Raw genomic sequence first — 133,674 nt, forward strand, 5'->3', positions numbered from 1 at the left:
AGGGGGATGGGTGTTTTAGGGCAGGATCCAAAAGCTCTCCAACGTGTCAAAACTTGAGTTAGGTCGTTAGTATTAACCGCACCAACAATAACTACCACGCACTGACAACAATCGGATTAGAATCAGAAAGCGAGTCGGAACAAGACGATGAGTCCGAAAAAGAATCAAGCCATGATTTCGCACTCGTTTCCAAAGGTTTGACAAGATATCTTCTATCTTAACTTCCAAATTTTTTAGAATAATTACATGTTAAAATAAAAAATTAATTAAACATGAAAAACAAACTGAATCACTTCTTGAGGAAAATCAACGCCTCAAGGAATAAATTGAAAATAGAAATCTAAATCAAGATATAAAACTTGAGGCGGAAAACATAAATTTAAAAAGTGAAATTAATAAACTTAAAGGATTATTAGAAATTTTCACCACTAGATCGAAAAATTTAGATTTAATTCTTAAAACCCAAAAAGTCGTATACAATAAGTCTGGGCTCGGATACAAGTCCAACTAAAAAAATAAAACTTTTATATCACTTATAAGCCAAAACAAAAACCTAACTAAAACTTGGGTTCCGAAAGCGTGGCTAACTACGCAAGTAGGACTCAATCAATTCTATGTGCCTAAAATGAAATTCATTATCTAAAACCAAATCTAACTAAACTTATTAACTCAAAACTAAACCAAAATAAACCTTCAAAGCTAAATTCCAAACTAAAGAATAAAATCAAATCAAATAATTCAAACTCAAATAGAAAAAATAAATTCAAATCAAATAACTTCAAAGCTAATTTGAATTACCATCAAGTTTATTTTAACTACAAAAATAATCGACATAAACCTAAAACAAAAAATTTAATAATTCAAGGGGAGACTCTAAATTAGTTGGCACCTCCAAAATAATAGGTTACCCAGCAAGATAATTAGGATTAGATAAAAAAGGGATAAAAGTTTAACCTAAAAAATAGTACTGGAGAAGTTTTGGATGATAGTAGATTAGTGAAACTATGTCTATGCATGTCTAGGAAGATATGACTTCAACCTGGTACATTTAACTTAGTAGAACTAACTGAAGCTACCCCTTACCAATCCTAGTTGGTTAAACCAAAGTTTTGTTATTAAGTTCAATGGATAGGACTATTTGGAAAACCTCAAAGGTGTGGTTACTCTAATGATGTCCAGGTGACTTATCACAGCTTAGAAGTTTATCCAATGAATGTCTATTTGTTGAACCCAAAGATAAACTTGAATCTAACACAAGTTAAATCAAATCATGAAATACAACATAACTCATCTTACAAAATCATAGAATCCCCTTTCTTCTGAAAATTTAGACTGGTGAGATGAATAAGGTCAAATTAAAGTAAATAAAATTTAATTCTGATTAATTAATCTGAAATTCAATTGATCATTTTTTTGTATGAATCTTAGATTAAGGAGGAGGACATTTATATGACTAATCTTCAAATTCTAGGAAAACTATTCACTTTTTCAAAAAATTTATCATTTATCTAGTGTTGTAAAAATTATTTTGACCCTAGTCTAGATCGTACCCATAGAAAGCATGATCCTATAGATCTAGGAATCGAGCATCTCACAAATACTTTAGGTTTATCTTGATTGTGTATTCAAAAATATAGAATAATGTGAGATGTGTAGGCCTTTTGCCTGGACTTTAGATGCTTGTATCAGTGCATCAATATAACTCTGGGCGAAAAATACAACAGTATGTTAATCAAGTTAAGCAATTTTTTTTTAGCTAATTCTAACTGGACATTAATACTTAACTTGACTAACCAAGTGAACATTGCTATCTTCTAGTAGTCAGTCAATAACTGAAGGTTAGACATTTAAGGATCAATCTTAGATGAGTACTTTTAAACTAAGTTTTTTTTTTGTTAAATTAAGTTTTTTTATGTTAAATTATTTTTAATTAAATTTTCATGTAGTCAATATTATAAATAAATTCCTAACTTAAATTATTTTTTAAAATAACTTAATTACTAAACAATTAAACTAATTACTTATTAAACAACTTAATTAATTAATCTGTACCATAAATTAATTCTCAACTTAAATTAATCTTTAGTTAAACAATTAAACTAATTAATCTCTACCATAAGTCAATTCTTAACTTAAATTAATTAACTTAATTATTAAACAATTAAACTAATTAATCTTTATCTTAAATTAATTCTTAACTTAAGATTAACTTAATTTTTTAATCTCTTAACTAAAATTAAATTCTTGACTTGAAATTAAATTTTAACTTTTAACTTAAACTAACTTGTTCTTAAAATAATTTATGTAACTTAAATTTTTTTAATAATTTATGTAACTTAAATTTTTTAAAATAAATTCTTGAACAAATTAATTAATTTTTAACTTAAATCTATCTTTCAACTTAATTAAAACTGTTAATTAAAATCTTCTCTAATTAATTCTCTAAACTTAAATTCTTTTAACCCTAATTATTTTTTAAAATAACTTAATTATCCTTTAACTTAAACTTAATTAATTTCCTTAATGTTTAACTTGATTTACTTTTAACTTAATTAATCTCACAACATAATTTAATTTCTAAAGAACTTAATTAATTTAATTAACTTTTTTCTTAACTTAAAATAATTCTATACAGCTCAATTAATCTTCAATAAAAAAAAATAGGCGCCTTTCACCACCACGGCAAAAACTAGGGGCGGGCACCCTTGGTTTCGAACTCCGGGCGCCCCTCTCCGCCGCCCTGTTCTAAGCACCCGAACTTGGTCCAAGTGCCCGGAATACCCTATAAAAGGGGTAGTAGGGGCGCCCTCTTTCCTTGTACCTCTCCCTTTTCTCCTTTGTAAAAAGCTCCTCACCGGACTTTACAGTGAAAGCAAAAAAAGGGAAAAAGATTTTTTTTTTTTTTTTGGTTCTTATGTCGGTGTTGTGAATCAACTAAGGTCATCAGTTCTATTATAACCATTCACGATACATCGGTAATTTTTAAATTTTAAACTTTATTTATTTGTTTTATTTGTTCTAGTCTTTTATTTTTAGGATGTTTTTGTTAATTAAGAAATGATCACATCCTAGCCCCTCGGCTGCTAGTATGGACTCTAGGTTTCCTACTAATGAACTTAGGATTAGATTTTTCTTCACTATATATGTTCCCTTACTTTCGAGATATCTAGATAGGCATTTCTTCATGCGATCATGCATTCCCGCTTCAGAGGTCATTGACCATTACAGCTTACAGCGTTTTGTTTATTGCTCTAGTTCCGTCAACATAGGTCTGTGTGCTGAATTGTATAATAACTTAGTTCGAATTGATGATCTTACCTAGACTACTAAGGTCGTCGGTACGGATGTTACGTTATCCCCTACTATCATCCGGGACTTTTTGGGATCACGACCATCTGCATGCCCCTTCCAGCGCTACCCTCCTTGGGATCCACCATTTGGTGATCCCTACTTGCATATTACGCTCGATACGATCTATTCGTATTTTTTTAGGGGTCAGCGTGTATCGATTGTGACCCTGTTTTGATTAGTCACCCTTAGAGTTTAGGACTATGCCCTTTATAGGGTCTTAGTCACATACATTTTGCCTCTGACCACTCGCGGCGTAGTGATGATGCGCCCTTTTCATTCATTTCTCCTTTATACATTATGTCATAGGTTAGATATAGACATTAGTTTGCACATATTTCATACCATCCTCTATTCAACTGGTATTACCACTAGCCGACGGATCCACATGCCCTATTGTCACATTTTGACCATCCACATAGCTTCATTGGACATTGATGTCACCACAGGTGATGTCAGAGCCCTAAATGAGTTTGATATAGCATGTTCTAGGAACTTCTCCTTAACGGGTGTATATATAGACGATGAGGGTGTCCTATCCTGGGGAGAGATGCCCAGTACCAGCTTGACCTAGCCGCTCAGCCTCCACCTGATCTGGCAGCCCAGCCCAGGCCTGATCCTATGACCCAGGATTAACCTTATCCAACTTCAGGAGAGGAGGCAGAGCTAGATGAGTACATCATTGATCTTTTTAGGGTACTCGCACCTCCAGCCCCTCGTCCGTTAGACGACATAGTTACCAGACTTGAGGGATCCATGACGAGTCTTCGACGAGAGGTCTCCATCCTTCGACAGGGCATCTCCAACCTTCGATAGGACGTCTCCAGTCTTCGAGAGGAGGAGCGGACTCATCATACTGAGTTGATGGACTTGATACACTCCTTGGGCTCTGACCCCTCTTCCTCATCTTCTCAGTAGATCAACGTCTAGTTTATCTGACTAATGTTATTTAGTGTTCACTTTATATTTTTTTTTTATCATATTAAGTTGACTATTTCAGTAGTTTTGCTCACTATGATTACTAGATGTTTCAGTTCTTTTATCTTATTATACTTACAATTTCACTTACTTTTTCTTTAAATTGTTCAATCAAAATATCAGTTTCAAGGAAAGATCGAAATTTTTTCCAAATTTTCCCTAGAAGATTTATTTTAAAATTTTCTTTAAAAATATTACTTAGACACTTTTTGAAAATATCTTTTGAAAATCTTACTTAAAAAATTTTCCTCGCATTTTTTTCTTATATAGAAATTTTTCTGTATAAGTTTTTTTTTCTTACTTCCAAAATTTTCCCTAAAACTATTTTAAAAATCTTTCCTATAAAATTATTTTATAAAAGTTACTTTGGAAAAAAATTTCTTTACAATTACCTTGAAAATCTCTTTCAAACAATGTTTCTTGGAAATTACTTTGAAATTTGAATCTCTTTGAGAAATATTTATCATCAAACTCTGCTTACAAAAATTCTTGCAATCTTTGAAAACTGTTTTTAAATAACTTAAAAATATTTGCTAAATTTACTTGGTAATTTCTTTCACAATATTTTTACAAAGTCATTATATTTTTAAAGAAATCTTGCAAATTTTTTTTTAAAAAAATATTTATTCCTCCCTAAAATAAACTTGAGTGTTTACCTTTGTTTTGGAAACACTACTTGTGAATTTTTTTAAAAAAAACAATAACACTTTCCATTTGAAGTAATTGGTTCTTCAAAAACTTACTTACAAAATTGTTTGCAATAGTTGATATAATTGTTTGAAAGCTTGTCTGAAACACTAAGTTTGCAAAGTCCTTTTTGATAAACTTTTGTTTAATTATTTCTGCTTCATGTATTAATTTTGTATGTATGCTAAAGGGAGAGGATAGTGGATTAGGTTAGAAAAATCAAATCATGTTAACTCACTTTTTAATGCTTGCTTACTTTATTGCTTTATTGCTTTTTTTTTCTAACTTTAATCCAAGTTGTCATTACATCAAAAAGGGAGAGATTGTTGGTGCAAGTTGCACTAATAATCTGATTTTGATGTATTACAAATATGTTAAAGTTATGTGTTATTTGTCTAACCCTTCTACCAAGTGTGCAAGAGTTGACTGATCTGAAGGATCTGACATCAGGCTGAATCCAGCTAGGTTCACGGGACTCGATAGTTAGTGGGAAGTCCAGATAGGTCCGCGGACCCCGATATTTGACGGGAAGTCTGGTTAGATCCACGGGACCTAACAATCGGTCAAAATCCAGTTGGGTCTACGGACCTGATAACTAGCGGGAAGACCTAGTGGGTCAAAGGCAACTCAAGCGACTGCAATTTGTAAGTGGAGGTAAGCAACTGGAGGAGAGATCCAGTGAGGACGTGTTCCCTGTTGAGGGAACTGTAGGCGTTGGTCCAGCTTAGGCCCATTTGGAAAACCTAAGTTGAGAGATTGATTAGATCTGGGTCTTGAGAAGATATGATCTAATTACTACTATTATTTTATTATGTTGTGCTAACTTTGTTTTGTAGGGTAAATATATTTTTTTATTGTCTAAACTAACCTTTTTGCAAGGAAAAAGTTGCTGAAAAAAAGGAGAGTCCGGGCTTCCGGAAGGGATCCGGGTGCCCGGACCAGGCTCACCCTAGCGAGTGTCGCAGACACCAGGGCGGTCCGACGCCCAAAGTCGATCGAAGCGTCCGGACCTGAAAACTCATCCACAAGTTGATGTGGAATGCGTCAACTAACCGAGCCATGTGGTTCAGGCCCCTAGAGGGGTTCCAGGTGCCCAGAATGGGCCTATAAAGACCTTCGACGAGGAGCTTCAAAACAACAACTACTACAAGTTTTTCTCTTACGTGCTGCTCCAAAAAAACTCTGACGACACCGAAAGACTATTCCGAAGGTTGAAGAATGAGAGATCCTTGCATAACCTAATTTCTATTGTTTATCGTTCTCTCCTCCCTTCTCTCTCTCTAATTTTTGCTACAAATGTTTGCTTCTTATCTTTTTTAATCACAATGCATCAATCCATCTATTTCAGCTCTTCTACATATCGATAGAGCCTCATTAATCCATTTGTATCTCATCGATTCTTTAAAAAAAAATCACACTCGTATGTATTCATCTTTGTATCTTACCAGTCATCTCATCGGCTCTTCGGGTGATATAAGACATTCTCGCTATATAACTTACGGTATGATTAATAACATAATTTCTAATTCTTCATATTAAGATTTTTATAGGATAAATCATACTAATATTAAATAATATTATTTAATTACTTGACCGTAAATATTTATTTTATATAATTTACTTATATATAAATACCCATAGCTTCAGCGAAATAATTAAAATTTGAAAGAAAAAAAATACATGGTAATATGATATTTGGATAGACTATAAATATTTGATCCTCGATATAAAGATGAGGATGAAAATCAAATATTCAATTGGTAGAAGAATGAAGACTGAGGATATGAAATTCAATCGAAATATGATCCATTGACATCCTTATTTTTCATCGAAAATAACATTGCAATAAACAAACTACAATAACAACATGCGTCGACATCATGATTCTTAGGAAAGAAGACTCCGCAGGTCATCCGAGTTGGTATATGACGGGTATTGTCACAATGAGGTCGCAGGGTCGATTCTCGGGGTAGTTGGGGAATAAATCTTCTATCCCCGTATTACACCCTGTCCGTCACATGCTCGCTCGGATGCTGCGATTTATTTCCCTCATGATGGCCTTGAGTTGGATACGACGAGAACGCTGAAGACGAGCATTTCACCTTTTGCCACGATAATTCTCAGGAAAGAAATTAGCTAGTGACTTGGTTTGAGGGATTAAGCAACCTACCGTAACACATGGAGACTCTTAGCTTGTCCCTCGCAATAAATTGAGATGCATATCCATATCCAAATCCAGGATGTAGATGAAAATGAAAACGCGGGAATAAAAACAAATAATAACAGTGATTAGTTTCATTAATCTGCAAACTAATATTGAATCGGTTTATCCTATATAACAACAAGGCATACTGGTGTTCTTTATGTGCAAATGGGCCCTCTGACATGATGGTGCCTTTCTTTTGCCCTGCCTTAGACTCCTTGGTAAAATGCTCACTTAATTTTTTGAATTTCTCAAAACATAAATATTATATTTTGATTTTTAGAGGACGCTCTTAATTTATAATATAGTTTTTACGTCTTTTACCTCTAAATTTAAATAGAAAACTATTTTTTATATAAATCGAATCAAATGATGAATAATTTTTTTACTTAACTTTTTTCTCTTATAATTAACTATTAAAAAATTATTTTTTATTTTTATTAATATTCCTTTAATTTTATAAATCTTAATTAATTTATTTTTTTATCTTTTATTATGATTTCATTTTTTTAAAAAAAATATGAATAAATTTAAAAAATTATTACTGAGATTTGAGCTTAATGGCATAAATTTTAAAAAATAAATAAATTTTTTAGAGTAATCGATCATTTGTATACAAAACTTCTTAATAAAATAATTATTTTTTTATTTTTTATTTGGTTTAATTCGATTCACAATTTAAATTTAAATAAATAATTTTAATTTTAATTTTAATTTTTAATTTTAATTTAGGATTGAAATTGATATGGAAAATGAGGTAAAACTAGAAAGGTCAAATTAAGTATCCTAATCCCAAAATAGCTCTTTAAAGGCGGATCGGAAGGACGGGATAAACCCTCAAGTGATGTAGAATATAGTCTCAAAATTCGAGCGAATAGCATTGACTGAATATTGACGGGGACCACGAAGCCCAAGTGTCCCAAGTCTTTTAATGAGTATACAAGATGGTTCCATCTATAGCACCGGTGGAATGGTTTCAATCGAACATTTGAGAGGCATAGCTTCCCAGGTCCGATCAGACATGGCGTGAAACAGATTCCTTAAGCCTTCGAGTGATTAAGACTTACCAGGTAGTTGAGTCTTTAAACATCGCTTTAAGTCTGCTAAGAGTCCTACCTCCTTACAACGATCTCACAAACACTTAGCCTCTCGAAGTCGATCAGATATGATAGTACATCAGGTTCGATCGAACTCCAACAAGGTTGATTTCGCTGAAGGAATATCACTGAGGGTCCATTAATTCCTCATTTATAGACTCACAAGGTCTTCTCTTAAGCGACACGTGTTCATTAATGAAAGATATCAACTAAAAACCCATCAATCAATTCATTATCTCATTTAATGTCACATAGAAGTTTGTCAGAATATCTCTGAAATGTATCTTTGCAACTCATACTGGATACATCCCTCCCATCCCTACGAGGGGACTGCCAAGTACCAAGCATAGGGGTAAGATAAATTGCCTTAGGGGTTACATTATTATAATAAGATGCCTTGTTACATGGGCCAAGGGTAAAAGCGTTATATAAGAGGTTCTTTCTCCACGTGCAGATAAACTTTCTAACTTTTTTCATTGTTCATCACCACTGCTTTCACAGTTACTTAGATTTAACCCCTAAATTAATTTAAACATCGAAGTGACTATATGAGAATCTATCCCTGGCTCATCTACTGACATTTTCTTCTCTATGTTCCTTAAGTGACATGGTGGATTAGCTCTTGACTTTGGATTTCTTCCGCTTCAAGGTCCCTTGCGGTTAGCATACAAGCCAGCTCACTAGCTATACATTTTCACCTATTTCAGACCGGAACAGTAATAGCTAAAAAAATATATTTTAAAATTAAATGTTTCTTTTTTTGTGTTGATAAAAATAAAAATAAAAATACGATGTATCTTTTGAAAAATTTAGAAAATTAAGTGGGCCTTTTCATAAGTTAAACTAGTTCTACGTGCACGCATTTAACTACGTTTTAACGTTTCCGAGCGCCAATTCAAAATCTCGACAAATGCAAGACTGTTCGTCATTAATTCTGGTAATTCATCAGAAAGATTAATTCACAATATAAAAATGATATGATAATTTTAATCTCACCTACACGCCTCCGCAAAACAAAATGTTAAATCCTAATAATAATTACTCTACAAGTAATTTGGTGGGCCGCCATGTTCTATTTCCCATTGCTTGTGGAAGCACGTAGCTAACGAGCAAGTGCAGAGGAACCCCCGTGATCGTTGCTGAGTTCAGATTGTACATATGAATAGTCTACAGAGCCAACGCCGCCTGCCAACTTGCTTCTTGTTTTCAACCAAGTGGAACCTTATCCTTGTTTCATATGAGTAATATTGAAATCGCAGGCTATAAACGTACGTTTGATACGTGGAAGCCCCAAATCCATTTTGCTCTTGTTTACAGGAAAGCTGAAAATTAATCCATGATGATGATACAAACAGGGGACTGAGAATAAGACAAAGGAGCCATGGCGTGGCTATTTAAGCCTTTAAGTCCCCTGCTGTCGTCTCACACACAAACGAGAAAACAAAAAAAGAAACGGAATCGATGGCCAACGACACTGGTGGCTTGAGGGGTTTAGTGGCCATCCTTCTCCTTGTCATGTTCATTGCTACGTGCGGTTCAGCAAGAGACCCAGTGAAGTACTCGTTGGCAAACCAAAATGAAGGATCAAAGAGGAAGCCTTCCAATTCTAATCCTCCACCCAAACCCAGCCCTAAGCCTAAGATGAGGTCTAAACCTAAGACTACGCCTAACCCGGAACCAACTCCGAGCCCGACCCCGGCACCACCGGCGATCAAGAGAGGGTCCACGTTCAGCGTGCTCGATTACGGAGCAAAGGGAGACGGGGCAACAGAAGACACCGAGGTGCATGACAGTTGATTGCATTCGAGTGTTAATTAATTGTGATTGTGTATTCATAAAGCTCACTCAACTTACAACGTTTTAATTTCCGGAGCAATGGCAGGCTTTCCTGGATGCATGGGGAGCTGCATGCCATCATGAGGCGCCATCAGCGATGCTCGTTCCTTCAAACCGGGAGTTCCTGGTTGGCCCAATCTCTTTCTCAGGACCTTGCGAACCCAACATCGTGTTTCAGGTCACAATTTTACAAATATATATAGCTTAATCAACAATATTGCTTGCAGAAACGAATGCCTAGGCCATATGATCAGAAAATTACGAAACTACTATATATGACTTGCAGTTGGACGGAACCATCATTGCTCCAACCAGTGCTAAAGCCTGGGGCACAGGTCGACTACAGTGGCTTGAATTCAGAGTGCTAGAGCAAGTAAAAATCCAAGGACGAGGTACTATCGAAGGCAGAGGCAGTGTCTGGTGGAGCAATACTCAATATCTGCTCTCCAATTCTGTAAGTCTATCGTATACTCAAACTAGCTTAATTTAACTCGGTGCCTATCAGATTCGCTCGTGTGCGTGCTGCTTCATATATATATATATATGGTGATCGATGTGTTTACAGTTGGACACTAAGCTCAGTGGAAACTTGCCTCACACAAGACCAACAGTAAGATTAATTGCTTCAGCTATTGAATATGATGCATGCCGAGGCTTTACTGGTCTTGAGATTGATTATGGTGTTGTAGGCTCTTAGATTTTACGGGAGCTCTAAAGTAACTGTGACTGGTATTACAATTCAAAACAGTCAACAGTGCCATCTAAAGTTCGATAGCTGCCAAGCTGTGGAGGTCTCGGGTGTGACCATCTCTTCTCCCGGTGACAGCCCCAACACGGACGGAATTCATCTACAGAACTCTGTGGGTGTCACAATCCGCAGTACTGACATGGCTTGTGGTAATAAGTATTTTCTAATTAAACTGCAGAATAATTTCTTCAAGAACATTTCTTTCTTCATACATGTCATATAATAATATAACGGGCGACAGGCGATGACTGCATTTCCATCCAAACTGGATGCTCCAATATTCAGATCCAGAACGTGAAATGCGGGCCAGGGCATGGCATCAGCATCGGAGGACTGGGCAAGGGCAACACGCAAGCCGCCGTCTCCGACGTCACCGTTCAAAACGCCGACCTGGTAGGCACGTTGACCGGCGTGAGGATCAAGACGTGGCAGGGGGGATCAGGGTACGCGAAGGGGTTCAGATTTTCAAACATCAAGGTGTCGCAGGTGATGACGCCGATCGTGATCGACCAATTCTACTGCGAACAGACCAAGTGCAAGAACCAAACATCGGCTGTGGCATTGTCGGACATCACCTACGACGGTGTGGTGGGGACTTACACAGTGCAGCCGGTGCGCTTGGCGTGCAGCGACAGCAAACCGTGCAGTGGAATCCATCTCAGCGGCATCCAACTGCAGGGGGCGCAGCAGCGAGGGAAAGTCCTCGACCCTTTCTGTTGGAAAGCTTTCGGAGACATAAAGGGACCAACGGAGCCGCCCATCCACTGTTTGCAATAGATGAGTTGATTAATCAGGTGATACTTTGATGGATTATTAGTAAAATTAAGATAAAATGCTAGTTAGAGATTTGCATAAGAATCTATTGTAGCATTCATGTATGAATGAACGGTTGGAGATGCAATGGGAATGAAAATGAAAATTGAATAAAAAAAATAGACTTCAAGTATGTGAGAATTTATAACATGAATGTTGATTTAAGAATTAAATATTATGAACTGCAATATGCAGGAGTACAAATTCAGAGTCGGGTTTGCACTTAACTCAAGTGATCTGTACTACACACTTCGAAGTCAAATGGGTCGGAGTAAAGATTGCCTAGAGAATCAGCTAATGATTTTGCAACTCAATTAACTTTTTCCCTATCTACTTAAGTGTGTAATAGTTACATTAATGGTAAAGTTTGTAATGGTTAATGGCGGATCCCTAACCGCCCAAACAAAAATTGATGGTTGGTGGCCGACAATTCAAGCCATAGGAACCTATAAAAGGAGGACCCTAAAAATATAGAAACCACTGCTTCCTTGCTGAAATTGCTCGATTTCTTTTCTTAATTGCTTGATGCGATAGCATTCGAGCATATGTTTAGTGTAATCAAACTAAGTTGATGAAATTTGGTTGATTAAACTTGGGTTGACTCGAGTTGAATTTTGATATTTGATTATTATATTTATTAATCATGTTCGAAATCTGAGTCAGACAGACCACCGGGTGAGGTAGATGAAATGTTAACTGGATCGTGATGTCCCGGAGGGAGGTATACTGAGTTGGCTTCTATGTTGACCAAGTCGTCAGAAGTCCTCTGGTCAACGCCACCTGTAGCCAGCGACCGAGTCACCCCTCGATCCACTTTCTTCCCCCCGATCTCCACCTCCTTGCCGAAATTACTCGATTTCTTTTCTTAATTGCTTGATGTGATAACATTCGGGTATATATTTAATGTTGGTGTAATCAACTTCTAGTCAAGGTTGATGAAATTTGGTTGATTAAACTTGAGTTGGCTCGAGTTGAATTTTGATATTTGATTATTATATTTATTGATTATGTCCGAAATCTAAGTCAAACGGACCGTCGGGTGAGGTAGATGAAATATTGACCAAATCATCAGAAGTTCTCTGGTCAACGTCACCTGCAGCCAACAACCGAGTCACCCCCATCCCTGGTACCCCGATGCTCGAGGCAGATCCAACGAATATGTAAGTAACAGACTAATACTAGAAAAATAAAATGAATGGAGAGTAAGTACGGTAACGTACCCTAGCCCAGGGGTGCCCTCTGGTGGATCGGTAAGTTGGTCGGAACGCTGTTCGAGTTGTCGTCACCCAGAAGACAGATAACTTTGAACAGACTAGAGAGATGGATCTGACGATTCGGAGCCGAATGCGGTGGCACAAAAATGGATGCAATCTCGACACGCAAACCGGGATATGATATCGGCACACAGGTTGGGATAATATATCGACGCACAAGCTGGGATATGATTTTAGCACGTAAGCCGAAATAAGATAATGGCACGCAAGCTGAAACACAACACACAGGCTGGAACAAGACAATGACGCGAATGCCGAGAATAGCAGTGGCTCAAAGGCTAGAGAAGAGCTAAATTAGAAGGGCTGAGCAGAATGTTGGACGACAAGGACGCCGACAAGTCAGATCCGCCGATAGGGGTGCCCGTTGGTCAGATTCGACGGCAGAGGCACCGACAGTGACGCCGACATTGGCGTCCACGGCTGGTGGCTGCTCACCGGGTCTGTGGAGCTGTAATGGTGCATGCTGGCGGAGCCACGGAAGATGGCTGGTGTGCAAAGGAAAATGGAGAATGGTGGAGCAGGCCAACCGTGGCTTCACGATGAGAGGAGTGAGGCATCGGAGGTTTGCTGGTGAATGAGAGAGAGAGAGAGAGAGAGCTGGAAAGGGGGAGAACGACAAGGCAACATTGGTCGGCGAAGCATTTTACACTGTCGGGGTGGCGAAGGCGATGTCGAGGGTTGTGCAGCGGCTTCGGAGGCTGTTGGTTGGCGGAGGCAGCAACGTCACGGTAGGGGAGGCGATGTCAGTCCCTGCTGTGGCGACATTTCGTAGGGGAGAGGAAGGCGAGGTGGCGTGAGTGACGCCCGAAAGGAAGAGAGCCTCAGGCAATAGCAGTGACATTGGTGGGGAGAAGAGAAAGCCGACGACGAAGGTGGGAGGGGGAGGCGGCAACCTCCTCCCCTTGGTGGTGGCGTGGTCGTCGGCGGCGGGGACTTGAGTGAGAGAAGATGAGGGGGTAGAGACGATGAGGCTGCTAGTGTGCATGCGATGAGAGGGGTCGATGGTTGACCAACGACGAGGGGCTCATGTGAGCAAGAGGGGCGTGTTGTGCTTAGCGGCGGAAAAAACATGAAGAAGGCAACCCCTCTTGCGACAGTGCCTCCCCCATCCTTAAAGCCCTAAACAGTGAAAAGATAAAATGACCCTTTCTCCCCCTCCTAATTCCTCCTCTACCCTTAAGACATATCCACATCATAAGCATTTCCTTCAAGTCTAGTCGAAGGAGGCGCAAGTCCGACTGACTAGACCAAGCCTAACGTAAAACGAAATCACTCCTGACGATAGACAGATCGCTGGGCCTGTCGTATAATGTTGAACGAGTAGCTATGGTGATAGTAACTGAAACAATACCGAGTGAGTGACAAAAAATATTGCCGAGCAAACGACCGATTGAATAAAGACGTGCCAAGCTAAGCGACATACAGATATCAATCTGAGCGACGTAAGAGGTAGTGTCAAGTGTACGCCAAGTAAGCGATCGGTCAAATGATGAGGGAGACCAAATGATCTCGAGAAGACGATCCGACGATGCTGAGCAAAGCGACAAGTGCTTATGTAAATGTCAAGCAAGAAGTAAAAATAGGTGTCAACTGAGCGGTGAATACGAGGCAGAGCGGCGAGTGAGAGACAAGTACTAGGTAGAGCAGCGAGTGAGACGCGAACGATAAGTGCCGAGGAGAGCGGCGAGTGAGGCATGAGCGATGAATGAGAGAAACGTCGATCAAGCGACGAGTGTCGAATAGAGCGGCAAGTGATACCAGTACTAGATCAGGGAGAAAACCCGACCGACTAGCCATTATGCTCGACCGAGAGGTCGTTAGGCACGAGAGCCCTGCTCGTTTATAACTTGCACTCGGGAGAGAGTCTAAAAAGTCGATTGAGAGAATTCGATCAAACGACTGAATGGTACCCAGCGGATGTTAAGCAAACGAAAGAATGTCGAGCGTGTGTATAAACAGAACAAAGCAAAAGATTGAGTAGCGCCGAGCGGGAGATCGAAGAAATATCGACCAAGCACTCGAAAGAATGTCGAGTGGGTGGAAAGACTATGGGTAAGCGATATCAAGCGCGCGACCGAGAAAATATTGATCGAGTGATAGTAAACTACGGGTGGGAGACCGAAAAATATCAAACAGACAATCGGGAGAACGCTAAGCAAGTGGAAAGACGATAGGCGAGCGGTGTCGAGTGTGTGACCTAGAAAATGTCTATCAAGCAACAGTAAACTGCGATTGGACGACCAAAAATTGTCAATTGGGCAATTGGGAGAACGCTAAGCGGGTGGAAAGATGATAGGCGAGCGAAAGTAAACCGCGACCTAATGACTGAAAAATGTCAACCGGGCAATCAGGAGAACGCTAAGCGGGTGGAAAGACGACAAGCGAGTGGTGTCAAGTGCGCGATTGGGAAAGTGCCAACTGAGAATCGAAAAAGTATCGAACGGGTGATTGAGATAATGCCGAGCGGGTAGATAGAGGACAGGTAAGCAGACCCAAGCGAACGACCGAGAAAGTGTCAACCGAGTAACAGAGACAATGCTGTGCGAAACCTAGAGGTCGATGGCGAATGAGAGCGAAACTCGTGAGTTGAGCGGGAGTGAATCCTGTGAACAGAGAGGGCATGGAGCTCGTGAGATTGAAGGCAAACGGGAGCAGAGCCTTTGAGCTGAGCAAGTGTAGAGCTGGTGAGCCGAGGGGGAGTGGATTCCGAGAGATTGAAAAGCACAACGTCGATGCTGTTAGATCGTAGAGCTCGCTAGAGAGGGGGGGGTGTGACTAGCGATTTAAAATTCGTTCAAGAGTAGAGTAAGCAACAGAAAAATAAAAGCAAAACACAATGCTAACACAGATTATTTTTACTTGGTTCAGAACTTTCGTCGACTTCTACTCCAAGGTCCGCACTCGTCGAGTGCTTTCGTTGGGCAATTCACTAGCAGTTCACAAAAATGATACAAATGTAAGTATAAGAACTTTTAAAGAAGAAATACCGATAACAATAAAAGAAAGGAAACTTTTAGCAGTCGGTTGTCGGAGAAGTTTCGCAATGTCGTAGGAGCACAGTGCAGTAGAGCAGTCGTTGGAAGACATTGTTGTTATTTGATGATCCGTGGAGGCCTTCTTTTATAGGCATGCTTCGGGTCTGGCCAATCAGCGAGCTCCAAATATGCGACGAGATAGATTTTGCCTTCCGGGTGCCCAGACCACATTTCTCCAGAAAGACAATTTCTTGCAAGAAAATGTTAGTCCGAAGCAAAATAAACGTTAAATTATCCTGTAAAACAGAAGTAGTAATTAGATTCTGTCTCGCTGAGACCAGAATCTAGTCACAATCTCAACTTAGATTCCCGAAATGGTTCTAAGTTGGATCGACACCTACTATTCCCTCGAACGGGGAACACACCCTCACCAAGTCACTTCCCTCCGGTGACTTACCTTAACTTACCTACCAGACGTCCGATCAACCCATCAACCTATCTGGACTTCATGCCAGCTACCCGATCGGTCTGTTGATCTAGCTGGACTTCGTGTCAGACATCCAGTCAGCCATCAATCAGTCTGGACTTCGTGCCAGCTATTGGGTCAGCCCGTCGACCTAGCTGGACTTCGTATCATCTATCAGGTCAGTCCGTCAACCTAGCTGGTCTTCGTGCCAGTTATCAGGTCAGCCCGTCGACCTAGCTGAATTTCTCTTACACACTTATTCAAAGTATTAGATCACAATGAAACTAACTTCAACCTACTTTGTCATTCATCAAACTTGAGTTAAACTGTCAGTACTAACCGTATCAACAGATGCACCGAGCGAGCGTGAAGCCCATTGAAGGCGAAAGCAAGAGGGGGCAAAGCCGGAGATCTAAGTGGGCACGAAGCTCGTGAGCTGAGTGGGCATAAAGCCCGTGAGACTAGTGGCGAGTGGGACGAGTGTTGGTTGAACGACGAGTGTTGACCGAGTGACGAGTGAGAAGAGTACCTAGCCGGGGAGGATACTTGACCGATTAGTAGATGTGTGCGTGGACAACACACGCTTATAACTCACACTGGGGGTCGTTTGTCGTGAGAGCATGTTCGCTTATAACTCGCATTAGGGCGAGAGTCTAGAGTCCGACCGAGAGGTCGTTAGTCGCAAAAGCATGCTTGCTTATAACTCGCACTGGGGCGAGAGTTTGGAGCCCGACCGGGAAGTTCTTGGTCATGAGAGTATGCTTGCTTATAACTCGCACTGGGACGAGAGTCTGGAGCCCGATCGAGAGGTCGTTAGTCTCGAGAGCATACTCACTTATAACTCGTACTAGGGCGAGAGTCTAGAGCCCGCCGAGAGGTCGTTGGTCTCGAGAGCATGCTCGCTTATAACTCTCACTGGGGCGAGAGTCTGGAACATCGGCCAGGTGGTCGTTGGCAATACTCTGGTCTGAGATCGGTGGCGATACTCTGGTCTGAGACTAGTGGTGATACTTTGGTTCGAGACCAGTGGTGATAGTCTAGTCCGAGACCGGTGGCGATAGTCCGGTCCGAGATCGGCGACAATAGCTCAACTCCGAACGGGGGAGGATAAGCCTTGAAGTTCATAGAAGAGGTGCTCGTAGCAATATGAGGGGCAGAGTCTTTATCATACCTGATCGCGAAGTAGTGTCTATTGGTTGAGGATCTAACTTGATCCCTTGACTCCCAAATACCCATGAAGTGGGGGAGAGAAATAGTATCCATCCCTTGACTCTCAAATTTCTGCGAAGTCAGGGAGAGAATAATCTGAGTCTTGACCATCAACGGAAGTAAAGTCTATAGCAATATAAGGGAGCAGAGTCCGTAATAATAGAAGGAAGCAGAGTGCCGTGGGTGGAGGGTGCAAAGCCTGTAGACGTAAGAGGATGCAAAACCCCATCGGCGGAGAGTGTATATCATATAGTAGTAATAGGGTGCAGAGCCTCATAGGTAGAGGTTGCAGAGTCTATAACAGTAAGAGGATGCAGAGTCCCATGGTAAAGGGTACAGAGCCTGTACCACACTTGATTGGGGAGCTGGACCCCTAATCCCTAATCGGAGAGTAAGACCCCTAGTCTATAATCAAAGAGCGAGACCCCTAGATCTTGATTGGAAAGCTGTACCACGAGTGTCTGATATGGGAGCTGTGTCCTTAGTGTCTTATCGAGGAGTTGTGCCCCTAATGTTTGATCAGGGAGCTGTGCCCTAATGTCCGATTGAAGATCTATGACGCTAGTTTTTTATCAAGGGACTAGAATCTTACTCTCTTATCAGAGAGCTATAATAGATCCTGTAACCGTAAAAAGGAAGCAGAGCCCGTAATGTATTTGATCGAGAAGTCATGCCAACCAGCTAAGCATTTGTCTTGGTCCCTCTACTCCCGAATACCCATGGAGTCAGGGAAAAAATATAATGGAAAAACTAACCTGTCGGTCTGCTAAAGCTCCAAGTCAATCCCTCGACTTTCGAATACCCGTAGAGTGAAGGGAGAAGATAATGTTGGAGCAATCCCAATGGTCCGCGGGACCATGTGTTTTGGTGTTTGGGCAAAGGGTTTAAGTTAGGTTCACCCTTGTATTTGATATGTGTACTTGAGTTGTGCAGGACTGCAGGATACACATATGACTCAGGTTGATGGCTTCGGGTCCGGTGAAGGATGGAGCATCCGAGGGACCGTGGACAAGGCAGCGAGGACAAGGGCCGAGAGAAGCGACTTCGAGGCATACGCGAAGGATGACACTGGGGACGAGCCGCGGGCTTGAATGCATCCGAGGGACGAGAGCCAAAGGAAGTAGGCTTGAAGGCAAGAAGTCAAAGCTGCAAATGAAGCGTCAAATGAGTCATAAGGGTGAGGGTACGAGTGCATGAGAAATTGTACTCGGAGTAAAATCCTAGTTTTAGGGTTTTACTGTAGCGACACTGTAGCAGTAATGTAGCGCCACTGTAGCAGTACTGTAGCAGTCGACTACATGTTTTAGCAGTCGACTGGGGCAGTCAACTGGTAGCGAACAGAATGTCTCTGTTCGCTCGGTTAGTGTGGAATCGAGCCGTTGGGATGTAACGGTCGAATTTCCACAGAGGGCAGTCGACTGCATGTTTTGGCAGTCGACTGGTAGGCGGAGTTTTCAACCCGCGGCCTATATAACCAAGGCTTGGAAGCTTGGTTATCTCTGACGAAATTAGACTTGGTTAAAGTCTAATTAGTAGTCTACAAGTGCTTAAGAGTTTCCCTTGTGTTCAAGAGGTCTTGGTGAGTTTGTGGTGAGGTTTCTCCACCCACAAGGAGGTTTGAGCTAGCCGGAGGTCTTCCGGGGAGTAATCCACCGACGGATAGGAATCGTCCACCTTATGGATAGCCGTAGAGTAGGAGCTTTATCTCCGAACCACGTGAATCGGCGTGTGTTGGTTAGCTTGCTCTTTCTTATTCTTTGTATTTGTATTTAGCTTTCGTATTTATGTTTGTATTATTTGTATTCCGCTGCGCAACTAACAAATACGTAGAAAGCGATCGATTTGGGGGCGCCATCTATCCAACCTCCCTTCAAGCCGGTCGTGCGATCCCCAACAAGTGGTGTCAGAGCGAGACCGCTCTCCATTGGACTAACCGCCAAGGAAGCAAAGATGACCGACTTAATTGAACCGCCAAAGCTTGAAGGTAGAGGCTTGTGGGACATCACATATTGGATGATGAAGATGGAGGTCTTCTTCAACACGGTTTGGGACACCATGATGGTGGTCAAAGAGCCGTTTGAAGTCCCTAAAGACAAGAAAGGGAAGAAGCTCCGATCACGATATTGGACGGAGGAGCAAACCACACTATCAAAGGCAAATGATAAGGTAATATCCATTTTAATTGATATTGTGCCTAATGACGTGATGAGCTGTGTAGGAAAATACGAGAATGCTCACGATTTGTGGAGCAAGATAAAGAAGGTTCAATGGGAAGAACCTTTGCCTACACAAGAAGAAGAAAAATCCGAAGAAACGGATGAAGAAGCTCGAGTAGAGGAGAAGCAACCGGAAGGTGACGAGCACTCAACATCCGAGGAGAAGAAGGATGAAGAAAGGCCATCCACAATTGTGGATGTGGAAGATGAGTCATCATCAACATCCTCAAGAATTGAAGAAAAATCCAAGACAAGTGAAGAGGATAAAGAAGAGGTTTTGGAAGTGGTCAACCTAGCAAGCATCTCCACCGAAGTGAAGTCAAAGGACCATATCGCTTGCTTCGGGTGCAATGAGAAGGGACACTACAAGAGTAGATGTCCTATGGGTAAGAAGAAGGTAGCTCCTAAACTCAATTCAATTCATTTTGAATCTAATTTGAGTTGTAGGAAGAAGAAGGAGAAAAAGAACATAGTGTGCTTCACGTGTGGTGAGCGGGGTCATTACCACACCAAATGCCCAAAGAAGAAAGAGATCAAAAAGTTGGCACATTTGAAGGAGGAGAAGAAGTGGAGGAAGAATGGAGGCTCATGTCAAGGGGAAGCTCCAAAGGTAAAGGGTAAGGTAAAACCAAATTTAAATTTGAAATCAAATTTAAATTCCTCCATGCATGCTAGGAATAATTGTTATTATTTACCCATGCAAAATTTTGGATTCAAATATCATGATAGGAGTACGGTAATTGTAGATCAAAACCCTAGGAGACTCATTCATGAAAAATCTAGAAATGGTAGACCTAAGGAGACCCAAGACATTAATCCCAAGAAGGGGAGACATATGCCTAGAAAGGGTAGGTCTAGGAATGTCCAATTTGGACAAATTAACTCTAGGGTTAGGAACCTAGAGAAGGAGAATCAAGCCTTAAGGGAAAAGCTTGATAAGTTAGAACAATTCCTTAAGAGATTCAATGTTGGATCTAAGGAATTAAATATGGTGTTGGGTAGCCAAAGACCCAACCATGATAGATCGGGCTTGGGATACCGATCTAGTTCCTCCAAGGCTAATGAGAGATCATGTGCTAGGGTGGCAAATGATCATGGCAAGGGAGTGTCCTCCAAAGCTAAGGGAAAGTCTTATGCTAGGGTTGCATATGACTATAGCAAGGAGAAGCCAATAAATGGCAAGGGAAAGACATTTAATGGTAAGGAGAAATTAACCAAGGACAAAGTGTCCAAGGTTAAGAAAGTTAGATTTGTAGGCCAAGTGTCACCGGAGGTGCACCGGAATGACCTAGCCATTGTGGATGAGTCACCTAGGGAGGTGGCTAAGGCTAAGAGCTCTAGGGGGAGCTCAAAGAGTCAATTTGGGACCCATGGCCAATGGATCTCAAGTGGGTTTTACTTGGGAGTCTAGGTTAGGTCATGGAATGTGCCAAGTGGTTTGGAGACGGACTTGAGTCTCAAACCTAGGGAATTGACACACATGGGTTGTGTTTCATGCTTGAAAATATGACATTGGGGTCATATAGCATGATAATTGATTTTGGATGTATAGATGTCATATAAACCAATGCTAGGGATGCATTGTGGGTTAGTATGGGCAAATACATCAAGAGGAAACCAAAACTAGGACTTTAGGTCAAGGTTCAATTGAACTTTTTAGCTAGTTTTATATTTTGTGCCAATCTTGGGATTGGTGATAGATATATTTTTTTAATATATTTTTCCCAAGTAGATATTGATATAATAGACCTCTCTATAAAATTTGAGGATTTTTGGAGGTCTGTGGAATTTCTGGCGCATTTCTGAAGTTGGCCAGAAAAGGTTGATTTTTTCATGAATAGTGCACCAGTCGACTGGTACAGTTACCAGTCGACTGGTAACACTGTTCACGAGCACAAAATGTCTCTGTAAACTCATTTTCATGGGGGCAGTTGACTGGTACTTCTGGCAGTCGACTGATACCAGTCTGAAAGTGTTTTCAGCACTGGATTTTGACCAGGTCAGCTCTTATATGGGTATGAAATCCATGGGGGATTAATACATGAGTTTAGGGTCAATTTGGATGACAAGTTTTCAATAATTGGGATATTGTTGGAGAACTTTTTGGATGTTAGGCAAAGGGGGAGAAATAAGGTTTAGTTGGGAAAACCTGAAAGTACCTTTGTGTAGGAGGAGCCTTGGGATAGGTTCTTAAAAAGCCCGTTGTAAAAATCCTAGCTTATTGGGGAGCATAGGTGTAGGGGGAGCCTTAGGATATGTTCTAATGCATGATGTATTGCTACGGCGTTGTAAGTCCAAGTGTGTAGCCTTGACATCGTAAGTCCATTCGGCAGTGTAAGTCCAAGTGTGTAGCCTTGGCAGCGTAAGTCCATTCGGCGGTGTAAGTCCAAGTGTGTAGCCTTGGCAACTAAGTCCATTTGTTTTATCATGTTTATTTGCTATATGTTTTCCCTAACTTAAACGTATTGCCAAATACCAAAAAGGGGGAGATTGTTGGAGCAATCCCAATGGTCCGCGCGACCATGTGTTTGGTGTTTGGGCAAAGGGTTTAAGTTAGGTTCACCCTTGTATTTGATATGTGTACTTGAGTTGTGCAGGACTGCAGGATACACATGTGACTCAGGTTGATGACTTCGGGTCCGGTGAAGGATGGAGCATCCGAGGGACCGTGGACAAGGCAGGGAGGACAAGGGCCGAGGGAAGCGACTTCGAGGCATACGCGAAGGATGACATTGGGGACGAACCGCGGGCTTGAATGCATCCGAGGGACGAGAGCCAAAGGAAGTAGGCTTGAAGGCAAGAGGTCAAAGCTGCAAATGAAGCGTCAAATGAGTCATAAGGGTGAGGGTACGAGTGCATGAGAAATTGTACTCGGAGTAAAATCCTAGTTTTAGGGTTTTACTGTAGCGACACTGTAGCAGTAATGTAGCGCTACTGTAGCAGTACTGTAGCAGTTGACTACATGTTTTAGCAGTCGACTGGGGCAGTCGATTGGTAGCGAACAGAATGTCTCTGCTCACTCGGTTAGAGTGGAATCGAGCCGTTGGGATGTAACGGTCGAATTTCCACAGAGGGCAGTCGACTGCATGTTTTGGCAGTCGACTGGTAGGCGGGGTTTTCAACTCGCGGCCTATATAACCAAGGCTTGGAAGCTTGGTTATCTCTGACGAAATTAGACTTGGTTAAGGTCTAATTAGTAGTATACAAGTGCTCAAGAGTAGGGGTGAGTATTCGGTTAAAACCGAACCGAACCGAACCGAACCGATTTGTTTTCGAATAAACCGAACCGAACCGATTTTCGATAAAAACCGAACCGAACCGAACCGAATTTTCAAGAAAACCGAACAAACCGAACCGAACAAACCGAATAAACCGATTTTTTTCTAAAAATTTGGTTTAACTTAATAAAAATTTGGTTTGGTCTAAAATTTATGGTCTAAAAAACCGATTTGGTTTAAAAATTCGGTCTATTCGGTTTAACCGAATAAAAAAAATCAAAACCGAACCCGAACCCGAACCGAATTAACCGAATTAACCGATTTTTTAGAAATAAAAAACCGAATTTCCGAATAAACCGAACCGAATTTTTAAATTCGGTCGGTTTAATCGGTTTATTCGGTTTAACCGAACTTTTGCTCACACCTACTCAAGAGTTTCCCTTGTGTCCAAGAGGTCTTGGTGAGTTTGTGGTGATATTTCTTCACCCACAAGGAGGTTTGAGCTAGCCGGAGGTCTTCCGGGGAGTAATCCACCGACGGATAGGGATCATCCACCTTACGGACAGCCGTGGAGTAGGAGCTTTATCTCTGAACCACGTAAATCGGCGTGTGTTGGTTTGCTTGCTCTTTCTTGTTCTTTGTATTTGTATTTAGCTTTCGTATTTGTGTTTGTATTATTTGTATTCCGCTGCGCAACTAACAAATACGTAGAAAGCGATCGATTTGGGGGCGCCGTCTATCCAACCTCCCTTCAAGCCAGCCGTGCGATCCCCAACAGATAATATGTTCGTTAGGATCCTCCGGGACTGTGATAATGACAGAGAACCTCCCAACATCGTCCATCTTCACGTTCCAGAACAGGTGGGGAAGATTCCCACAGACGACGCCAAATTTGATTTTGTCCCGAATTTGAGTCAGATGGACCGCCGGGTGAGGTGGATGGAATGTTAACCGAATCGCAATGTTCTGAAGGGGGTATGTTGAGCTGACTTCTATGTTGACCAAGTCATCAGAAGTCCTCTTGTCAACGCCACCTACAGCCAGCGACCAGGTCACCCCGGTCCCTGGTATCCCGATGTTCGAGGCAGATCTAACAGATATATAAGTAACACACTAATACTAGAATAATAAACTGAATGGAGATTGAGTATGGTAACACCCCCTGACCCAGGGGGCGCCTTCTGCTAGATCGGTAAGTTGGTCGGGACGCTGCTCGAGTTGTCATGACCCGGAAGAGAAAATAATTTTGAACTGGTTGGAGAGCTGGATTTGACGATGTGGAGCCAAATGCGGTGGCACAAAATCGAATGCGACTTTGACACGCAACCCGGGATATGACATCGACACGTAAGCCGTGATAATATATTGACACGCAGGGCGGGATATGACTTTAGCACGTAGGTCGGAATAAGATAACGACACGCAAGCCGAAACACGACACACAGGATGGAACAAGACAACGATGTGAAGGCCGAGAATAGTAGCGGCTCAAAGGCTAGAGACGGGCTAAATCAGAAGGGTCGAGCGGAAATGCTGGATGGCAAGGGCACCGACAAGTCAGATCCGTCAATAGGGGTGCCCGTTGGTCGGATTCGACAGCAGGGGCGTCGACATTGGCGGCTGGTAGCTGCTCGCCGGGGTTGTGGGGCGATAATGGTGCCTATTGCCGGAGCCACGGAAGATGGTTGGTGTGCAAAGGAAAACGGAGAATGACAGCACAGGCGGGGCGAGGCGAGGCGTGGCTTCGCGATGAGAGGAGTGAGGCGTCGGAAGTTTGTCGGTGTATGTGTGTGTGAGAGAGAGAGGCGACACTAGAAAGGGGGAGAGCGGTAGGGCAACATTGGTCGATGAAGCATTTTCCATTGTGGGGACGACGAAGGCGACGTCGAGGGCTATGCAGCGACTTCAGAGGCTGTTGGTTGGCGGAGGCAGCTGCGTCACGGCAGGGGAGGTGATGCGGGTCCCTGTGCGACGACATTTCACAAGGGAGAGGAAGGCGAGGCAGCGTGAGCGATGCCCGAAAGGAAGAGAGCCTCAGGCAACGTCAGCAACATTGGCGGGGAGAAGGGAAGGCCAGCGGCAAAGGTGGGAGAGAGGTGGGAGGGGGAGGCAAGGCGGCGGTGTGGTCATCGACGGCTGGGACTTGAGAGAGAGAAGATGAGAGGGTAAAGACGATGAGGCTACTAGTGTGCATGTGATGAGAGGTGTTGAAGGTTGATCAACGACGAGGGGCTCATGTGAGCAGGAGGGGCGTGTTGTCCTTGGCGGTGGAAAAAATACGAAGAAGGCAACGCCCCTTGTGACAGTGCCTCCCCCATCCTTAAAGTCCTAAATAGTGAAAAAGATAAAATTACCCTTTCTCCCTCTCCTAATTCCTCCTTGCCTTAAGACATATCCACATCATTTATTAATGAGAGCAAGATGTTAAATAGAAAGAAAAAGAGGGAGATTGTTAGTATAATCGACCTCAAGTTAAGCTGACCAAGATTGATCTAATTATGGATGGTTAGCTAATGTCGAGTATGATAGCCATTATCTTGCAGGTAAACGAAAATAGACATTTGAGGAGAATCCGCTGAAAACAAAGAGAATCTCGTCGTTCTCTAAGTTTTAACAAAAAATAAAACTTTATTCAATATGAAGAATAATACCTCAAACAGTTAAATAGGATTCTTATATAGACTTTCTTTGCCTGGTGTCTGATTTTTCTAATCTACTAAAAAAGGTAGATCGGTTACCTTAGCGGTCCCCCTAGTGCCGACCCTATGGATAGAGGGAGGAACATGCAGGTACACAGACCATAGGTGCATGGTAGGAGTAAACTTCAGATCGTCAATTTCTGAAAATTGATTCTTGACTATTACGTCAGAAATATTATGTGCTCACCGTCTACATTACGTTTTATGAGTTTCTTCTAATATACTAAAACTTTGGTACTTAATATCTGATCCTCTCATCTACTCAGATTTAATTTCCATGTTAAGTGACCTATATACTCAACACATATAAGATCCATAATATATAACTTTAAATCTTTACCGAATATTAAAATACTAATTCAATTATATGATCTACTTGCAACGACAATAATAGCTAACTTGAAATCCTTTACTATATATTAAAATATATTAAAATACTAGTTCGTTTGCTTGAATCAATAATAAAAAGTAATTTAGTGCCAAGCTGACCTAAGCTAAGTTAGTACAAGTGATTATAATTTATAATTTTATTCCCTTTTCATTCATTTCTTTTAGTCTTTTATTGTTTTAAATATGCTTCGAGTTAAAAAGTCTACAATCTAACTTTAGCCGTTAAGAACATGAGCTTCGATTTACTGAGTTTAAACTTCTCACAACGTCTTTCATTATTTATTTAGAGAATTAATATGAACAAGATTTGGGATAGATGTTCGTTTGAATCTGTGTTCAGCTGGTGCAATTTGCAAATTTTTTATTTTTTTTTTATCTTAAATAGTTAATAGCCCCATCGATTACTGTCATTGTGTTACAGACACTCCCCTGATAACTAATACGATAAATAAGTCGAATAGAACTGAGTCAAGATTTGTGATATTTAAATTTATTTGATAAGATAATTGAGTCAAGTCGAGCTGACCGAAGTTAAATCTAAAATGAACTAAATTATTAAAATAATTATTTAAGTTTAAATTTTTTTTTATGAATTTAATTTTAGTTCATTTAGATATTATCAAAGTCTCAATTTAAGTTTGATTGTTTAAAATTTTTATATTTTAAACTTATTTGATTAATGATTAAGCTTGATACTATAAATTTATTTATTTATTTAATAAATTGATAAAATTTTTATTGATAATATCTCTCATAAATATTGTCCATAACGTTATTCACAAATATATTTATGAATATTATTCAAAATATATATATATATATATATATATATATATATATATATATATATATATATATATATGAACAAATCTTTATTTAATCAAACAGCAAATTTATTCATGGATAATTAATTGAAGAACATTTATCCAGCCGTCCGTGTATATATATATATATATATATATATATATATATATATATATATATATATATATATATATATATATGAACAAATCCTTATTTAATCAAACAGCAAATTTATTCATGGATAATTAATTGAAGAACATTTATCCAGCCGTCCGTTTGTTCCTTGACCGTGTGATCACAAGTATGGCACTTAAAGAGCGACTTCCTAATTTACTCGACGATACGTATATATATATATATATATATATGAACAAATCCTTATTTAATCAAACAGCAAATTTATTCATGGATAATTAATTGAAGAACATTTATCCAGCCGTCCGTTTGTTCCTTGACCGTGTGATCACAAGTATGGCACTTAAAGAGCGACTTCCTAATTTACTCGACGATACGAACTTCTCCGTCCGGACTTCCGATAGGGCCGAGCCGGCTCCGCTTACGGCTACGACTTCGAGGGGTGGCGGTGGCTTGGGGGAGCAGCCATGGCCGCTCAATCCTTCCATCTTTCTCGCCTTCCGCTCCCAAGGTACGAAAAAGCTTCCTGCGAAGTCGCTTGCTTTGCAGGTTTGAATGTCAGCTTAAATCCGTCCTCAATATGTTTGTTAGAATGACGGAAGGGGGAATTTCCATCCTGTTCTCTGCGCGCTCGTGCTTACCGTTTGATCCTAGGTTTTCATCTACTTTGCTTTGCTCTGCACGCCATTACAAAGCCCCTAGGAAGCTTGTATCTTGGCTTTCCACTGCCAAAGAGTTTGCCAGGCTGCAATACGCTACAAAAGGAGACTATTTTTCCAGCGGGTTGGAGAATTTGCAGGGGTGGGTGTTGTCTCTCATTCTTATAAGCTCCATGCATGTATTTTACTTTCTAATCCACCATTTCCGAAGTGCCTCAAGTATCTTTTGCACGCCTAGTCTGCAGTTTCTTCTTTCCCCTAAGAGTTTTATCGAAGTGGTGACAGTTGTGGAATGGAACTTTGCCAATGTGACTAATTGTCTTGTCTGCGGCTCATTTCAGTTGGTCTTCTATATGGTGACGTGGGTCATAACTAGTAGTTAGTCGACTACCTTGCTAGTTAGTCAATTCATCCCTTCAGGATAATTGTTACTGACTTATAGTTGTCAGTTTTCAAGTAACCCCTTTGGGTTGTTGACACGCATTTGGATATTTGGATAAATGGTAAGGCCATGGATCGAACCATTTGGATATTTGGATAAATGGTAAGGCCATGGATCGAACCATTTCTCTTTAAGACAATATTGTCTTGCCTAATTGGTAACGATTTATTGGCAATTGGCTCCTATGATATAATGACCTTCAACTCAAAATAAGAGCGCTCAAAATTTTGAGTTTTAACAAACTTTCAATACCTTTAGTAGTCTTAGAGAGGACAAAGGAGGAGAACAACTCAACAGTAGATTTTAAAACTTAAGAATTGAGTGACTTGAGAGTGAAGAAGGGTTTGTTATATACTAATGAAGGGGTGGCCCCAATGTATGAAAAGATACGAGCCAAGGGGCAAAAGGGCATAAAACAGAGTATAACTTTTCAATTTAGTCCTTTATTTTTTCTTTTTCATCATTTTTTTTATTTCAATTAGCGCCAAACGACATTGTTCCACACTTACGCAAGCCGCGTGCAAAGGAGATGCATCCCTCCTCTTCTGCACTAGTGAGGTCATTCTATCGTTCGATCATTTGATTAATCGCAACTACTTTTTTCTCGTTGCTTGGGCTTGAAGTAAAATTTAAGCCTTGATGCAATCCAAATTGTGACTCAATGTTCACAATTTTTCTCAAGCAAATTGGATTGAAAAAAAATCCTTCATGCATATTATTTAGTTTCACAAGAATTAACATTCAAGTACACTCGAGTTAACTCTCATGCATTCACCTTCATAAACTATTCTCCTGTATAAGCTTATGCCCTTGTTGGATCAAAGTAGATTAACATGATAATTTTTATGATTTCTTTCATCACTTGAATAGTTTTAGGCATTAATTTATTGAAATTGATTTATGATGATTTACTTGTGAAATAACTCGTTTATGTTCTTATTCAATTAATTAGTCACACAAATCCATTTCCAACAGTGGTTCACATTTTGGTTAGTCTCATTGACTGAATTATGTAGAAAATAAAATCCACATTTTATGACTAAGGCATAAACTGATGCTCCTAGATGTGCATCATTAGTAGTAGACTAATAGTATTATAGATCATTGTAAATAAGATCTCGAAGTTGATCCCTTGGATATTGGTTCACAACCATATTTTTGATTCATGTAGCATCTTTTGAACATTGTTTTCCAGAAATTTAGCTCGTGACTTGTGGATGCTACCATTTGACAGGAGAGAATTATATGTAGACTTAAATTAACATAGACAAAGCATAAATAAGACCATAACTTCTAAATTATAAGAAAGCTATGGTAAATTATATTAGGTCAAGAAAATTAGCATGAATATTGCATGAATTGAATTTATCTATTGATTTATATCTCAGTTACAGTATTGGACAGATTTGAATAAAACGATAATAAGCAAACAAGAACATACAAATGATGAAAACAATTTACTAATTCAATTTATAATGGTTTGGTTGCCAATCGGTCTAATCATCCATGTGCTTTTGGCAAGTGATTTTCAAACCATTGCTTTTCAACTTTAAATGGTTTCTGTACAATATTTATCATGACCTATTATCTCCCTATCATTAGTCTCAATTTTGAAGTGTCTTCGTTGCGCTTGGTCCTTTTCATGTTGGTTTTAAGTTAGCCACCTTAACATGTATTCCACGCTTCCCTTTGTCGGGCTTAGTGAGACAAGGCGTGTAATCCAATGCTAGCACAACATAGCTCAATACTAGAGGTAAGCATTTTATACCGGGCTGCCTTATTAATCATGTTATGAACTGGTCATCTCAAATAATATAAAATAATACTAATCATATTTAAAAAAACAATTAATATGATGCTAGATTAATCAAAATTACCAAACTTTTTTATAATGTAAAAGGTTATTAAATTTTTAAAATTTTTATTAAATAGGCATAAAGGACACATTTTGACCCATTGTCTTGTATAAATTTTGCATTTTCTATCTTTTAATTATTTTTTATGCAAGTTGGGGTATGTCATGTCCAATTTTACTTGCCCTAGGCCTTATATGTGCATGTTGATGTAGTTGTGCTACCTAATTTCCAAGTTTACAACGAGTGTAGACTATCCTAGGCATTTCTGAATATTATGGGTTTTTCTTGATGACTATTCTGAGTGTCTGAGATTTTTCACCTTGTGAAGTATGTCAGAGAAATTACAACACTTATGGGTTTGTGCTGTAGTAGCAATTCACGTTAGTTAGTGCTACACATGGCTTATAGGTAGAGATTCTTGACCTAAAATAGTATGCATAAGATGCATGACCTGCAACCCAACTACACAAGAGTCGAGCTTGAGATTTTTCTCAAAATCTTGTAGCCACATATATAATAACAACCTAAATCCTCTCTCTTGTACTACTCTCCTCAAACCACATGATGCATGAACTGCGCCTAGTATACATTCTTGACAAATAGATCACTTGATAGGCTGCCAGTTTAAAAGATTGAGAAACAATCTTTATCCCTTATACTTCGCTAATATATGCCTTTTTTTAGCAAAAGTTGTTATTTAACCTCTCATAATTCATTCTAAAACATAGATTAGGGGTTGAGTTCCAATATAAGCATGAATGAATTATATGATGACTTTAACATAAGATTAATAGAATTGAAATAAAGAACCTGCATGTAAAAAGAAGTAGTAAGAACCCTTTGTATGACATAATTCTTCCTTTGTTTCTCCTTAACGAGTAGTCTCTCTTACTTTATCCCAATTGCAAAGATAAAATCTCATTCGCTTTTTCATACCACACTAGTGTACTAGTGTTGGTATAATCATGCTCTCAGTGGTTAGGTTCGACCTTGATGTTTTATGTTTAATCAAAGGGTATAAGTTAGACATTGCATATAATTTAATGTGTTAAGTTGTGCAAAAACTTGGCAATACACATATAAAACTTTGAAGCTTGTGACTCGATAAGGTTGGAGTGTGGATGATGATTTGACATGGTCAAGGCAATATAGACAATGTCATAAAGGTATGGTGGATTTTGGAGACGGTTGCATTAAGCATATGAGGGACTGCTCAAGGAGAAACATTAAGGTGGTCTTAGAGTAGCTCGTGGAGCTTGATTTAGTGCGACCAAGTTGGTTGCATCAAGCATTCGAGGGATCGTAAAAGAAGAAACATTAAGGTGGTGCTGCAGCTCATGGAGCTTGACTTGGGGTAATCAAGTCAGTTGAGTTGGTGGCCTAAGGTCCACTAGAGAGAGTGAAGAATGACATGGGATATTTGAGGAATTGCAGGATGGAAAGCATCAAGGCACATAGTTGATTGAAGTTGGAAGAAGGCAAACTATGTAGGTGAAGCGTGAATGATATTTAAGTAAAGAACCACGTAGAGTGAGTCTAGCTCATTGCATACTGGGGATGAGTAACTTAGTAGGAAATAACCTTAGTGACAAAGTCAAATTATGGAAGATAAACTCTTGCATGAACTGTGAGAGTTAGAGAGACTTATCCTTTGAAGAGGGTATATCTCAACTTAAGTAAAGACTCAATCATTAAGTAGATCATAGTTGAGTCAATTGGCTGGTTAGCTAAGTTGACTAAGGAGAGTCATGCTTGATAGCTCTCAAATAGAAATTTTTTATCGTGAGCCCAATCGATTGAGCAATCCTCTTCCATTGATTGAGTTTGATTAGTTTATGGTGGGTTCTGGTTGAGTTATGAGCTTAGTCGACTATGAAGTCAACTTAGTCTTGGTGGCATGTAAAAAAGGTTTTGGTTTGGAGCCTAGTTGACTAGGTAGTCGATTGACTTATTGAGTTCGATGTTAAATTCCAATTGGTTGTTGGCATAACAAGAAAGCCAAAAGGAATCGTTGATCTGACATGATAATGTTGCAAGTGTCGGATGACCTAGGAGCTACACTGGATCAATCGACTGAGGTAGTCCACAACTAGGTAAATATCGATCTAGTCGATTGATCAATAACAAAACAATAAAATGAGAAGAAAAGCGGAAGAAGATTGAAGATTATAAGAGGAGAACTAAGAGGAGGGCGTGAAGGGCAGTGAAAATATATTGATGGTATGATATTTAGAACCTTTCTCTTTTACCTAATAACTTAGAGTTTTTTGCTTGCTGTAAATCTTTGTATGAGAAGATTGTTGTAAGAAGTTTCTTATTCAAGCAAGAGAAAGCTAGTGAACTTTCAAGAGTGACTCACTAATGAGTTATAGGGTGTGGAGTACGAATGAGAGTTCTGATTCACATACATCGTTGTGTTAGTGATTGATATATGTTGATTCATTATGCTTTTCTGCTGTGCATAATTTATGAATTTTCTAGGAATTAATAAGAGTGGAAAATTTAATTTATAGGTTAATCGATATTTACTCATCCTTAAGGCCCTAATAACTAGAAATTGGTGCCTCCTTTTTTAAAATCTCTCTTCCCAAACAATTGGAATCTTTCTTCATAACTTTTTAATCCTTATTAGGTTACAATAACAACAATAACCAAGCTTTTATCCCACTAAATGACGACGTCTATATGGATCCTCCTATCATATTAGGCTCGATCCTCTACTAAATTATCTATATCTAAATAAATTTTATCTTGTTTTATCATTTTTAAAGATTGCAAGGTCATCCTTGGAGAAAGCTTAACTACCTAACATAGGTTAGTAGTATTGAATATACGCTTCAAACATAATATCAATAGAATGAAAATATATATGACTCCTAGAATTAAGTGGTGGAAGTTAAAGAATGAGAAACAAAATATATTTAAGGAGAAGGTAGGAGTACAAGTATTAGGTGAAATATATGGTGACTCTAATACGACATGAGATAAGATGGTATCAAGGTTGAAAATAGTAGCTAAAAGTGTACTCGGTGAGTCAAATGGACATACACCACTAAATAATGAATCTTGGTGGTAGAATAAGAAAGTACAAGAGAAAGTGAAGGAAAACGAACAGTTTATAAGGAATTATATATTTGTAAGAACGAGGAAAACTTAAATAAATATACAATAGCCAAGAAAGAGGCTAAGAAAGTTGTGAATAAAGCAAAGAATAAAATTTTTGAACGATTATATTAAAAATTGGATACAAAAGAAGAGGAAAGAGATATTTATACAAGATATCTTAACCAAATAAAATGTATTAAAGATGAATGTAATAGGATACTAGTAAATGATGGAGAAATAAAAGAGCAGTGGAAGAGGTATTTTTATTAATTTTTTAATGAAGGTTTAGTTGATCAACGTAACTTAGTTAACTTAAGTAGGTAAAATGCGTATAGAAATTTAAATTTTTATCGTAGAATTCAAACTTCAGAAGTAGAATAAGCTTTAAATGGGATGTATAATGGAATAACCGTTGGACCAGATGATATTCCGATAGAGCTATAGAAGTGCTTAAAGAAACAAGATATTGAATGACTTACAAAATTATTTAACATTATATTGAAAATGAAAAAAATGCTTGATCAATGAAGGGGAAGTTCTCTAGTTCCCTTATATAAGAATAAGGGAGACATACAGAATTGTGCAAACTATAGGGGTATTAAACTAATGAGTCATACTATAAAATTTTGAAAAAAAAATAATAGAAAAAAGATTAAGGAAAGAGACCATGATGACTGAAAATCAATTTGGGTTTATGTCTGGAAGGTCGACAATAGAAGCTATATAATTTCTTAGACAACTAATTGAAAAGTATCGAGAGCAAAAACAAGATCTAGACACGGTATTCATTGACTTAGAAAAAACTTATGATAGAGTCAGCAATTATACGGAGAATTCTAGAAAAGAGAGGTGTTAGCATAACATATATTGAACTAATTAAGGATATGTACAAGGATGTAACGACCAGAGTAAAGACTTTGGCGGAGTAACTCAAACATTTCCAATAAAGATAGTGTTATATCAAGGATCAACTTTAAGACCTTATCTTTTTACACTAAATATGGACGAACTCACTACACACATTCAAGACATAGTACCTTGGTGCATTTTGTTTGCAGATGATATTGTTTTGGTAGATGAAACACATGAAGGAGTAAATGCTAAACTAGAGACTTGGTGGGAAACACTAAAAGGGAAAGATTTAGGCTTAGTAGAATAAAAACAGAATATATAGAATTTAAGTTTAACAATATTAGATGTAATGAGACAATTGTTAAGATAGGAAATGACTATTTGTCCGGAATCGAGAGTTTTAAATATTTAGGATCATTTTTACAAAACGATGGAGGATTAAAAGAGATGTCTTATATAGAATACAAGTAGGATGATTGAAATGGAATAGAACGTCGAGTGTTTTATGTGATCGTAAAGTACTTTTAAAACTTAAAGGAATGTTCTATAAAACTATAGTTAGACCTGCTATGTTATATGAAGCTGAATGTTGAGCTATGACTCGAGCACATGAGCAGAAGATGAGAGTTGTAGAGATGAGGATGAAGGTGGATGTGTGGACCTACGAGAGTGGACATAATAAGAAATGAGAGCATTAGAGAGAAAGTCGAAGTTGCATAGGGAGGCACGTTTAAAATGGTACAGACATATACTTAGACGACCAATAATGCTCTAGTTAGGCGATGTGAAACTATGACAAACACACATATCAAACGAGGAAGAGGAAGATAAAAAAATACTTGATTAGTAATAATAAAATAAGATAAAATTTATTTGAGCATAGATGATAATATAGTAGGAGATAGAGTTCAATGATGTAAAAAGATAAATATAGCCGACCCCACCTAGTGAGATAAGGCTTGGTTGTTATTGTTTTAATATTTCTAATCAAATTTTTTTAGTCTCTCTTTTTCTCGATTAATGTGTATATTTGTCATTTGTCATAATCTCACATCAACTAAATGGGGGCATTTATTGGTTACCTAAGTAATTCTCTATACCATCGTAAATGTGTATCTCAGAGTTTCCCTCAATAAGCGTTCTCATATGTCCATCATCGTATGTCCACACTACCTTAGCATCCTCATCTTTGTGATTCTTATCTTCCACTCGTGTACTCGATTTATAGTCTAACATCTAGGTCTATAAAATATAATAGATTTAACCGTCGTTTTGTAAAACTTGCACCTGCCATCCTTTTCGCTTGCTTATGTCTTCTTCTCTAGGTGTACTTGCTTTCGAGACTCATTGCCCTTTGGTTCCTTGGGTATCCTATATCTCTCTTCTCCGTATTTTCATTAACCTAGAATTATTGGGTATGCCAATATGTGTTCCTAAGGGGGGGCCCTGCACACCCTCTGCCCAAACATCAAAATTTATGGTTAAACTATTTGGGTACCAACAATCTCCCATTTTGGATGTTTGGCAACAAATTGTTTAAGTTAGGGAAAATCAACAAGAAAATAAGCATTAATGCAGAATCAAATAAAGATAATGCAAATCAAATAAAGGCAATGTTGAATCAAATCAAAGACCTAGTCCTAGGCTCCTCCTTCGATTAACTTTCCAATTTGGATTAATTTTAGGTCGTGATTTATCATTGCCTACTTCTCCCCCTTGTCAACATCAAAAATGGGGTCCAAATAATCCAGGAGTTAAGAATTTTTTGTGTGCAAATCTTACATTTCTCCTACTTTTTAGAGAAATATATACAAGTCATTCCACTCACATCTCAAGTGGACTTTCTTCAAGCCTTGAGGTCTTCTCTCGTTAAGCTATGCCCCTCAATGTCTTGAGTTCTCGGCTCCTCTTAATGTCATCCTTCACGCATTCATCTACGTAGTTCACATCCTATGCTTTATGTCGCTTCGATGTTCCTCATGCGAATCCTTAGATGACTCAGATGCAAGTGCATCCTTCTTTGATCTCCACTAATTTTGTCCCGTGATCTCTCAATTGCCAGTGGCAACCTTTTCCAATCTCCATGGACCTTGAGCCATCAAGCCAACAAACACATTGACCATGCCAAGTCGACCTGTATATATGGCAGATCTTGCGTAACTTCACATATGTATCAGATATGCAACAAATCTAACTTAAACCCTTTACCCAACTTATGAAAATACTTAACGACTAACTTTAGTGGAGGACGAAAGCTCCAACAAATTCCACCAACTATTTGACACATACTCATAATATTCTATTCATGCAAAAGTATTTTTTTTTAAAATTCTAGGAAAAATAGAAGACATGTGTTCTTTTGTTTGAGTTCTTTTAAATTGATACTTTTTATTTGGTATTTTATGTCCTGTAACCTGTTCAAACATGTTAATATTAGGTATGCTTGCTAAGCCTTTTTCGTGGCTGTGTTTTTATTAGTGTTGTGTCAAGTTAGGGTTGGAGTAATAATGCTCATTCATTTGGGAAATACCCATACAAGGATAGTTCATAATCATTTGCTGATTCCTGTTAATATATAATGTGTATAGATTGCTGAGATAAACTTTCATATTTTATATTCTCTATAACTTCTCATGACACTAACTATTATGGAGCTCTGGTTTCTGTGACTCCAAGACAGAATTTTGTTCAGTTTAAACTTAAGTTCAGACTTTTATTGTTCCTTGTCCAACCAGCTTATAGACATTGAATGGGAATTTGAAACTCATGTGGAATGTATTTTTACAAATTTAGCTTTAATAAGTGTATTGATAAGATGGTTATTTTAAACCGCCTTTTATAAATTTGAGATTAAAGAATATCTTATATTAGCAGGTCAAATGTCCTTGATGGACCAACTACTTCACTGAATGAGATGAATGAATTTGAGATACAGCTAAATAATCTATTTCTTGAAGTTAGAGCCAAGATTGAGAAGGGGCATATCAATGATGCTTTAAATCTACTTAAAGCAAATTATGCAGCAGTAGAGGAGCAGATAAATGGTGGCTTTAGGGGCATAGAACAAGCTGCTATTCTTGATACCCTAGCATTAGGGTTCATAGGTGCAGGTGACTTAAAAAATGCCGAGCATCTGCTGAATATGGTACTGTTGTTTCCAAACTGCACTTGCATTATGATCAAATTGTAGTATCTACATGGTGAACATTAATTCGCCAACTGCCACTATGAGATGCTTTGCTAACTGCTTGCAATTCAAATTATTGAATAATATCACCTCAATTTTTTAGGACAAATAATTCTTTGTTTTATATGAAGGCTATGTAGATTGTAGAGGACTAATCTCTTTGATAAAGAATATAGTTATTACTACAATGTTCTTGGTGTTTTACAATGAACTTTTATGACTTGCAGTTGAAAGAAATAGTAGATGATCTACATGATGACACACTCTTATTGGATTCAATATTGATGCACATGGGAAGTGGTTACACTACTTTGGGAAAGTTTGACCAAGCAGTTTCTTTATATGCAAGAGGTCTCAAGATCATAGAGCGAAAGTTTGGTAAGTGCTTAATATTTGGTTACAAAATGTATTATTTGTCCAATTGAGTATAGCATCTATTAGCATCATATTTATTTATGGATTCACTAATACACTTATCTTAGGGAATCTTATTCCAGGAACATTATTCCTCACAAAGTTATCAAAAAGTTACCAAGCAGTTTCTTTAATATGCCAATGAATGATGAGTCATGATTTTTTTTGAAGTATAAAATATTCTCCATCAAAAAATAACTAGAATTTAGACTACAAACATCTTTAAAATCATTAAAATGCTTGAGTAGGGAATTGGATAGTAGTTGCATTAATACACTTTCTACTAATTATTTAAATTATTATAATATAATTTATATATTTTTAGATATCAAATATTTATGTAGTTTGTATATTAATATAGGTTTTAATTGAGAGTGTACTTTTCCCTCAAATTCATAATTAAAGTACTAAGCTTCTCCTTAATGTGAACAAGAATATCTAATGAACTTGAATGCTGGTTAGATGTAATAATTCTTAGAACTTTCGATAATTTATCATTTTGAAGCTTAACTACATGAGAAGCATTAGTTGTTGTAAGAAACAAAGTGATTCATTTAAAAAAAAAAATTAACAGCCACCATAATTGGATCTTTTCCTTGTTCATTAGATATGGATGAGTGGTAGTTTGGGAATGTGTTATAGCAATTTCACAAGTTTGATATCTTTTGATATAAAGTACCACATCTTGAGGTAATTATGGTAACAAAAATGTTACTGAACTTTTATTTTGATTAGAATGTCTACTAAGTAGGAATGGGTAAGAGAAATGAAAAGCATTTTGTCACAAGAAATTTGAGAACTGCCATCTTGGCATACTTTCCTAAATGTCACCAAAAAAATACACCTTCGTCACAGCATGCTTAAAATAAATTTCTTTGAGTACTTCAAATGACTCAATTCATTACTCTCATAGTTGTAAGCAAAGAGTGTCTTCTATTTAGGGCATTGTCTATTTTATTTAGAATAGCTGTTGTGTACTCGATGAAACAAGTATCCTTGAAGAAATTTTACACATTTGACATTACTAGAATTAACTAATGTCATCCATCAATGTATTTCAAAGCTTTACTATTATAGAAGAAGGTTAAATTCTTTGGAAATAAGATATTATCAATGTATGTATTAAAGCACAAATGATAATGTAGAATTTGGAAGCAATAAGTTTAGCTTCTACGCTGAAAATGACTAACACCAACATTTGAGTCCAAACACGTTTGACCATTGATTGACCACTTGAAATATCCATTCTTTGAGCATTTGATGATTGAAGAAATGATAGAACTAAAGTTCTTAATGAAATCAGTATAGAAGGAAGTAAAACAAATAAAGTTTCTAAAATTTTATGATGCGTTTCAGAGAAAACTACAAGAGTATGCCTTTCACCTTAGAAGAGTCATCTTAGTGCCTCGCAAAGAGATAAGATGGCCTAATAAATGTCATTTTTCGAGAATGAGAATTTGTGCAAAGTTAACATAAAAAGATTTTGCCATAAAAAATAAATATTGATGTTCATATGCTTCGCTAGGTCTTTTCTATTCACAAGAATGTAACCAAAATAAAAAATAAATGTCAATACTTTTTTTTAAAAAACATGATTCTTCAGTCACACAAAAGTGCTAGTAGCATTTGAAAGACTAAAGAGCATCTTCATTCTTTCATATAATCTATCTTTTATTTTGAAATTCATTTTCCATTCATCATTGGTTTGATCGGGTTGATGTTCAATTCAGAAAATATAAAGTTGATCAAGTAAGTCATCAAGGCATGGAATAGAAAATGACAGTGATATTATTCACTTCTCTACTATCCACACACATTTAGAAAGATCCATCTTTATTTGTGAGAAGAATTGTGTGAACAACATAAAATGCTCCCTCAAATTATGCTTGCCAATTTTATTGTTGTAATTCTTTACTCTCTTTAGGATTCTCACGATAGGCCACTTTGTTTGACTATCAAATCCTAAATAAGATCAATCTAATATTGAATGTTCTACACAAGAGGATAATCCTAAGAAATTTTATCCAGATTAATATCATGAAAAAGTTTCAACATAACTTAACCAGAGGCTTTATGAATCGATGTAGATTATTTTCTTAAGAGCATAAATTTAAATGGGCATAAAATGATTGTAACTCCATCTTTAGTGAAAGAATATGTATTCTTTTAACTATCATGCATAAATGCTCTATCGTGTTTTCATAAAGACAAAGTAATACATGACAAGCATACATAGGTATGATATTGTACCATTGTACCATACTTCCTTTTTTTTTTTGCAAAAAATAGCATGTAAAAAAATAAAAATAAAGAGAAACTTTTATTACTTTTTTAACATATCATCCTTTTGAATCCAAGAGAGATTATAAGGTTGAGAATGCTCAACCTTCTTGAATGATACCATGCTTCAGTTCAACGACATTCTCACAACTTCAACAATGATAACATAATGCATTTTTTTCATGAGAAGGGCATCTCACATGAAAGTTGTCATTTTGAATCTAATCCTTGTCATCTTGAGTTTAAGAAACATTAAAAATGCTAAATTCTTTTTCAATAGATTCTTCTGGAACAGTGAAGATCTAAGGAGTATAATTACACACCCTTAACATTTGAAGCATGACTAAAATATGAAGAAGACCTCTTGTTTGTGGTAGATTTGTCTAGCTTAAAAGAAGAAAACAACTTGTGTTTGAGAACTAGCTTTGTGAATGATTCTCGATTAGAATTGTTCTCATGACCAAATGATTGAGTTCCACTAATGGCATAGATTGTCAAACCTTATATGCCTCAATTGTCTCTCCACCTTTGTAATTAATATGGGTGACATCATATATGTCTTGACTTACCTCACCAAGATAACGGCCTATACTTTATTATATTGGTTGAGAAATGCCACATCTCATTATAAGGTGACTAGACTCCATGTATTTTCTAATGAATCTATTCTCGTAAGATAAAAGACAAAGCTTGAGGTTGGCGTCTTATAAATATTTCTCCAATAAGAATTTATTTTTAAGCACTTCCTTTGTTTTCTCCCATGCTTTAATCTTTGACTTACCTATATGATCTTTTTAATGCTCGGGATTTTTCCACCAAGTAAGAGCATAGTTTGTAATCTTATAGCAAGTAGTTTAATTTTATGTTTATAGTGTTCTTCCTTGGAATTGAAGACTTGCTCAATGGAATTGAGCTAATTAATGAATAGGTTAAGATGAATCTTCTCCTTTAAATTTTAAGATGTTCATCTTGACATTGATATCCTATTGAAAATTATTGCTCCTTGAATATATCATCAAGAAAGAGCTTTTTTACTATTTGACGCTTGATTTCTAGCATCTTGGAATGGGTTAATCCCATCCTCTTCAACATTTAGATTTTCAAGCTCTCAAACATGATTGGATGCATCATTTCTTAATGTCTTAATGTATGCAAGATGCTTCTTGAGAAACTTGTCTCAATTAATGTCGCCAACTCTACAACTTAAAACACATTCATCAGCCGTAAGAATGATAGAATCTAGTGTTCCTAACTTAGTCGTTCCAAATTTAATGTTAGAACACAAGATATTTAGTGCATCACCCTAGGATTCTACTAATCCTTTTTGCACGAGGTAATGGGGTAAGATTGTACAAATTGAGGATAAACCATTAAAACACCTACTTTAACCTATACTAATGGGATTTCACAAGCTCTCAATGAGCTCGATCCTAATCAAGATTTTTTTCAATACAAGTTTGAGAGTCGAAGCTTTCAATCTTACCCACCCTAGTTCTTGGATTTCTTTAGACACTTGACCTTGATGAAGCACAAGAAATGAGATATCGTTCGGTCAATGTTATATTTCCAAAAGCTCTCTAAGGTCTTTTAAACCCTTGACCTTAATTCTAATGTTCATTTAGAAAATCTGATTAGGCAACTTTAATAAAATGGAACACTTTTCCAATTGATTGGAGTCATTGGACAACCAAAACATGAATGTTGGATGCCAATAACTATATCTCAATTCTTTGCTACTGTCTCCAATCAACTATTAATCAAATAAAATATTCTATTTTTCTAAACTTTGTATTTAGTTAATTTTCAATCCTTGGTCAATAGTCCACTGACCTTCTTCAGTTGGCGGAAATCATTATCTAGTTGATTTACATGCTTAAGCAACCTTCTTACCTTGCTTATAAACTCATTCTAAGGTCCGAGATTTAAATTGGTTAATAAACACAACTCAGGTACCTTTTAAAGTTGTAAGGCTCCAACAATCACGCAATAAGTAGATAAACCTCTAATTAGGCAATCATATCATCAATAGATCTAATCTAATAGCAAATTGAAGATTATAATACATAATTGCATACAAACTTAGATGATCTTCAGGTCTTCCTCCAGGCTCAAGGAGCATTGGTGAATCCTTTGCCCAACCTTTCTCTCACTTGTTTTATGATGTCTACCATTCAAGTTTCTTAATCCGGGCTATTGGCCCTTGGGTCCTCTGGCTTCGGTTTATCTTCCTGGAGTTACCTTCCATTTAAATATCAAACATTTCGCTAGAGCATATTAAAATTTGAACTCAATATTTAACATCTCAAATATAACTCAATAGTAAGCATCTAGAACAATCAAATATTAAGTAAAAATATTTTTAATTAATATATTTATATTTTAAAAAATATCGAAACCGTATCGGCATTGTATAATGCAATATCAAAAGCGTATATTTAAACCAAACTTCATTATGACTCAAAATTTCAAACCTTGGTATTATGGTGATGTAATCTTGTCTTTATTTTTAGGTGTGTAAAATATATAGAATGTGTGATTGCCCAGCTAGTGGGAGCCACTGTGATTTTTTTTAAAAACCTTATGACTTAGGAAGGTACTTAAGTCATCTCTACCAACAACTTAGTTTCCGAACCTTAAGGTGACTTATGGAGTTTGCAAATTGGCTAAGAGAGTTTTTCTCAATATTTTTTAGTCAACTGAAGTCATTTAAACATGAGTATAAGTCTACTAGATAGAGCCTCTACTCGATGAAATTGGGAACAAAAAGTTTTTATTTGAGCTTAATCAACCTGGGGAAGTACTATTGTACTATTTTTAGTTAATTGACTAGGCAGGGTAAAGATTGATAGAGTTTACAAAATCTTATTGGTTAGGTTAAATGTGTTAACCTTTGAGGTTGTGAACTTTAACTTTGATCTATAACCTTTACCCCTAGTATCTAGTGGTAAAGGATGAATTAGTGGAATCTTGGATAAGCCGTGAAGTAGGAGCGAGGCTCCAAAGCATGTTAAATATTTGTGTTATAGGGTTAGGGTTTAGGGTTTCCACACATGCATTTTTTATTGCTTTGTCTATCATGATATACTAATACGTTTGTGTGTTTGCCACTAATCTTGATTCAAGTATGTGTTTACCAAGAACATCGGTAATTTGGGTTCATCTATTCACCTCCCTCTTCCTCACCAAGGACGAACCTGCAACATATATCCTTTACATGTCTGATTTTATTATAATGAGCGCACTTGGGCTTATCTTGCTTTCCTCAACTACATTTATAACCATGATAATAACTCCACTACTTTCTCTTGGATTGGGAGCATGTTGTTTTGAAATGCAAGGGTAGATTGATTAGGGATATGGAATAAGAGTGGAAGTGAAACACCCTCATGTAGACATTAGACACTAGGAATAAAGGGTGCCTCCTAGAATTTGAGTTTTTAAATTTAGTTAACACAATATGAAGGAACATAATTTTAAACAATTTCTCAGTATTAATATTAAGCAAAATTTCAATATGATTCTGGATAAACATCTGGCATGATTTGGAGCAAGTCTCCTAAATTATCTACAGAAGTTTGAACTAAACCTAAACATATAATCATCTTTCAGATTGACAAAGCTGGAAGATATTTCCAATCACCTCATACGCACAATCGTTATAATACCATCATTGGTTTGATAAAATTATTTGAACTTGAAGACAGTTCAACATCCTGGAATCACCTCTCACACACAATCGGTATTATACCATCACTAGTGTGACAATTTTTCAAACTTGAATACAATTCAGCATCCAAGAATCATAAGTTTTAATTAGCATCTTGCAGCCAATGTAGTAGATATTCCATATTTCAGAAAATAATTATTATAAAATGAGGCATTAGGATAAATATCATGTGAGAGAATTTTCTTTACAGGAATCAACAATCCTTTTAACATAACACCTCTTATGGGAATGGCAAAAGCATTTGGTCTTACTGGAAGAGCCTCAGAAGCTGTAGCACTTTATGGTCGGGCTATTTATATTCTGGAGAATGAGAGGGGAACTGAAAATGAAGAACTTGCGGTTCCTTTATCAGTGCTTGGTAATCTTTTAATCACTGAAGGAAAGGCAACAGATGCTGTAAGTTGCTTCAAGAGGTAAGTACCAGATAGAACTTTAAGGTCTCTTCAGAACTATGAATGGTGGAAACATAAAAAGTAAAAACAACTGCCCTATTTGTTATTTATTATGATGTCTGTCTACAAATGACAGTAGGTTTTCAGGTGTAACCAGATATATGTGAAAATTGGTAATTAGTATTTTTCTGTAGCTTTCTATGCATTTACCAGTCTATTTTTGTAGCTTTTGCAGTCACCACTAGTATAAGAAAGTTTACTTGTAGATGGAGAATTAATGGACATTGTTCAGCGTTCAATTCTCTTTGATGGATAAAGGGCATGCCAGCTTTTACATTAGCTATTTTTATGCACTAAAATGAGCTCAAAAATACAAATAAGATTTATTTTATATTGGAAGCTACATAGTTTCTTTCAATTAGGAAATTTCACAATCTTAATGCATTGTGTAAAACTTTGCTTCTTGAAACAACAAAACTGGTTTCCATGTGCATCAGCAATTAACTAATAAGACATCGTTCTTGGAAAATCTCACTTTGCCTTTTTTCTAAGCAGTAAGTCATTTAAATATCACAATAGTTTTGGTTTTTTGGTACTTACTCTCTGTTCTATTTCCCAGAATCGTAGATATTTACAGGAAAGTGTACGGAGAAACTGATGGAAGGGTGGGAATGGCTATGTGCTCTTTGGCATATGCTATGTGTGCAAAGGGTAACTTCTCCTTACATTGTTTTAGTTATGCTAAAGTTTTAACTTATTTTACAGGGATAACAGCCATCTACTCCCTCTATCTAAACCTTCTGGTTTTATAGGAGATGTGAATGAAGCAATTTCCATGTATGAAGGTGGTCTCCAGATAATCAGAGATACAAAATATATGTCTGTAGATGACAATTTGTTTGAGAAAATGAGGACTGATTTGGCAGAATTGCTTCATGCTGCAGGAAGGTAAATGCAAATGTACCTTTATTTTACCAGGAATATAAATTACCATGTGTATCGCCCATGTTCTACTTGGTTTGACTCACCATAATGAGCTTTGCTCTCCTAGATATGGGTGGGAAAAACCCCAATGAATGGGCCCACACTGCCCTGACTGAATAATCAGTTTATTTGGGAACATTGGTTGATTCACTAGCTGTAAATTTAGTGATAATGGGATTCTCTGGTGGGGTTCATCCCTCAAATACCCAGTAACCGTACTGCAACTATATTTATGTCAATTGTTTTACAATGAACTTGTTAGCTAATCTGTGATACACAATTTCAGTTTTCTATGAAGGCAGCAACTTTATTTGGAACCTTCTTGATACTCTCATATTATATCAGTAAAATTGGGTTACAGTAGGCTTTGCAGTCCTAGCCTAATACTTCATAATGACCTGACTGGGCTCATGCAATTTATGTTGAAAATGAACTCGAACTTACTCGGCTTGAATTTACCCTTTATATTACAGTGATAGAATGTACAGATCTTATTTTTCTTCCAGGAGAATCATGCCTATAGATTATTTTTCCAGTTTGATGATCTTTAGAGTTATTTCCGGACTTTGATTCCCTATCAACAAAATCTTTACCTTTCTTTGAGTAAATGGGGTTGCAAATATTGTTTGGCACTTCATTAACAACTTATTATCAGTTGAGGAATTAAGACTGGATTAAATTGTAGCTTCAATGTTGACCAGGCCAATATGTCTTTTTCATGACTTGTGTTGACACTATAGAGGTTAGCAAGTTCCAGTCATGACTACCACTCTGTACCTTCCCTAAACCCCTTTAGTTCATTCCCCATTGCATTGCTCAACTCCACAACAAAAGTTGCTCAGTTTTTGTCCTACTTCATAGCAAAAATTGCTTGATTTTGTCCTACTTCATAGTAAAAGTTGTTCAGTTTCGGATTTGGAGGAAATTTAATTGAAATAGAACAAGCACAAATGATATGTTCGAGAGGTGTTGGTAGATTGAGAAGGTCAAGAGGTCTTGGCAGTGGGAGATGTTGGCAAATGAAGGAATCTTAAAAGTCTTAGCAGATGGAGAAGTACAATAGATGTTGTTTGATTGAGAATTTCAAGAGGTGTTGGCAGATGGAGAACTTCAATAGGTTTTGGTAGATGGAAAAATCTAATAGGTCCCAACAGATGGAGAAGTTCAATAGATAGTGGCATATGAAGAAGTTGTGTTCAAAAAACCAAGAAGTTCAAGGGGTCGTGACAATGGAGAAGTCTAGCAGGTGTCTTTGGCAGATAGAGAAATCTAATAGCCTTGGCTAATGGAGAAGTGCAACATGTGTTGGCAAAATGTTTAAAACAATGTGGTTGACTAGAAATGGTGCAAGTGCCATTGCTGAAAATCTAGAAGCAAGGTTTGTTGGCAGAGGAAGACCCAAATGTGAAATCTCTTGGTAAATGAAAAAGATCCAAAGGTGATGCCTCTTGGTAAACGGAAGAAGATCCGTATGTGCAATCTCTTGCCAAGTGAAAGATAATTCAAAGGTGAGATTTCTTGGCATGCAAGATGTAAGATTATGAGGGATGTAATCTTGATTTTTTTTTTTTTTGGAAATGTGTCCGTTTAAGGAAAAGGTTGTCCTGGGTTAAATTTGACTAGTGAGCTCAATCTAGAGCAAATTCAGTTGACTGAAACAATTTTCAATTGAGTCAGTACTTGAGTTGACTAGGAAGTCGACTAACAACTTTCTACTTAGAATATAAAGGTTCTATTTTGAGTTGTCTGAAGTGGTTTGACATGATTAGCTAACCAACTGATGAAAACAAATAAGTTTTTGTTGACTTTGAAAAATAGACTATTGGAGATTGGATCTTAACCACTCAAGTTGATTGAATTGTGTTTAAGTCATCTGAAATAGATTTGAGATGATAGAACTAAGGATTTCTGTGGCAATCATGCCGCTCGAAATGGATAGTTTTTTTTATTGTTTTGGCATGGGACTAATATGCTTGCATGCGTCCTCGTGTGCTTGCTTCCGGCACAGAGCGTGATAAAAGGATTTGAATTGATTCCTTTTGTCGATTGTAGAAAATTTCTATCAATCATGGGAAATCAAAATGCATGGTTATAAATGCTTGAAAATTTGTCCAACAGTAGCAATTGGCCAGAGAGATTCAATGACGAGGATGGATGACAACTCTTTTGCTCTTAGCAATATGCATAGGTAAGATTTTGATAATTTGATGTATTTGGAGTCTTAGAGGGAAGAAAAGATAGTAGGTGGATCAACGATCACTGATGGTCGCCAACTAAATCGCGACTATCAAGCCAACAACTCGGGGAGGAGAAAAATAGAAGGAAATCGTGAGAGAAACGAGATGAGGGATTCTAGGAAAAATAATTTAGATATAATGGTTTTAATTAAACCATTAAATTAAAATTTGTAATATAAATTTATAATAGTGTTAAAAATAATTACTATAGATTAGTGTTATTAATTGTTATAAGCTATACATGTGTGATATAAACCATTAATGGTGATATAATTAATATCGCTCTTTTTTTTTATGTTGGCACGAGATATCCAATTATTCAAACCGACAAATCTTGGGGTAATCAGCCCGATCCCACTGAGAAGCGCTCATGGAGGTCTATCCATACGACGAACATTCTTAGGTCCGTTTCTCACTAGAGGGAAAATCCTATAAACCACAACTATATAAATATATATATTACATATATCAATCATTAATTAACTAAACTAATAATTAATATAGATTTATGTTTTTGTCAAGGTTTAAAATTGTGTTGTACGACATGGACGAAATTTATCATTTTGTGCACCAATTGATACAACATCGGATTCGACAAAGATCCAAAGAGAATATCAACGACGACGGATGGCGAGGTTTAGATCATCTGCCAAAACTCTAACTGTGTGCAGCGTGGTGCTAGGGCCTTCATGGGGCCTTTCGCGAGGTCACATAGCCTTGTGAGTTGTGAGACTATGAGCCTCTGCGAGCTCGTAGGGACTTTGCGGTGAGTCTTCACAAGTCATTCTATTATTTTGTTTTCCCCCCTTTCTTTAATCCCATTGTTTTTTATTTTATTTTGTTTGCTATTAATATTTTTCCTTTCCTAGTCATTTCCTTTTTTTTTTTTCCCATTTTCTCTCTCTGTTTTTTACTTCCCATTCCTACCAATTGATTACTTTTCCCTTTCATATTTATTTTCTTTTCTACTAATTCCTTTCTTTTTTAATACTTTTTTTCTTTTTTCTCTTTCAATATTTTTCCCCTTTTCTCTTTTTCTTTATTTTATTTTATTTCCTTCCTTTCCTCTCATTGATTATTTTTTATTTACTTACCTTTTAATGTTCGTTTTTGTTTTCCACTAATATAATTCTTAATCTTATCATACTATTTCGGTCCTAAATCGAAATTCTGGTATTGTTCAAAATTATAAACGTTGGTTTTTGTTATCATTTTTTAAGCAATTAAAAATATAAATAAGTTAAAATAAAAATAAAAAATATTGGAGTTGAAAAATTTAAACTCAATAAGTTTTTTCAATCAATTTAAATTCATATGAATCAATTTATTTTTTAATTTTTTTAAATAAAATTTTTATTTATTTTTTTATAAAATATTTAATTTTTGAAATTTTCTAAGAAATAGAAAATAATTTAAAAAATAGTAAATAATATTTAATTGTTTAACATTTTAAGAAATATATAATTTAATTTTTTTTAATAAATTCTATTTTAATTATATTTCTAAACTATAATTTTAATGTTTAAATTAAGTTTTAAAAATTCTAAACTTTTAATATATTTTAAAAATTATTTAAAACCTTCAAACAACTTTAAAATATGATTAACAATTTTTAAAATAATCTTTGACTCTTTAATAATTTTTATAGAATTATATTTAAACTCTTAGTTTTATTAATCTCCATATTTATTAGCATCAGGAGCTTTATATAAAAATTTGATGTCAGTTTTAATAGTTATTAAAAATTTTTAAATAATATTCATATAAGGATATACTCATTCTATTTATTTGGTAATTTTGTTAAAATTAAATACTCTTGTAATTTTTTATGAATAAGATAATTTTATCAATGTTATAATTATGGATATTTGTTGTGAATTATTTTATCTTTTTGGTACTCTTATCTTTTAGTAATGCATAGGTAGGCAAATGACACCAATATAGTAATATCATGATTTAGCTTAGAGACTCATTGATTAGAGAATCGATTTCATTGACAATGTTTATATTACGTTATGATTGGACACGAGAGTGGTGTCACACACCTAAAACATCTTGTTGGTAAATATTTAAATATTTTGTGTCAAAAAATTTCTCGAGAAATTTATGCTCAAAAGTTTCTCATGAGCTTTAGATAAATTTTGTGTTATGTCAGTTTAATAATTATTCAAAAGTTTTGAATAAATTCATATATGAAGATATTCATTTTATTTATTTAGTATTTTTGTTAAAATTAAATATTCTTGTGATTCTTTATGAATAAGATAATTTTCCCATATTAATTTTATCAATGTTATAATTATGGATATTTGTTGTGAATTATTTCATCTTTTTGCTACTCTTAACTTTTTTGTAATGCATAGTAGACAAATGACACCAAAATAATAGTCTAATGATCTAGTTTAGAGACACATATTGATTAGAGAATCAATTTCATTGGCCAGTTTTTATTATGATATGATTGACATGGACCATGTCACATGGCAGTGGAGTCACATGGCCAAAACATCTTGGTTGTAAATATTTAGATGTTTTAAGTGTCCAAAAGTTTCTCAAGAAATTCATCGCAATGAAGGAGAAACTTGATGACAAAAAAGAGTTAAAGTACAAACAACAATAGCAATGTGAAATTTTTGATAGACAAGTCTTTTGAGAATCTTGAAGGTCGTGGTGAAGGTATTCCAAACGATAAAGAACTTTTAACAACTTTTATAATCTCTCAAACTTAATACGAGTATGAGCAAAATATACGATATAGTGGTAATATAGTTAGTGCTAGTGGGAGAGGTTGAATTGGTGCTAGTGGAAATGGCTTAACAATTGCAACAATATTGGGGAGGAGTGTAAGTGTTTGTATTACTTCAACACAAGGTGATATTAGTCGTTTCTGTTGGACCTCGGTTGGCCGGCTAGAAATATCGCTGCACAATTTAAAAGAGATACCCTTCTCAGACTTATAACTTAAACAAACACTTGCATAAATAATTAAATAAATAGAAAGACGAGGATTTACTTGGTTACAACCGGGGAGGTTGTTAATCCAAGGAAGTTGAAGCGCAATAAAGATCTCCTTCAGGCGGAGAAGCCTCTTACAGTATTCAAGCACAGAAAATGAGAAGCTAAACTAAACAAGAGAAGCGTACAAGTGTTGAATATCAAATTGCTTGTTGTTGTAAAAGCTTATGGAACAAGGCAATATTTATAGCGTCGGGGCGCCTGAAAGTTCACGACTTGGATGGCCGAGATCACCCAAGTCGCCTGGAGCGGGATAAAATCTTATCCTCGATGCAACGGTCAACATCCACGTCGAGTGGATAGAAACTCGGTTCCGGGCTCCCGGACCCTTAAAGTCAACCTCGTTGACTTTTTTGGTCCGGGCCCTCTGCTCTGGTTCAGCTCGCCTCGGTCCGGGTCTTCCGCTTCGTCTCCGCTTGCTTGGGTGATCTCGGCCATCCAGAATAGGGCTCATCCGAACCCAACTTCCGGCTTTCTCGAGCAGGCTTCCTCCCTCGGAATCGTAGCGTGCTTCCTTCTCGTCCGCTAGGGTACTCATCCGCAGCTCTTCGTCCCTCGGACGCACCTAGCTCGTCAGCTCTCTCCCGTGCCGACCTTCTCGTTGGCTGCGTCTCTGGCTCGAGGAATCTTCTGCTCCGGCTTCTCGTCCCTAGGAAACACTACACGCTCCCTTCTCGTTCGCCGATGTACTTTTCCGCAGCACGTCGTCCCTCAGACGCACCAAGTTCGTCGGCTCTCTCTCCCGTGCTGTCCTTCTTGCTAGCCGCGTCTTCTGCTCGACTTCCTGTGTTCCTAAGTTCTTGCCCACTTAGACACAGGGTCAAAAATACTACAGGACCTAACTTAACTTGTTTGATCACATCAAAACAACCTGGGTTCCAACAATCTCCCCCTTTTTGATGTGAGCAACCCAAGTTAAGATAGGGTAAACCAACATAAATCAAGAGTAATAAATTTTACATGAAAGTGCAAAAATTTGATCTATCTCCCCCTAGACTTAATATTTTTCTTCTCCCTCTTTGATCACATAAAAAATGAGGTATCACAACAAGTCTAAGGATAATAACTTTGAAAATTTTGAAAAATTCGAAGATTATTTTTGATATCACCAAAAAGAATTTGCAATAATTTTAGAAACTTTAAACTTCGAAAAATTTCTAAGTAAAATTCAAGCAGAAAGAAAATTTCTAAGTTAAAAACTTTACAAAAGAAATTTCTAGGTTTAGAGAACTTTGTAAAAAGAATTTGAGTAATTTCCAAAAAAATGTTTGAAAAGACTTTTTTAAAGCATTATCTAATTTCAATTTAATGCTTTATCAGTTAGTCAATTAAACATTTTATTTCAATATTTGGCTTCAGACTATGGCGAGACACTAGGCCTTCTCGGTTATTGGATTATTAACCACTTCTAGACAAAGTCTCATAAGGAAATTAAACGTTTAATTTTCTCGCTGAAAGCACTAAATCTTAATTAAAGTTCAAGTAAAACAAGACTTTAGAACCAATATAGGTTCCAGCCAACTTGATTAATTAGAAATTTCTTCGGGGCATATTTCTTTAAATGTTTCTAATTTGTCCCTTATGATATCTAAAGTACCAATTTAATCCATAAAATTTTCTAATATGTTGATTATTTGAGCATGCATAATTTTTTAAAATATCTACTTGTATTTTCAAATTATCATTTTCTAATTTTAATTTATCATTTTCTAATTCTAATCTTTTAAAATCATCTAACAGACAAGATTTATCTAGAATTAATTTCAACTCTTTATTTTCTTTTTCTGGCATGTAACAGTCTTTAGTTAATAACTTTATAAATTTGAACATTTGGTCAGGTGGTAGAGATCGTATTTGACTTACCTTGTCGCCTTCTGATGTTCCCCTGTTGAGCTGCTTTCTTCCGAAGACTCTCTTCCTTCATCGATGCTCATTTGGGATGAGCTTTCTGTGTCCTCGGGAAGGAATTCGGCTATAAGGGCTGTCTTGTCAATTTTTTCGGTCTCGGATTCTTCTGACGACGACTCAGTGTCCATCGAGGAGTCGGATTCGGCTTCAATCGGTTCTTCGTGGAGCTTCAAGAAGTTTTTCGAGAATCCTTTTGCACTTTGGTAGTTGCCGATTCTGTCGACAGTACACTTATGAGATGATATTCAGCCTTACAGTTTGATATGAAATCGTCGCGCTACTTTTTGGTCCAGAGGCGTTTTTCAATTTCTTCTCCGTTCGCATTTTTTGGTGCTTCATAACCATATTTCATTATTAGTAAAATACTGAAATATGTTTTAAGAAATAACTCCATTCGACGCTTCCAAAACGCGAACTCTCCCTCGAACGTTGGTGGATAGATGTTAGCTCTGACCATCTCGTTGTTTCCGTCGGCGGTTAGTCTTTTTGAGGCGTCCTAGCTCTGATACCACTTGTTGGACTCCGGTTGGCCGGTTAGAAGGGGGGTTGAATAGCCCTGCACAAATTAAAAGAGATACCCTTCTCGGACTTGTAACTTAAAGAAACATTTGCATAAATAATTAAATAAACAGAAAGACGAGGCTCGTAGGATTTACTTGGTTACAACCGGGGAAGTTGTTAATTGAAGGAAGTTGTTAATCCAAGAAAGTTGAAGCACAATAAAGATTTCCTTCAGGCGGAGAAGCCTCTTACAGTATTCAAGCACAGAAAATGAGAAGCTAAACTAAACAAGAGAAGCGTACAAGTGTTGAATATCAAATTGCTTGTTGTCGTAAAGCTTCTGGACTAAGGCTGTATTTATAGTCTTGGTCGGGGCGCCTGGAAGGGTAGACGCCTGGAGCGGGATAAAATCTTATCCCGGCGCAACGGTTAACATCCACGTCGAGTGGATAGAAACTCGATTCCGGGCGCCTGGACTTCGGAATCAAACATTTTTCCACTAAGTGAGGTTGACTATATGGATTATTCTATGCTATTAGACTCTGTCTCCTACTATATCATCATTTATATTTAAATAGCTTTTATCTTATTTTATTATTACTAAGTCTTTTTTGGTCTTTTTCTTTCTCGTTTGATGTGCACATTTGTCATAGTTTCACATCATCTAACTGGAGCATTTATTGGTCGCCTAAGTACAGTTTGTATCATCTTAAACGTGTCTCTGGTAGTTTTTCCTCAATAGATGCAATCTTGACTTTCTCCCTAATATTTTTATTTCTTATCTTGACCATCCTTGTATGTCCGCACATCCACCTTAATATAATTATCCGCGCAACTCTTATTTTCTGCTTATATGCTTGAGTCATTAACCAACATTCAGCTCTATATAATATATTAGGTCTAATTGTCGTTTTGTATAAATTTTCTTTTAATTTTTAGAGGTATTTTATGATTATAAAGAATACCCGATGCTCTCCTCCATCATAATCATCCTACTTGTAAGACATCTCTTAATCCGTCCATCCTTTTGCAATAATTATCCTAAATACTTAAAATTCTTAGTTACAACAACTCGTTATCTCTTATTTTAACAATTATCCCATTATGTCTAATATTACTAAACTTAAATTTTACTCGGTCTAAAACCTATCACTTCTAGTGTTTCTCGCCAATATTAGTGTTTAGCATTTACTTTTCACGTCTCATTTACCAAAATAATATCATCTTTAAACATGTACTACAGTACCGTATATTATACGTGTCAAGTGAGTTCATCCATTATTATTATAAAAAAATAGGAACTTGGAGCTGATTCTTGATATAACCCCATCTTTATGGGAAACACTTCGGTTAATCCGCTTGAAGTTTTGCTCTTGTCATTATATTTTTAAATAGACTCTTAATTAAGTACCTCTTAAACTTAAAGGTAAGTTCTATAAAACAGCAGTTAGACCTGCTATGTTATATGGAGCTGAATGTTGGGCTATGACTCGAGCACATGAGCAGAAGATGAGAGTTGCAGAGATGAGGATGTTAAGGTGGATGTGTGGACATACGAGGATGGACAAAATAAGAAATGAGAGCATTAGAGAGAAAGTAGGAGTTGCATCTATTGAGGAAAAACTCAGAGAGACTTAGATGGTTGGTAACTGTGTGCAAATATTGATTGATTAATGATAAAATTTATATAAATATCTATATAAAGAAAACAAAAAAAAAAATGGTTAGCAACAATAAAACAAGATAAAATTTATTTAAATATAGATGATGATATAATAGGAGATAGAGCTCAATGGCGTAAAAGGATTCATACAGCCGACCCCACTTAGTGGGAAAAGGCTTGGTTGTTGTTGTTGTTGTTGTATAGACTCTTAATTAGTTCAATGTATGTTATGTTAACACTTTTCTTTTCTAAGTCAACAAATATTGTGTAAGTCGTGCTTCTGTTCCCGATATTTTTAATTAGTTGCCCGAGAAGATGTATAACTTCTATTGTCGACCTACATAAATCCAAATTGATTTTGGTCATCGTGATTTCCTTCCTTAGATATTTTTATTAATCTTTCCTAAAGTTTTATGGCATGACTTAATCATTTAATCCCTTATAGTTTGTACTATTATGTATATTTCCTTTGTTCTTGTATAAGGGAACTAAGATACTTACCTAGCATTGATCTGTCATGTTTTTCAGTTTTAATATCAAATTAAATAATTTTATAAGTCATTTATTATCTTATTTTTTTCTAGGTACTTCTATATCTCTATTGGAATATCTTGTCTATCTACTTTTTTTTTTTTTTATTGTGTATCACATTTAAAGTTTGTTTTACTTCTGAGTTTTCCTACGATAAAAATTTAAATTTTTATACTCATTTGTCGTACTTAAATTACCTCAGTTAAATTGATTATATAAAACTTCATTAAAAAATTGATGAAAATATCTCTTCCATCATTTTTTTTTTATTTAATAATAACGTATTATATTCATCTTTAATTCATTTTATTTGATAAGATCTTTTATTTTTCTCTCTCATTTTAGCTATTCAATAAAAATCTTTTTCCTCCTTTGATATTTAATTTTTAATATAAACGTTCAAAAATTTCATTCTCGACTTCATTTATTATTTTCTGGGTCTCTTTCTTGTAAATTGTATACTTTTAAAAGTTTTCCTCATTCTTATAAGGGTATAATATCTTATTGGCTATTCGTTTCTCCTTCACTTTTTCTCCTTTACTTTCTCATTCCACCGTCAAAATTCTTTACTTAGTCGTCCATGTTTGGGGTGTTACCAAGTATTCTTCCCTTTTTTTTTGAAAATGTATTATCTAGTATAATGTCATATACTACAACCCCAACCAAAGTCCAAAAATAAAGTTAAAAGTAAAACTTCTACAATCTTTCCTAAAGAGAAAGGAAAAAAAATAAAAGAGGGAAGGGGCCAATTGAGGATTGGTGAAAACTAACTTGTTGCAACTGATGAGCAAGAACAAATGATGAGAGTGATGAAATGTCAGTACCTTCTAACATTGTAGTTGACGGAAAGTTCAAAATGATAATAGTGTTACGATAGTAGTGTAAGTACTCATGAAGTGGATAGTAGCGATGCACTAGGTGGTTGTAAAACCTATGCTCCCTCGACTCCAGCATCGAAGCCTTGGATTATAGGATCGAATTCGAGACTAGAGGGGGTGAATAGCATTACCAATTTTAAAATGAGCAAATAGTAAAAATAGTTGAATAAATTAGAGTAGCATAACGGAAATAAAAATTATTTAGATTGATTCAATTCAGATAAGGCAATATAAGCATACAATAGATTTAGCTAACAATTAAACAGTTGATCAATCAAACCAAAAGTATAAACATAGTGCGTAGTTATAAAATATGTTTTTTATTTCTAATTTATCTTTTCCAAAATGTCTCTGGAGATGGAAAAATATTAGAGAAAAAGAATATAAAAAGTTAAGCATAACAAAATAAATATGACAACACTAAAACAAATGAAAATGCTATTTAAGACGTTGCTGATCGGAAATGAACCACAAGTTGCAGCGTGTCGTAACATAGAAGGCGAGAGAGCACAAGAGAACTAGCACAGGAGAATGTATGAATGAGTAATTGTGTGATTTTTAAGTTCTGCCTTGAAGCTCTTTTTATAGTACCCCTCCGGTCGCCTGAAACTTTCCTAGCCGCTTGGAGAAGTACTAATGTGGTGCAACTATTATCCGTTCAAAACGTTAACGAAACTCTTTAGTTGCCCATAATCCTTTTTGTCTCCTTGAGAGGTGTCCAATTTGATCTTGACTGGACTCGCTTGGATTGCTAATAATGTCATCTTTTGGTCGCCTAGAAGCTGCTCCGGTTGCCCGCTTCCTCCGGTCACCCCTACTTGATACGCTTGCCTAGATCATCTGAAATCCCTTCGTCGAGAGTTATCACCAGCCAGTCGCCCCTAGACTCCATTTGATTGCCTGAAATCGTCAAACATGCTTCCCTACACTGGTTACACGTAATGAGTAGGATACAAAATTTAATGTTATTTACACTTTCGTTGAGTCTAGATGCTCAACCTCCAGTTAAATCATCTAGACTGAGGTGTCACACATTAACTCCCAGTTGCTTCTATTTGGACTTGTTTGCCGGACCTTTAGCTCCTTGACTCCACCTCAACCTGATTTACCAAATACATAGGTAGGATTTTTGTGTGCCAAGCTTTCATCATTTGGACTTGATTCACCTAGCCTCTAGCTAGGAATTGGTTTGCCAAACCTTCACTACTTGGACTTGATTCACCTAGCACTCAACTAAGAATTTCTTACTTGGTTCCAACTAAGACTTAACTCATGCCTGACACTCAATCAAACTTCAGTTGCCTAACTTCATTGGAACTTAGTCATTGTCGGGTATCTAACTAGGACTTCAACATTTGTCAAGTAACCTGCACACTTGACACAACTGATTAGATCACTTAGTCATACATCAAAACTCTGGGTTAAATGTTATACACTTGTACTAACAATTTCCTCCTTTTGATAATATTAAAATTAAGTTAAAATTATAAAATAATAAAAAATAAGTTGAATTTTGAATTTATATTCAATATATTAAATAGATAACAAATAATGAAGTCATACATCAATATAACAATTGAAATATAACTCCCTTTAATTATTGCTCCTCTTAATTAGATAAGGATTTAATTTAGGAAGTTAATTTAAAAGAAATAATTTTAATATTTTTTATTTTAACCCTTTTACCTTTCTCCCCCTTTTTTATATATCAAAATGGGTTAAATCATAAAAATAGAGTAAATAAAGTATACACTCAAGTGAAATATTACAACCTTAATTAATCAAGCAGATGAATAGATTAATTTGCAATTAGATATGAAACATTAATTTGCAATTAGATATGAACAGACTCAATTACTGACCTTAAAAGAAATGTTAGAGATTTTTTTTTTTTTTTTTTTGTGTGGTTCACGCAGCTACTATTCACACAACACTATTCATCAAACATTTCCAAAATATTGCATTTCCTAATAATTCAAGTAGCAAGTGGTATTTAAAAGGACATAATAAGAATTTTATTAAAGATCTAAAACTTTTTTTTTCAAACATGAAACTTTCTTAAATGCCGAACTGAACTAACTAAAGAAAGAAATTGGGTTAACAAAGAACTCGAGTCAACTTCTTTTTCTTATTAATTCTCAGAACTTTATTTTGAAATAGACATAAACTAAAAGGGCCTTGGTTATGTACTGCTTGGTATGAGTCTGCTCCTCCATCAAGCCCCTCTGTCTCTTCGTTACTTGCATCATATGAATCTAGTGAATTTAAAGACTCAACAAGTGTAAACTAATATATACATCCACATGCATTTCAAAATACTTTTAAGAAAAGTTTACCTTAATCATTTAACCTTAAACCAGTGATCATAAACATAAACTTCAACATCACATGAGTCTTAAGTCCTTTTTAGGCAAGTTCAGATAATTGAATGGGGCACCTTTATCTCAACGTCTGATTGTTTGGCCAAACTTTTTTCATAGTACTAGATTTGGTAGTGGTCCTCTAAGCTGAATTCCACAACCCCTCTTTTTCGCCTTTGAGTTGATAAGGATTCCGATATCCTCTAAACCGGACTCCTATTCACCTCTGAGTTTGATAAGGATTCCGATATCCTCTAAGCCGGAATCCTTACTCGTCAATTTGCCACATACGAATCACCTAGTTAATCAAAAACTTTTACCTTTTTTTGCATCAAACATAAAACAAATAATTTTATTTCCTTTTTCGTAAGAAAATTAAAAGCTGTTCGAAGTTTCCGAGACAGTGCCTTATTGACCTCGTTCCCCCAAGGTCATTAAATCATTTCGATTCACCTCTAGACGTGCTTGTAAGGACCCAACACCTCATAATTCCAATTGCAAGAAGCAAAAAGGAAAAATCCAGCACCTCATAATCCCAATTACAAGAAACAAGAAGGAAGATCCAACCCCTCATAATTCCAATTACAAGAAACGAAAATGAAAAATCCAAGAAATGAAAAGGATTATTAAACTTCGCCATAACATCGCAAAAGTAAAAAAAAACATCATCAATAATTCATATTCATAACACCTAATTCATATTCATAACACCTAAAACGTATATTATGATCGATATAGTGCAGAAAATAAAATTTGAGACCTTGCCATAGCGTTTTAATATGTGACAACTTGAGCAAAGCGTAGGGGATCGACGGGAGATGATCGAGAAACTTTTTCTTCCAAAATTCCTCAATTTATACACAATTTTCGAGATGGAATTGACAGAGGAATGACAGCTAAGAAACCCTAGGCTAGGAGATGATCCTTTGTTTTTTTTTTTTCAAAACCCTCATGAAGCTAGGATAGAGTTATATGGTTGTCATAGATTAGTTTAGTCCCATTAACTTAATAGTTAAATTATTAATTACCTAGGCCCGATAGCATATAATTACCAATACCTATTTAATGAGATTGAAACTCTAGTTTTTTTTTTTTTGAATTTAAATATAAATTTTCGAAAATTTAAAGGAAATGCTTTAAAAAAAGAAACCTAAATTACCTTACCCACATTATTATTTTAAATAATTTATTTCATGCAAGTTATATATAACTCCAAGTCAATATACAGATCCAAATAGAAGGAAGTAGGTCTAAGAAAGTCAGTCATCATCCATAGTCGACGGAGGAGGAGGCTGCTGGCCTACATAATAAGTACGCATCATCTCCATCTTCTCTCGCATCTGGGCCCCCGTCTCCCTATGCTCATGAGCGACAGTCTCGAGTCGTGCCACTTGGTCCTCTAATGTCACTGTTCATGGAGGAGCTGGAGGAGTCCAAAGATGAGCTGGTATCTGATTTGGATTAACCCCAAACTCAACCATGATATCATCAATATATGGAGATCGAGGGGGCAGTGTTCCTCCCATCCTTCCATATGCATTCTCTCCGAGGAGCATCTTAGCTAGGGTGAAGTTCGCAAGTCCTATTTGGTTAAACTCAGTCAATGGTTTTTGATGTTTTTGCTAGAAACATCAATCCCTATAGATGCAAAAAGATGAGTCAAAATGTGACAAATGACATGTGGACTCGATGACGGGTGGACAAGCTGGATGATAGATGATAGATCTAAAAATCAACAAACTAAAGTTAATGTCCAATCTATGTTCCGATGGCATTAAGGAGAAATGAGTGGAAGGGTCGTATGGTAGCAAGGTCTCTAGTGTTGATGGGCAAGATGCAGATATAGAGAACCTTGTACAACACAGTCTTTATCTCTAAGCTGGCTAGAGTTGAAGTTGATGATGGTCGGAGTCTGCTCGCCACCAAACAAATAAGTGTAAATACGGTCTAGAGTGATGTCAGAATGAGACTAAGGAAAAGATGGAGTAGGACATGGAAAACAATAACATGTGAAGATTAAGGGACGCAACTCGATTTGGTCCCTAATCAAGTTAGGTGTGAGGTTGATGTCACGACCTCCAGCTCTAGAAGAAAAGGTAAAATCATCTACCTTAGCTAAGTTGTTATAGAACTCGGCACACAGATCGATGTTTACTCTTTGATCGCAGTAAACAAACGTGGATAAACCATAGTAAGCTATCATCTTTAGAATGTTAGGACAGTGATCCATGAAGAACTTTCTACCTAGATATCTAGAATGCATGGGTACGTATGTATGCTGCTGAAATCTAAGTCTAAAGCCCTCTAAGGAAAATCTTGATTGGAAGGATGCTGTGAGAGATCAGCCTCTACTCTATGTTTGGGTTTAATATTTGAAATAAATAACTGAGTTTAAACAAATTATTTAAGCATACTAGTAAAATACAAGGAATATTATGCTTAAATGAAATGACTTGAAATAGATAAGTCAAAAACATATACCTCGGCATGATGAATAAGTTGGGAAACTTGAGCTCGAAGGAGGGTTGAAGACAAAATTTGGGGGAAGAAAAGGTGGTCTCGGATAGAGTTCTTGGCGTGTGCTCGTGGTCACCTATATAAAGGCTTACTGATCGACCAGGTGGTTATACGGTCGACCCTATGCATGTTCGAGGTCACGCGGGCGACCGTATAGCTATATGGGCAAGTATACCTAATTTTTACCGTCATCATTAATTCAACTTTTCTAATACGGTGTCTGGGTAGAGATAAGGTCGACTGTTTATGGATTTTGCACCTAACCTGATCAACGAGGTTTGAATGTTAGTCGGTTCGTTACTGGTTGCTTGTATACGTTATGGCGATCAGATGGCCAATGATGTTGACTTTTGACTTTCGAACTAAGTTCATCATTCCCGCCTTAGGTCCATAAGTTAAATTCCTGAAAGCAAGTTAACAAGCCATTCAAAAGAAGTGAAACCATGGGAAATGACATTTTATGAAAATATCTAAGTTTTTATCAAAATAAAATTTTCAAACCATTTTGAAATGTTCAACTTGATTTCGAGCTTGACTATCTATAGGATAGAAGCTAATAATCGGTTGGTCAAGTTAAGTAAGAGTTTCTAGCTCAATCTTGGATAGAAGCTTAACTATCAATTTAAAAAATTTTTTAGTCCCAATTCATATTAATGCACTTATATAAGCATCTAGAATCAAAGTCTGTAACCCTAAGCATTTCACACCTTTATATGTTTTTCAAATACAAACAAGATATTTCCTAGTATGTTTGTGAGATATTGGCTGTTTAAATCTATAAGAATATGCCGTCTACGGTAGAACCTAAGCTAAGTCCATTTATGCATGAATTGTTATAATTTGAAATATATTTGAAAATAATAAACATGGAAATATGGTTTAAAATGAATCCTAGTCTAATAGTTCTAAGAGATAGCTCCCCCTAAGTTGGAGTTCTAATAGATTTCAATTTAGCAATTGGGTTGACATTGCAAACATTAGCATTAATCGCATGTTTATGTTGTTTGGGTACCCAATAATAATAATTTTTAACTTTATTAACTAAGCATGATTTAGAAATCCAAGCCAACTTACCTTTTGACTAAGGTAATGTAAGAGACATGATTTTGATTCGAGCTAAATCCAAATCTAATCTTGTTGTATGCATCCTGTGTAGTCCCAAGCATTATATTCAAATATCTAGACCCAGACGTGAACTTGCTCAAATGTTGACTTTTAACTCACTAACTTGGTTTTTCAAATTAGAGTTGTCTTCCTCGAACTTTGACACCTGACTTGAGGTTCCAACTTGACTAACCCGAGTCAGTGAGTCCATGTTAGTCCTTTCCTTAAAGTCTTTGATCTCCTTAGGTAAAATCCTAACTTTAGACTTGTATTTAGTTAAAGTCTTAGTCAAATAAGAAATAATAGCATACAATTTTTCAGTTAAAACTCATACTCGTTTGAGTCGCTATTATGACTTGAGTCTGATATTGAGTTGCATTCTGACTCAGAATCTTAACTTGAATCTTCTGTGATTGCTGTTAGTGCCAGTAGATTGATTTGGTCTAAAGTTTGATTCAAGTTTCGATTATGATTTGTCTCAAGTTGCCTTTAGGGCTTTCTTCTTCTTCCTCCTCTTTTTCCTCTTTTCATGTTCTTCCTCCTTTTCTTCTAGTAAAGGGTGATCGATTCTGAAGTGTCTTTTCTTCTTGCATTCAAAGCACTGAACATTTGCCATATCCTTCTCGGAAATTTCTTACAATTAAAGCTATACCCCTCTCTTTTTGATCAAAATTTATCGGTTCATGAAGTTCAAAATCACAAAAGAATCCATCTAATTTAATAGTGTAGACAGATCCTTGGATATTTTAAAAGCATCAACCATTAACGCCCACAAGGTGGTCATTGGAAATGCCTTAAGTGCATACCTGATCAAGTCGCGGTTGTCTACTTATTTGCCGATTGCGTGGATGTGGTTTAATATATCTTTAAAACGGCTGTGGAGCTGATATACCGTTTCACCTTCTTTCATTTGAATATTTTGAAGTTGGCTTAGTAGCAGATTCTTTTTAGCAGTTCGTCAGTCTGTAATTTCGTGCAACTTGATTAGCTTATCCAGAGTTGCTTGACGCTGCTAAAGGGCATGTTTTACTCAGTTGTTCTTGAGTTAGCTCGCATTACAATGTAGTTGTGGCTTTAGCATTGACTTGAGACTTCTTTTTATTGTCGCTTGGCCAGCTTTCAAAAAGAATTGGGGTGTCATCTGGATTTTTAGATAGTTTAAACCCTATCTTGATGATCAGATAGTTTTCTATGTCATTTATGAGGTAGTGTTCCATTCTCCCCTTCCAATAAGTGAAATTGTTGCCATTGAAGAGAGGAGGGCCTACAAAGACATTTCTCAAAAACAAATTTGTTCGAATTGTATTAAGGTCTGGGACAAGATGAGTTTAGTTTGAGTTTGGTTTGAATTTGGGTACGGGATAGGCTTGGATTATTAATCAATTTAATTATTTGTTTCGGACTCAAATCACAAAGTTTGTCCTATGTTAGTTTGGCTTTTGCTTTGGACTAATTGAGCAAGAGTTTCTGATATTAGCTTCAAGGTAGTGGCGAGACACAAAGTTCTTCTTGAGTATCAGAATAACGACCACTTCCTAAGACAAAGCTAACGTATGGAGCTAAATTAACTTTAATACAATGTCTTAGTCAAACTAGTTTAGAGTGAGATAAGTTAGCTTCTTCTAATGCTGCTTGACTTGATGCACTAGGCAGGGTACTCCTTACCCAGCCTAAACATGCACCTAAGCAGGCTTTCCTAGCGTACTATTAGTTCAACTCGCTTTGATACCAAATTGTAGGATCGAACTCGAACCTAAGGGGTGAATAGCGTTACGAATTTTAAAATGAACAGATAGTAAAAATAGTTGAATCAATCAGAGTAGTACAGCGGAAATAAAAATTACTTAGACTAATTCAATCAACTAAAATAAGGCAATATAAGTATGCAATAGATTTAGCTAACATTTATACTTACAAGCAGTTGATCAATCAAGCCAAAAGTATAGACATACGCAGTAGTTATAAAATATGATTCTTATTTTTAATTTACCTTTTCCTGAAAGCCACTTGAGATGGGAAAATTCTATAGAAAAAAATTAAAAAGTTATGTACAATAAAACAAATATGACCACTAAAAAAATGGAAATGTTACTTTAGGTGTTGTCGATAAGAAATGAAGCACAAGTCTCAGCGTATCACATCACAGAAGGCGAGAGCACAAGAGCACGAGCACAAGAGAATGTGTGAATGAGTAATTGAATGATTTTCAAGTTTTGCTTTGAAACTCTATTTATAGTACCCCTCCGATCGTATGGAGCCTTCTCGATCGCTTAGAGAAGTGCTGATGTGACTGCAATTGTTATCTGTTTAATAACGTTAACGAAGCTCTCCGTCGCCCATAATCCCTCCGGTCACCTGGAGAGGGGTCAAATCTGATCTTGACCCGACTTGTTCGGATTGCTGATAACGTCATCTACCTGCAACCCGGTCACTTGTATCCTCTGGTCGCCCTTTGAAATCCCTTTGTCGAGAGTTATCACCTGTCAGTCGCCCCCGGACTGCATCCGGTTGCTTGGAACTGAAAACATGTTTTCCTGTTGTGGTTACACGTAATGAGTAGGATATAGAATTTAAAGTACTCGCACTTACGTTGGGTCTAGATGCTCAACCTCTAGCTGACTTATCTAGACTGAGGTGCTAAGCCATAGCAACCAGCTACTTCCACTTGGATTTGTTTGCCAAACCTTCAGCTCCCACTCCACTTGAACTTGATTTACCTAGCATCCAGCTAGGACTTTTGTATGCCAAGCCTTCATCACTTGGACTTGATTCATTTAGCCTCCCGTTAGGAATTTGTCTGTCAAGCCTTCACCACTTGGACTTGATTTACCTAGCACCTAGCTAGAAATTTTTTATTTGGTTCCAACCAAGATTTAGCTCATGGACTTCAGTTGTTTAATTCTACTAGGGCTTAGTTACTGTCTCATACCTAATCAGGACTTTAACACTTGTCAAGTGACCTGCACCTGCACATTTGACACAACCGGTTAGATCAAAACTAACCTAATTTTAACTTTAGTCATACATCAAATCTCTGGATTAAATGTTGTGCACCCGACACCAACATGGACTTGTGAGCAATGCTATTCACATACAACTCAAGATGATGATCATGGAACTAAACTTATTATGAGTTAGTATCAATACCGATATAAGAGTGACAGACAAAAGGAAGCTAATGATTATTGAGATATTCGAGAGAGGCTAGCCGAGACTATTTTGATCGGGGTTTGTCATATTTTTAACTTTCTTTTTATAGATCTGATGCATATATGATGATCCATCATATTAGAGACATGTTTATCCTTATCTTATGCTTCTAGAAGTTCCAATTCCGATTTCATTAGTGTTAGTTCAAGTCCAATTTCTAGTAGTGAATTGAGACATGGTAATGGACATGTGGAGAAATCAATATCAATAGCATATGTTATAGGATAATTATTTGATTTGGGTTAACTATGGGGTTGAGCTTACAAGGATATTGCAAGAATAAATATTTCCTATGTCTACGGGATGACCAACTGTTTAGAGGGTGACAAACTTACTATAATTGGGGTAAGAGATCAATTTCCAATCGGCGCATGCCTTTGGAGAAAAAAATACCTCCCATCGCCTAACCAACTTGGCGGTCGACTATAAGCTGGCCCAGTGATTTACCTTCCTTCATATAATCTAGGGATGAGTTGTGAGGAACACTTGGGGTAAGTGTAATTACCTTTTGCTAAAAAAGAATAAATATTTCCATCCAATTTATGACATTCTTTTTAGTATTAACAAAGTGACATGTTTAAATATCAATTTTAATTCTTCGAGTTAATGATATATTATTTTTTAAAGAAAAATATGTTTATTTAATTGTCTAACCATCTTAAGTTCATGAATAGTTGAAAACTTATATAAAACTAATATAGAAATTATTATTTTATAAATATATATAAATACACATTTGGACTATCACATAATTCATTAGTGTACACATTATATTAATAACTTAAAACCATCATATTATCGTCTCTTTACTTTATTGTATAATATAAAATTTAATGTTTTTTAATTATTTAAATATTTGTGAAATGCAAAAAATACATTGGGCAAAAAGATGATTATGCCCGCCCCCCGCACTCCCGTCAGCCCATCCTGGATCATCACGAGGGAGGTAAATGATTGAGAGGTAAGATGGATGTGAGGGTGAGTTGTGCTGGGGTGCAGGGATTTATGCTCCGCTAGCCCTCGGATTCGATCCGTCGCTCATTGGACAAATTTACCATCCACTTCCCATCTCAACTAAGCTTGCGGGGGCAAATGCAAAAAATACATGAATATGAATAATATGAATAATTTGAAGTAGTGAGAATTTGAGTTTACTTTACATCTATGTAAATATAACATAAACAATATTCATAAGTATCAAATCTATAAATTTGTGACAATTTGAAGTTGAAAACTCATCGAACTGACGTGCATTCATCACATGCAAGTTACTCAATATATCTATAATCAAACTTGAAGTAATTAAGAGTATTTTATTATATACAACAGTATAAAATAGAAATTTGGAATTTATACTATGCTATTATTGCTCAAAAATTAATAGACTTTGAATATCTCAAAAGAAAGTATTAAAATTTGAACCCAATAATAAACACCCGAAGTATAAAATTAATTGGGAATTATAGCAATTGAATATTAATAAAAATATTTTTTAATTAATATACATTAATACCTATGGCAGTGTAACAGATAATTTTTTGAATTTCAAATGACTAGAGTCGACTAGAGGTGTTTGAATAGTATCCATTGTAGCCCATTGTAACCTTGATTATATAAGTTTTGCATGTCTTTTTGTGACAACCTACGCATGGAAATAGGGTGATTCACCTATGACAATTGAGTAAAAACAAGATAACTTCTAAGGGCTTTGAAACTATAAAGGTTCGTCTTCTATGTTCTTTCAATAACTTCTCTTGTATTATTGAGAGTTTAAACCACATTATTGTATTTGTTTGTCTTATCTTTGCTGGGTACTAACAAATATTAGAATTCTATTATGCTAACAATTGTACAAGTCTTGCACCTGCAAGAGCGATCAAAGTGTTATGATATACGGTTTGCACCTATTCACCCATGTAGTCGAACCAATGATCCAAATAATTCTCAGTGCATATCTATGATTCGACATGATTATGTAAGTTACAATTGATGTACAATGTGTTGATTTAGTGTTAACTAAATTCTTGGAAGTAGGAAGTGGTGGAAGATGAGACGAAGATGAAAAAGTAGCCGAGTGGAAGAGGAAGAAAAAGGAGAGGTGAGAGGATGTAGTGACTATTGCTTGAGCAAGAGAATAATAGATTAAGGGGAAAAGACAAGGGAGAAAAAACATGAAAACTTCATAATAGATAAAAAAATAGTGCTTGATATAATTTTAAGTTAAAAGCACCTAATACTCAATGCATACCCTTTTAGGTGAGCACACATTTGTAAAGTTGCTTTTCTAAAGTAGATCATACATGCATGGCTCAACTTTATATATAAGTTCAAAAAAATGATATTGTATTTTAAAATTTAAGTAATTTAAACTAATATGACTTCTATTATAGTTAGAAATTAATTATGATAGAGTATTATTAATTTTTTAAGCAATCCAAGTGTCTAGGTGATCTAAGTGTCTTGATCTTGATCTTGGACGTCGATGACCTCCTTATTTGTCTATCGGTAAATTCGAAGCAAAACCACACTCAGAAACTTATCTTCACTATATTTGTCCTAAATTTTATGTAATTGTCATGTTCCCCGTAGACTAAAAGAAAATTTTATACAATTGTGATATAATACATATTAATTTATGGATCAAGAGTGTTAGTTGGAAGGAACACATATAAAATAAGTTAATATAATAGAAATGAAAATGATAAGACGAATGTGTGAAAAACAAATATTAATGTATGAGAGAAACTAGATGTGTAATAGATTAACAAAATAAAAAATAGATTGAGTTTGTTTCTCGTTAGAATTGAATATATTAGAGTGGGAGATGTATGAAGCATAGGGATATCTAAAAAAATAAAAATCACTATAATAAGAAATGATTTAGTTAAGTTAAATATTACTAGTGATATATATAATGGAGGATATAGACAATAGAAATATTGTACTTCATATTTAACAAAGTTATTTTCAATCATAAATAATAAAAAATGGTAGCTATTATTTTTTTTGTAATTAAATCTAATAAAAAACAATTTTCAACTAATAAATTAGTATTACAAGCTGTTGATTAAGAATTTTATTTTAATTAAGAAAGAATTAAGCAAATTATGACCTTTGTTTTTTAAATAGATTACTAAAAACAAATCCTTACTAATAAACTCGTCTGCTGCGACAACCCTACCACAACCAAGCCATATCCCACTAGATGAGGTTAGCTGTATGGATCTTTTTACGTCATTAGACTTTATCCTTTACTATATCATCATCTATACTTAAATAACTTCTATCTTATTTTATTGTTGCTAATCAAGTTTTTTTTGATCTTCCTTTTTCTCGTTTGATGTGCGCGTTTGTCATAGTTTCACATCGTCTAACTGGAGCATTTACGAGTTGTCTAAGTACATGTCTGTACCATCTTAAACGTGTTTCGGAGTTTTTCCTCAAATAGATGCAACTCCGACTTTCTCTCTAATGTTCCCATTTCTTATTCTGTCCATCCTCGTATGTCCACACATGTACCTTAACATGCTCATCTCTGCAACTCTTATCTTCTGCTGCGACAACACTAATGATAAATAATTAAACATAGATTAAAGTCATATGAAATTAGTCTCAATAACAAGGTTTAACTGAAAACAAAAATCACTATATTACTTAATAAAATAATATTATTTATGTGAAGATTATAAAATTTTAGATAATATACAAGTTTTTATATATATACAAGTTTTGTTATATTGAATGAATGTTTTGGCATTTGCTTTATCTTTATGTTACTATTTATTATTATTATTTTTTTTGACAAAGTGTTTTACATAGCTTGAAGGAGTAACAACAACAACAACAACCAAGCCTTATCCCACTAGGTGGAGTCGGCTATATGGATCTTTTGATGTCATTGGGCTCTATCGCCTAATATATCATCATTTATATTTAGATAAATTTTATCTTATTTTATTATTGTTAATCAAGCCTTTTTTGATCTTTCTCATTCGATGTGCATATTTATTATAGCTTCACATTGCCTAACTTTAACACTTATTAGTTGTTAAAGTACATATTTATACCATCTTAAATGCTTTTCTTGAAGTTTTCCTTAATAGGTGCAACTCTTACTTTCTCCCTAATATTTTTCTTTTTTTATCCTACCTATCTTTGTATATCCACACATCCGCCTTAACATTCTCATTTTTACAACTCTCATCTTCTACTCACTCAAGTTATAGCTCAACATTCACCTTCATATAACATAGCAGGTTTGATCGTTATTTTGTAAAAAATTTCTTTAAGCTTTAGAGATACTTTACGATCACAAACATCTCTCTTAATCCCTCTATTTTTTTTGTAAAATAATCTTAAATACTTAAAATTCTCAATTATAAACAAATCCTTTCTTAACAATTGTCTCATTAAATTTAATATTACTAAATTTAAATTTCATATATTCTGACTTTACTAAGTCCAAACCTTTTACTTTTAGAATTTCCTATTAAGATTCTAATTTAGCATTTACTGTGTCTCATCTACCACAATAATATTATTTACAAACAACATGCACCGCGATATCATATCTTAGATATGTCTGAGTTCGTTCATAATTAATGTAAAAAGATAGGAATTTAGAGCTGGTCCTTGATGTAATTATATCTTTATGGGAAATGCTTCGGTTAATCCACTTGAATTCTTTACTCTTGTTATTACATCCTTATACATATTGTTAATTAGTTCAATATACGCTATACTAACACTTCTCTTGTTTTAGAATTCTCCATATAATTTCCCTTATACTCTATTATAATCTTTTTTAAGTTAACGAATACTTGCTTCCTTTCTCGATACTTTTCAATTAGTTGCCTAAGAAGATGTATAACTTCTATTATCTACACTCCCAGCATAAATTCAAATTGATTTTCGATCATCGTTGTTTCCTTTCTTAATCTTTTTTCTATTATTCTTCTAAAATTTCATGATATAACTTATTAGTTTAATACTCATATAGTTTATATAATTTTGTACTCCTTTATTCTTATATAAGGAAATTACAGTACTTACTCTCCACTGATTAGATATTTTTTTCATTTACATCAGGTTGAATAGCTTTGTAAGCCATTCAATATCGTATTTACTTATGCGCTTCCATACCTCTATCGGAATATGATTTGATCCAATTACTTTTTCATTTTTCATCCATTTAAAACTTGATTTACTTTTGAAATTTAAATTCCATTAAAATTTAAATTTCTATACTCATTTACCTATTTAAATTACTTTAAGTTAAGTTGGTCACTTTGACCTTTATTAAAAAGCTAATGAAAATATATCTTTCATCGTTCTTTTATTTCCTCATCATTTGATAATACCATATTATATTTATTTTTAATACATTTTATTTGGATAAGATCTCATCTCCCTCTCTCTTGTTTTAACTATTCTGTAAATGCCCATTTCTCCTTCTTTTGCATCCAATTTTCGATATAAGTATTTAGAATTTCATTCTTGGCTTCATTCACTACTTTCTTGTTCTCTTTCTTGGCTATTGTATATTTTTTAAAGTTTTTCTTGTTCTTACAAGTGTATAATACCTTATAGGTGGTTTGTTTTTCTTTTATTTTCTTCTATACTTTCTCATTCTACCATCAAAATTCTTTACTTAGTGGTGTATATCTCTTTGACTCACCAAGTATACTTTTGACTACTATTTTTAACTTTAATGTTATCTTATCCCATGTCATATTAAAGTCGCCATGTATTTCTCCTAATACTTGTACCCCTATTATCTTAAATATTTTGTGCTTCCCATCCTTTAACTTCTACCACTTAATTGTAAGAGTCGTATATATTTTCCTTCTATTGATATTATGCTTGAGGTGCATATCCAACATTATTAACCTTTATACTATATTAGGTAGTTAAGTTTCTCGAGAGATGACCTTATAATATTTATAAATATTTTTATTCTTCTTTCTCACTATAAGAATTAATTTTCAACTTAGTATTCCCACTTTTAAACATGGCAAAGTGTTATTTTTTCTTAAAAAATATATGAGCTAGTATAAGATTATATGCTATCGTAAAATCTAATATAGTTTTCTCTTCTTTATTTCTCGTTCCAAACCTATAACCTCCATGCACCCTTTCATATTCATCATTTTTTTTTCAACAACTGAACTAGGGGTGCTCTGGTTATGATGCTGTTACCCATTGATTGAGGTGCCAGGTTCAAGCCCCCACTTGCGCAAACTCTTATCAATTAAAAGTCCCCAATTTGGGGCCTGTTGACAGAGGTCGTCGCTTCGGCGGTGGTATGCTCTTAGCAACCAAGTGGTACTGAGACTCCCCAAAAAATCCCTTCGGGGATTTCTGGGGTATGTGGCCGCGAAGGGGTGGGCCCAGTCACTATAAAAAGTTTACCCTACCTTAGTTTTTGACCCCACGGGTCATCTGAGATGGTAAGTGAGACATGCTTGCTACATGAGGTCGCAGGGTCGAACCACAGGGCTGTCGGGGCGTAAATCCCTGGACCCTGTGTAACTCATCCCACTACCACTTGCCCTCTCGGCTGTCGTGTGCGTCGGGGCCGTTGGGGCCGAGTGATTTCGCCTTTTGCCACATATTCATCATTTTTTACTCTATATATCCATTTAGATATCCTCCTATTAACATCATTTCATTTGGTGGAATATTTTGTAATACCTCATTTAAGTTGTCTCAAAATTTAGATTTGATATTTTTATTTAATCCTACTTGAGATGCATTTATGATAATTACATTAATAGTTTCTTTCGCCACCACTATATTGAGAGTTATAATCCTATCTTTCTTTCTAACTACTACTACTTCATTCTTTAATGAACTATTGACAATTATGCCTACTTCATTTTTTTATTTCATTCCTTTCTGTGTATCCTAATTTAAATTTTGAATTCTCTATCATCTTTTCCTTCTTTCATACCTAATTTGTCTCTTGTACATATAAAATATTTATTTTTCTCCTAATCATGATATCTATTACCTCTATTGCTTTATCGTGAACATTCTTAGATTCTATGTTCAAAATCTTAGACAATTAATTTTCTTATAATGTTGGGCTATGACTCGAGCACATGAGCAGAAGATGAGAGTTGCAGAGATAAAGATGTTAAGGTAGATGTGTGGATATACGAGAATGGACAGAATAAGAAATGAGAGCATTAAAGAGAAAGTCGGAGTTGCATCTATTGAAGGAAAACTTCGAGAGACACGTTTAAGATGGTATGAGCATGTACTCCAGTTAGACGATGTGAAGCTATGACAAATACGCATATCAAACGAGGAAGAGGTAGACCAAAAAAGACTTGATTAGCAACAATAAAATATGATAAAATTTATTTAAGTATAGATGATGATATAGTAGGAGATAGAGCTCAATGGCGTAAAAGGATCCATATATCCGACTCCACCTAGTGGGATAAGACTTGGTTGTTGTTGTACTTATCTAACTGATGGTGTGAAAATTGTTGTATATCTAATACTATATCCAAGTTCTAAAGGAGATGTAGCGGTCCTTTACTAAGACGTTACAGTCGGACCGTACAATGCGTTCCTTTCGGGGAACAACTTATCATAAACAAATAGTTTGATGATCCATTCATTGATGATCCATTCATTGAACATTTGTGTGAAAGTCAACACTTAACGCGCAACCCTCACCCTTTTTCATCTGGGCTTGAGATCTACATTAGCGGGTTTACAAAACTGGAAGGAGCAACTTTGAAAAATTTACAAAAATTAAATTGCTTTTAAAAAATTCATTTTAAATCAACACTGTATGTAGCCACACGTCTTTAAAATGATAAGGTAATATCAAACCCACTTTATTGTTGTGTTTCAATTTGGATCCATATTTCTTGCATCTAAGTGTCAATGTTACTCACAGATGTGTTATATGCTTATACACACATCTAGATGAACAGATGTGTGTTTCAATTTCCTTTTCGACCAACAATATTGAGCTTAGTTTAACTTGATGGAATGCCTTAAGTTTAAACTGTTCTTGCATCTTCCATGTTCTTAGGGTACAGGAGGGAAGGGAACTACTCGAGGAATGCTTACTTGTCTCAGAAAAGAACAAAGGGTTAGAACATCTTAGTTCAGTAACTCACCTTCTTAACCTTGCTATGTCATATTCTCGTTCAAAAAACTTTGTGGAGGCAGAGCGCTTGCTCAGAACATGTTTGAATATTATGTTGAAATCAGTGGGTCCTAAAGATCAGTCAATTACAGTCCCTATGTTGCACCTTGCTGTTACATTATACAACTTAAAACGAGATGAAGAAGCTGAGCTTATTGCTATAGAAGTAGTACACATCCGTGAGAATGCATTTGGAAAGGCATCTCTTCCAGTAGGTGAGCCTGTTGTATATTTCTCTACATATTTATATTATAAATCTCTTGCACTGAAATTTTAAGGTGGAATCATTTGCATACTCTAGAAATCATTCTATGACTATCAAACTTTTTGGAAAGAACCAACTGTTATTAATTCATTATTTGGACAACACTAAACATTTTTTTCACTGATAATTCTTAAGATACCAAAAGTATCATAAAGTCTTGTTTGTGAAGTCTGCTAATAAGGAATGTTGTTGTGAAGCCCTGGATTCTGAACCTCTCCACCATATATATGACCTGACTAAGGCATTTCATAGGGGAATCTTTGAAGAAAATTTTGGCAACGCCTCCATTGTAATATAAGTTATGAATACAACTTTATAATGGGTTGTGTGCCTAACTATCCCTAACATAAAATATAACACAACAAATTTATGGTCACATAACAAGAGTGAAAAAACAAGTAGCAGATAAAGACAAATAAACATTCCCAAGTCGGATTTGTGCTAGTACTGAGACATCTAAGTAGGCTAAGATCATTGACTACTTTTAGCATAAAAATGCCTAAGAATCTGGAGGCTAAGATATTTTTCCTTCATAAAAATACAACTTAGTTATCCCAAAAAATCTCAATCAAATTTTCTAAAGATTCTAATTAAGATTCAATTGTTAAAAAAACATAAAAATTAGAAACTAAAATTTTTTATGTAGGATTTTAAAATATTTATAGAATGGAATTGAAATGACAATGGTAATGGTAATGGGAATGGAATGGTTTGAAGAGGAATCATGAATGAATTGATGAATTTCATTTCTATGTTTGGTTGAATTATGAAATGGAATAAGAAAATAAATTATTGGCAATGTGAGAGAACTATGATACTAATGCGCTCCCAAATCCTTTTGAACCCGTGAAATCCATGGTGCAATGCACTCCTATTGCCTTCCCCTGATCTCATTCAATCTCCTCAGCAAATCGGTAGCCTTTTCCTTTACTTCTAAAACACCTTGACTTGTAGCAACTCCTTCCCATTTTCCCTCTTCCATGTTCATAGCTTCTACATCATTGACATTGCCATCTTTGTTGCCGCCTCTGACACTCATTACATTTTCTTCCCCATGTTGACGCTATCAATGTGTGCCCCTATGTTGCCTTCGTTCCATGCTCCAACCCAATTAACTTCTGTAGCACCCCCATCTTGTTGTTGCTGGCCAAGCAGTACTTTGATCCTGCTGACTCCTTGGTGACAACAGAAGAAACGATTTCCTTCTTGTATTCACAAGTATGCTCAGCAGATTTGTCTCCTATCCCTGACCTACTTACTTTTGCTACCAGGACACTGCGAATGAAGAAGATGGTTGTTTGCCCTGTCATGACAATGGCAACAACACTTAGATAGGGAAACGATAGCATGAAATAGTTGTGGCATTTGACTGTGACTTCGTATGTGGTGAGGGTGTGTGTGGCATCTGGTGACTCTTGGAGAAGTATGTTGGGAGGAGTGAGGTTGGAATGTGGAATCTTGTTGGGGGAAATTATTGATTCTATTTTAACTTAATAAATTTGAACTAATAAAAATATTAGTTGGATCTGGAATGAAAAATTACATTCTCAGAATGGTTCCTTCATACTGAACATAGCCTTATTGCATTACCAGTGACATTGTCTTTTTTCGTCTTTGCAGTTACCTGTGAAATAGAAGCAAGGTCGATGGATAATTTCAAACTTGCTTTTAAGGAAAAAGTAGAGTTCAGGTTGATAGTTCCCTTGCTAGCAATGCTTATAATTTATAAGGACTCATCTAAAAAAACATAATATATATATAATATGTTATTTAGATGGATCCTTATAAGTTATAAGAATTGCTAGGATTCATCAAAGAAGATATTTTAGATGGGTCCTTATAAGCTATAACCATCAGTTACAAGGAACCCTCAACTTGAACACTACACTTACCTCTCTATTTCTCTCTCTCTATATAGTTTACAAGAGTTGAATTTGACAGGATTATGTGTTTTATGATAAGTAGCCATTGAATTCAAAATTTAGATATTAAGTTGGTTAAAGAGACATTAGAAAAACAATGTTCTTACTTGTTTTATTCAATAAGCATAAACTTGAGTTAACCTCTCTACTTGATTTCTTCGTTGACTTCGTCATTTTCTCCGTTATTCTCTACTTAAACTCTTGTAGGTTTGTAGTTACTACTTGAGCTAGGCAGTCGATTTCCCTTATCGACACGGTTGGCTTTTAAGTCCTTCATTTTGTCTAAGTGCTTAGTACTTTTCCACAAGTTTAAAATCTCATTTAGAATCGAGGTTTTCTTGCGAAAAAGATTGGAAAGAATTTTTTTTTTGGGATAAGTAAAAGTGGTTTATCATGTATTCAAAATATACAAAATGAGGTTTTAGGATCTATTCATGTTTGATATACCTGAATAGATACCTAAAGATCTATATACATATATCTGCATATTCTTGAATATCCTCTCAACATCTAACTGATCCTTACAAAAAAAAAACTACGATTTTGAGCCCTCCACATATAATGTATCAACGATGACAAAGCCAAATGGTGAGCCTTTATCACCACCCTACTTCCTCTACAATGCCGTCCTGAGACACGGATCTCCGTGTATGAGGCCAGTCACACCAAGAACGAGGAAGAAAGTAAGAGATGGTAGAGGAGAAAAAGAAGGAAGAAGCTACGTGGACTTGACTTGATGTCACTTGCAATAGATTTGGCAAAGGGTCATATGTTGACCCCGGACGCCCCACATCGCCAGTTCCACATCCATCTGTAGATAAATCAGGAAACTGAGTAGGCCACCACATGAGAGGATATTTCTTCCGGTTTCGCTGGAAATCGACCCTTGGTTGATTTGGTAATCTACTATGTGGTGACCAACTCAGCCAAGTCCGGGGGGCAACGTCACTTGCACTAGAAAGGAAAAAAAAATGATAATCCTAGTTAGCCTCATTGACTATCTTTGGGGGTGACCGACCTGGCCCCACGGAAGTTTCCCACCGGTCACCAGGGTAAATCGGGAAGCGCACACGGTGGCTAGCCCAGAAGCCCAGCATCCGTTGGTTACGCTCCTCATTTGGAGGAAAAATTCTTGCAAATACGCCGTAGCTGGGGTTCGAACCGCGGGTGCTTGGGTGACAACCTGGATATCCTACCGCGGCACCATAGTCCCGGGGACAACATCACTTGCACTAGAGAACCATGAGGAGGAAGGATTGAAATGGCTTAGATGAGTAATTGATTGCATTACAAGTGCCGGAGAACTGCAAGGAATTGCTTGTTGTTTCCATAAGGATGATTTGCCAGACTTCAAGGAGGATCAGTCAGCCACTTTGCTCTCTGAAATTGCTTTGGTTGCTGCAGTCCAATGGGAATGAGGAATTACAAGGAAGAAGAAGGCTCTTGCTTCTCATCGTCAACTCTTTGCTATGTCAGAGCCATTCCACATCTTGACACCACAGTCAAACATAAATCTCAGTCATGTTGGATGGCATGGCTTAATCATGCTTTTTGATGAAGCTTAAAACAGTTTTCTTTTGCGTGGAAAATCACTTTATAGTAGGTATGCCCAAAATTATCTTTAACGGTAAACTTGATAGTCTCATTTGACTCCCTTGATTAATATAGGACTGCCTATGGTTTCATCACCAACTAATCATCAAGGTGTAGCGTTCTGCCAAGTTAGACTCTAATATCAAAACCATTTTACTTTTTTCTTCTCTAATTTTTGAGAACACCTCATAAGGGGAGCTTGTTTTTGGTTTACAAGGATTTGAACTGGGACTGATCAAAGGTTGAGTTAAGCCTTGTGAGAGAATCAAACAGACAATCACTTGAGTATTTGTTGGGTATCTTTGCTAAATTTCATTTTTCATATTCCTATGTTAATCCATCTCCAACTGTAGTCTCTTTCGTAGAAAAAATATTCAGTAATAGTTTGATCACATTGCTTACTATTTGTAGTAAGATCATAGTTTGAAAACAGCAGCATTCTCACTTGTAAAGAAAAAAGAAGAATTCTGGTATTGAAAGCTTGGCTGGAGATTGAACAGGTCAGACTCAATCCTCAGATGAAAAGGAACTGACAATGAAGGGTCAACGAAAGGATACAGTCAATCTGTGAAAAATTGAACAATATCAAGAACTACTATGAATGCTTAAAGTAGTAGGCCAAATTGGGCTCAAGTACTTTTGAAGAAACTTTCAAGCTTTTTCAATACTTTATGTACATGGGTTGATTATCCCATGTACATGTTTCTTAGTTATTCCAATCAGTGCAACTCTTTGACTGAATGGCAGTCTATTTATTTGAAAACTTGACCAATGATAAAAAATTCCAAAATAAACACGTGTACATCTTTCTTCAATTACTTAGTTATTCTATGGTGTACCTAGCATGCCTTATCTTGCATAATGTTCATTAATACTTGTTGAACAAATGCTTCAACTTCTGCAGTCATGTTAACTAACTTAATGATGACAAAAGGACAGTTTATTTAGCATTGTTCATCTTTAAAGTTGGATTCTTTTAAATTGTTCTCATGCTTTATAGGCTACAGGATGATTACTGTTATTATTTTTCATTATTTGTAGGTGAAGCCCTTGATTGTCTTGCATCAATTCAGATGAGACTGGGGAAAAATGATAATGATGTGTTAGCAATCCTCAAAAGAGTGTTGACAATTCAAGAGAGCGAACTAGGTTATGAGAGTGAGGAGGTTGTGACAACATTAAAAAAGGTTGCCTTTTATGTGGATAAAATGGGAAAGAGGGATGAGAAACTGCCTCTTATGAGAAGATTGTCTTTTCTCAAAAGCAAATACAAGAAGAAAGTATCAATTTGAGGCAAGGCACTACAGAATGATATGCCAGTTTTTCTATGCAACTACATCCTCAGACTAGTATCAGCCATGCAACTCTTGAAGCTACCACCTACTCCTCATTGTGGACATGTGGAAATCTTCTTTAGCTCAAGCCAATCAGATTGTAACAAATTATGCAGTGAGAAACAGTGAAATTGGAATGAGATGAGATATATGTTGCATAGTCATCATGTATAGAATGCATAGAGAGCATGCTTACTCTGACATGGATTCTCTTTCATAGCTTGAAACGCACTTCTGGTTGTTAGCTCAATGGAGAACATCAATTCAAGTAATTCATGATTTAATTATAATTGAGATAGGCTAGAGCATAAATTTGAATTCTAATTTATGTAGATGTATCATCTTTAACAGACACCATGTGAGTTGCACTGATGTATTTGATTTGAAAGTCCAATTTTTTTTAAACATAAATGCTTCTGTTGCTGATCTTCATCTCTTCGTTAGTTATACTTTGCATCCATAATGCATTTATTATGCTTCCCTTGTACCAAGGCTTTCTTTATTCAGGTGACTCCTCGAAGAGATTTTATTTTAACTTTCTTGAACTTTATCAGGGACATTTCAATTTGGCAATCATCTATTTTTGAAGTTGTCAATATGTCACACCATCTCTCCCATCAATCACATCTATCAATGATCTAACTTTTAGGAAATTTTGCTTATGTTGTTGGATGAATATCACTCTTAAATGCCTTTGTTGAACTGATACGGCTATGCATGGATCAGAAAATTTTGATTCCACACTCTGACCCACTGCACCATGTTAAGGACTTGATTGGGTGGATCCTTAACCTCTGGATGTCTTTAAAACATAATAAAATAACTAGAAAAGCAATACACTGGTTGATGTTGACAACAAGATGAATTTAGTCTTCAAAAAGATTTATCAACTCAATAATGTAGGAGTTGGATGGGTGCAATGGATAACAAGATCTGTTTAATTAATGTCGGGATCGATGACGTTGCTAGAGGGAGGGGTAAATTGATTGTGTATTAATGGGTAGTGAAAAATATAACATAAAACATAAAAGAAAGTACAAGTACAACGACATCTTGATTTTATGTAGTTCGAAATTCCCGATTCTTATTCTACGGTCTAGTATCTTAGTGGTATCACCATTAACTTTTTGCTTGTTGGAGACCTTCTGAAGGTGGAGAAATAAGATGCAATGTTACGAGCAACAATAATCAAATACAAATATAAGAATGAAAGTGAAATGCAATGCAAATACACCATTTACATAAGAGATCTTTGGGTTGTTCGTATTGTAGTTAATTTGGATTGTCTTTTGAAAGTCTAAAAATACAACACTCTTCCAAAATCTCAAAGAATCAGCATCTCAAATCTTCCATAAAATTCTTCTTTATTGGGTTGTTGTCGTGATTGAAAATCATCTAACAATTGATTGCTAGCATTATCAGTTGATTACTCTACTTGAATTTGAATGTTACATTGCAAAACCACTCTTTATAACTGAGCATTGACCAAAACAATCGATTGCTCATTATCATCAATCAACTGCTACCTAAATAGTCAAGCCTCCTAGTCAAGTTCTAATTTTTTGGTTCGTTCGAACAATGATAACAATGGATTGCTCCATTCCATCAATTAACTAATGACGATTAGTCGAGTTGATCAGCTAAGTTCCTGACATTCTGTTTATTGTAATAATATTATCAGTCAATTGATATACAACAAACCCTCTTAAACTTTAAACTTGAGGTTTAGGGATTCATCAGTTGATTGCTAGTCTCTAGTAGTCAACTTATGTTTCAGCTTTACCAAGATTAAATTCTTGCCTTTCTTAATATCTAGTTGACGTCAACCTACTAGAACTTCCTTTGCCTAGTATCCGATTAATCTTAACCTATCAAGACTTCCTTTGCTTAGCATATGATCAACCTTCACTTGTTGGGATTTCATCGTTGCTTAGAATTTGATCAATTTTGACCTTCTGGGATTTCACCATTGCCTAACGTCCAATCAATCTTGACTTGTTAAAACTTCACTACTAGTTAACATTCGGTCAACTTTGACTTGCCAAGACTTCACCATTACTAAACATCCAGTCCTCCTTGACCTGTTTAGACCGCTCATCTCGTGCCTAACGCCCGATTCTCTATGACCTATCATGACTTTTCGCCTTATGCTTAACATCGGATCCTCCATGACTTATTAAGACTTTCATCATTACTAAGTATCTAGTCAACTGTGGATCACTTGAATTTCATCCTTACTAACTCCGTGTAAGACTTTTAATTACCAAATGTCTGGTCAATCGTGATCCACTTGGACTTTGTCCTTATCAACTCTTGTTTAACTTTCAACTACTATAAGTGTCAACCTTAATCTATTTAACTTTTCGCTCAACCAAATAAATATGTTGATCAAATAAAGAAATTCAACTCAAACCAATTTGAGTTTGATCAATCCTGACCGATGTCGATTAGTCTACCAGCTAACTCTAGGTGCATACAAATATCTACCTAGTCAATCTTGCGCCAACTTGATGTCCATAGTATGATTCCAATGAGCATTTGAAGATCAATAAAGTAGTGGAATGTGTGATTTGATTCAGTACTCCAATGTGCAATTGCTAACGATTGATCCTTTTTTTCTAATTTTTTTATGATAGTTTGTTGACTAATATGACGGAAAGAAATCTCTTCGCTTTATCATCCAGGGAAAAATAAATCCTATTCAGTCATGAGAAGCAACTCCATGTGATAGAGCAGTCTTTTGGCCCCAAACCATCATTAGAGGAATTAGCACATGAATGATGGAGGGGAAAGCATGACGATGCAATCAAAGTGTAGTGTTTTATTTTAGTATCTATGAAGAACATCATTGTGAATATAAAGTTTGTGACATACTGGCAAAATAGAAAGTTGTATCAGAAGATTGCCCATTTGGAATTGTATGAAGTCTTAAGATGACTCCTCAAGTGTCATGCCTAATAGAGCATCCATAGAGAAGCATGAAATAAGGTCGATTGCCTTAATCAACAAGCTATCAGAACTAAGTTTCAGAATGGATGCTGAGTTGCAGATTGACCTTGCTTATAATCCTTGTTTGATTGATATGCACTAGTCATCATGAATTGAAAGGTGGACAAAACTCTTAGAAAGTTAAAGCTGAACTTGAGATTTAACACAAGTCTATGGGTATAGTGCATTTGAATTAATTAGGATAATGCTTCTAAAAAGAAAGACAAGAGTAACCCTTAATAGTTTTGCCAAAAACTCCTTTATTGGTCTTTCTAGTGGCATGAAGTAGTCTTTGTCAAAGAGAGAAGCCAAAGGAATATGAGGTGGTTTGCTTTCATTGCCAAAAGTCTAAGTTGTTGGAACCCTAAAGTTATTTTTGGTGTAATCAACCAAGTTAGGTTATATTCTGTTATGTTTTGATCCCTGTGTCTAAGTGTGCAGGAGCTTAGGAGCACAGGAAGTCGAGCAGAAGACGCAACTAGCGAGAAGGACGGCATGGGAGAGAGCCGACATGCTTGGTGCGTCTGAGAGAATAGGTGCCGTGGAAGAGTACACCGGTGGATGAGAATGACGCACGCGGCGGTCCGAGGGACGAGAAGCGGGGAGGAAGGCTGCTCGAGGAGAAGGCTGAAATTGGGTTCGGGTTAGCTTTATTTCGGTTGGTTGAAATCACCCAAGTGGAAGAGCGAGAGGAAGAGAAAAAGAAGCTGAAGCCTTCTACTGGAAGGCGCCTTCACTGTGCATGGAAGGGGCCTTCAAGCCTTCATGGAAGGCGCCTTCCTTACGCATGGAAGGCGCCTTTGACTAGGCTGATTCGAGTCGTTGCAGTGGATAAAACTTTATCCACCGATGCCTCACTGGAAACGCCTTCCAACCCTATGGAAGGCGCCTTCAGCTAATGGATAAGTTTTTCTAGGGGCTATAAAAAGACTTCTGGACCTAGGAAAAATGTAACAACTTGAGTATTCATTTCCTAGCAATAGTCTTAGCTGTTAGTATGTGTAAGAGGCTTCTCCACCTTCACCAAAGGAGATTCTTAGTGAGCTTTTATCTACCTTGGATTAACAACCACCCCTGTTGTAACCAAGTAAATTCTGAGTCTCTTTCTTTTAGTTTTGTATTATTTATTTTTATGTTATTGCTGCTAATCTAAGTTGAAAGAGGAGAAAGGTATTTTGTTTTAGTGTTTCAGGCAACTCAACCCTCTCCAACTGGCCTACCCGGTCCTACAAGTGGTATCAGAGCCTAACAGCTTCAGGAGGACTAACCGCCGAAAGAAGCACATGAGATGGCCAGACCGAGCATCTACCCATCAAAGTTTGAGGGGGAGTTTGCGAGCTGGAAAAAGAGAATGGAGGTATTTTTTAAAACAGACTTCAATTTATTATTAATAATGGAATTTGATTTTAAAGTACCTAAGGGCAAGGAAAAGTTTCAATGGACAAAGAAGGAACAAGACGACTTCGTGGCAAACGGTAAAGCAGAGTTTCATCTGCTGAGCATTTTCCGTCACAAGAAGTCAACCGGATCAGAGCCTATGAGTCCGCAAAAGAACTCTGAGAGAAATTCTTAGAACTACACAAAGGAACCTCGGAGGTGAAACTTGAGAAACGGGACCTTTTCGCAGGTTTGTCAGCTGGGTTCGGAGGATGTCTTGCCTTGCTAACTTTGCTTCCAAAGTGCCTTCATGGAGTTCTAGGAACTTCTCCCAGAGCTCTTTGGCAGATTCATAGTTGCCGATTCAATTTACTTCCTGGGGTGGAAGGACGCTGAGCAGATGAAACTCTACTTTACCATTCGTCATGAAGTTGGGTTGCTCCTTCTTCGTCCACTGATATTCTTCTTTGTCATTCAGAACTATAAAGTCATATTTCATAATTAACAAAATTTAAAAATCTATTTTAAAGAATACCTCCATCTGGTGTTTCCAATGTGCGAAGTCTCCTTTGAATTTTGGTGGGTGACTACTTGCACCGGCCATTGTCTCGTTGCTTTAGTCGACAATTAGTCCTTCTGAGGCATCCTAACTCTGATACCACTTGTTAGGACCTTTGACGGCCGACTTGAGAGAGTGAATTTCCTGTGAAATAACCTTTCTCGTTCTTTCAACTCAGATTAGTAGCAACAGTATAGTTAAGAATGAATTAAACAAAAAAAAAATCTAAAAGAAGAGGCGCAGAGTTTACTTGGTTACAACCTAAATGGTTGTTAATCCAAGATAAATGAAAAACACTAAAAGATCTCCTTTGATGAAGGCAAAGAAGTCTCTTACACTCGTTGACTGCTCAGACTATTACTAGGATATGAATACTAGAGTTGATACTAAAGTTGTTGTCTATTTCCTATCTCCAATGACCTCTTTATAGTTCCTAGAAAATCCTATCCGTGGGTGGAAGGTGCCTCAAACAGGCTGGAAGGTGCCTCCAGCGAGGTGCCAAAGGATAAAGCTTTATCCTTTGGCAATGACAATATTTTTTTGGTCGAAGATGCCTTCCATAAGGCTGGAAGGCGCCTTCGTACTATTCATCGAAGGCGCCTTCTAGCCATGGAAGGTGCCTTCCATAGTGAGGCGCGGGAGGCGCCTTCAACTCCCTTTGAAGGCGCCTCCAGCAGCACTTCCAGCCATCTTTTGCTCTTCTGCTGTTCCGATCGCCTCGGTGATTTCGGTCAACTAGAATAGGGCTCACTCGAACCCATTTTCTGGCATTCTCCTTGGGCAGGTTTCCTCCCCGACTTCTCATCCCTCGAACGTTGTGCACGTTCCTCTCGTTCATCGGTGTACTCTTCCGCAACACCTTGCCCTTTGGATGCACTGAGCCCATCAGCTCCCTTCCCGTGCCATCCTTTTCGCTTGTTGCATCTTCCTCTTAACTTCCTGTGTTCCTAAGCTCCTGCACAGTTAAACACAAGGATCAAACACCAACAGGACCTAACCTGACTTGGTTGATCACATCAAAACTACTTTGGGGTACCAATAGTTAATACTAGACAATCCAAACTAGACTGACTACTTTACACTTTATTATTATTATTCTATGATAACTCTGTGATACAAAAGATAAATTCTTAATCTAGCCTAATGACAAGATGAGGTGACAACTTCCGATTGGCTAGAGTATGTTAGGTTCCAAGCACTTGGAAGAAGGGATTCAAACACCTATGTCAGGATATGTTTTGACGGATAGAGCTTTGTCGAGGTCACACCACATCAATCTTGATTGAGGTGCCTGAAAGTATCTAGGCGCCTAAAAAGGGCTATAAAAGAAGGGTTCAACCAACACCTCAATAATCAATTTATCTATGACTTCCGTGATTGTGTGCTACTCCAAACATTGCTTTACAACATAGAAATGCTAATTCGACAACCAATGCTCAAGATTCTATATTATTCAGTTGTTGTTATAAGTTTTCTTATTGTCTTCAATTGTATTCCATATTTGTACTCTTCATGCTTTTAGTGGATTTCCTAACAAAAAAGATCAACGATCACGGACCTTGGACTAGCAGTCGTCGGGCTCTGAACCAAGTAAAAACAAAGGTGTTAGTCTTGTGCTTGTTTTATTTTATTTTCCACTGTGTAATCTTGTGTTTCTTTGAAAAAGTGAAAAAGTAAAAAAGGTGACGCACGCTATTCACCCTCTTAGTGCTTTCTTCAATCCTACAATTACTGCAACTAGTACTATAATGAAGAGCCTTACTAAATTTTAGTTGCTTCTTCATTTGGCACACCTACTATAAGGGAATCATCATCTAATGAGAATGCAATGCAATCAATGATTCACAACACAATGAATGCAATTGATTATTTCAATATAGATGAAATACCAATACCTGAAGTTCAGTAACTATATGACATGTTAAAGGTTAGTGAAAGAGAACTATGAGAAGACATTCTATCTTATCATTTCCAACTATCAACTACTACAAGGTTATTGAATATCAAGGTAAAACATCATTTCTCATAATGATGTTACGATGACATTTATCAATTGATGTCAGAATTGCTCCCTTTTGATTACCTAATAACTGATAGCTTCTACAGTATAAAGAAATTGGTGAGGGGTTTAAGTTTGCTTGTAGAAAAAATTGATTGTTGCATAAATAACAACATGATATTTTGAAATGAAAACAGTGAATTGATTGAATGCAGAATTGTACTTGTCATCATTATAAGCATAGTAGTCGTACACCTGGAAAGAAGAAAAATAGTGTATGAAAAGTTATGTATTACTTCCCTTTTATTGCTAGACTTTTACGCTTATATACATTTACTGCAATAGTAAGCCACATAAGGTGGCATCATGAACATATTCACAAAGGAGGTATAATGTGCCATCCTTGTGACTCCCCCGCATGAAAACATTTTGATACAATATTTTTCTCCTTTGCAATGGAACCACATAATGTGAGACTGAAACCTTCTATAGATGGATTTCAACTATTTCGTCAGTTAGGATAGCAATATTCATCATGACCAGTTATACTAATATCGTATAATTTACTTCCATGGGTGTGCATGAAAGACTAATTCATGTTCCTTCCTATACTTATTCTAGGTCCAATGAATCCGAAAGAGAAGGTAGATATTTTGATTGCCAACCTGAATAAATTATGGAATATAGGGTCAGAGATTTATAATATTGTAATTAAACTAATTTTACATTACATGTTGCTTTATTATAGACGATCAATGATTTTCTAGTATACTCAATGTTGTCAGGATAGAGCACAACTGGTAAATTAGCATGCCCACGTTGCATGCAGAGTATGATGCATTTTCATTACTTTGTAGTGGGTATCTTGGTTTGATAATCACCACAAATTTTTACCAATTGAACACCCTTTCAGGCAAAATAAAAAACCCATAAAGAATGTTGTAGTCAAAAAACTTTCGCTAACAATCAAGTCAGGTAAATAAATTATTGACCAAATAGTCAGCTATGGATTTCTACAAGTATCTATTTTGGTTTTGACAAGATAAATAAATATATCTTAGGTTGTACAAGTATGGTTGGAAGAAAAGAAATATTTTTTGGGAGCTGCCATATTAGAAATATCTATTCATTCGACATAATTTAGATGTGATGCATTTTATGAATAATTTTTTTGATAATATCTTCAATACTGTGATGAATGTTCCTGCAAGAACTAAAGACATCATAAAATCATATGAGAAATTAAAAGAATTGGTTAGCAGACCTGAGTTGCACGAGAATAAAACAACAAATCAATTTCTAAAGACTTGTTATACATTGAACAAAGAAGATAAGCAAGCTTTATGTAGTTGGTTGAAAGAAATCAAATTCCCTAATGGGTCAACGTTGAATATGACATGATGCGTGGATATGAACAAATTAAAAATATTTGTAATGAAGAATCATAACTATCATGTGTTCATGCAAAGACTTATTCCAGTAGCTTTCTATGACTTACTTCCTCAAAATATTTGGCAAGCACTCATAGAATTGTGTTTATTTTTTAGATTTAATAGTGAAGTGTATTATGATGGCTAATATGCTTCGGCTAGAAATAATCATTCCTTTCATACTATGTAAGCATAGCTCAGATGAGTCAAACGACACATCATTTTGACTCTCAGGAGACTCAGGACCCTCAAGACTATATTGATTAGTAGGTGACTTAGAGGTGTGTTGACTTTTTACTTTTATTTTTTTGTTTATCACTTATGAAACATGCAAAATAGATCTATTAATTTTTATATTAGATGCATCTCTAATTATATTATATATTTTCAGGAACATGATTTATTCTATATATCATCATCAATAGATATCTAAACTAGCATTCAGGTGGGTAAAATAATTATCTAGTTAACATACTTTGTCTATCTAAACTAACATTATTATAATGTTCACCTTGTTTAGTTAAATTCAATTTGTTAGTCATAATTCTAATGATGCATGACTAATTTTTTTTCTTATTTTATTAATAACCTATTGTATTATACTTTATGCTAGATTGGATACTACTAGCTAGTTTTGGAGTAAGATTGTATGTGCTTGTTAGGAGGTTTTTATTGTCTTCGTTGGATTATATTGATATGTTGGGATTGAATCTGAAAACTTGTTGAATTTAGTTTTGATATGTATCTTTTGTATCATATGTGGATGTCGATTTGTGGATATGTGGATGTTGATATGTATTGTTTGTGAATATGTGGATTTGTGAATGAGCTGTGGTGTTTTTATTGTTTGTGTTGTGAATGTGTTGGATTGGATGTTATATTGTTTGTGTTGTGAATGTATTGTGAAAACCATCGTTTGTGATGATGTATTATTTGTGAATATGTAAATAGGAAAAATATGAAAATAGGGAGGGCTTCCCAAAATTTTAATGAAATTTAGCGACAGATATTTTAATTTATGTCTTTAATTAGGGATGAAAATTTTAATTTCATTTGTAATATTAGCAACGGATATTTTATATCCGTCTCTAATTAGTGACGAATATTTAATATTTTGTCGCTAAAATTAGAAACAAAATTTAAATTTCTATTGGTAACGTTATGACGGGATAGTAATTCCGTCTATGAATTTAGCGATGAAATATTAATTCCATCACTAATATTAGAGACAGAATGTTAATATCCGCCTCTAATTCTAGCGATGGAATTTATATTGCATTGCTAAAATTAGAGAGGACAATTTATTTCCTTCTCTAATTTGTGACGAAATCAAAATCCCGTTGGTAAATAACAATAGCGACCAATTTTTTGGAGAAGGAAATAATTGGTCGCTAATCGAGTGCTAATCGTAAATAGCAACCGATTAGTGATCTATAATTCTATTGCTAATAGGCTTTTTCCTTGTAGTGATAGTCGATTTATCATCTAAAAGACTATTTTGATGAGAGAGAAAAGATTTGATAGTTTGGTTATAAATAAGAGCTCAAGGCAACATGAGAAGGTATGGGAGAAATGCCTTAAGTTGAATCTCTTTCTCTCTATGTGCTCTAAGTTCTCTAGTCCATTTTCCTTAGTAAGAGTGTTCTTGTAAAGATCTCTTGTGATTTATTTCTCATCCTTGTAAATATATAATATAAGAAGATTTCTCCACCTTTAGTTGCTAACTAAGGAGAAAGAGTTTGTACATTCATTATTCTTGCATGCAATATATTTGTTTCCCACTACATAATTTGTTTTTGTAGAGCAATCAAATTCGATTGGATTTTCACCCTCCCCTCTACCCTATCCTACAGTCCTACAGGAATTATATAATGTTTGTAATCCCATTTACTTGTTAAGATGGCTTTGTTACCCTTTAGTAGAAAGGGTAATCAAACCTAAGAAACATTAGGCTTGATACTTATGAATCATCACTGTCCACATAATGTTAGATTGACAGGGTATAGTAGAAGATTAGATGTTGGGGGGAGGTGGGATGTTATTGGCGTAATCAACTCATGGTCAAGGTTGACCGATTTTGAATATAGTTTTGATGATTGATCAATATGCTGGAAGGAAACTGTCAGTTATTAAGATAGTTGTTAGTAAAGAGGGAATCAACTTCTATCAAGGTTAACTAAAGACTAGATAGAAGTAAAGTCTAAGCAGGTCAAAGAGTACTAGATACTTGATATTTATTTGGAAGTCTGATAGAAAGTTATTAAGAAAGAAATTCAAATATATCAGAGGTGACCGGATGCTTGACATTTGATTGGAAGCCAATAGGGAGTTGACAAGGGAGAAGTCCAAGTGAGTCATGATTGATTGAACACTTGGAAGTAATGGAAATTTCTAATAGGTCATAGAGGACCCATTGGTAGGCATGCGATGGAAGTCCAAGCAAATGTTTGGAAATCAGGTGTAAAGTCTAGGCAGGTCAAAAGTGATCGGATGTCTAGCAAGGAGAAAGCCCCAGAGGAGCGAACTTTAGGCAATGAGAAAGTTCTAAAGGAGTGAACTTTAGACAACTATGGAAGACCTAGAGGAGGGAACTGTAGGTAAATGGAAAGTCCTAAAGGAGTGAACTGTAGGCAAGTAAGGAAGTTCTAATAGGTCAGGTATATCAGATATTAAGTAGACCTAATATATATATATATATATATATATATATATATAAACACTTGTGTCTAGGTGATCTATGCGATTATAAAGTACTTCTAAATTTAAAAGGAAGTTCTATAAAATGACAGTTAGACCTATTATGATATATGAAGCTTAATGTTAGGTTATGACTCGAGCACATATGTAGAAGATGAGAGTTGCAGAGATGAGGATGTTAAGGTGGATGTGTTAACATACAAGGATGAACAAAATAAGAAATGAGAATATTAAAAAGAAATTCAGGGTTGCATCTATTGAGAAAAAACATCGACAGATACATTTAAGATGGTACGAACATGTACTTAAATGATTAATAATACTTTAGTTAGGCAATGTGAAACTATGACAAATGTGTATATCAAATGAGGAAGAGGAAGACAAAAAAAGGACTTAATTAGTAATAATAAAATAAGATGAAATTTATTTAAATATAAATAATGATATAGTAGGAGATAGAACCCAATAGCGTAAAAAGATTCACATAACTAATCCCAGCTAGTGGGATAAGGATTTATTGTTGTTATATCTAGGTGATCGAAAGCGATTCTAGGTGATTTAGTTTTGGTAGATTGGAATATGGATAATCATCAAGCAATAAACATGGAAATGCTATTTGTGAGAGCAAAAGAAAACTCTAGGTTTGGTCCACCAGAGCTTGATCTAATTGACTGAAAAACCATTATAAAAGGAGGTTGTGGGTAAAGCTCAAAAAATATCTCAAGACAACAAGAAAAATATCCGTTTGCTCAAAGCTATTATTCTTGTGATCTAGAGGTTCTAGAATGAATATAGATAGCGTTTTGGGCTTCCATGAGTGATTAATTATTGTAAAGTTTGTTTATAGCATTCCTTTTATTATATTTTGTATGGTTATATTAGTTTTAAGAAAGAAACTAGTAAGTGGTTTCTCTACCTCCATAGTGTTTTTGGAAAGGAGGAATGTAGTTGACTCACGTTGAAAAGTAGGTCATAGAGTAGCAATTATCTTATATTATTTTTATTTTTCACTGCATACTAACAACGTATGATATTGAAAATAAAAAAAATACCTAATCAATAGAGAGAGAGTACTCTAGTTTTCTTATATAAGAATAAGCGACACATACAAAATTATGCAAGCTATAGAAGTATTAAACTAATAAGTCATACCATGAAACTTTGAGAAAGAATAATAGAAAAAAGATTAAGTAAGAAGACCACGATAACTGAAAATTAATTTGGATTCATTTCTAGAAGGTCGATAATAGAAGCTATACGTCTTCTTAAATAACTAATTGAAAATTTTCAAGAGCAAAAAATAAGATCTTCATATCGTATGTATTGACTTAAAAAAGCTTATGATAGAGCTTTAAGAGAAATTATATGGAGAATTTTAGAAAAGAGAGATGTTAGCGTAACATATATTGAATTAATTAAGGATATGTATGAGGATATAACGACTAGAGTAAAAACTTCAGGTAGAGTAACTAAAGCATTTCCAATAAAGATAGGGTTACATCAAGAATCATCTCAAAGCCCCTATTTTTTTACGCTAATTATGAATGAACTCACTGCACACATTCAAGACACAGTACCGTGCTGCATGTTGCTTGTAGATGATATTATTTTCGTAGATGAAACACGTGAAGGAGTAAATGCTAAACTAGAATCTTGGCGGGAAATACTAGAAGGGAAATATTTTATACTTAATAGAATAAAGACAGAATATATGAAATTTAAGTTTAGGAATATTAGACATAATGAGACAATTATTAAGATAGGAGACGATGAGTTACCAGAGCTTTAAATACTTAGAATCATTTTTACAAAATGATGGAGAGATTGAGAGAGATATTTTACATAGAATACAATCAAAATGGTTAAAATGGATGAAAACATCGGGTGTTTTATGTGATCGTAAATTTCCTCTAAAACTTAAAGGAAAGTTCTACAAAACTATAGTTAGACTTGCTATGTTATATGGAGCGGAATGCTAGGTTATGACTCGAGCACATAAGCAGAAGATAAGAGTTACAGATATGAGAATGTTAAGGTGGATGTATTGACATACGAGGATATATAGATGGACAGAATAAGAAATGAGAGCATTAGAGAAAAAGTCGGAGTTGCATTTATTGAGAAAAAACTCCGAGAGACATGTTTAGATAGTACGAGAATATATTTAGACGACCAATAAATGTTCCAGTTAGACAAAACTATGACAAACATGCATATCAAACGAGGAAGAGAAGGACAAAAAAAGACTTGGTTAACAACAATAAAATAAAATAAAATTTATTTAAATATAAATGATGATTTAGTGCGATCCATATAATCGACCCTATCTAATGGGATAAGACTTAGTCGTTATTATTATATACTAACAACACTAGCAAGAACATTCGACCAAGCACTATTCACTCTCCTCTATCACCCACTCTCAATTTTCTAGCCAAATTCGTTTAGAAAAATCCTTCGCTCACCTTTTATTAGTTCTACGAGAATTAATATTGGTAGATACTCAAATTAGCATTCTTTTATTCATATATATTTTTGGATCATGTTTCTTATATACAAGGTTATGCATGCCCTCGTTAGATTAGGTCAAGTCAATCCTTCATCACTCAAGTATTTTTTTTATATTAATTTTTAATTCACTATACTATATTTGATACTTAAAACTAATTTTAAAAGGATCTTGTATATCATACTTATAGGGATTTCTATAAAAGATGCATTTGTGCATTTTGTCTGATCCATAAATTGTTTTTGATTTCTGTATACTTGTTTAAATTATAGCCAATATTTTTCTAATAAAACTTTCATATGCTTTAAACGAGCTGAGTCGAGTCGAACTTTGAGGTATTCAAGATTATTTGATAAGGTTACTGAGCCAAGCCAAGCCAAGCATAACCGAGATTAAAATGAACCAAGCCCTTGAAATGATTGTTCAAACTTGACTTGATTTAGTTTTTATTAGCTTGAGCTTATTTGAAGCTTTGTTTGAACTTGATTTGTTTAAATGTTATCGAACTTTTAATTCAAGCTTGGTTCATTTAGATGTTAATTGTTATTGAACTCTCAATTCAAGCTCGTCGTTTGATTATTTGAAACTTTTACTTGTTTGATTGATCATTGAACTTGATAATTCAAATCTATTTGTTTATTTTATTTTATTTATTACTTATTTAACATATTGATAAGAGTGTTATTAATGAATATGATCCATGAATATTGTTCACGAATATTATTCACAAATATTTCACGAACGTTGATCACGAACGTTATTCATGAATATTGTTCACGAACATTAACAATCAACAAAAGTGAAAGAACGATAAGCACAACACAAGATAACAAAGCGGCTTTTATTTTAATATCAATAACATAGTAATTTCATATATTGTGCCGCTATATTCAAAGCAATCTATTCAAGTATTCATCAACCGTAGTGTATTTAACATCAGGATAGAGCTTCGTAGCCTCCACACCACTCAGTGGGTCAATTTCGAAATTGGTTTCATCGCCGTTGATAAAGACGGAGTAAAAAATTCCAAGCATGGTGCTCAATTGAGGTGGGCCTTCTGCATAGCACAATTTACTAATACAATTAGTTAAAATACCTATATATGATCGATACCTTAAATAATTATTGATCATGAATATTAATTAATATTGTCCGAAAGGGATTAAATGTCCGAAGCAGATACCTTGGATTTGCTTCAAAACTTCTTCTTCAGAAAGATATACCCTCTCAAAAGTCTTGCCAAACTTTTTCTCCCACAGCGACACGAGCTGATTATGGGTGAGAATATTTGCTACTGGTCTCATGAACAAAATCTTGTTCAAGGTCCTCGGATCGTCCACTGCTCTAATAGTGTATGCCCCAATATCTTCTTCATCGAGAAAGATAGCTGCCACCATGAATGAAAGATTGAAGTTGCATGAAAGCATGCATGCATGGGGCCGGAAAATTATATAGATATATTACCTTTGGTATTGCCATCGCCTAAAATGACGACCTTGTCTTTTGGAGGGGCAGTGGCGCCTGGTTGTGCTAGGGTTGTAAGGAAGTGCCCAGCACACAAGTTACTGGACACGTAGGTGTAAGGGATCCCAGCTGACTCCGTGGCCCTTCGGATCTGTGCTTTGATTTCGAACACTAACTTTCCTGGCTCCACCACGTTGACTCGATCCACGTCATTGCCAAACTCAGAAGGGAAAAACCTCTACAATTATATTAATTAGATATGTGCATATTAATTAATTTTGGGTTAAGAAATTAAATTGCAATGTATACGTGATTAATGTTAAAGTTAAAAGTAATTATCGAATATATACATGATGAAAATTAAAGGGTGACGAACGACCTTGATGTGTTGACCGGCATCTTTGATGGCGTCGATGATCTTGAGTTGGTCCTTAAGCTGTAAGAAACCCACAGTGGAGAACACAACGTCTACCTGCTTGATCGCCCTCACAAGGCTTTCGTGGTCGTGCAAATCTCCCTGTTTAATTAATTAAAAGGTAACAAACATGATCGATCGATCACTATGGAATTAATAGATAACAATATTTAATACATATATTTATATTTATATTTCTTACAGGAAGGAGGGCGACGCCGGCCGCTTGGAAGTCATTGAGGAGTTTGGCCCTGGCGGGTGATTGGTCGGCGGTGCTACGGACGAGGATGAAGGTGGGATGCCCTGCCCGTGCGCTCGCCGCCACGATGCGCTGGCCGATGTAGCCGGTGCCACCGATCACTAGAATCTTGCTCTTGGTCGCCATTTACTATTCCCAGCCAGGGACGTGGGTAATTAATTAAGGTTAATGCCAGGTACAACCAACTGCAATCGATTTTGACACTTGAAAAAAAAAATGATGGATGAATTAGAATGGCATCTTCGCTAATTAATAGCATTGATGAAAATGATGCATTGAATCTCGATACTCATTCTGGACCCTTGTTTTTTTAATATATAAAACAAGAAAATTAAATGGAATGATTATGACCAGAGTTGTGACAATTCATTTGTTCCATAAAAATAATAATTCTATTTTTTAAAAAAAAGATTTGGTATTTTTTTTTTGCCTTTAGAAAACTAATTAATTTAGAATATTAAATTTTATGGAATTATCTTTCTTAGTGGATCATTCTTTTAACCAAAACTTTAGAAACCTTTGTGGACATTGAGGAAGAGCCTCCCCTAAGCCTTGCTAAGTATCATTTCACACGCCAAACATTAAGGCAAGACTTCAAACTTTATTTTCTATACTATATGGATCATATTATGTGGAGGAATATGAATTTCTGATGTCGCTTATTTTTTTTCCCAATCTTATGAGGTTTGACAAAGCTTCAACCATCCCTTTCTCCTTTTGATTTCAAACCTGTGTTGCTGGAATTTTAAGAAAAATGGATAATTTGTAAAGCTAGGACTTGATAAACTTATTGCAAAAGTTTTATGATTGTCGGACTTTTCAAATGTTCACGAAGATCTCCTTGAGTCATGTATTCATAAACAAGACCCAGGGCTATATTATCAATGAAGTATCCAATCAATTTGATCAGATTTTTTTTTTTTTTTGATGAACTCTTGTCAAATTTTGGGTCTCGGCCATAAACTGTCGGCCCTTGGTAGCGATGAGTGAGAGTGCACCTTGACAACTCACTACCTGTAAGGAACACTCAATATACATTAATCATGATTTAAATCACATAAAAGAGCAAAATAACAAATTAAAACATTGAAATTCATCAGAACATCCATTACCAATCAGAAAAGAAAAAGTTATTTTCTTGTAATGCTTACTTACCTTGCCAACTTATTTAAACATTAGTTTAATTTTAGCAAAGAAAATTTGTTAGGTTAATTACTAGGAGAAATATGGATAAATCCCTAAAACAACATCCTTATTTTAGTATTTTTATTTAATATTTATGTCTAAGCACCTTTAATTCCCTTATGCGTTGGCTATAGAAAGTATCATGTGTGTACAAGTTTGTACATGATCAGATAGAGTGTTTATAGTGGGGATGTTAGGCAAATATGTAAGTAACCCAGGACCGTCGTACTGGAAAGTGATAAAAAGAGTGATGTGTATTTACAAAGAACTAAATGACACATGCTCACGTATCGAAGATCAGATCACCTAAAGGTGATTGGATATTCAAACTCTAATTTTACGAGATTCTTGGATAGCATGAGGTCCATTTCGAGTTCAATTTTCATGCTTGCTGGAGGAGCTATATCTTGAAAGAGCATCAAGCAGACACTAGTAGCTACTTTTACTATGGAGGTCAAGTTGGTAGCATGATTATATACACTTTTATGCATGTCTTGACGCACATCTACTTATATTTCATGAGCATAATCTATGTTTATTACACCATATTTCATTATAATATCATACTTCCATTATATTCTGTTCGGAGATCTACTCTTTGCTTATTTTGATTGATAGGACGTGATTTGGAGCAAAACAGAGCTTAAATGAAGTCTAGAACTTCCAGAGTGTCTGGGCCATGTGGAACTCACATAGGCATGTGAAAAATAAGGGTGCGTTTGGTTTGCCCCATTTTCATTTTCATTTTCTGAAAAACGCGCGTTTTTCATTTTTTAGAAAATGACTTTTCCGTGTTTTTCGTTTTCTTAGAAAACGTTATCTCATTTTCTTAAAAATGAACGTGGAAAACGCAAACCAAACGCGTTTTTCATTTTCTCAGAAAATGAAAACAGAAAACAGCGTGAAAAACGCAAATCAAATGCCTCCTAAGTTTTTCCATGTTTTGACCGTATGGAATTGACATAGCCGTGTCAAGGCTGTGTGGGAGTATGTGGAGGCCATGTGGAATCGACACGGCCGTGTCAAGACCGTGTGGAATCCACACGGTCGTGCGTAATTTTCAACACTACAGACTGAAACTAAAATGACCATAACTTTGTGATCGGTTGGAGTTACGAGCTATTCTTTATATCAAAATGTAGATAACTTTAAGATCTACAACTTTACTGAAGACTTCAACTAGAGAAAACCCCATATTAGTGGTCTAAAAGATATTGCAATAAAATATAACCATTCAGAGCCATGACAAGGGCCATGCAAGGGGTGTGTGAGAACCACACGGCCATGACATAGCTGCGTCACATTTCCAGAGAAGAAGCAGAGCTAGGCCGTGTGAGCCACACGACCGTGCAAGATTTCCAGAGGCCAAGCAATGTCAGGTCGTGTGAGCCACACGACCGTGTGAGCCACACGACCGTGTGAATCCATCTATAACTAAAGCAGAACATGGCCATGTGAGCCATATAGCCGTATGAATCCATCCAGAAACAAAGCAGAACATGGCCATGTGAGCCACACAGCTGTGTGACCTTGGCCGAGAGCAGAATGTTTGAGGCCGTGTGGATCCACACGACCATGTCACGGGTCGTGTGACACCCATGCCCTGCCCTATAAAAGGGGGGTTTGTCCCCTTTTCACGAAGTTTGGGCTCATCTTTGGCTTGGGGTACTTCCCCATTGCTTGGGGAAGGGTTCTCTCCTTTGGGGAGGCCCTAAATCTCCTTCATTTTCGTCGATCCGTCCACCTTCGGAGCAAGGGAATGCCTCTAAGGATGCTACACTTCAAGGATAAGCACTATCCTCTCTCTACTTCTTTGTATTGGGTTGTAGTTTGCTTCTTTCTTCATCTTTGGTTGTATTTCCTTTGCTATGAATTAGATGTACTAGATCTAGGATGTAGGAAGTAGCTGTGATGTGATTGTGAATGTATGACTATGTATTTGAATATTTTCCTATGCAATGAAGTGTTTATATCATCATCTATGTGTGTTGTGCCTTGTATGCGTTTGACGAAATGTGTGTGAGGTAATTCCATGTAGATGTAGGGTTAGATCACCATGTAGAGGAAGAGTCTTGGAATGTAAGATCATGGGACCTTGTGACAGAAGGTATCCCTTACTTTCTACGGCAATTCCTTAAAATGGGGATCGACTCTCTACTAGGAAACTAATTAGAGTTTAAAGGGTTCTCCCAAATTAATGTTGGGAAGTGACTTGTGTAATCTAGGAACGTGGACCGTGGGCTCTTGTGTGAGAAGGATGCTCCCTATAATCGGACTTCCTAAATTACCTCTTCTACTTAATTGCATTAATCTACCGTTAGGAAGTGATCTGTGTAATCTAGGAACGTGGATCGTGGGCCTTGGTGATAGAAGGATGTTCCCTATAATCGGACTTCCTAAATTACCTCTTCTACTTAATGGCGGTAGAACTTGGGTAAACTCTTCGGTGCGATCTTCGTGGGATAGTACTGGACTTTAATTAGAACTCCTACACGAGTGTAAGCATGGAGTTAGGTAGATGAACAATGCATAGAGACATTAACTAGCATCATAGTGAAACCGAAACCCTAGTATCTATCCATCCCCAAATCCAATTCTCCCTCTTTCTCTACTCTTTACATTCTCTCTTTTCTTCACTCTCTCTTTTTCAATTAACCTTTGATTGTCTAGATAATTCGCCGTGCGAAGTTAACTAGTGCTTAATCAACAGTCCCTGTGTGATCGATAATCCTTTATATTACTGACGACGTAACCGTGCACTTGCGGTGACGTAACATCAAGGTATTTAGTCGCGGAACTTCATCACAATGTTGGAGATTGTTGATGATATTGATATGTCATTGAGGATCAACTGTGATAATAAAGCTGCAGAATTGTATGCCAAGAGCAATAGCAGTTCGATCGTCGAAGTCTAAATACATCAACATCAAATTTTTGGCGGTTAAAGAAAGATTTTAGAGTCGTCAAGTCATGATAGAGTATATTAACACAGATTCCATGTTGGAAGATCCACTCACCAAGGGATTGGTGCCAAAGGTATTTCATGTGCATATTGTGGATATGAGAATTCTTCTTATAGAAGAAGAACTCATCTAGTAAGAATCAGTATTTTCTTTATTACTCTATAATTTTTTGACATACATTATGTTTTGATTATTGTATGTACCTAAGTTTAAAAACATTCATGGGATTTTATTTGGTTGACACTTTGAAATATAATATCATGATTTACTTCTGTTATTTAGCATTTGGTGCTTATAAATGTGATATAAATTTTTTTTTGAAATCATAAGTTTGGATTATAATTTACTCTTGCAGTTTAGCAAAAAGTATTTACAAATATGATTTGACTTTTTTTGAGATCACCTTAAGATATGTTAAAAATTGACATATATTGATCACATGTCATGTAATTTTCATATTATACATCTGTATCTTGATCTTGTCATTAATGACATTATTATTGTGATTACTATCGGGACTTGTTATGATCATATGCAGTAGTTATGACTTTTTTAGTTCTATACTAATGAAATTAATGGACCAAATTATTTACAAGGGTATTCTATACCCATAAATTTTGATATCAACTAAAGTTGTACTTGTATTTCACATACAACTCACATGTATCCCAAGAAGGTGATTGCTGGATATTATTATTCCTATTACGTGGGTTTATTTATATGCTACACATGTGAATACAATCTGAACTCTTTAAAGTGATCAAACTTATGTTTATTGGGATTCAGATTATTATATACTGGTTTAATATATAGAACCGTTTAACCCATCCATTATCATCTAGGGGATGATAACAGATCGGATCTCTATATATAGAGGTAAGTATCCTAGGGTTTAGGGTAACTTGATAGAACTTTTAGTTTCTCATTGACCTAGAGTTTTTCAGCGTCGTTATCCTTAGCACCCTAGGAAGATCTTCTCCCTTTGGTTCCGCTTTTTCTTGTTCCTCAGAATCTTCTAGATGGCGCTAAATGATAAGGATGATGACTCCTTAATCAGGTTCCTTGTCATGTTTATTTATATATGCTTTAATTTTATGTCATGCTTTTGATGTAACTATATCTTCTTGTTCTTATTTTTCTGTTCTTATTTCAATTGTCTAGAATTTATGCGGCTTGGATTTATAAGTCCCAACAGAGGAGAGACAAATTTTATGAAGGCCCCCTACATATATAGGTAATCTTTATGAAGAGAGTTATAGCCTTTGGGGCTACATTATATTGTAGGGGAATGACACATCAAATTGTCATCCATGTATATATTGACGGTTTGATCCCAGCTACAATGCATTTGTAGGATTTTTTTCTCCAAATGAGACACGTAACTATGGGATGGTGGAGTTCTGGGTAGTCTACCATGAACATTTTCCGATTTAATTTACTCTAGTAACAAGTAAGAAACTTTCGTCTGATTCGAACGATCGCAAGTTACTTGATTTAATATTTTTTTTTACAAAGAGAGTTATAAAACACTAATTTTAAAGCTCTACCTGTAGTCTGTAGATATCTTAAAATTTTCATTATATTAAATTTAAAAATCATATAGTAAAGAATAAATTGAACCAGTACTGTGTGTACTGTGTAAATTTATGTTTAAACATAATATGTATATACACTAATATAATGTAATATAAACATCGCATATAAAAACATAATATATGATTACTTAAAAATGTGGTGTGCATGGCTAAAGTGGGCTTACATTTTAGTTTATGATTTAAATAATGTAAAATTACAGCAAGTGCGTATCATCATTGAATACGTTTACTCGCAGTACTTCGATAATCCGTTTTTAACACAAATTATTATTAATTTTAAGAATAATAATTAATATATAAAGGAGATATTTATCTCATACGTCAAAATTCATAAATGGGTATAATCATGATATATGAATATACAGACCGAAGTACGCATGACAAATATAAAACTATAAAATATATAGTTTTATGTATTTTGATAATGCACTATGTTAGAAATTTTGAGTTGACCTTAAACAAAACTAGTGTGTGATACAACCCCTTCAAAGATCATGCGTAGAGAGAGATTTTATAAAATTTGTGTTCACTATTATAGGCCAGCTTAGACAATTATAAAAATAATAATTTTTATTAATTTTGACTATATCTAGGATGATGGGTTTGATCCTAAAGAAAATTTTCATTAGTTATCAAGTTAAATCGAAAAATACATACGATGACTAACTCAGAAGTCCAGTATTTTTTGATTGCGCTCTCCATTTGAAATTTTTTTTTCTATAAATATATTATAATTGGAGATTGAACCGTCAATATCTAAGTGACAATCTAGACATCTTATCACGGTATCATAGCCTTGTGGATGAAGATTAGACAATTATAAAAAAAAAAATTGATTAATCAGATTGGATAATATCGAGTTTGGGATGATCGGTTCCGTCCCACGGAAAATTTTCACCGGTCATCAGGATAAATTAAGAAATGTTCATAGTAGCATGCGGTTCAAGGATCCAACATTTTTTAATTACGTGCCACGTACTAAGAAAAGAAGCTTAGACAATTATAGAACGATAAAAAGACGGCATCACAAGTGTACGTCAAAACTTTAATTTATCATTGAAGGTAAGGCAACAAATTAACCTTACCGAGCATACATTATGCAGTAGAAGAACCCAGCAATAATATATATGGAGAAATACACTGGATGTCCAAGCTTGTCTTTGCTTGGTTTACAAATATATTCTATATTATATATTATATATAATGTATAATTATTTCTCAACCCTGAACTTTGCGCTTTCATTTCTGCTCGGCCTTCTCCGGCTCCGGCACGGTGCCATCGTTGCCGGCGAGGGCCATGTACTTATCCTTCCTGGTGAAGTGAGTGCATTCATATGAGAGAACTGAGCCAATCGCACGCTGTATATAGTTGGCGACCTCGTGGCTGGACTTGCTACCGCCACCGCAAGTGATCTCGACAGGCAGCTTGTCGAGGAAAGTGATATGGTAGGCCGGGGTGGGGTTCATGAAGAAGTAGAACGAGTCCATCCCCTTCCATCCCCTGCTCCTGGTTCCATGGAACATGCTCATGCTGTTCGCCATCGCCACCGGGATGATCTCGTCCGTCAGCTCCGCGAAGAGCGAGGAGAAACGCAGCAGAAAGGGCTCACGGCACGTGGTGCCCTCGGGGCAGATCACCAGGTCCCCCTCCTGCAGCATCCTCTTAATCATGGCGGCGTCGCCTGCGCGATCGCGAGTGAGGCGCACGGTGGGGATGGGCGAGATGATCTCGGAGAGACGTGAGACGGAGTAGGTGACGCAAGCAATGGGGCGGCGGAGAGCAATTGAGAGGATGACCGGGTCGAGCAAGGTACGGTGGGAGCAGACGAAGAGGACGCCGGAGCGACCCGTGGCCTTCTGCGGGGGCGGCGGCGGCGTCCCGCGAACCGTGATGCGGACGCCCAGCGCGCGGAATGCGAGATAGGTGAAGCGCAGAGGGAGCAGCGATCCGGCGGCGACGCGGAGACAGGAGAGGGGGAAGGCGACGGGGAGCCAGAGGAGGGTGAGGAGGGCCAGCAGCGGCGTCGGTCGCAGGGCCAGCCGGCCGTCGTGGAAGACGACGGGTTTCGGCAGCTTCTCTATCGGGACGGGCTTCAAGCCTGGTTTAGGTTGCACCACGTAGCCTTCCTGTTACAGGCATGCACTACTATTACTCATTAAAGGTGGTTGGACGATAGATCTCATTAAGATGCATCTTTCTTCGCCATAATATATAATCTATATGCTGGTGCAGTCCGAATAAGATTCCCGTCAATTCGTTATTAGATCAATCAATATAGAGGAGATAAGGCATGAGAGAAAATATACTGGGACACGTCAAATTTTGATCGACTTAACGTGACAATATTTCATATCTCAATCATCGCATTGCTCAGAGGGACCATTGATTCAGTGCCAAGCATCTAGTTGGAGTGTCATAATCAACTGAATCAAACTCTTTGCATTATATCTGTCATTGTTTCATGATTCAGTGTGACGGTTTCTGATCATTCTCCGCTAAGAATATGTTTTTTTTTGGTTCAGAAGTCATTGGCTCGATTAATAAATTACTTTCTTTTATCTCAATTTTCATCAGCATTTGTTTGACCTAATCATTAATGATAGGAACTAAAAAAAATCAGGTGATTGATTGGTATAAGTCAATAGAATTGGGCAATATATATGATCGGTAGATTTGGTTAAATAATTTGATTAAGGCATTTAATTTAGTTGCAGTAGACAGGTTTGATGACCTGATTGGGTCAATCAAGGTGAGGATAGGCTGAACCTAAGGAGCATAGGGCAGTTGATTAAGTCGAGATGAGCCTAATCGAGCTAATGACCAACTGATCTAGTCAAGCTAGGGGCATCGATCAATCTTGTTTAAATCCAATTTAAACAAGAGATATTTACTTCAATAGAGTTAGGGAGCTTGTGAAATTTGATTGGATCAATCAATTTAATTGGCCAATTGTTTTAAGTTAGTTGGTTTGAATAGCTCAATCTATTTGGGTTGGTCAAATCACTCACTTGAATGGATATATCTAAACGACATATCCGATTTATATTGGCCAAACATGCTCTATTTATATCAGACAAACATATTTTTCAACAACATTAATGCCCTCTTTAAACAACACAACAAAAATTTAATTTCTCACTAAAAATCCTTTAAGAATTATTTTTCATAAATAAATTATTTTATCAAAAAAAAAGTTCTCTAACTTTCTTCTTCCAATTATTTCTTTCTCATACAGACTAGTTTAATTTTATAAAAAATATAAATACCTAGTAGATAGATAAATTGATATAGGGTAGTGATTATTATAGTACGTTGTCTATATTAAACACATTTAAAAAATTTCAAAAAATATATTTTAGTGATTCAAAATATTTAAATTCTAGAATGCTGTGAACTAGTATATTAATATTTCCGTAGGCAGTTTAATCTATTCGTTCATGTGAAAAATAAATAAATAAATAAATATAGCATTAAAGAAAGAGAGTTAACTGTTAAAGACATAAATAAATACCTGACAGAGCTGCATGAATGGGTAATCGGTCTCCCTGTCGCCCAGGCCTAACTGCGGCGATTCTTCCGGCAGCTGCTTCCTCATGGCCGCAGCCTTGTTCCGGCCAACGAGAACCCCGGAGCGGCTGACGAAGCCGGTGGCTCGGCCCTTGTACGCCTCGATCTCCGTCCCAATCACAAGATGGACACCGAGGTATTCCTTCAAGAAGGGCTCCACCATGATCCTGGGGTTCGCCGTCAGCACGCACCTCCGCCCGCACGCCGAGAACACCCGCCACGCTTCAGGGTGGAGGTCCGTGGAGTAGAACTTGGGCAGCACCGCCTGCGCCGCCGACTCGATGTCTGTGACGCGTGCCCCGGCAAAAGTGGCGAAAATAAGCACCTGGACGCCGGCCGACTCCGACACGGAGTAGTAGAGCAGGGCGGCCAGAGGCGAGGCGAGAAGCAGCAGGAGGAGCCTCAAGGGGCCCCCTACATCGTAGGCCACCAGGGCGAAGTAGGGAAAGGAGCTGCGGCCGAGGAGCAAGGTGCCGTCCATGTCAGCCACCACAGTGTGGCTCTCACGGCCCACCGACGAGCAGTGGTCTATGCTCTTGAATGCCGCTGCACCGTCGAATGCCACCATTCTCCCTCTTCCTTAACTCAGTAACCTAGCTAGCTCGGAGCTTAGCTATCTGATACGCTTCCGTTGCACATTTCCGCACAAAATTTATAGACGGAGGCTGCGGAAGCAATTGACGTTTAATTTAACGAATTGATGGCGTGAGAGTGAAATAGTTGGTCGGTAATCAGAGCTTCACCTTCGCTTCGCAATTTTTCAAGCAAGGATCCTTAGGATTTAACGCCAGTCTGCGTTCCAACGCATGGTTATTAATTGGGTAATGAATATTCTTGCTATGTTATTAATGAATTAGCTAGCTGTTGTAATCACCACCGTCATTGTGTTATGCTAGACGTGAACTAAACTCAATTAAGAGCATCCGTAAAAGGTTTTAGTTCAAGAGGGTATGTATCTAAATATCCCCAAATTTTAAATCCCCATGTGGAGATTGGGATATTAGAAATTATCAGGCAAAAAGTTTTACATATGATTTTTTTTATAAGAGTATGCACAGTAATATTAAATATTTCTTCCAAATATTTATGATCCTCATATTTACATCATCAATTAAATATCTATTCCTTAAATATTTCAAATTCCACAATCAAATATCCAACAAATCAAATATTTATGGAACATTCCTATTAAATATTCTACTCTCAAATATTTTAAATTCTACCGTTATATATTTTATTTTAAAAAAAAATAAAGAAAGAGACACCATATGACTCTATGTCATGTGATTTCAAATCCCCTTCCAATGGAGTATATTTGGAGAAATACCCCCTAAGATGGATGCCCTAAGATATTTGATGAGTGAACCCATAAATATTTGGTTTGAGGAATATTTGAATATGAAATTTGAGATATTTGAGCGAGATATTTGATTGATGATATAGACATGTGAACCACACGAATATTTGAGAAAAATATTTACTCTTATTGTAGATACTCTAAAGGTAACTAATTGGCCCACGTGGGGCAAGATATCATAGTTAGACTCTCCAATGATAGGTCAGGGATCTAGAGTTCGAGACTCAGTTGTAGCGTATTTTTGAATATTTTTCTCCTTAATGGGTAACAAACTTGAGAATGTTGGTCTATCAAGATGGGGTTCTATGTGCAATTCCCCGATTTACCATGGTAGACAGTGGAAAACTTTTGTGGGGTCGAGCCGATCACCCCAGGTTCAACGTTACCTGACCTAATTAATTTTTTTTTTTTAAAGATGACTAATTGACGCCTGACAAAATAATGATTATTCTACGGACTTATTTTTCCAGAGGAATTGCAAAGAAAGAGGTCGAGAATTCGATAAATGAAAAGGAGTCATCTCTCTAGATTTAAACGAAAATAATTTTATTTTTAAAATCACAATAGAATATCTAACATCAACCCATATAAGAGTTTAAATAGATGTAAAATATTAAGATCCAAAAAAAAAAAAAAAAGCCAAATAAATCCTAAAATAAATTCAAGATCCTAAGATGTAAAAAGACAAAAAAAAATCTCTAAATAATGATAAAAATTATTCAGATCCTCCCGTATCAATCGTTCCAAGTTGAAAATAATTCATCCTTGAATTTAAAGTAGTATTAGGTGATAGTCCGAGGCACATCCTTGGTATTCTTAGCAAAATCTCCTAACAGCTGCTGCTGCATTTTTGTTAATTTTTCTTTAACAATTCTATAAAAAAACCACCACGTTTAGATGATGGAGCTACGAAACAATGGCACAATTTGTGAGAGCCTCCTACATCAGTCATCCCAAGTTAAAAATAACTTAGCCTTGAGTTTAAAGTAATATTAGATGGTAGTCCGGAGCCACATCCTTTGACATTAACTTAGCAAAATCTCCTAACAGGAGTTACGTTTCTGTTAGTCTTTCTTTAACAACTCTATAAAAAGCCACCAAAAGGTTATGGTCCCTGAATCATACAATTTGATTGGTTCATTAGATAAGCCGACTTTGAGCTACTTGAAAAAAGTTACACTTTGCCCCATGTTGCGATGGATGCATGCACGCACACAAGTTGCTCACGTTTGTTCCTTTTATTAGAGATCGTGCACTGTAACCTAACTCCTATTATAAAAAAATTAATTTAATATTATATTTTATTTTAACTAAAAAATTAAAAAAATATGATATTTAATATATGAGACTAAAGAGAATTTTATATTTTCTAATTAATAAAATCCAATTGATTAATAAAAAAATTTTCTAATAATATATTCTCTAACTCTATATCAATGATTGATTAATAATTTTTTTAAAATAATACTAGTTTTGAAAAGTTGAAAAGAGAATAAAATATTAACATGATTTTAATTTTAATTTCATTAAAATCAATTAATAACATGTGAATATTCTTAATAAAATATTGAAATTATAGGCGTGCATAAATATTGATGCACCGTCAGACCCACAGTTGGTTACGTTTATTCCTACCTCGCAATTGTCCACCCTAAAAAAAATATTATAAAATTAAAGTTTTTGTTTGATAAGCTGAAAAATCATTTTGAAATTATTACAAAATTAATGAAGTAAACATGTGATTTTACTGAACGTTTTTCATGCCGCGCCATAACAAAATGACAAAAAAAAAAAAGGAAATAAAGTATCGAGCCACCTCTTAAATAGGACATTAATCCTCAGGGGACGAACCATATATATGAGAATCCATCCATATCTAATAAAATAACTCAATCATTCAAATTCCATTTTGACTTCATTGTGAGGACAACTATTACTAAATTACAAAAAATATATGAATCCACCATATTAGCGGTCTCTCAGCCTGTTCATTACCATTGAAAGGAAAGTAACGTAGAGAAACCTAAGTAGCAAGTAGATTTACAGAGGTGATGAAACCCTATGTGTAGTGACGGATCTAGAAATTTAAATATGGAAGGACGATCGCGGTATGAGTTGAGCACAACTAATTTTTTTTTAACAGTCAATTAATTATATGTAATTAACAAGTATTTTTTAAATAACTTCGCATACAATTTACCGTCATGGATCTATTTCGTTCAATTACTTAACAACACCTCGAATTAAATTCTGATGATTAACAAAGATATAAATATCTTGATATTTTCACTATCGAGGGGTAAAATAATAGACTCATCGAATAAGGAGTCAATTGCAGAGGACATATATTTTTGAAAAAAAAAAATCCTCCAATCTTCTAATTATTTGAGAGTGAACTGAAAATTAATCTGAGAACAAATGGTAAAAAAACACTTATAGGAATGAAGTCATCTTTTAACTTAAAAAAAATTAGAGACATCTTATTACAAAATTTATATTATTTTATTTTTAAAGAATTTAAAATTTATATAAGTTAGCTCATAATTAAATCGGGTGACCGTCCCGAGTTAATAGTACGGTAAAAGAAAGAGGCGGCGTTTTTCGCAACCTCTTCATCAGGAGCTTCTCTTTCTCTTGGAACCTCGATCCTGTGGCGACACAAACTCGGAGCTGAAGAGACATCGCCGCCGCCGCCGCCGCCTCTTTATCCTTTTATCAACACAATTTAAGTAGTAGACCCACTGGGCCGATCCGAAGATGGTTGGCCTCTTCGTTTTCTCAGTTGTTGGCCTTGGATTCCACTTCCTCGCCGCCCTCGAGAGTCACAACTCGCCTGGAACCCCATAATACTAGGGATTCCACCGCCGACGCGTTGTGGATCCGCCCCTGCCTATGTGGAGATTTGATCTTCAAATTCTACAGTCTTATTCTAAACACTTATCACGGAACCATGCTCCCGATAGCTACTATTACTAAATTAAGTTGGCAAAAAAGCGACGGCAAACCATTACTAAATTAAGATACCATCGCAAGTGGACATAAATTTATCTAGGGAAGGAATAGACACTGCCATAACAATTGGGAATATATAATATTTATATTATAAAATTAGTAAAATTAATAGATATAAAATTTTATTTTTCAGAGCTTCGACATTAATGTTGTTAAATGTGTTGAATCAATAGAGTGGGTGAATTAGACATGTATCATTTTTGTTATTCGGTTGTGTTCGTCTATATAATTTGTTAGTTGCACAATAGAAATGTAAAACATAATAAACATAAAAAGACAAGCACACAAAAATATATATTAATTTATATGGTTCAAAACTCTGAATTCCTACTCTACGATCTACCTACGATCTGTCGTTGTCTTTTAGAAGTTACTATTATATTTTCTCTTCTTCAAATACCTAGGAAGGAGAAAAAACTTCCTGCATTTTCTATTCTTGTAGCAAATAAAAAGGACACAAATATGCAACTTAGCAACTAAATAACAAAATAGTAGCGGGAATAAAAAAAATATATATGGAAGAACTTTGAATGCTTGATTTTGATTTTTGTCGATTGCTCACAATGACCTAGAATACTATAGCACTCTCTTTGAAACTGCATGAATGTTGTTGTTTGAGCAATCTTCACTTTCCTTTTATAATTGTTGTTCGATCGCAATTAATCAGCTGATCTGCTACTCTATTATCTACGACAACTATTGTCTGATCATTACAACTTTCAACCTTATTTGAACAGGATCAGTTCTATCGGCTCGTATAACTATATCCTTGAGTGTTAAGAAGATAGGCAACACAATCTAGTTGATGATATAAAATCTCCATATCAAAACATGATTAACAGCTAAGTGTAGGAGTACGAAGATAAAAGAGTATCTCTTCCTTTTCATCTTCCAACCCTTTCGCCTTCTTTTATTAATGGAGATAGAAGAAGAGTAATCTTTCTCTATAAAAGAGCGTCCAAGATAATTGGTGCATGGAGATGTTGATAGTTCTAAAGTATGAAAAATACATAAATACAAAAACTGTAAAACTCACAGTGATATCCCATAGTAGATCTTGATCTTCTCTTTTCGTACAAAACGAAAAATTCATGATGATACTCGAAGAAGAATATCAGAGAAGATATCGAAGAATAACTTGTCGTCGGAAGAACGATCACGAATAAATCGGAAAGCTCTTCAAGATTCCACGAGCTAAATCCCTCCTAATGGATGTTTTCCTCTTACAATCTTGTGTACATGGATGAACCTTGCATAGAGACCTTTCACATATGGGACGAACTCGACTTTGCACAAACCTCACACATAGCAAGCTCCTGCAAAACTCCCCCTTTTTCTTCTTTGGATTGGACGTATATATATAAGAGGAAGATAACTCTTCCTCTCCCTCTATTAATAGAGGAATTAAATGAGCTGCAAGATGAAGGGGAAGGGCTACTCTTTCATCTTCTTAACTCTAACATCTCCCACTCGTTCAAGTCAATCCATAAAGGTCACTAGTCACAAAGATCATGTAAGTCATATAGATTATATTGTAATCAAGTCACAAAGACCAGAGGAAAACACTAATTAGTTACAAAGACCAAGTAAGAACATCCAATCCATACTTTAAGGAAAATAGTTCGTGCGACAGCAAACACACTGAGTAATTATTGCTAAGAAGATTATTACTCCTTACATAGTTGCTCTAAAGAATGAATCAGATACATTCTCATAATGACACATAGCCTCTCTCTTGGTGGTACATATCCGTTATCCAGGAAATATACAATCTCTCAATAGCACACAACCATTATCTTGGAGATATTCATGTCTTGCTATTTACTCAGATTAAATAATCTTCATTTACATCAATATGAATATTTCTAATCTCTCATAATGACTATTATGTCAAGAGCATGTTCCATATTCAATATTCACAATCATTTCTATCATAACAGAAATGGGTCGACCAGTAAATAACATTAAAAGATGCAAATCTATTTATTCTTCCTTTTTAGCTAGAATCTATTCATTTTAATCAATCGCTTTTCTAATTATGCTTCATAGAATGAATCATCCATAGGTAATAGAAAATATGCTAAAGTAGCAGACATTGATTATAACTTCAAGTAGACAGCTAAATAGTCACTGAGGGTAAAATTGAGATTAATTTATAATCTCAAGGGGCTCATATAGTAGAGAAGCAGGGATCCATTCTCCTACTACCCTTCTTGTCACCATAGCACATGTGGTATGAATCACATTCTATGATGTTATTTCTTTACTAAAAAGAGTGCATGCTTTTCTCAAATTTTAACATCGTACATATTTTGATCTAGACATACCTAATGTCTAATCCTGAATTCAACATATAAATTCCAATCTGGCCTTGGGTACATTTACTTCGATCATTACATAAATGATCTTATCTTAACGTAATTATCAAGACGACCTTAATTTATAGGTATGTCTCTATTCACAGCTATATAAGTTATCTCATAAGTAACAATCTTACCTCGATTTATACTTAACAAATAGAGATGATTGTCCATGTGAGTGGACCAATCTCAATCTGCCAACATGCTCATCGAGACTTTAATCCAAAATGCAACAATATATACACTGAATAGATCATGATATTTTACAACGTGTTACATTTTACGAAGTCACAAAACTTCCCATATCCTTGAAATGACTCTTTAGTCAATAGTTTAGTAAAAGAATTTGTAAGCATAGTACGTGTATGGATATACTCAAGAATTATCATTTTCTTGTCCACAATATCCCTTACAAAATTATGTTTAATTCTATATGTTTTCCTTTGCTGTAATATTTGGGATCCTCAACTTGACTATTACAGTACACTGTAATAGGACTCCCACTGTCCTCAATAATCTTCAAATGCTTCAGGAAACTTTTCAACCAGACAGCTTGTTGCATAACTGATGCACAAGCTACACAACTTCCATTGTCGACAAGGCTACACAAGCCTCGTCCGATCGGCCTCTCCTGTTAGGCCCGTCTGCCTCATTCGACCGACCTCTTTGCTCGGATGCTCTGCTCACTCAGTCACTCTGAGGTTGACACTTGGATAAAAACTAGCCCCTGCTGGCAGTTTGAGATCATCTGCTCAGGTCATCTCAACTGTAAGTTGAATTTAAATTCTGTGTAATTTTTAAATTCAACTGAGTCCCCTAAAAATCTCCGGTAACAGATTGTTTGTATTCCAACGCCTCTATAGTAAGCAAGTTCAAAGAATGTGTAGAGATTGAAAAAAATGAAAGCAAGAACTCATTATGTTTAGATGTGCTGACCAGATGGAACTCAACTTTGATATTGAATATTACTAAAAAAATTGAAAGAACTTTTGATAGATTTGATGAACAAGATCCATGTTTTAAATTAGATCTTCAATATACAGATTGACATGCTGTTTTGAATGAAAATGGAGAGATGATACTTGAATCAAATGGTAAACCTAAAAGAGAATTGAAGACTTTTGATGGGAAGTTAATAAGTGCAGATTGGAATAATGTTAGACTTTTTGCATCTCTTCTGCAAGTTGTTTATGATCTAATATTAAAAGTTTTAGGATCTTTGTATGTCGCATCTAATACTTTTGCACACGAGATTAGTTATATTCATACCATCTTGAAGGAGTGGCAAGAAAATAATGATCTTGATGTGTATTCGATGGGAATTAAAATGAAAAATAAATTTGACAAGTATTGGGGAGATCCTGAGAAGACGAATAAGTTGCTTTATATTGCAGTGGTGCTTGATTCAAGGCATAAATTGGATTTTGTAAAATTTTTGTTAATTGAATTATATGGAGATGAGAATGGTGCAAAAGTAGGAAAGATAATAAAAGATACTTTGTTTGCTTTGTACAAGAATTATAAGAAAAAAATGGAGCCTCAATGTAATACCTCAAGAGTTTCATCTATTTCAGAATCTGACAATAACAATGCTCTAGAAAGTATGAGTTAAATAGATTTGAAAAGACAATCAATCATTGACAAGTATAAGAAACAAAAGGCACAAGTTTTTCGTGATAACAATATATCAGAATTAGACAAGTATCTTAATGAAATAGTTGAAGAATATTATAATACTTTTGACATTTTGGAATGGTGGAAATAAAATTGTCACAGCTATTCTAATATCAACAATTACTTTAGAATCCACTTTCAGTACTAGTGATATTTGATTGTTTTAGAAGTTCATTGATTACATCGTGCAAAAATCAAGATTTGTCATGTCATGTAAGAATCAAGATTGCAATGTGATCTTTAATCTTCACAATGAATTATTTTCGTGGAAGTTGAATTATATGTATCATCTCTTTAATTTTAATTGACATTTGGTAAAACTTGTAATCTCCTAATTTTGAATTTTGACCATGTAGTGACATTTGTAACTTTGGAACTTGGAACTTGTAGATCATTCGGGCCGGGGTTTATTGTAAGAATGCTATTAATTTTATAATATGCAAAAATATAAATAGTTTTTAGGTATTTTCTTGAGTTAATTCTATAAATGCACAGAGAACTTAATTCTATGAATACAGGAGAGTTATTTTGATTTTTTTATAATTTATTGAACCGTGTGGAGCTACATTTATTATTCTAAATATAAAATGATTAAAATTGAAAACTTATCTAATATATCAATGAAGCTTATAATTACCTACAAATAATCATAACCATGAATAATCTAAAATTCTGTTAGTATTCCGAAACTCTTTAAACAATTGTTGTCAGTTCTCACATATATTTATAAAGTGAGGATAAAGATTGCAATATTACTAAAAAAAAAATTAAAGCAAAACCCAAGTTTATTGCTCATCGGTTAGGCCAGAACTTTGGTATAAAAAATTTAATTATTTCGATCAAACTGAATTAATTAATTAATATTTTATCAGTTTAATTGGTTCGATTCTTTCAAAAGGTCAGTCATTTTTAGATTAATTGGTTTGATCTATTGATCTATTTCGTCGATTCGATCAATTCAGTTTAAATCGATTGCTTTACCTAAGACTGCGTACGCCGTTCTTTAATATTTGCCGAACATTTTTCAGCAAGATCACACGGTGGCAAGACTCTCATTGCATGCTGTTGTTTCATGCGTGGCTACATGCGTTAAGTAGTTGACTAGCAGGCATCGTAGCACAGCACGTGGTTCAAACTCTCGGCGGCGTGAGTGTCGCGGCTGGTCAATTCCTGCTGTCTCGTGGCACCCGTGGCCAATGCCGTTCTTTAATTACAGTAAAGTAACTAAGCAGCTCAAGCACTTAATTCGGGTACAATGATGTTCAACCGATGGCTGCATTGGCATAGCACGCCCAACGTGGAACACAACGTCAGACTAAGGATGAAAACTTTTGATTAAATCAAAATAACCCATAAATCGAATTAATTTAAAATTTTAATTCAGTTTATATATATATATATATATATAAAATTTTAATTCAGTTTATATATATATATATATATATATATATATATATATATATATATATATATAATTGATATCCTACGGACCTTTTTCTACGGAACTATACGGACCAACTCACGTGGCATATTTATCTCGTTATTTTTTATCGCGGCTTCCTAGTTTTCCTTATTTTCTTTTCCTCTAGTAGCCGAAGCAAGCCGCGATCCTCTCTCTCGCCGAAGCCGCGATCCTCTCCTTCTCGCCGAAGCCCCGATCCTCCTCGACACCACACGCGGCGCCTGCTCTCATCTTGCCGAGGCCTCGCGATCCTCTCCTGCTTCTCCTGCTCTACTCTCGCCGAGGCCACACTCCGCGTTTGCTCTCCTCTCGCCGACGCCACAAGCTAACAGAGTCGCCGACGAAGCTAGGGATCACAGCCATCTGCCCACGGCCGGCGGCTTCCGGCCGCTTGGACCCACCCACACTATAGCCCAAGGGGTGAATCCGTCAGGGATCGCGACCGGACTCCGGACGCTATCGCGACTGGACGCTCGCGATTAGACCCGATCGTGCCAGATTCCGGCGAGATCACGGCCGGAATCCGGCGCGGCCGCGATTGCGACTGGAATCCGGCTGCGATCGCGACCGGAATCCGGCTGCGATCGCGACCGGAATCCGGCTGCGATCGCGCCGGAATCCGGCTGCAATCGCACGTCGGATTCCGGTCGCGATCATGTCCGAAATCTGGCGCGATCGCGGCCGGATTCCGGACGTGTCACGACCGAACGTGAGGCTGCCGGGCCAGCGGCGGGGGAGGTCAGTCGACGGCGGGGCGCGAGGCCAGCTGTGGGGCTGCTGGTCGGCGGCGGGCCGCGAGGGTGGAGGCGCGGTGAGCACGTTTGTTTCGGCGAGAACGAAGAGAATAAAAAGAGAAGAAGTTGTATTTAAAAAATAAACAAAATATTAAAAAAAATCAAATTATGTGGTTGCGGAGGAATCCGCATGCCAAGGTCCGCATTTTATCAAAACTATATATATATATATATATATATATATATATATATATATATAATTTTGATTTAATTGTGTTCACACGCACAGTAATACACATGGTTAAATCTATTGGTATTATATTAGAAAGATATTATATTTTTTTTAGTTGACATGAGGTATTCGATTAATTTTAAAAGTTATTTATTAATTATAGGATAAATAAAAAGTGCTAATGATGACTCATCTAAATTACCATCATTTTTTAAATCCATTTTTCATAGAGGAGAAATTTCTTACAATATGTTGCATCTAACATTTAAATCTACCCCTTAATTTTTTCATTGGAAGCATTGCATCATTACCCTCGAGCGTTAAAGGCATCAGGCTGACATAGGTATCGGGACATTTTAAAATTTTCAAACTTTACTAGAGAGGTAAATTTAAAAAAAAACAATCTCACAGATAGTAAAGCACACATATTTTTTATTAATAAAATAATTTTAAAATAAAACATATTTAATATTAAATAACATATAATACTCACAATGGGCATAATATATTCAAATAATATAATAAAACTATTCTTAAAAAACCACTTAAATATTACATATTTTATAATTTTAACAATAAAATTATTAATTAAAATTTATAATCCAATTGTTCAATTATCTTTTTTCTTAATGGATAATATAGTGATTAATATTTTTTTACATAGTTGATAAGATATAAATTTGATTTTAACTTTTAAAAAATATGATTAATTAGGCTGAGTAATGTTGAGAAGCATCGACTATCAATGTAAATTAGGAAGCACTAGTGATTGACAATTCAGAAATCCAGTATCTCTTATTTATAGAACTTATTTAGAAAAAAAATATCTACAAATGTATTATATCTTAAAATTAAACCATAAATACTTTAGAGATAACTGAATACTCTTACCATTTGTATTATAGTCCCAGGAGAATCAATTTTAACCTGAAGAAACTTCTTTCTATGAATATAACTAATATAGTTAATAAAATTATATTGATAACATAAACATTTGAATAAAAATTATTTATTTTTTATAGATAAATCAACACAGTCATTTTCTACTTCTGCTAGTAAAGAAGATCATTAAGTAGTCCAGATATAAATCATGGCCATTAATATTAGAATTCCTACTATGCCTTTAAAGTTTGTTCGAAAAATTTACATGATTTCAGTAAATTATCATCAATAGAATAACCTTTCCAAACTAAATAAAAAATCATATTTCTAAAATTGTTCGAACCGAGTTTATTGTGAAGAAATTTGATCTATTAAAAAAAGAAAGTAATATTAACTGAGAGACTCTTTAGTTGATTGTGTTATCTCTTCACCATCACTTTCATCAAATGGTGTCTTTCTTCAAATAATATATTTTTCTTTGGAGATAGCTTCTACTCACGTGTGACTTATCATTTGTTTAACTTCCTTCGTTGCCTTATCAAAACCAAATTATCTAGTCTTCAAAAGTGAAAATATATTCATATTTTCATCTTGAATAAGTTTACTCATAGTTTTCACCATAAAAAAACCATGCATAAAGTCAACCATGAAGTGAATTATAGTCATCCAACCATCATGTCAAGTCAACCAAAGTCACATAATCAGTACAAAAGATCAAATATAAGTTAATCAAAAGATGAAGGTGGGTGCCGGCCCATGTGATAGGACCTGTAAAAATCCATCACCTCCTGGGGCTACTCCTCTTGCCACCTGAATCCTACTATTTGGTAAAAGGCAGGGAAGGAAATAAAAAGATGAAGAAAAAAAAAAAGGAGATTTGAAATTTTATTTGTTTAGGAGAAAGTGGCATACTGAAAAGAATGATAATAAAGGGTAAATTTAATTTTTTTTTACATATATGAAATGAAAGAATTTTTTCATCTTGATTTAAGGTGTAAGAAAAGATAAGAGAAATTTAAAAATTTATGTTTCAATTTTATCCCTATTTTATTATATTAATTCTAAAAATTATTACTTTAGATCTTCTTATGTCGCGATGAAAAACACTCGCATCGTCCGACTAATATTGCCCAATATTCGTACATTGTTGACGTCGATGCCGACTTTAATGCAGACGCTGACTTCGACGTCAACACCGATGCCGATATCGATGCCAACGATGATGTCAGCTTTGATACCGACACCGACTTTAACACTGATTTCGACGTCAACTTTCATAAATAAGCTACAATTTCTTGAATATGTAAGTTGATCACAGCTTCAAGCCGAGCGACCTCGTTTGCCAGATCAGAAGCGCGTTTCCGTTCGGCTTCCAAAAGCTTTTTACTTTTCTCCAGAGCAGCCGTGGATTGCCCCTGGTTCGCCTCGGAAAGCTTGAGTTTTTTCATTTCTTCCTCCAGCTCGGCCAGTCGATTGCTGACCGCAATCTGCTCTACCCAACTCTGCGAACAAAGGCAGTTAGGCTAAAAGCTAAAACAAAAAGCATCAGTAAAGCAGAAAGACATACCCCGGTCGCCTGCTGCAGATTACTGTCCACTAACTGACCGGGGGACATGAGCGCGACGCGTAAGCGCGCGTCCTCCCAAACTTTGGTGAGCGGACCGGTGAGGGTGATCTGCTGTTCGAGAGCTGATGGCCGATCAGCGGCCTGAAGGTATTCCTCCGAGGGAAATCTTAGGACGGTTTTAATCACCCTCGGGCCGCTCGAATCATCTTGAGATGCAGCGGCATAGCCAGAAGACTCGCCGATCGGGACCGGACGGTCGCCCAGTCGCCTAAGGCGAATTAAAGTCCGAGAAGTGGAAGGTTGCGCCTCACGGATGGTCGGCGGCAAGTCAAGTTGAGTCGGAGTGTGCTCCGAGGAGACCGCCTCCAAAATCGCTTGAGCCTCATCACTCCGCTCGGCAAGCTGTTCCCTCAGTGAAGGCTGTTGAGCGGCTTGCTCTAGCCGACGGCGCTTTCGAGTCACCAAAGGTGTCTCGTCAGCCGATCGGCCTTCCTCCTCGCCCTGGCAGTCGATGCCTCGGGAGCAACTTGAGTTCCCTCGCTCCCTTCAGTTGCAGCGCCGGTCGGAGCCAAACCCCGTTCGACTACCTCTTTGTCCTTAAAGCCTCAATATTGGCGGCTTTCAGCTTGAGCTTTTCGGTTGTCTTAGCACGCCACATAACTTCAGCTGCAGAAACAAAGAATAAATCAGTTAGAACAAAAGAAAAAGGGGGATAAGAATCGCTTACTCATGCTACAAGGCAGATCGGCTTCGATGGGAGACAAGCCAAATATGTACATTACTCCAGGAAGGAGTAACGTGTCAATATCGTAACGTTGGCTGACCAACTGGTTGGCCGCATGAAGATACGCCGGATGGCTCTTGAATTTGCCGAGGCCCGGTTGATTCGGCATCGCCGTCTGCCACTTCGTAGGGAAGGCCGGCCGCTCGGGGAGACGCATGAAAAAGAAGTGCTCCTTCCAATGCTTATTGGAGCTCGGCATGTTGGTAAATAGAACGAAACCCGACCTGGATTGAAATATGAAGGTTCCCCACTCGGATTGTTTTGGGTAGAAGAAATAGTGGAAGATTTGGGGGTCCAAGGGGATATCGTTCAATTTGAAAAGGACGATCACCCCGCTCAGCAACCTAATCGAGTTCGGGACTAATTGGCCGAGCGGGAGGCGAAAGTGGTTGCATATTTTGATGATGAACGGATGTGGAGGAAAGCGCAGCCCGGCCAAAAATTGATCACGGAAGAAGCAAATGGTGCCGGGCGGCGGATCATTGGGCCGATCGGAAGGAGTGGCTACAACTATCTCGTGGTCGGCCGGAATTTTATACGTCCGAATGAGACGCAAGGCATCTTCTTCATCGAATCGGCTCTCCATAGTCGTATACCAAAGACTAGGAGCTCCGACTGTGGGCGTAGAAGTACTCGCCATGATCGAAACAGAAGAGATATCGACAGAAAAACTAAAAGAAAAGGCCGCGCGAATGAAAAAGAAAGCAATGTAGGAGAAGGGGAGCTGAAAAGGAAGGCTTACGGGTACGAGAAAGATCAAGGAAAGGAGGAAGAGGGCGAGCGCACCAAACAGGCGAGGAATAACGATCGCCGGAGCAGAAGCAACAGCAGCGCGAAGACGAAGCAGGACGAAGCAACAGTGCGGCGGAAAATGAGTCGCGGGCCTTATATCGCCGCCTGGGAGCAACCTCCACCGTCCGATCCAGGTCGTGAAAAACGAGGCCATCATCCAGCCGTTTATTTCAAACGACGGTTGTCCCATCGGAAGTGACGCCACCGCCATACGCTGACAAACGTACGATCGCCACGTGTCAGCAGAATACTGGTCGCATTTAATGAGCGCCCCTTATCATGCGCAGCACACGTGATGGGTAGCAGGGGAGAGAATCGGGCATGAGTTCCAAGAGAATACAAGGCACGAACAAGATACCGCCGAACGGATGAGCATCCCTAAGTCTGGCTGAGCGGATTAAGATAGCGGTCGTTACTCAGTCAGATCGGCAGTCCAGTCAGTCGGACTTCGCCTCCTTCGACTAGACTCGAGGGGGAGGCAAGTGATACGATGGTTAGAACAGGGGAGCCCCCCGCCGAAGTCAAAGGGCCAGTTGGGCGACCGGAGAAAGATGGGCCGGCAGGGACCTCCCGGCCGGCCGACCGAGGAATATCTGACGGTAAAAGGAGCCCCGGCGGGAGTCGGGGTTCTGACGCTCAGTGGAACAGTATCAAGGAGCCGAGCGGAAGGCTTAAGAGAAGGTGATATACTGTTAACAGTCCTTACATAACACCCTACCGAAATTCTCCCCAGCATATCGAAGTAAATGGCAGTCCGGACGGGAGGGGAGTTTCGTCCGGCCAGGGCGTGAGATGAGGTCCGTCCGGCCGACGCGTGAACTCCCCATCCAGCCGGACGGACGGACGTCCCGACCTGTGGTGGGTAGAGATGGACAAGAACACCTTCTGACAGCCGTCAAGTCCTATGGCTAGGCCATGCTCCAAGTCTGACAACGAGGTGTTCTGTTGTTCCATCAAGGACACACTCGGACTGTAGCAGTATGTCGTCAGGTAAGCTTTCTGACAGACACATACCGAGGTATGAGTTGCGGACACGTATGCACCTCGGTGGACGTGCATGAGCTCTTTCACCGCTCTATATAAAGAGTCGCATACTTCGCCGGAGGTACGCGTTCAACACCTCTGGAGCCACTTTCTTCACTGTTTGCTTGCCTGACTTGAGCGTCGGAGGGTCGCCGCCGGGAACCCCTTCCCGGCCCAACTTCTGTGCAGGTTCGCCGGAGGTTCGTGCAACCAGTCGAAGATCCACGTCAGCAGCTGAGAGCGCCACGTACCCAGCGTCCGTTGATTCAACATTCGGACAGGATCATTAACCAATAAATGCATACAAAATGCACTACATAAGTCTTTAACAAAAGTTAGGATAATTTTATAACTTTATATATTTAATCTTCATTACCCTCACTTTCCTCCCAAACATGATAACACATGTTATGTTAATAAACCTTCATTCTCTCCCAAATAAGAATAATATAAATATTTTACTTCCCCTCTCTTCTCCCCTCCCCTTCCACTCTTTCTTTTCTATTAATAAACCTTCGCTCACCCCATTGACACATCATATTTTTCTCGAATCTAGTTATTCTTTCTTCCCTGGTGAGTGGAGCTCGAAGTGTCAACTCTAGTACAGGGATCTCTGACATATCATTATTGTCTGTCCCAAGGCGTAGCGTAGACGATGGACGCATGACGTCTCTGGCGTAATGGCCAGGTGTCGATTCTTAGGAACTGATGACTTGGAATTTATTCCACCATACGCTTATGACCTGTATACCTGCATGTACCTCCCTCCATAACCGTAGGACCGATACTAAGGGGCCGTTAAGATAATGGATCTAATTTTTGTTTAAATTTTTCCAAATCATAAATCAATCCCCCTTTTCCATCTTGGCTAAAGACAACTGCATAAATCCTATTTTAACGAAGGATTCAGATTATTTTGTGTTGCTTGATTTACATTTATGCCTATGGGGAATGGACACTAATGTTAGAGTAGTAAATGATGGAGTGGGAAATATGGAGAATTACATTTATGACCAATCTATGACGAAAAGATAAAACATAAATGAGTGGAAGGTTTTGATGGCGGTAAGCTCTCCAGTGTTCACACGTAGGGTGAAGGCTATGATGACTTTATATAAAATATAGTCATGATACCTAAGATTAACAACACTAAAATTTGTTCATTGGGTGCGTGCACCAAAAATGGGTCAGGTAGTGGCTCAGTGTAGTAAGTGAAGCAATGAAAGGTGTTAATTGAGATGTTGGTGCAATTATATTAGGATGTGACGTTTCAATATCTGACGAGTATTTAAACTTAGAGAAATGTGGATCTTACTTGTCTTGTGTGAGAAGTTGTTGGAAAAGTCATTACGGGTCTAGAGACCAAATACAAGATAAGAGGAGACATCAAGTGATAGATTCTTGTCAAGGAGAAGTTTTTACAAATCAGAAGATTGAATGCAAGGTATGGAAATTTAAGGAGGCCAAAGGGCTAGATTATTGGTAGAAGGAATGAGAGGATTATGAAATCGGATATAAGGGTAGATAAAGATTTAAAGATGAGAAAACTTTAAGCATAAAAGTCTAGGGAACAAGAGGTTCATCTAGCATGAGATATTCATGGGATGAGAATAGTGAAGTTAGGCATATTCCAACCATTAGAATGATTGAAACTATATATCAATTAATTGATAGAGTTTAACAATCAATTGATACATTGCAAATGAGAAGGAGTTTGTGATTGAGGGGTTGGGCGTGCAAACCCTAAAATAGGATTTATCAGTCAATTGTTGGGTTCCATTAATCGATTGATGGACTAAACCCAAAATGAGAAAAGAGTTTAGCAGAATAATCGATTGTATCATAACAATCGATTGTTGAGCTAAATCCCAAATTAGGATTTTGCATAGTAACCCTAGCAATCAATTGCTAGGTAAAAGAAATAGATTAGTAACAATGGCGAGCGAACATAACACTCACAATGCAACTGGTTAGTTTGATTGGTGGCTAGTAGTTGATTGCTAGGTGTTTTTCTTGAAGTATAAAGATCAAATCTTCGATACCTTGATTTATTTTTGTTGAAGAGTAGAAAATGAAAAGAAACACAAAATAAATTATATAAAAAATGATCATGGAGGTGAGTTTGAAAATGATAGATTTTCTAAATTTTATTCAGAAAAGGTTATAAATATGAATTTTCAACTAATCTTAAGGCACCACAACAAAATGAAGTTGTAGAAAGAAAGAATAAGGTGTTGAAAGAGGCGGTTAGAAGTATGTTAAATGAATATTGACTTCCTAGTCACCTTTGGGCAAAGGCAATGAACACGATATGTTACTTATAAAATTGAACCTTAATTTATAGATTCTTAGGTAAAATTCCTCATGAACGCTAGTTTGGTAAATATCCAATAATTAAGCATCTTAAGGTGTTTGGTTGTAAGGTTTATATTGTAAACACTAAGGATCAATTAAAAAAAATTTGCAAGCAAGACTTATATGGGTATTCTTGTTGAATACTCCGGTCATAGCAAGACCTATATAGTTTATAGCAAAAGAACATGCTTAGTTAAAGAATCCTTAAATGTAGTTTTTAAAGAAAACCTACCATAAAACTTGACACAAAGAACATATTATGACATATTGTTTGAACTTAAAAAATTCAATTTGGAAGAGGGTAATGATCAAGGGGGAGTTAAGGAAGAATAAGATAAAGAACAAGGTGAAATAGAAGAGTCATCACTTAAGGATGTAGTTGTCACAACTCAAGCACCAAGATCCACTAGAACAAGTTCAAATCACCCTTTGGAGCAAGTTGTGGGAAACATTGTTCAAGGGGTGAGGACTCAATCATATTTTAGAAATGAAAGAAGTCAAGTAGCCTCGATCTCCCAAGTTGAGCCAAAAGCTATTGATGATGCCTTACTTGATTTAGACTAGATTTTAGCAATGCAAGATGAATTAGCTTAGTTTGAGAAAAGTCAAGTTTGAGATTTAATCCCTACACCTGAAGCAAATTTAATTATTGATACAAAATGAGTCTTTAGGAATAAACTTGATGATAAGGACGTGACTATAAGAAATAAAGCAAAATTAGTTGTTAGATATTTTAACCAAGTAGAAGGATTGAATTATAATGAAACATACACACTTGTAGCTCTATTGGAATCTATTAGAATAATATTAACATTTGTTATTCACAAGATTGTATCAAATAAATATGAAGTCAACATTTTTAAATAGTTCATAAGGAAAAAGTTTATGTTGAATAACTATCGGAGTTTGAAATTTTAAAATTTCCAAACCACAAGTTTTAACTGAAAAAGGACGTGTACAGACTGAAATAAGCACCTTATTTTTGGTATGAATAGTTGTCAATATTCTTAATGTCTAAAGGATTTCATAAAGGTCAAATTGATCCTACACTATTTTTGAAAAATAGTAGAGAATATATTTTATGGTCCAAGTATATGTGGATGACATTATTTGTGACAATGATTATCTAAATAAGTTCATAAATCACATGAAAAGTGAATTTGAAATGAGTTTGGTTGATGAGTTGAAACTTTCCTAAGCTTGCAAATTAGGCAAACTAAAGAAGGAATATACATTCATCAATAAAAATATACAAAAGAAATCCTAAATAAATTTAGAATGGGCAATGTTAAAGAGATACTACTCCAATGGCAATTAACTCAAAGTTAGATAATGATCCTAAAGGAAATGAGGTAGATTTCAAATTATATCATAGTGTTATAGGTAGTCTCATATTTCTTACAACTAATAAACCCGATATATTATTCGCTGTGGGTATGTATGCGAGATATCAATCTTATGCCAAAGAGTTATATTTAAGCACATTAAAATAAATACTATGATATTTAAAGGGAACCCAATATGTAGGATTATAGTACCCTAGGACCGAAACCTTTGACCTAGTGGGATACTTCAATTTGATTATGATGGATACAAATTTGATCGAAAGAGTACCAATGAAAGATGTCAATTTCATAGTTCATCCTTAATTGGTCAAGTCGTAAATAACATTGTGTAGCACTCTCAACAACTGTAGCTGAATATATTGCTATGGGTGATTGTGTATTGCAATTGTTATGGATGACTTATACCTTAGAGGACTATGGTCTCATCTATAAAAATGTACCAGTCTTGTGTAATAATATGAACACCATAAACTTGACCAAAAATTCAATTCATCATTTTGGACGAAGCACATAGAGGTTAAATATTATTTCATTAGAGATCATGTGATTAGAGGAGACATTGCACTCAATTATCACTACAAGAAAGTTAATCTATTGTGACATTATCTTAACGACATTTATTTATAAATATCATAATAAATACCTTATAATGACATTTATCAAAGACCAAAAAAAGAAAACATATTAAACCCTTTCTTATGACAGTTTTAATAAATGTCAATGTCTATCCGTTTGACGTTCGATTCTCTACCCACCAAGTCTTCCTGCCCCTCCGTCCAACAGACCGATTACGACTTCCTTACCTAACCACAATTAGGACTTTCTACCTGGTGTCTGATTCTTTTGATCCAGACATGGGAGTTCCCACTTCCTTTATTTGAGGTCAATATTCTACTCACATAGCTCGATTTGACTATAGCTCTTGTGCACAGTCGGCGGTTAGACTTTCTGACAGTCCGGACTCTGATACTAATTGATAAGACCAAAAGAAATTCATATATCTCCATAATGGTATAATATTATCCACTTTGAGCTTAAGTCCTCATGGTTTTATTTTTAGTCTCTACCCAAAATGCCTCATACCAATGGAATATCTTTCTTTTATAAACTAATGATCTTTATCATATGTTTTCAATGTGGAACTATGTTTGGAACCTTTCAATCCCAACAATATATACATGTATAAGCTTATGAATGTATGTTGATTTTTTATTATAACATGTTAGAACTTCCTGAGTCTTAAATTCACTAGATCCATATGGTGCAGTTAATGAGGAGATGGAGGTACTTGATGTTGAAAAAAAAATGTGAATGGAAAGTGGTGGAGTGGATGAAGGAGACTTCATTGTACATGAGACTTTAGCCCCACATTGGAAGTTTCAATGATTAATAGTTGGTTTATATTATTTCTCAAGCATGTATATTGTGAACAAATGCTTGAATAGAAGCTTTCTCTTGTGTGTGGGTGTGCAAGGGGATGCAGATCTAGGGCCCGGATTGCACTGAATCAAGTTGGCTCGTGTGCGAGCACGACTTATGCACGCCCAAACCAATTAACCAACATTTTTGCCACCTAAATTATTCTTTTTTCCTTAACGCTTAAATAAGAAACACACATTGATATAATGCATGTGACATTTCTTTAGCAAATGAAAAGTAACCTCATACAAGACATCCTATAAAAGGCCTTGAGCATTAGAGGAAAAACAATAAGGAGAAAAAAGAAAAAAAAAACTCCATCTACCTTTCGCCCTCTCTCTTCCTCTCTGTCGGGCATCTCTCGCTTGGTAGAATACTGGTGATAGCATTCGGGTATTTTTTAGTTCGCCACGACCACCTGTGCTTGGTGGAAATTACGGTTTAGTCGTTGTATCCTGGGAAATGGACGACCCACAAAAACCTCAAAGCACCGTGGAGGTGGGACGAATCTGTTTTAAGGAATCTGTGTTAAACGCAAATCTTGGCTCCTCAATTCCTGTGCACTCTACACAGGCACTCTATTTGGAATCCCGACTACTCAGTCGGACATTTGATCGACTCAGCTACATGCTTCCCTACTCGGTCGACTTGCTTCCCCAACTCGGCCCCTTAGTAGTTGGACTCGGTCACTAGGCACTCGGGATTCTTGACAGAGGAGTCGCCAAAAAGGACTCGGCCCTCAGCCGATAACTTGAAATTATCAGCTCAAGTTTCTCAACAGATAAGTTTGAATTTAGTTTATAAATTCAGCGTTTTCCCAAAATCTCTGACAACTTCTATTGTAACAATCTTAAAACAGACTCAATTATATTGAGATGGCCACAGAACGGAATGTTGAGGTGCAACATACTCAACACGTGCAGGCCCCCTCCGTCCCGATTGAAACTATGCCAATCAATCACAGGGAAAAGCCAGAGAAGTTTAGTGGACTGAACTTCAAGAGGTGGCAGCAGAAGATGCTCTTCTACCTGACCACGCTCAACCTAGCTTGGTTCTTGACCGAGGACCCTCCCAAGAGTGCTGAGGATACTGATGCGCAGACCATCAGTGCAGTGGAAGCATGGACTCATTCTGAGTTCCTTTGCCGAAACTACATCCTCAACTGCCTTGCTGACTCGCTGTACACTGTGTATAGCATGAAGAGAATGACTAAGGACTTGTGGGAGTCCTTGGACAAAAAGTACAAGATGGAGGATGTTGAGGCCAAGAAGTTCATCTTGGGTCGATTCCTGGACTACAAGATGGTTACCTCCAAGACGGTGATCAGCCAAGTCCAGGAGCTTCAGGTGATCTTGCACGAGATCCACTCAGAAGGGATGGTTCTGAGTAAAACCTTCCAAGTGACTGCTATTATTGAGAAGTTGCCTCCCGGCTGGAAGGAATTCAACAACTACCTGAAGCACAAGCAGAAGGAGATGAATGTGGAGGAACTCATTGTTCGACTTCGCATCGAAGAAGACAACAAGAATTTAGAGAAAAAACTGTTCTCTCATGCTACTGTGAAAGCCAACGTGGTCGAGCACGGTTAAAGCTTAAAACGGAAGAACCCTAAGTCTTCCAAGATGGGACCCAGAGGAGACATCAACAAAAAGAAGTTCTCTGGGAGGTGCTTCGACTGTGACCGATTGGGTCACAAATCTTCGGAGTACAGGAAGCCAAAGAAAAAGCAAGAGGCCAACCTGAATGAGGGACCAGAAATGAACGACCTCTGTGCCGTGGTCTCAGAACAGAATCTGGTCGGTTCGAACCTGCGACAATGGTGGATCGATACTGGAGCCACCAGACATGTGTGCTGCAACAAGGAGCTGTTCCACAACTTCGAAGAAGTCACTGGAGACAAATTGTTCATGGGGAACTCAGCAACCTCGGACATCATGGGCCAAGGAAAGGTGGTGCTGAAGATGACCTCGGGTAAGGACCTTACTCTGAATAATGTGAGATTCGAAAAAATCTAGTATTCGGATCACTGCTAAGCAAGCATGACTTTCGCATTATTTTTTAGTCGGACAGAGTTGTATTGTCCAAGAATGGAGTGTTTGTAGGAAGGGGATACGTATCTGATGGGTTGTTTAAGCTCAATATAATGACGATTAGGCCTAAGATAAATAAAACTGAAAGCTCTTCCACTTATATGCTTGAGTCTTCGTGTTTGTGGTATGGTAGACTAGGACATGTTAACTACGATGTGTTGCGTAGATTAATAAACATGCAAAGCATACTTGCATTTCACCTTGACCACCAAAACACAAGTATGAGATTTGTGTTGAAGAGAAAATGACAAGGTCATCCTTTCAACATATTGAAAGAAGTAACAAACCACTTGACACAATCCACACTGATGTGTACGACCTAAAAGGTACTCCAACACGTGGTGGTAATAAATACTTCATCACTTTTGTAGATGATAACATAAAATATTGTTATGTGTATCTTCTTAAAAGTAATGATGAAGCTATAGAGAAATTTGCTCTGTATAAGATTGAGGTTGAAAACCAGCTTAATAGAAAGATTAAGGTGATTCGAAGTGACCGAGGCGGTGAATATGTATCACTGTTTGCTGAGTTGTGTACTGAACATGGGATCTGACACGAAACAACAACTCCTTATACTCCTCAGCAAAATGGAGTTGTTGAGCGAAAGAATCGAATTCTAAAGGAGATGATGAATGCTCTTCTATTGAGCTCTGGATTGCCAGAGTCCATGTGGGGAAGATGTGCTAACAGCTAATTACCTTTTAAATAAGGTGTCTCGGAAGAAAATAGATAAGAGCCCTTATGAGTTATGGTATGGAAGACAACCGTCCTAAAAATATTTACGATGTAGGGGTGTCTTGCCAAAGTGTTGGTGCCTGATTCGAAAAAGATTAAGATAGGACCAAAGACTGTTGATTGCATATTTATTGGATATGCACAGAACAACAGTGCGTATCGATTTTGTGTGTATAAGTCACACGTACCGGAGATACACAAGAACTCGATAATCGAATCAAGAAATGTCTCTTTCTTCGAACATGTGTTTCTGTATAAGACCCGTGAGAATGTTAGCTCCTCAAAACGGGCATATGAAACACAAGATGAAGATGATGATGAGGAACTTGTGGAGGTTGAGCCTAGACGAAGCAAAAGAGCTCAGGTAGAAAAATCGAATGGCTCGGATTTTATCACCTTCATATTGGAGAGGGAGCTCCGAAGTTATTCAGAAGCTGTAGGCTCTTCTGATGGAGCTCATTGGAGAGAGGCAATTGCATATGAGATATAATCTATCTTGCAAAGTCACACTTGGGAACTTATGGATCTTCCTCCGGGAAGTAAACCATTAGGTTGCAAGTGGATTTTCAAGAAGAAAATGAAGTCAGATGACACGATCAATAAGTATAAGGCCAGATTGGTGATCAAAGGATACCGACAATGAGAATCCCTCGATTACTTTGATATGTATTCTCCGGTGTCGAGAATAACTTCTATTAGAGTATTGTTAGCTATTGCCGCTTTATGGAATCTCAAAATACATCAAATGAATGTAAAGACTGTCTTTCTAAATGGGAATTTAGAAGAAGAAATCTACATAGAGCAACTTGAGAGGTTTTCTGTACCAGGACAGAAAAACAAGGTATGTAGATTGATGAAGTCATTATATGACTTGAAACAAACACCAAAGCAGTGACATGAAAAATTTGATAATGTCATGAAGGAATGTGGATTCAAGATCAATGAATGTGATAAATGTGTCTACATGAAAGTCACAGAGAGTGACTATGTCATCTTGTGCCTCTATGTAGATGACATACTTATCATTGGAAGTAATGATAAGATAATAAAATCCACAAAAGGTATGTTGAGCTTAAGATTTGATATAAAAGACATGAGTCTATCTGATGTGATTGTAGGAATCAAAATTCTTATAACAACAGAAGGACTTGTTCTTAGTCAGTCCCATTACGTGGACAAAATTTTTGAGAAATTCACCAAGGATGATACTGCGTTGGCACGAACGTCGATAGATACGAGTCAACATCTATAAAAAAATCGAGGTGAAAGTATCTCTCAGCTAGAGTACTCTCGAGTGATTGGAAGTCTGATGTACTTAATGAGTTGTACACGACCAGACTTGGCCTACGTAGTAAGTAAACTGAGTAGATACACGAGTAATCCCAGTGTTGAGCACTGGAAAGGGATAACAAGAGTACTGAGATACTTAAGGTATACTCATGAATATGATTTGCACTATACGAGATATCTTGTTGTGATCGAAGGATACAGCGATGCAAGTTGGATATCTGACATAAAAGACTTTAAGTCTATGAGTGGATACGTATTCACTCTAGCAGGTGCAGACATTTCTTGGAAATCTTCTAAGCAAATAGTAATAACCAGATCCACGATGGAATTTGAGTTTGTAGCTCTTGACAAATACGGTGAAGAAGTTGAATGTCTAAGACAATTCTTAGAAGATATTCCGAGATGGTCGAAACCTGTGCCAGCAATTTACATACATTGTGATAGTTAATCAGTAATTGTTCGGGCACAGAGCCATCTGTATAATGGTAAGTCTAGACATATACGTCGTAGACATAATACCATTAGACAACTACTCTCAACGAGAGTTATCGTTGTTGACTATGTGAAGTCAAAGGATAACCTTGCGGATCCGCTAACCAAAGGGTTAAACAGAGAGTTAGTTGCAAGCTCATCATGTGGATGGGCTTGATGTCGTTGTCAGCAATCAGTGCATAGGACACCCAACCTATATTGACTGGAGATCCCAAGAACTAGGTTCAAAGGGACAACTAATTTACACTGACTAAACACACTGTGAGGGGTAACCCAATAAAATAGTGACTGAATCAGGATAAGTCAATGGACTTTTAATGATCAAGAAGAGTAGATGGTTGCTCTCAAGGGATCACCTATGTGAGAAAGAAGTGAGGTCGCTTCGAAGAGAATTGGAGGCACAATTCTTAGAGTTTCTCACAGAACCAGGCGTGTTCATGGCCAAGGACAGACACACTCATGAGAACTGAGATATATCAGGGAGAGTCCTGGGTGAGATATGTTAATGTTTACACTAACAGCAGAATAGTTCAAGGGCATCATGTCTACTGTCAACCAGTAAGCAAACATGTCTTCACAAGAGAAGGTTCAAAGAATAAAACCTACCTATCCTATACTGGCTCAACTACTGAAAGCAATCACATACCCTGTTTTCATTCATGTGGGGGATTGTTGAAAAAAAAATGAATGGAAAGTGGTGGAGTGGATGAAGGAGGCTTCATTGTGCAAGGGACTTTAGTCCCACATTGGAAGTTTCAAGGCTTAATGGTTGATTTATATTGTTTCTCAAGCATGTATATTGTGAACAAATGCTTGAATAGAAGCTTTCTTGTGTGTGTGAGTGCGCAAGGGGATGTAGATCTAGAGCCCAAATTGCACTGAACCAAGTTGGCTCGTGTGCGAGCATGACTTATACGCGCTCAAACAAATTAACCAACATTTTTGCCACCTAAATTATTCTTTTTCCTTAACACTTAAATAAGAAACACACATTAATATAATGCATGTGACGTTCTTTAGCAAATGAAAAGTAACCTCATACAAGACATCCTATAAAAGGCCTTGAGCATGAGAGGAAAAATAATAAGGAGAAAAAGAAAAAAAAAACTCCATCCACCTTTCCCCCTCTCTCTTCCTCTCTGTCGGGCATCTCTCACTTGGCAGAATACTGGTGATAACATTCGAATATTTTTCAGTTCACCGCGACCACCTATGCTTGGTGGAGATTGAAGTTTAGCTGTTGTATCCTGGGAAACGGACGACCTACAAAAACCTCAAAGCACCGTGGAGGTGAGACGAATCTGTTTTAAGGAATTTGCGTTAAACGCATATCTCAACTCCTCAATTCCTTTGCACTCTACACAGTCACTTTATTTGGAATCCCGACTACTCAGTCGGACATTTGATCGACTCGGCTACGTGCTTCCCTACTCGGTCGACTTGCTTCCCCGACTCGGCCCCTTAGTAGTTGGACTCGGTCACTAGGCACTCGGGATTCTTGACAGAGGACTCGCCAAAAAGGACTCGACCCTCAGCCGACAGTTTGAAATTATCAGCTCAAGTTTCTCAATAGATAAGTTTGAATTTAGTTTATAAATTCAGCGTTTTCCCAAAATCTCCGACAACTTCTATTGTAACACTTGATGGATGAGCTAGTTTGTATCTGGTAGTGTACACACTCGATGGTCGTGTCCTTTTCTTTTCTGTTTAAGTTATTCATTGTTTTGGAATTGTTTTTGTACTTTTGGGTCTTTAGTGTTGAGTCATATGGTTGCTTCTGATTTACAGACAAGACTTTGTTTTACGCTTTTATAGTGAATATTGCTATTGTTAAGGTGCACATTATTCACATTTAATTTATCCAATATTATTCATTTGTCGTTGATTGTGTTGTCTTTGGTGGAAGGATTTGTATGAATTATTTTAGAGTTGTAATGGAGAAAGTTTAGGGTTGTTATAGCTGCAATGTTGCTACTACTCAACTACGCTCAACCATTGCCGGTAGACCGACATCTACATACGAATACTTCCACTTTGATATATTGTGTTAGTAACATTTATTTTAAAGTCATTTACATTATTGTTTAAAGGAAGTGTAGGTTATTACACTTCATTATTCTTCTCTTTATAATTGATCGTTTATTAATAGATTATCCATCGAAATAATCCAATGGACCTGGATTTTGGAGTAGAAGTCGTCGAAAGTTCCGAATCAAGTAAATTGACCACATTTTATTTTTCACTTTCATATTTAGTTTTATTCCACTGCGCATTTGAATTTCAAAAAGTCGAAAAAACGAATTGTAAAATACACGTGATTCGTCATCCCCTTTTCTCCTCCTCTCACGTGACTACAATCTTACCGTATGTTATTCATCCGTTCTCCTCTAGTGATCATAAGTGTCACTGGTGCACTATCACTTAGTATTAGAGTAGGACTGCCTAGAAAAATTAATTACCAATTGAGCAACTAGATTAGGAGATAGGAATACACTTGAAGTGATGGCTGGATCAAGCTCTTCAAAATTCAAAGACTTCACGACAAATGCAAAATGGATGTATTTTTTCATAGGGATTTTGATGTAATAGTTAGATTTAAATATGGCTTCGAATTCCTTAGGAGGTAGATGGAGAAGTGATCGAGGAGTTCAGATGGTTGAAAAAAGAATTCAAGATGAAAAAAAAAATATTCTCAGGAAACAAAGAAATGCTTATTTATCCTAATTGAGAAAGATGAGGGCAATCATTTCATTAAATTATTTATTCAAAATAAAAAAGAAAACTAAATTATTTATTATCCAGAATATTTTTAAAAATTTTCAATTAAAATTTTCTATTCAAATCTAGGACAGTCAAACATACCGAACAAGATAAATCGAGTTATGACGGACTAATTATTTAGCGGGATGAGATGCATGGACTCGTCAATTTGATGGATTAGAAAATTTCTAATCCAATCCAACTTAAGACGAATTACGGATTAGGTGGGGTAACTCACGAGCCTATATAATATATATAGAAAATTTTAAAAACTTTTCAAAAAAAATCAAAGAGTGGAATCATCATAGAAATAATGTTATCATCGGTGTATAATGGTTTTTATTAGTTATAGAAACTCACATCAGTTCTTAAATTTTAAAATATACTGTTCCGGATTTACTATTCTGGATTTCGAGTACTTATTTGTCAAAATTTTGAACAATATTACTACTTCTACAAAATAAATATTGCTATGAGCTTCCACCTTTAACCATCTTTTGAGTATACAAATGTATCATTGTCTCATTGACAATGAGTCATTTAAATATTCCGCATGTTCATTTATTGACCTGAATTGATGGGACAATTAGGTAGATCAAAATAATATTTAATCCATTAACTTTTATTATAAAAAATAACCTCGCCTATAATTTACAATGTGCTTATGTATCTCCTTACAAAATCCACCTCGGCATAGCTCAGACTTGCAAAAACACCGCTATTTATCGAAGGTTAGGATTTAAACGAGATTGAATTATATGAAAAAAGAAAGCCAAGCAACCACTAGTAAACAAAAAGGAGGGACAACGGCACATAGACAACTTTAGTGTACTAAGAATAAATGATGATCATACAATAACGCACATACAAGAATCGGTGGTGACCCGACAATAAAATCCTAAACCCCTAAATCTCAACAAAAAAGAAATAATACAACAAAATAGGATGCTAATGTATATATAAGAGTTAAAACCCGATGACTACTCCATTATGCCAAAAAGATATTCTCATTTAGTTTTAAGTTTGAGGATTTTTTTCCCTCAATCCATGACGTAACCCAAGCTCACAACAAGTCAATCCACGTGGTCACGGGCCCATATAAGTTGTCTTATTTAGACCCATCTTTTAAATGAATTTGTAAAATTTTAATCTCATTCACTTGAATGAATTATTTGATAGGATGGATCAATTCAATGCATCAATATTCACGTTATGTTTTGTGGTTTACTTTCACATCAAAAGACGTGCTTTAGACATTTTATTACTGAAAAATAGAGTTAAAAAATCTCTAAATCCTTAAAAACGATCACAATGGTTGAAAAAAAATAATTTTATGAAATCCGACGAAGCATTAAAATGGTTTAGGCTCACCACATTATATGCACAATAAGAAGTCCTCAATCATGGACCTTTGCAAGGAATGTGAGTCTTTCAAATAGGACGTGCAATTAAATGATATTAGATTTTTAGATTATCTGTCATACATGTTTTTTAATTTATCTTAATGGTCAATAAAAAATTTTTATTGGACTAGGTCGATCATCGTAATACTAGACAATAAGACTAACTGAGTTTATTATTTTTTACTTAATCGTCTGAGCATGTCTTCCACATACCTTGAGGACCTGTATTAATGGTTAGTAGTCACTCGTAAATAAAATTCTCTGTATTAATTTAGGACGGATTAATAAGGATATTAGGGATGAACGAATGTCTTTTGTCATAAGTGCGAGGAACGCTATTGTCATTGGTAGATAGATTATGAGAGATTTCGTTGCACAACAATAGACAAGTAAAAAGGAGTTAAGACAATTAACGAGATATTCAAAAATCAACTTAAAGTTGATTGACAACAACACTTTTATATGAATCAATTGTTACGCTGGGAAGGTGCCGAGGGTGCATCTCAACAACGGGAGCAACTGCGATCAGACATTGCTCAACAGCTAGGTCCCTACAATTGTTCAATCGAAAAATGCCAACCAATCAACCATGTTGTTGCAAAAGCCGTTGAGGACGATTGGAGGAATGACAGTGCAATAGCTTTGAGAGGAAGTTTGTGGAGCAAGGATCTTCCGGTCTATTTTTTTTAATT

General features: G+C 36.4%; 4 protein-coding genes across 5 annotated transcripts; 2 read left to right on the forward strand and 2 right to left on the reverse strand.

Annotated features, from left to right (window-relative positions):
- The first annotated feature begins 9,745 nt into the window (after positions 1 to 9,745).
- Positions 9,746 to 11,796, forward strand: LOC122049585 (polygalacturonase At1g48100-like). Its single transcript, XM_042610956.1, has 6 exons — positions 9,746 to 10,095; positions 10,196 to 10,327; positions 10,436 to 10,603; positions 10,715 to 10,759; positions 10,839 to 11,046; positions 11,139 to 11,796. The coding sequence occupies exons 1-6, from the start codon at positions 9,775 to 9,777 to the stop codon at positions 11,672 to 11,674; spliced, it is 1,410 nt and encodes a 469-aa protein (XP_042466890.1). The 5' UTR covers positions 9,746 to 9,774; the 3' UTR covers positions 11,675 to 11,796.
- A 15,655-nt stretch (positions 11,797 to 27,451) lies between these two features.
- On the forward strand, positions 27,452 to 78,611 carry LOC122047409. Of its 2 annotated transcripts, XM_042608691.1 has the most exons (9): positions 27,452 to 27,607; positions 27,688 to 27,897; positions 36,885 to 37,155; positions 37,425 to 37,575; positions 43,809 to 44,031; positions 44,630 to 44,721; positions 44,823 to 44,958; positions 72,972 to 73,303; positions 77,910 to 78,611. In XM_042608691.1, exons 1-9 carry the CDS (start codon positions 27,564 to 27,566, stop codon positions 78,158 to 78,160), a joined length of 1,710 nt encoding a protein of 569 aa, XP_042464625.1. In that variant the 5' UTR covers positions 27,452 to 27,563; the 3' UTR covers positions 78,161 to 78,611. The 2 variants fall into 2 exon arrangements, with proteins under 2 accessions (XP_042464625.1, XP_042464626.1); XM_042608692.1 differs by lacking the exon at positions 72,972 to 73,303 and having other exon boundaries at positions 77,910 to 78,492.
- Positions 78,612 to 92,588: 13,977 nt separating this feature from the next.
- Positions 92,589 to 94,064, reverse strand: LOC122047410 (phenylcoumaran benzylic ether reductase Pyrc5-like). Its single transcript, XM_042608693.1, has 5 exons — positions 93,843 to 94,064; positions 93,605 to 93,742; positions 93,226 to 93,463; positions 92,945 to 93,148; positions 92,589 to 92,818 (listed from the first exon to the last, which is right to left on the reverse strand). The coding sequence occupies exons 1-5, from the start codon at positions 94,023 to 94,025 to the stop codon at positions 92,652 to 92,654; spliced, it is 930 nt and encodes a 309-aa protein (XP_042464627.1). The 5' UTR covers positions 94,026 to 94,064; the 3' UTR covers positions 92,589 to 92,651.
- A 6,792-nt stretch (positions 94,065 to 100,856) lies between these two features.
- On the reverse strand, positions 100,857 to 103,812 carry LOC122049586 (glycerol-3-phosphate acyltransferase RAM2-like). The gene is made up of 2 exons (XM_042610957.1): positions 103,155 to 103,812; positions 100,857 to 101,769 (listed from the first exon to the last, which is right to left on the reverse strand). Exons 1-2 carry the CDS (start codon positions 103,776 to 103,778, stop codon positions 100,882 to 100,884), a joined length of 1,512 nt encoding a protein of 503 aa, XP_042466891.1. The 5' UTR covers positions 103,779 to 103,812; the 3' UTR covers positions 100,857 to 100,881.
- Between the last annotated feature and the right edge of the window lie 29,862 nt (positions 103,813 to 133,674).

The sequence above is a fragment of the Zingiber officinale genome, chromosome 2B (genome assembly GCF_018446385.1).
Source record: "Zingiber officinale cultivar Zhangliang chromosome 2B, Zo_v1.1, whole genome shotgun sequence".
NCBI lineage: Eukaryota > Viridiplantae > Streptophyta > Magnoliopsida > Zingiberales > Zingiberaceae > Zingiber > Zingiber officinale.

Excerpts from the sequence above, each read along its gene's own strand:
- LOC122049585 (XM_042610956.1), top strand. The coding sequence starts at position 9,775 with ATGGCCAACGACACTGGTGGCTTGAGGGGTTTAGTGGCCATCCTTCTC. Across the intron at positions 10,096-10,195 it reads GGGCAACAGAAGACACCGAG|GCTTTCCTGGATGCATGGGG; the intron begins GTGCATGACAGT and ends GAGCAATGGCAG. Across the intron at positions 10,604-10,714 it reads AATATCTGCTCTCCAATTCT|TTGGACACTAAGCTCAGTGG; the intron begins GTAAGTCTATCG and ends ATGTGTTTACAG.
- LOC122047409 (XM_042608691.1), top strand. The coding sequence starts at position 27,564 with ATGGCCGCTCAATCCTTCCATCTTTCTCGCCTTCCGCTCCCAAG. Across the intron at positions 27,898-36,884 it reads GGGTTGGAGAATTTGCAGGG|GTCAAATGTCCTTGATGGAC; the intron begins GTGGGTGTTGTC and ends TTATATTAGCAG. Across the intron at positions 44,032-44,629 it reads GCTGTAAGTTGCTTCAAGAG|AATCGTAGATATTTACAGGA; the intron begins GTAAGTACCAGA and ends TCTATTTCCCAG.
- LOC122047410 (XM_042608693.1), bottom strand. The coding sequence starts at position 94,025 with ATGGCGACCAAGAGCAAGATTCTAGTGATCGGTGGCACCGGCTACATC. Across the intron at positions 93,743-93,842 it reads CCGGCGTCGCCCTCCTTCCT|GGAGATTTGCACGACCACGA; the intron begins GTAAGAAATATA and ends TTAATTAAACAG. Across the intron at positions 93,464-93,604 it reads ATGCCGGTCAACACATCAAG|AGGTTTTTCCCTTCTGAGTT; the intron begins GTCGTTCGTCAC and ends ATATAATTGTAG.
- LOC122049586 (XM_042610957.1), bottom strand. The coding sequence starts at position 103,778 with ATGGTGGCATTCGACGGTGCAGCGGCATTCAAGAGCATAGACCACTGC. Across the intron at positions 101,770-103,154 it reads CATTCATGCAGCTCTGTCAG|GAAGGCTACGTGGTGCAACC; the intron begins GTATTTATTTAT and ends TGCCTGTAACAG.